This window comes from Herpailurus yagouaroundi, unplaced genomic scaffold (assembly GCF_014898765.1).
Source record: "Herpailurus yagouaroundi ecotype Mexico unplaced genomic scaffold, PumYag 139, whole genome shotgun sequence".
Taxonomy (NCBI): domain Eukaryota; kingdom Metazoa; phylum Chordata; class Mammalia; order Carnivora; family Felidae; genus Herpailurus; species Herpailurus yagouaroundi.
In genome coordinates this window covers 3,724,149-3,828,097 of record NW_024412394.1, presented here as the reverse complement: position 1 = coordinate 3,828,097, position 103,949 = coordinate 3,724,149, and the positions used below count along the sequence as shown (strand labels likewise).

Genomic DNA, 103,949 nt, shown 5'->3' with positions numbered 1-103,949 from the left:
CCTATTTAAGAAAAAAGACAAAAAGTAAACTAAAAATTGGGGCTTGTATTTTGTATATCTTTTTTATTTCATTTTTCTTAAAAAAAAAAATTTATTTATTTATTTGAGTCGGGGTGGAGAGAGAGGGAATCTCCAGCAAGGCTCCACAATGTCAGCGCAGAGCCCAACATGGGGCTCGATCTCACAAACCTTGAGATCATGATCTGAGCCAATATCGAGACTCAGGTGCTTCTCTGTCTGAGCCACCCTGGGGGCCCCCATTTCATTTTTCTAATTATTTTTATCTTGAAATACTCATAGACTCAAAGAGTCACAACAAGAACATAGAGTTCCATGAATCCTTTGCCTAGTTCCCCCAATGGTGACACCTTCTATAACTGTGGCACTATATCAAGCCAGGAAGCTGATGTTAGTACAGTACAGTTAACTGAATTACAGACTTTAGTCAGATGTCACTTATCTGTGAATATGTGTACGTGTCTGTGTGGGTAGTTCTGTGCAACTTGATCTCAGATCGTGTAGACCTCCCGACAACCAAGACAGAATTTAAAGCAACCCTCTCCTGCTACCCCTCTAAAGTCACACGCTGCCACCTCTAACGCTGTCCCTGGCAACGGTCTCCATATGTCCCCACGGCTATAGTTTTATCATTTTAAGAATTTGTAAGTGGAATCATACAGCAGGTAGCCTTTGGAGATTGACTTTTTCACTGAGCGTCAATGCCTTTGGGATCCATCCACATTGTTGCAAGTATCAATGGCTCACTCCATCATATGGCTGAACAGTAGTCTGTGGTCTAGAAGTACATGGTTTAACTTTTCACTGGCTGAAAAACAGTTGAGTTGTTTCCATGTTTGGGTTATTATGAATAAGGCTGCTATGAGCATCGTGTACAGATTTTTGTGCGAACGTGAGTTTTCGTTTCTTTGAGATAAACGCACAAGACCGTGATCGCTGAGACTTATGGTAAGTACACATTTACTGTGACACTTGATTACGACTCTCACGGTTGGTGAGATCAGGGCCTGCGTTGGGCTCTGTGCTGAGTGCGGAGCCTGCTTGGGATGCTCTCTCTCTCTGTCCCAACCCCACGACTCACTTTCTCTCACCTTCTCTCAAAATAAATAAATGTTAAAAAAAACTGGGGCACCTGGGTGGCTCGGTCGTTTAAGTGTCTGACTTCAGCTCAGGTCAGGATCTCGTGGTTAGTGAGTTCTTCTGTCCCCGCCCCCCCCCCTCAAAAATAAATTTTAAAAAAAATTTAAAAAAATAAGTAAATGATTTAAAAAACCCTTTCACACTGTTCTCAAGCTGCAGTGTATGAGGGACCCAGCTCCTCACATCCTTGTCAGCATTTGTAGTTAACTCTATTTTTTATTTTAGCCACTGTTGTGAGTTGAACGTGCCCCCCCCCCCCACAAAAGATATGTTCAAGTCCTAACCCCCAGGAGGGGGTGAATGTGAATGTGAGCTTATCTGGAAATAAGGTCTTTGCAGATATAATCAAATTAAGGAGCAGTCATACAGGATTAGGGTGTGCCCTAAATCCAGTCACTGGTGTCCTTCCAAGAAGGCCATGCCAAGGCACAGACAACACAGGGAAGAAAGCCATGTGACAAAAGAGGCAGAGTGATACAGCTACAACCAGGGAACACAAGGATTGTTAGCAGCCCCAAAAGCCTGGAAAAGCAAGGAAGAATTCTTCCCTAGAGCCTTCAGAGGGAGCCCAGCCAACACTTTGATCTCAGACTTCTAGCCTCCAGAACTGTGAGGGAATACATTTCTGTTGTTTTCAGCCACCCGGTTTGTGGTGATTCGTTATGCAGCCCTAGGACACCCCTGCACCCATGCCAGCAGGTGCTGGTGAGGCCTCAGTGAGGATCTCATTTGCATTTCCTTTTTTTTTTTTTTTTAATTTTTAAAGTTTATTTATTTATTACTTGTGAGAGAGAGAGAGAGAGAGCACGAGTCCGGTAGGGGCAGAGAGCGGAAGAGAGAGAATCCCAAGCAGGCTCTGTGCTATCCGAGCAGAGCCCGACCCGGGGCTCGAAATTATAAACCGTGAGATCATGACCTGAGCTGAAACTAAGAGTCGGCCTGAGCCACCCAGATGCCCCCTCATTTGCATTTCTTGGTGGAAAATGATAGCGAACGTGATTTTATGTGCTTCCTTGCCATCCTCTTTGGTAAAGGGTCTGTTCGTGTCCAATGCCCATTTCCAGCTTGGATTGGTTTGGGTTTTTTCACTGTTGGATTTTGAGAGTTTTTAAAAGTATCGGTCCTTTGATAGATGTGTGTTTGGCATTTGTTTTTATGGTATTTCACCAAACTTGGTTCGTGGTGGACTGGAAATTTTACAAAAACAAACTGGTCCTTCACCTCGGATGGTTTGAGAAGCACAGCCTTGGTATGTTTCCCTTCTCTTTCCTTAAGGCAACGGCACACATACAGTGTTGCCTCCTGACGTTTTCCCCCAGATACTTTGCTGTAAATAATTTCTCAGCTTGCTCTGTATCTTTATGATTACCATTTTCAGTGTTTGCAAAATATGCTGGAGAAGGACCGTGCTGCAGCTTACCCAGTCAGGTGTCAAGGTGAGGCCACTGGGAGACTCAGGGACAGCTGCAAGCGACTGGCTTTTTCTTATTTATTTATCTTTATAAATAACTGTTTTTTTTAATTTGTTAAATGTTTACTTATTTTTGAGAGAGAGACAGAGTGACAGAGCGTGAGTTGGGGAGGGGCAGAGAGACACAGAGACAGAATCCAAAGCAGGCTCCAGGCTCCGAGCAGGCAGCACAGAGCCCAACGTGGGGCTCGAACAGACGAGCCACGCGATCATGACCTGAGCTGAAGCCGGACGCTGAACGGACTTGAGCCACCCAGGCGCCTCTTTTTCTTAGATTTTGGATGTTATTTTTTAGTTCCCTTTCTCACCAGCGTAGCTTGGCTTGCTCTTTTATTAGGATTCCGGGTGCTGGTTGCCACATTCCTTATCTGCAGGAAAACAAAAGTTCCCTGGTGCTGAATGGAAATTCCCCTGGGAGCGTGGCTTTCATAGTCTCAGCCGCCAGACGGTACAGCAAGAGCAGAACTTGACCTTCGTTTCATCCCAGTGGCTCCAAAGCAGGGGTAGCAGTCGGTGAGAAAGACACAGATCCTTTGAAAGGACAGACATGTGGGGCGCCTGGGTGGCGCAGTCGGTTAAGCGTCCGACTTCAGCCAGGTCACGATCTCGCGGTCTGTGAGTTCGAGCCCCGCGTCGGGCTCTGGGCTGATGGCTCAGAGCCTGGAGCCTGTTTCCGATTCTGTGTCTCCCTCTCTCTCTGCCCCTCCCCTGTTCATGCTCTGTCTCTCTCTGTCCCAAAAATAAATAAACGTTGAAAAAAAAAAAAAAAGAAAGGACAGACATGTGCCTCAAAGAGCATTCAGGAACCGTGTACTAAGGGTCAAAGCCAGCCTGCTCAAAATGCTGAAAATGGATGGTCCTGAATAAGGGGATCACAGAGAAGATGCCAGGCCTCCTTCCCTCACACCCAATCTGATTTATGCCCCTCCCTCTGCACCCCAGGCCGCCCGCTCACCTGGAAACCGCTGTCCTGGTTTTTCAGACCCGTGTTTTGGGCAACTGCCAACACGCTATCTCCTTCCCTTCTCCTCCTTCTGGTGCTAATTCAAAGAGTCGCCCCTCTTCTGGTCTCCCTCATCTTGCTCCTCACTCTCTTCAGCCTGAAGCAAGGGATGTGACATCTGCAGCTTGTCACGAACCCCCCGGGGCAGATTCACCCGAGCCCCTCCAAGGCCCCTCTACCTAGTGCTGTTGGGAAGTGAACTGAGTCAGGAATGGCTCCATCCAGAGTCAAGTCTCTGCTGCCATTATGGTGCTTTGGGGGGGGGGGGGGCGTGGCGGGCAGCTCTGGAAGCCAATTTCATCCCCCCCCCATACTTTCCCAGCTTGTGGAATAACTTCCTGCCTTTGCCTCCCCTTGCCCCCAAATCCTGGGCCCTCACACCTCCTTCCCGTCATTCTGCCACAAACTAAAAATGATACCTCTGTGTGGAAACCCTTAGCGTTCTTTCTTTCTGAAGTGCGTGGGCCCGGGGAAGGGAGCCCCCACGGGCGGGCCACCTGGCTCCTGGGAGCTGCTGGCTCTGAATTCCTGAGGGCACGGGCCTCATCACCTAGAACCCACAGTATCTGCACCTCCGGGACTCTCTGGGAAGCCCACCTTCTTCATACGATGAGTTACCTTTGTGATTCTGGGTCCTGCCTTCGGAAGGACAGGGCCCAGCAGGCACCTGGGTGGCTCACTTGGTTGAACGTCCGACTTTTGGTTTCAGCTCAGGTCATGATCTCGTGGTTTTTGGAATGGAGCCCCACATCAGGTTCCACAATGACAGCACGGAGCCTGCTTGGGATTCTCTTTCCCTCTCTCTCTCTGCTCCTCCCCGGCTTGCATGTGCTTTCTCTCTCTCAAAATAAATAAATAAACATAAAAAAATGATAATAAATAAAAACGGACACTTGAATGACCAAATTCACTTAAAAATAATGGCAGGGGGCACCCGGGTGGCTCAGTCAGTTGGGCATCCAACATCGGCTCAGGTCATGATCTCACAGCTTGTGGGTTCGAGCCCCGTGTCGGGCTCTGTGCTGACAGCTCAGAGCCTGAAGCCTGCTTCGGATTCTGTGTCTCCCTCTCTCTCTGCCCTTCCCCCACTTGCACACGCATGCGCTCTCTCTCTCTCTCTCTCTCTCTCTCTCAAAAATAAACATTAAAAAAATAAGAATGGCAGTCTCAAAACTTGCCTCTACAGATAGGACTGGTATGTTAAATATAGTGCCCGCCCCCCGTGTGAGGGCAGAAGCAGGTCGGAGCCACCCAGGCTCTAATCTCGTCATTCACTAGCTGGGCAAGTCATTTACCCCTCAAACCTCACTTCGTACGTACGTAAAATGAGATAACACGAACCTCAGAGAATTTCTGGGGAGATTCAACAAAATGAAGGCCAGGGCTCCTGGGTGGCTCAGTCTGTTAAGCATCTGACTTCAGCTCAGGTCATGATCTCATGGTTTGTGAGCTCCAGCCCCGTTTTGGGTGACCCCGATTCTCTCTCTCTCTCTCTGCCTCTCACTCACTTGTACCCTCTGTCTCTCTCTCAAAAACAAATAATAAAACAAACAAACAAACAAATAAATAAATAAAATGAAGGCCAAACACTTGGCACTTGGTAAACAGGAACTGTTTTGAATAGGTGGAAAGAGGCAGGAGTTTCCCAGGAGCTGAATGGGATCTGCTACTCTTCTGGTCTGAAGTTGCATGGCTCAGGGAATGGGGGCTGGGGGGCTCTGAGGAGAGGGCATCACCCCCAGGAGGGGACCACAGCGTATTACCCCACAGAGGAAAGCTTAGCTGCCTAGCTGACACCGAATGTTAACCCGGCCCCAGCTTTTTGCAAGACCCACAGAGGCTTCCTCTCTGTGCCCCCCCCCCCCCCAAAAAAAAACAAGCTCAGCCAATTCCCAAAGCTTGTGGCTGGGAGCCCTCGGCCTCAGCAGGGCTGGCGTCTGGCCCAGACCTCTCCTGGTCTGCTGGCTTCTTGGTGCAGAAAATTCCTGATGGAGCACAGCTGTCCCAGGCCTCCCCGGGACTCTAATGGGACATAAGTGGCCCTCTTTGATGCTGCTGACCTTTCTGTCCCACGTGTCTTCAGTCAACTAGGACCTGTCAGCTTAGGGTGACTTGGGCCCAGTTCTATGCTGAATTCCTTCTCGTGAATATGCATGCACCCTTAGCTTAAAACTTCCACTGTTCTGGAGCCATAGTGCTTTGGGACACGTCCCCGGTGTCCTCCCAACTTTTGCAAGTAAAACCCTTCCTTTTCCCACTCTTTGGCTTGGTTGTGTCTCTGCGCTTCACACCTACCAAGAAGGGGACCCAACTTGGGGGACCATATTTTGGATACTCGGTTAGGACATAACCCTTTGGGGTCCTCCAGCTCTCAACAGGTGACAGACACGGTAGGCAGCTCACTGAGGTCATGCAGTCTGTGTTGCTGGGGAACCTGCGGGGAACGGCATAGGAGAATTCCTCTTGGCACCTAATTTGCTAGGTACCTGCAACTCGACTCACTGAATGGAGTCAGTGTCCACTCTGGACATCTTTTATTATTATTATTATTATTGTTGTTATTATTATTGTTTATTTCTGAGAGACAGAGAGACAGAGCATGAGCAGGGGAGGGGCAGAGAGAGAGGGAGGCACAGAATTCGAAACAGCCTCCAGGCTGTGAGCTGCCAGCACAGAGCCCAACGCGGGGCTCCAACTCACGAACTGTGAGATCATGACCTGAGCTGAAGTCGGCCACTTAACCGACCAAATCACCCAGGTGCCCCGAGTGTACACTTTTAAATTATCAACCGGGAGAGCTTACCTACCAGCTTTCTGGAGAAGGGAATTTTCAGTGTGCTAAGAGCAGCAAGTCTGTGTCTCCACTAACCCTTATGATAGACCTCTTGGCAGTTGGAGACAAATTCTTTGCAGAGATCCAAGGATATGGGGAACCAGACATCAATCCTGTCAGACCACCTGCTAGGGTGCCTCCTGGGTTACTGGAAGCCTTTTGGGTGTACCCAATGACAAAGAAAACTTGTGTTCTTTTGTAATACTGCTTGGCCTCTGTACCAACTAGGAGACCAGGAGAAGAAGCCAGAAAATGGCTTGTTAAATTATAATACCATACTTCAGTTAGACCTATTTTGTAAGGAGGAAGAGAGATGGGATGAGATCCATTATGTACAAGGCGTTATGGCCCTCCACCAGAATAAGGGACTACAAGAAGAAAGGTGGGTTTAAGCCTATCCAACTATCTAACCCAAAGGGTAAGACCATGCTCTTTTGGTGGGACCCCTGAAGACCGCATAGACTTCCCTTTGCCCCAAAGATCCTTTGCCCTGAAGTCCCCAGCCCTCAGTCCCATCTGCAACTCGGTCCCCTCCAGATCCCGAGTCTCTGCCAGATCCACCCTATCTCCTCTCCAGACCCATCTAAACTGCCCCCACCTTACTCAGATTAGGGAGACTAACAGCAGACTCCCTGTGTGCAGCCCCCCAACTACTATGCATGGTAACCCTTTTTTTTTTTTTTTTTAAGTTTATTTATTTTTGAGAGACAGAGACAGCAGAGGAAGGGGAGTGGAGGGGCAAAGAGAGAGGGAGAGAGAATCTGAAGCAGGCTCCGTGCTGATTTGGAGCTCAAACTCAGGAACCATGCGTGAGATCATGACCTGAGCTGAAACCAAGAGTCAGATGCTTAACTGACTGAGCCAACCAGGTGTCCCATCTACTGGAGGTTTATAATATGACTTCCCTAGGACCCATATCCCTAAATTGGGCCCATTCCTAGCCACTGCCTTAAACAGGTCAGGAGTCTAATCCCTGACTAAGAGGGACTTGGATTTTAAGTCCAAGCAACCCTATAATAGATGGGAATGGTCTTGGGCATACTATCTGTAGGGGCCTTTTCTGGTTCACTGAGATCCCAGAACTAGAAAAGTCAATCAAAAATATATCCATTCTTGGGGCACCTGGGTGGATCAGTCAGTTAAGTGTCTGACTCTCGGTATCAGCTCAGGCCTTGATGTCAGGGTCGTGAGCTCAAGCCCCACATTGGGCTCTATGCTCAGTATGGAGCCTACTCAAAAAAAGAAATATATATGTATATAATATTATATATATATGAATACATATATATATATATATATATATTCAACAATCTTGGAAAGCAACAGTAGTGGCAATAGAATATGAGGAAACTGCCCTCAATGCTCTGGCTGAGTTCGTATCAAAAAATAGGAGGGTCCTGGGGCGCCTGGGTGGCGCAGTCGGTTAAGCGTCCGACTTCAACCAGGTCACGATCTCACGGTCCGTGAGTTCGAGCCCCGCGTCCGGCTCTGGGCTGATGGCTCAGAGCCTGGAGCCTGTTTCCGATTCTGTGTCTCCCTCTCTCTCTGCCCCTCCCCCGTTCATGCTCTGTCTCTCTCTGTCCCAAAAATAAAATAAAAAAAAAGTTGAAAAAAAAAAATAGGAGGGTCCTAAGTGTCCTAACGGCCAAGGCAGGGGGTCCCTGTGGTCTCCAGGAGATGAATGTGGTTTCTACATTAATACCTCTAACCAAGTTGAAGAAAGCCTAGAGGTCATAAAAAGAACTATAGAAATATTAGGAAAAAACTGGCCCTGGGACTCAATCTTTAACAGTCTACTTGGGGGATGGTTTTCATGGTTATGACCTTTGATGGGGCCCCTGTTAACATTTGCTCTACTTATATTGTTTGGCCCATGCATCTTCAGACTCCTGGTAAACTTTGTCACAAATGCAGCTTGTTCTGTGACAGCAGTCCCCACCTTTAGGAAACACCTTTAAGGAGAACAAAACTTGTCTAGCTTTAAAGAGAGTTCCACTCTTCCAGCTGGGGAGACCACACACCCATTCTTGGCAGGAAGCAGCTACAGAAAAATGACCTTCGACCTACACCCCTCAAGAATGAGGAGTGATATATCGCAAGGGGGGATTTTGTAGGCAGATAGGATTAGGGGTCCCCAGAAAAAGAAAGACAAGACATCGCAAGAGAAGTCATTTTAGGCCCCCAGACATTTCAAAAAATTGTTTTTAATGTTTATTTATGAGAGAGAGAGAGAGAGAAAGCAAGTGTAAGCAGGGGAGGGGCAGAGAGAGAGGGAGACACAGAATCTGAAGCAAGCTCCAGGCTCTGAGCTGTCAGCACAGAGCCTGATACGGGGCTCAAATTCATGAGCCATGAGATCATGACCGGAGCCGAAGTCGGGCTTTCAACCGGCTGAGCCACCCAGGTGCCCCGACAGTGTTTCTATAAACTTAAGAAAAGTGGTGGTAGAGAACACTGGCTGGGTTCTTCTACTCCTGCTCAGCTGTGGGCCTCAACTTCCTCCTGTATCCATGAAAAATGAGGGGGGTAGTCAAAGAATCTTTTGGATTTGGTCTAGCTCTGCCCTTGGTGATTTTGAAGATGGTTCTGCCTTTTTTTTTTTTTTTTTAAGCTTATTTATTTTGAGAGAGAGAGAGAGAACAAGCGAGCACATGAGTTGGGGAGGGGCAGAGAGAGAGGGAGACAGGAATCCTAGGCAGGTTCCACGCTGTCAGTGCACAGAGCTTGATGTGGAGCTCAAGCTCACAAACAGTGAGGTCATGACCTGAGCCAAAATCAAGAGTCGGATGCTCAACTGAATGAGCCACCCAGGCGCCCTTGAAGATGGCTCTTGAGGCTGGAGGAGTCTTGCCCACAGTGGAGGGGAGAACATGCAGTATGTACCTGCTCTGTGCAGGGACAGAGCTGGGCACTTCACTCACATGGTCTCAGGTACCTTTATATTGACCCTCTGAAGATAAGATTAGCCACACTGAGCGATGAGGAAACCAAAACCAGGGAGGTTATTGGAACTTTCTAGTCACTGCAGTAGCAAACCAAAACCGGGAGTCCTACTGAGGTCTCTGACCCCTGAGTTCCCAGCCCTTCCACTCCAAGGGACAGCTTTCTGAGGGGCGAGGAAGCCCAGGGTATGTGCCTGGGTGGTTGGAAAGGAAGGGCTATTAATCTATTGGTTTTTAGATTAATGCTATGTTTTATTTATTTTTTTTTTATTTTTTTTTTCAATGTTTATTTATTTTTGGGACAGAGAGAGACAGAGCGTGAACGGGGGAGGGGCAGAGAGAGAGGGAGACACAGAATCGGAAACAGGCTCCAGGCTCTGAGCCATCAGCCCAGAGCCCGACGCGGGGCTCGAACTCACGGACTGTGAGATCGTGACCTGGCTGAAGTCGGACGCTTAACCGACTGCGCCACCCAGGCGCCCCAATGCTGTGTTTTCTTGTATATACTAGGTTTTCGTTAATTTAGTTTTCAGTACTTTCTTTTGGGGGGCGGTGGGAAATTAGTTGTTTTTTTTTTATTTTTTTTTTAACGTTTATTTATTTTTGAGACAGAGAGAGACAGAGCATGAACGGGGGAGGGTCAGAGAGAGAGGGAGACACAGAATCTGAAGCAGGCTCCAGGCTCCGAGCTGTCAGCACAGAGCCCGACGCAGGGCTCGAACTCACGGACCGCGAGATCAGACCTGAGCCGAAGTCAGCTGCTTAACCGACTGAGCCACCCAGGCGCCCCAGTTTTTTTTTTTTTTTTAAACAAGAAAATGGAATATGGTACGTAGTTAAGAAAATATGAGTTCCTGACAGTCTCAGCTCTAGCTGGTGAGGAGAGTCCTCAGTTATGAAAGAGCAAAGATGGGGCTTTTGTAGCAAGTATTAAATAGGGTGTGTAAATCAATACTTTGTTAATACGATAAAATGTTGACATTTGTTAAATTTTAGTGGTGGGCACAGATGCTGTTGGAATGGAGAATGTACCCAGATGGTAGGGAAGCAAACAACGGACCTGGCCAGAGCTGCGACATTAAGCACACAAGACATTGAAAAAAAAAAATGGCATGGTAGTTACACCAATAAATGCAAAACAAAAAACAAAAAACAAAAAAACCAGGAGAGGAACATGTGTATTTAACTGATGAAAACCAAGTCTAGAAGAAAATGTCACCCAAAGAACAGAAAAAAAAAAAAAAAAAAAAAAAAGCGCCCCAATAGCATTCTGAGCTATAGAAACATGGACAACATGCTTTCAAGAAAGTAAGCAAAGATAAACTGACAGGCTGAGATAAGGGAACACTTTGACAAAACTAGTGCATCAGAAACTGGATATGGCTGGAGAAAAAATAAATTGATCTGGAGGGAAAGCTTGAGAGAATTATGGGAAATGAGAAAAAAAGACAAGTGTGAAACAGAGAGAACACTACAGTTATAAAAGATCAAGACAATGACGGGCACCTGGGTGGCTCAGTCAGTTGTGTCTGACTCTTGATTTTGGCTCAGGTCATGATCTCATGGTTGTGGGATCAAGCCCTGTGTCAGGCTCTGTGAGACCATGCAGAGCCTGCTTAGGAGTCTCTGTCTCCTTCTCTGCCCCGTCTCTCCACTTGCTCTCACTCTCTCTCTCTCTCTCAAAAAAAAAAAAAAAAAAAAAAAAAAAAAATCAAGACAATGAAACAAAGGAATAAACAGAGTCTGAAACAAAAACCCAACAAATGGAAAAGAAAAAGTATTCATAAAGAACATACACGTTGTTAAGAGACTGGATCCGAAGAGTTCTCACCACAAATTGGTTTTTTTTTTTCTTTTTATGGTATATACAGGAGATGATGGATATGAAATTAACCTACTGTGGCAAGGGTTTCACAATATCTGTAGATCAAACCATCATGCTGGACACCTTAAATTTCTACAGTGATGTATATCAATTAGCTCTCAAGAAGACTGGAAGGAAAAAAAAATACACAGCATCTTCCCCCCAAAGAAGCATGGAACTGCTGCTCAAAAGAGCACACTTTGTTCCAGGGAACACTAACAGATAACAAGAAAGAATTTTTCAATCACACAGATTAAAAGGGGGCTCTTAGGCTGGTCTGTCTGGTCCCTACCAGCAGACAATGCTGCCACGTGACAACAGTGAAATGGCTCCAAAGTTCTGAATAAAGGACAGTGTGATGCAAGAATGTTTTACTCAGCCAAGTTGCATTCAAGTAGAAAAACCGCGGAAACATTCTCAAACACAGAAAGTGCAGCATTCATGAGCCATCCTTGAGGAACTTTATTGATGAAATCTAGCCAATTAAGGGTTTGAAAACAATTCAGGAATGAAAAGGTGACAGTAAAAGTACAGGTTGTGAGTCACAAATCAGCTTAAATATAAGATGAGGTCTAAATAACTTTGAGAATTAAGGTTCCAGAGCAGAAGGCAATGCATAGATTTTGATAATGTCAGTATAGGTAAGATTAACACAAACTGAGAAGCTAAGAGATAAGGCAACAGAAAAAGCAAGCGGTTTGCTCATCTTTCAGAGCCTTGAACCATGCCAGCTAAAAAGAAAGCCTTATTAAGAATAATTCTAGTTTAGGGGCACCTGGGTGGCTCAGTTGGTTAAGCGACCAACTCTTGGTTTCAGCTCAGGTCATGATCTCACAGTTTCATGAATTCGAGCCCCACGTTGGGCTCTGTGCTGGCAGCATGGAGCCTGCTTGGGATTCTCTCTCTCTGCTCCTTCCCCACTTGCACTCTCTCAAATAAATAAAACTTTAAAAAAATGGCACAATGTCACTTAAAAAAAAAAAAAAGAAGAATTCTAGTTTATTTGTTTAGTGAGCTCTACACCCAATCTGGGGCTCAAACTCATAACCCTGAGATCAAGAGTTGCATGCTCAAGCAACTGAGCCATCCAGATGCCCCAGAATAATTCCAGTTCCTTTTATTTATTTATTTTTTTATGTTTGCTTATTTATTTTGAAAAAGAGAAAGAGCAGGGGAGGGGCAGAGAGACAGGGAGAGACAGAATCCCAAGCAGGCTCTGTGCTAACAGCATGGGGCTCAAATTCACGAACCCATGAGATCATGACCTAAGCCGATATTGAGAGCTGGACGCTTAACTGATTGAGTCACCCAGGCACCCCATAATTACAGTTTCTTAATGTTTCTTATGATCTTAACCTCAGAGTTCTTTTAGGGACTGAGTTCACACACACATACATACATACATACATATATACATATATACACATAAAACATATATATATAGATATAGATATGGGGTTTATTGTTGTTTGTTTTTGTTGTTTTACAGGGAAGAAATGCCTATTTCAGTTTTTCTTCTGTTAGATTCACATAAAATTGCTCTCTTTTGTTTTTTAAATAGCATGACTAATTCAATTTTAATAAAAGCATTTCTATCTCACCTAGCTATGCTAGAATACTGCTCACCTCATGTCATTAATTATCTCTGGGTGGAGATTTTCAAAAGATCACCCACATTCTCTTCAATTCTTTATAAGAAGAATGCATCATTTTTACAAAAATAATAAAGTCTTTATTCTGGAATAAATAAGACTGGTGAAATATCTGTCTTCAACATGGTGTCTGGAGGCTTGTCAGTTTGATTTATTAGGAAAGCCTACAGGACATGTGTCATGTTGGAAGAATGTGCACAAGAAACTGGAATCCAGACTGAGCAAAAGAAAGGACATATCGAAATTCACAAATATTATCATGGGATAGGAATTATAACTTCGAATTCACAGCAACCCGGATGCAACTTGATCTACAGATTCCACACAACCCCAATTAAAATTTCAGCAAGTTGTTTCATGGATATCGGCAAATGATTCTAAAGGTGTTTTTTTTTCTTTTTAAATACTTTATTTTTAATTTTTTTTCAACGTTTATTTATTTTTGGGACAGAGAGAGACAGAGCATGAACGGGGGAGGGGCAGAGAGAGAGGGAGACACAGAATCGGAAACAGGCTCCAGGCTCTGAGCCATCAGCCCAGAGCCTGACGCGGGGCTCGAACTCCCGGACCGTGAGATCGTGACCTGGCTGAAGTCGGACGCTTAACCGACTGCGCCACCCAGGCTCCCCTTTAAATACTTTTTAAAGTAACCTCAACACCCAACATGGGGCTTGAACCCACAACCCTGAGACCAAGAGTTGTGTGTTCCACCAACTGAGCCAGCCAGGCGCCCGAGATTCTAAAGTTTATATGGAGAGGCAAAGAACCCAGAATGGCCAACACAGTAATCTAGGAGAAGAACAAAGTCAGAGAACTGCCATCACCCAACTTCAAGACTTACTATAAAGTTGCAGGGATCAAAACAGTGTGGTATTGACAAAAGAATAAGACAAAAGTGGGGTGTCTGGTGGCTCAGTTAAGTGTCCGACTCTTGGTTTTGACTCAGGTCATGATCTCACTGTTTGTGAATTCAAGACCCGCATGGGCTCTGTGCTGACAATGTGGAGCCTCCATGGGATTCTCTCTCTCCCTCTCTCTCTGCTCTTCCCACAATGTCTCTCTGTCTCAAAATAAATAGATAAGCTTTAAAAAAATGAAAAAAAAAAAAAAAAAGAATAAGACAAAAGATCGATAGAATACAACAGAGAGCCCAGAAAGAGACCCACATAAATACAAGCAACTGGTCATTGACAAAGGAGCAAAGATAATACAGTAAAGTGAAGGTAATTTTTTCAACAAATGGTGCTATTAACATAACTGGATGTCCACATGCAGAAAGAAAGAAAGAAAGAAAGAAAGAAAGAAAGAAAGAAAGAAAAGAAAGAGACGGAAAGAAAGAAATCTAGACTCAGACCTACAGTCTTCATAAAATGCAAAACTATACAACTCCTAGAAGATAACATATGAGAAAATCTAGATGACCTAGGTTATGGTGAGGACCCTGGGTACAACACCCCAGAGGCATGATCCATGAAAGACACAATTGAGAAGCTAGATTTTATTAAAACATAAAACTTCTGTAGTACAAAAGACAATGTCAAGAGAATGAGAAGACAAACCACTGAATGGGAGAAAGTATTTCTAAAAGATACGACTGATAAAGGACTGGTATCCAAAATATACCAAGAACTCTTAAAACTTAAGAATGAGAAAACGAACAACCTGATTACAAAATAGCCAAAGGCCCGAACAGACACCCCAGAGAAGAGGTTACACACGTGAGAAGTAAGCATATGTCACAGAGAATTGCAAATTAAAACAACAATGAGATTTCACAACCCAACTATTAGAATGGCCAAAATCCAGGACATGGGCAACACCAAAAGCTGGTGAGGGTGTGTTGTAACAGGAACTGTCATTCATTACTGGTGGGAAGGCAAAATGGTACAGTCATTTTGGAAACATTTGGCAGTTTCTTACAAAACTAAACATTATTCTTGCCATATGATCCATCAGTCATGCTTCTTTGGGTATTTATCCAACAGAATTGAAAACTATGTTTATACAGGGGCACCTGGGTGGCTCAGTCAGTTAAATGACTGACTTCAGTTCAGGTCATGATCTCACAGTTTGTGGGTTTGAGCCCCGCATCAGGCTCTGTGCTGACAGCTCAGAGCCTGGAGCCTGCTTCAGATTCTGTGTCTCCCTCTCTCTCTCTGCTTCTCCCCCATTCGTGCTGTGTGTGTGTGTGTGTCTCTCTCTCTCTAAAAATAAATATTAAAAAAAAAAAAAAAAGAAGCGGTGTCTAGGTGACTCAGTTGGTTAAGTGTCCGACTTTGGTTCAGGTCATGATCTTGTGGTTCATGAGTTTGAGCTCTGTGTCAGGCGTGCTGACAGCTCAGAGCCTGGAGCCTGCTTTGGATTCTGTTGTCTCCCTCTCTCTCTGCCCCTCCCCTGCTCGCACTCTGTCTCTTTGTCAAATATAAACATTTTTTAAAAAATCAAAAAAGAAAAAAAACTATGTCCGTGCAAAATGATGCACACAAGATGTTTATAGTAGCTTTATTCATAATTGCCAAAACTTGGAGGCAACCAAGATGTCTTTCAGTAGGTGAGTGGATAAATAGACAATGGTATACCCAGACCACAGATAATTGTTCAGCACTAAAAAGAAATGAACTAGGGGTGCCTGGTTTGTTCAGTCAGTTAAGTGTCTGACTTCAGCTCAGGTAGTGATCTCGCAGTTGGTGGGTTCAAGCCCCGCATTGGGCTCTCTGCTGTCAGCACAGAGCCCAGTTCAGATCCTCTCTCCCCCTCTCTCTCTGCCCATCTCCACTTGTGCTGTCTGTCTCAAAATAAATAAACTTGGGGTGCCTGGGTGGCTCAGTCGGTTAAGCGTCCGACTTCGGCTCAGGTCATGATTTTGCGGTGAGTTTGAGCCCTGCGTCGGGCTCTGTGCTGACAGCTCAGAGCCTGGAGCCTGTTTCAGATTCTGCGTCTCCCTCTCTCTGACCCTCCCCCGTTCATGCTCTGTCTCTGTCTCAAAAATAAATAAACGTTAAAAAAATTTTTTTGAAAAAAAAGATAAAAATAAACTTAAAAAAAAAAAAGAGCTATCAAGCCATGAAAAGACATGTAAGAAACTTAAATGCATATTTCTAAGCGAAAGAAATCAATTTGAAAACGTTGGGGCGCCTGGGTGGCTCGGTGGTTTGAGTCTGACTTCGGCTCAGGTCATGATCTCACAGTTTGTGAGTGTGAGCCCCACATTGGGCTCTGTGCGGACAGCTCAGAGCCTGGAGCCTGCTTCGGATTCTGTTTCCCTCTCTCTCTGCCCCTCCCCCAGCTCGCGTGCTCTCTCTCTCTCAAAAATAAATAAACATTAAAAAAGAAAAGAAAAGAAAAAGGCTGTCTGACATTCTGGAAAAGGCAAAACTATGGAGACAACTATCTGACATTCTGGAAAGGCAAAACTATGGAGACAGCAAAAAGACCAGTGGTTGCCAGGGATTAGTTAGCAGGGAGGGAGGGATGAATAGGCAGAGCCTAGCGGATTTTTAGGGTGGTGAACTATTCTGTATGATACTATAGTGGTGGAGACATGTTAGTATACATTTGTCCAAACCCACAGAGTGTGTAACACCAAGAGAACCCTAGTGTGACTATGGACTTTGGGGATAATGAGGGTGTCAATGTAGGTTTGATTCCATCAGTAGTGGGGGAGGTTGTGTTGGTGGGGTGGGGGGCGGTCAGAGGGTGTATGGGAACTCTTTCTGCTCAATTTTGTTGTGAACCTAAAAGTGCTCTAAAAAAATAGTTTTGTTTTGTTTTTTTTCAACGTTTATTTATTTTTGGGACAGAGAGAGACAGAGCATGAACGGGCGAGGGGCAGAGAGAGAGGGAGACACAGAATCGGAAACAGGCCCCAGGCTCTGAGCCATCAGCCCAGAGCCCGACGCGGGGCTCGAACTCACGGACCGCGAGATCGTGACCTGGCTGAAGTCGGACGCTTAACCGACTGCGCCACCCAGGCGCCCCTAAAAAAATAGTTTTTTAATAAAAATAAAAAAAATAAAAGAAAGAAAGAAGAAGAAAAACCAGCCTGGATGTTTCCAGGAATTACAGATGGTTCCGTAGGGGCGAGGCACAGTAACTGAGGAGGGGAAGCAAAGGTCAGGAGTGGAATGTGCTGGAGGGGTTGGCCGGGACGTACCCTGTGGGTAATGGAGCATCACTGGGGAGTGCTGAGCAAGGGCGTACGGGGGCAGGTGCCGCAGCAAGGGCACTGTGGCAGCCCTGTGGGTGGTGAACTGAGACGGCAGAGTGTACCCAAGAAACAGGCAACCACTGGCAGAGTCTAGGCGTGGAGCGGCAAGGCTCTAAACCAGGACAGGACATGCAACAGGGAGGCAGAACTCACCAGAGCTTGGTCCTGATCAGAAGCAGAGGCCGAGAGAAAAGACAGGAGCTCTCTGAGGCTGCCACAGTCGTTCTGGACACAGTGAACTAGAGGCACTTTGGGAGACAAACTGGGGGAATGAGCTTGTGACACTTGGGTTTACAAAACTAGGGCTCGGGCGAGAAGCGTGGGCGGGAAACGTAGGGTGGAGGTGACTCGGCCCTGGGTGGAAGGGAAGGCACAGAGCCAAGGCCTTGCAGGGAGAGGGCGGAGGGTCGGTAGGAGAGACCAAAGTTTCAGAGTCAGGTGGAAAAAAGGAAATTCTACAAAGGAGACAGAAGTGGAAAAGAGGAGGTTCAGGAAGGGAGTAGTGAATCTCACAGAAGCCAAGGGAAGCAGACGTTCTCCACGAGTGTCAAGTGCTACAGGGAAAGAAGGACACTGAAACCTGGTGACTTTGTCACCTTTTTACATGAGATCAAGCCCTGGCCCCTTTCTTGTTGAACTCCAGCTTCCAAGTAGGCAAATGAATACTACCGTAGAATGGGTTGAGATTCGAATTTTTGAAGAATATGCATTAGCCGGAGCAAAGAAGGATGAATGTTCTTGTTTTAAAACAAGTATTTTTGTTCTTAAAAAAATCTTTTTTTATTTATTGAGAGAGAGAGGGAGAGGGAGAGAGCACGTGCGAGTGGGGGAGAGAGAGAATCCCAAGCAGGCTCCATGCTCAGGCACCCCAAAACAAGCGTTTCTAAAATGAACTCTAAGCTTCTTGACTTAGAATCCAAACAGTCATTAAACAGGACTTTACCATCGGTAAGAGAACAATGGAATAAACGGGGGCGTCCACACCTTGGAGCATCAACCATTAAATAGGAAGGCTTGGAGCTATACCAGGGGACTTCAAGAGAACTCTGTGAGGTACTAAGGAAAGTGACAGACACGTGCCTGGAATACAGTCACATTTTAGATAAAGCAAGGACAAGAATCTTGATTCAGGATTATGATTAGAGAGCATGGAGGAAGCCATGGAAACACGCGCACGGTTGTGTATATATTACATAGACCTGATCAGGGAAGGGGGCGAGTCACATGGGGGAGAGGAAAAAGTCTCTAGCAAGCAACCAAGGAAAGACCGGACACTAAGCAGTATATGGGAAACAGTTCTATTTATGCATTTATATAAAACTGTGTAGATAAAAGACATTACCAAAAAGAAATTACCACACCAAAATGACTTAACTCAAACCTGCACCGAGTGAACAGAAGGCTGAGAGTGGCCCTCATCAGTGGCAGCTGGCTCACGTGGGCCAGCAAGAGGCCTGGCTGTCCCCCTGTGAGGACTGAGGACATCCACAGGTGAGGCGACACTGTGATGACATCCGGCCCATGTGCAGCCGGCCGGGGAGACAGAAAAGGGCATGCGGGGTCTCATCTGAATTCTGGGCCAAGTGCAGGGATGTGGAGAAAAGAGGAGTCTCATAAAGCTGGGAGAGAATTTTAGGGAGGACCAAGGCCGGGGCGGCGGCGTGGGGGGAACAAGTGACCAGGCCCCTGGGGCCTGCCTCATGAGTAGGATGTGGCTAGAGGTCTCCTCAGTTATGGGACGAGAGAGAACTGGAAATTTAAGAATGACACCGAGTACAGGACAGTTTTTATCAACCGACATACACACTTTTAATTGCAAAAGTAAAAACTTTCATTACATAAAACTTTAATTTACATACATTCTTTACACGGTGGAAGTCGTACGAGTTTGCAGCACATTAAGTTACTGTCAACATTCTGCACTGGACGCATTTTAGAACAGCTCACACTATTCGGAGCACGTGTGCTTGGGACAGGTGTCCATCTGCCTCTGCCTGCCGGGACCTTCCCCGGTTCCCTGAAGATGCGCGGCGGCTGTCCTGCCTACCTCCGCCCCCCGTCTGGTCCCCCGGCCTCAGTGTCTGTTGCTGCCTCTTCCACGGGAGGGAGCGGGGAGAGAGACCACAGCTAGCTTCTGAGGGTGAAACTGTAGCAAGAAGTTTGGAGGGGAAGTTGCCGGTCATGAGACTAGGGGTTCCTGGGAATGCCATGTGTCTGTCTGATGCTGTCACTGATTCTTGTGCATAAGTGGGAATTTGTTCCTAAGAGGGCCAAAAGTGCCCCAAGGGGCTGGAATTTGAAGGCTGGGACGCTGCTGGTCTTTGAGTAAAGGTGGCTTCCCAGGATGACTTCACCTACCCCACAGAGGTGTTGTGAGGAAATGAGGGAATCAAGCTTGGCACAGAGCTGAGGTCTGGACTCCCCAGATTCTGTCTGAAACTCTAGACTGGGTTCCCTTCTCTACACAGGTGTTTGCAGCTGGGGCTCACGGTTGGATTCATGCCGCCGACAGACGTGCTAAGTGCAAGAGAAACGGTCGGGTCAGCCCCAGGCCTCCACTAGGAGTTACATAACATTTCTTCTCTCCACTATTCTGAAAAGCTCTGGACATTTCCCAGTCTCCGGAGAGAGGAAGATGACAGATGTATTTAGCTCTAATGCTTAAATTATGCAGGGCAGGGAAACCAGACACTAAGGGACCTGGACATCAGACAAGCTGGCTGGAGGACCTCTCACCAAGGCCAGCACTGCGTCCAAGGGTGGGCCCGACTTGGGTGTGGCGCACAACAGGGAGAGCACCTGTCCATCTTCTTGGAGATGCTTTTGTGGAAGAAGCCGCTGGACATTGGGAGGCTGGGGGTGAGGAAGCCAGGGAGACGCACGCTGATGGCGACACAGCACACTCCCAGAGCCTCCTGTTTTTCCTTTGCTATGGGGCTATCTCTATAAGCACCGGCACTTTCCTAGCCTCCTGGCCCTGACACCATCAGCTCTGCGCATAATATGAACAGCTCCAAACATGGAGAGAATCTCAGTCTAGAATGCCATCTAAAGCACATCTGTGGCATGGCCTTCCTTTGACCAATTTTAGTGCGTGATGGGTCACCGCTGAAAGTTAATAAGCAAAGAGTTGTGAACTCAGGAGAGTTTCTCCCCCATCACTAGGAGAGCTCAAAGGCCTAAAAGACCCCTCCGATTAACAACGGATTCTCAAAAGGTAGCCAAGGTTGCCTCTCTCCATGCAACCAGACAGGCAGCTTTCTCTTTCCCCTATAACTTGGGCTTCTCCTGTGGGCAGGGATTAGATGAGAAGGGAACATGTGCTCTGGGGTTTTGAATGTTCATCGTGGAAGCCACTGGTTAAGAAGCAACTCATTCCTGACTATACTAGAATGACTGAGGCCGTCACCTGCAGCTAAGGAACTTTTGATTTTTATAAAAATAATTGTTCCTCCACAGAGGTCTATGCTGGAATTTGGAAGAAGGGAACAGAAACGAGAACTGAAAAACAAGTGAGGTAAACTCTAAGGGGACCCACAACTGGAATTGGGCAGAGTCCCTCTTCTGGTCACACATCTGGAAACATGTGGGGATGGGAAAATGGCTGGACACAGTTGTGTTCCAGCCACACTCACTCTTAAAGAGTTTTCAAACAGGGAGGGAAAAAGTGAAAGGATTTTTATGAAAGTCATCTGGTTAAATTCTCTCCTCTTCCATTTCTGTCCAAGACAGTTTTGAAAACAAACCCTGAAGAGTTCCCGGCTTGCTGACCCCCTCCCTCAGTCCTCCTCCCCAATGGGGGCACAGCCGAGACAATTAAACCCCCATCTTCATTCTTGGGCACCACACTGTGCTGAAGCAGGAAAATAATACACTGCAAAACCAACTACCTATTGGCCAGCAGTTAACTGGTCTAAGCCCTAGTTGTCTGCAGGACTGAGTAACGACTAAAGGAGGTCACGTATATGGAGACACTCTTCGGATGGACTGGACAAATGTTACTCTTCTTTCTCTCAGAAAACGAGCCCAAATCTGCTCACGTCCTAGACTGTTTTGTTTTTCACCAAATAAGTAGATTCTGTTTTGTTTCGTTTTTTTAAAGATTTCATTTTTAAATAACCTCTACACCCAACGTGGGACTCAAACTTACAAACCCTGAGACCAAGAGTCTCACTCTCCACCGACCGAGCCAGCCAGGCACTCCCTAGATTTCTGTTTTCATAAACCGTATTATTTTACTTCCGCTCTTCCCTAAAGCAAATTGGAGATAAGGGAAGAAGGTAAGTTCTGCCTCTTTCTATAAGCCTGAACCAGTACAGAGTCTTGTCAATACTGGACTCCTCTGGACCTCAGGACATCTGGAGGTAAGTGCTTCAGACTGCTGCCAGAGCAACCTTCCTCCCCAGAGAGCTGATCTGGGGATCCAAATCTCTACTCTGGGAACCTACAAGAAAGCGAACCTAACCCATGTGCGGAGGTCACCACCGTGTCACCGCTCAGTAACCACTGAACAAACTTGCGAGTCCCTGCGGTTTTGTACTTACTGTGGTGGTGGAGGTGGGGGGTTGGTTAGGTGGCCCCACCATGCCTCCCCACCCTTCTTCCTCATCTTGATGACCCTCTTTCGCGCACCGGGTCATGTGGAAGGACTTGTGCTGCTTCCGTGGAGGAGCTGGGGGTGGGGGTGGGTGAGCAGCACCCTCACACAAAGCCTTGGGGAGAGACGGACTGGCTGGCCACTGCGGGTCATTCCTGTAGGAAGCCGTTCCTGTACCCTGCTTATCAGAATTGCCTTGAGGATAAGGCCAATTACTTCTGTGTATCCAGTAATTAAGAGCAGAAAACCCTCTGTGGAAAATTTCCTAACAGAAATCTACCCTCAGTTCTGAACTGGGTAGACTTTAAGTAAAGTGAGTTGGAAATGCATGAAAAGTCTCAGCTTATCTGCGGCTACACCATTTTTTGTGGAGCTCGACAGCTCAGGGGCTTGGGGGACTCCCCAGGGGACACTTCAGAAGAGCGACACATGCAAGAGCGACAAGAAGAAAACTTTTCCTAGTCTTTAAAGTTTTGAGTTGAAGTGGGTATTTTATGAACATTCGTGGTGTGAAGGGCAGGTGGGAACTGGGGAAAGAACACGGGGTGATTCAAAATGACAAAACAGAAATCTCAACCATCAAGATAGTTTCTTTTTCTACTAAGGAACCCTCTCTTTCGTTAACCCGAAGGGCCTAATTTAAGAAAACTCTGAAGAACTTGTTTACATATAAGCCTTCTCTGCGCGCGGCAGGGGTAAGGACACTGCAAAGGCTCTAAAAGCTTGCGCAAAGCTGGCCTTGAAATGATCCCTCTGATTTCAAACCTCTTAAATCATAACGGCTTAGCAGCATGAGTTTAATATGGACAAAAAATTTTGTTTTTCCCGCATTAACCCACACAAGGCGCGGACTTGTTTAAGAAAAAATTCCCTCAGGTACCATTCATCCTAGTTTCATTTAAGTCCGTGGAGGCAGAGTATTTCCACCCTGAGCTCCGTGAACCATGCTTCTCCTTTACAAGTTCACAAACCAGCCCCTCAGGGACTTGATGATCCCCACTGCTGCTCATGAGAGGGGCTGAGAGAGGGCCCAGGGACGTCCTTGGAGGTGCAGGGGTACGTCCAAGGATGAAGGGGACCCCGCAAGGAGTCACACATTCTGTCCTCACCACCGCCTGCCATTAACCCTGTCACGGCCACCTGGATTCATCTGATTTCTGTAATTCGGAACCAGAGGCTACAGTGTGGTTTTTTCCTTCAGCTGGGTGATGGCATAGGGCCAGAGGCCAGGTATCTAGCAGCATCAATAAAAGAATAAAGGGGGGGGGGTAAAAAAAGGAAGAAAACTATGTCCTCATTTACACCATTTGGTTAATACACACTAAAAGCACTTGGAGAAAACAATGAGCATAGTGAACCACCCAACTGAAAGAACACAGCTTTATACTGTTACAAATAATAAAAATAGGGGCGCCTGGGTGGTGCAGTCAGTTAAGCGTCCGACTTCAGCCAGGTCACGATCTCGCGGTCCGTGAGTTCGAGCCCCGCGTCGGGCTCTGGGCTGATGGCTCAGAGCCTGGGGCCTGTTTCCGATTCTGTGTCTCCCTCTCTCTCTGCCCCTCCCCCGTTCATGCTCTGTCTCTCTCTGTCCCAAAAATAAATAAACGTTGAAAAAAAAAAAATTTAAAAAAAAAAAAAAAAAAAAAGAAATAAAAATACCTCACCTTGTTTCCCAAGTACAAAGAGAGAAATCATTCTGAGACAGAGGATCCCACAGTCGCACACCCAGCTGGCAAACACGTGGGGTCTGGAGCTCCTTCCCCAACCACATTACAACATAAGCTTGACACATCTGTAAAACATCTTCCCTGCGGAAAGTTGGACCCTAAAGATCAAACCCGGGGAGGTGCCCTCTCCCTAGGCCAGCGCTCTAACTCATCCCCTCTGAAGACACTTGGTAAAAGCGACCCAGCTGACAGAAGCGGTGCTGCCTCAGCAATAAAGGGCTCTGCCAAGGGAGGACCAGGAGTCCAGCTTCTGAGAAACCATCCAGATAGGCGAGTGGGAAGGGAAGGGAAGGGTGCTGGGGGTGGGGGTGTGGGGGAGGGGGGGCCAGCATGAGAACCTGATGAGATGGAGGAAAGTATTACCTCGGCAATTACCATTTCAATTATAATCAGACTCCAACCTGACGTCACTGAGACTCCAAGAGCCACAGACACTGGGAAGGCAGTGCATCTCTTGAGTGCAATGACATTACTTAATCTTGGTTCTAGATTCCATTCTGCTTGGGAAACTGCAACAGCTTCTTTAATTGACCATGGCTTTCCATAAAAGTATCGGGTGGTGTGGCCAGGAAGACAGGACAAGCAGGCCCACCTCGTAAGGGATGGCCCTGAAGTCAGGACCTGTTGGCTACCCTCTCTGTGGCCAGGGAGCCAGCAGAGGGGATCACACCACACAAGTAAGGGAAGGCATTAGCCCTGTTTCCTGCCTGAGGGGCAGCCTCAAGGCTGCGGTTCCAGAAGGTGTGGAAGAGCCCAGTCTCTCACAGACAGGTACCGGCAAAATCCCGGGGCCAAGCAGGGAGGCTGGAAGAGTCGGGAGGGTCAGGCTCTGGCCATTGCCTCCAGCATACAGCTGGCTCATACACGCATGCATAGGGCAGATAACTAAGTAACCTTAGAAAGTGGTTTCCTTGTTTCTGTTTTTATTTCTCCCCTTTCGATCTGGTCTTCGGACCTCAAAGTTGTTCCTCTGTACAGTTCTTGTTTCCTATAGTTCTGAGAGGGTGGTTCCATCACAGATGACCAAAGGCTGGACCCCTCTGGCTGTAACGTAGACCTTCCAGTGGGTGGCACCGGCATAGCCTTGAAGGGAAACAGCAACAGGAAAGCAGGTGAATGGCAGGGACTGGGCACACCTGTGGGCACGAACAAGGCAGGTCTGCCTGGCATAAATATGCCGTTATTGGTCCTCTCTGTAACCGGATGTCCAATGGGAGCCACTACGAACCCAAGTGCTTCATCACCACCACTCACCTGGCTAACTATGACTCACAACTCAGTAGATTTACAAAAGCAAGATGCTCTAGATGAGGCTGGTGCTGGGCATCAATTCTCAGACCCATCTCATCTTTCTTGGCAAGAAGATACGATGAGTTCTGAGGGAAGGAGGACCCCCCCCATCCAAGTCTCCTAATGTTATCGGTCACATGGCCTCATTATAGAACATCCAGAATCGCTCAGACCAGCACTTCCTAAACTGTGTTCTGCAAATAGTAACATGCTGTTAGGATAGTCCAATGGGTTCCATGGTCAAGGAAGTTTGAGAAAGTTTGAGAAACACTAGGTTCCTCTAAGGCTTCTGGAGACTTCTGTACACTAATGTGCACTATGTAATCACAAGACAGGCAGTTCCCCAAATCAACTGATCCAACAGCCCTATTTGCCAAGGGCTTTTCTTTTTTTTTTTTAATTTTTTTTTTTTTAATGTTTATTTATTTTTGAGACAGAGAGAGACAGAGCATGAACAGGGGAGGAGCAGAGAGAGAGGGAGACACAGAATCTGAAACAGGCTCCAGGCTCTGAGCTGTCAGCACAGAGCCCGACGCGGGGCTTGAACTCACGGACCGTGAGATCATGACCGGAGCCGAAGTCGGACACTTAACCGACCAAGCCACCCAGGCGCCCCTGCCAAGGGCTTTTCTAAGGGGCTCCTGTTCCCATCCCTAGGGTCATCAGTGATCTGAAGAACTGTTTAGGAAACACTGACCCTACATTATTTGAGTGGAGTAGGAAGGTAGACTTAAAAGCTTTAAAAACTTGGAACACTTCAATAAACTCCTGATGGAAAATTATCTAGAGTGCGACATACCTTACCCATCATTAAATTGAGAGCACTGAACAGAATTTAACCTCTACTTAGTGACTCAAGAAAGGCCACTATGGGGGTGCATGAGTGGCTCGGTCGGTTAAGCGTCCGACTTCGGCTCAGATCATGGTCTTGCGGTCCGTGAGTTTGTGCCCCGCATCTGTGCTTGCTTTGGATTCTGTGTCTCCCTCTCTCTCTGCCCCTCCCTCGCTCACACGGTCTCTTTTTCTCAAAAATAAACATTAAAAAATTTTAAAAAAAGAAAGAAAGAAAGAAAGAAAGAAAGAAAGAAAGAAAGAAAGAAAGGCCACTATGGGCAGTGACTCATCAACCACGGCAGGTGGATGATGAAGCATTCTTGAAAATGCTTCTCGGGGCGCCTGGGTGGCGCAGTCGGTTAAGCGTCCGGCTTCAGCCAGGTCACGATCTTGCGGTCCGTGAGTTCGAGCCCCGCGTCGGGCTCTGGGCTGATGGCTCAGAGCCTGGAGCCTGTTTCTGATTCTGTGTCTCCCTCTCTCTCTGCCCCTCCCCCGTTCATGCTCTGTCTCTCTCTGTCCCAAAAATAAATAAACGTTGAAAGAAAAAAAAAAGAAATTAAAAAAAAAAAAAAAAAGAAAAGAAAATGCTTCTCATCACAGGTTTTCTGGTGATGTGTATTCCTGTCCCCTTCCTGTCTGCCTTCAGAGGACAATGCTTACTTCGGCAAAAACCATAGAACCTACTTGTCACAGTGCCATTCTTTAGGGCCCCCCAAAATGCTAGAGCTGCCAGCTGTCCTACAAGCACTGAATTATTCTCCTTTGCTGTCAGGGTCCACTTCCTGTGCTCATCTTTAACTGTGGCAGCCGCAGCCACCGCTTCTATTTCTGCCACTGCTTCAGAAGCTCACTGTCCTCCCCAGCCGGCCCTACCCTGTTCTTCTCCCAGACCTGCCCTCTCCCTCTTGTTGTAGTCAGTTCCCCATCCCTTCTCCACGTTGCTGTCCTGCGGCTGGCCTTTCATGCCCACAGGGCTCCTTTCCTTCTCGTCAGCAAGCCGGCCAGTCACAGCCTGGCAGGTTATCATGCTCCGGATTTTCGGCTTTTCATTGCTATTCCCACCAGCCTTTGATGCTCAAAGCTTCTTTGATCACTGCCAGCCATCCATTTATTCCCCCCAATTCTTTAATTGGCATTCTAGAGGTTTGTGGGATCCAGGAACCTAAAATTTGGATTACTAAGGTGTTTCTGTAGTTGTCTGAACTGTCTGGCATTTGTAGAACATAAGACAGAGACTTTTTCAAGCATAACTACGCACTCTCAAGCCCAAATGCCATCCATACAGGCTTGTGCAATAGACATGCCTCATGGAAGGGTCACTCCGCTACGGGAAAATAGCTTCAAAAACAATTTCTACACAAAAATCCTCTTCTTTGCAGTAATTCCCAGGGGCCAGGCCAGCTGTGCTCCATTATCAGTTAACGCTTAATTTGTGCATGATTTTCATTTCTACATTGAAATAAGTTATGTAACATGGATTAAAGCATGTCATGGTTTGCAGTCTGTATCCTACTTCCAAATGGGTGAAAGGTTTCCAGGGACTGGGGTCTTCTAAAGAGGTAAAATTAAAAGAAATCAATTGGAAAACCAGTCTGGGCTCTGTCAGGGACCCTAGGCTTCCCCCTAGGCTTTGTGAGGCAGGAAAAACACAGAGGGCAATAGTGATACTATCTGCTTCCGCCAAGAAAACTCTACTGTCAAACTGATTGCTACGGACAGCAGTTGATTCAAACTTGTTTCTTTGGAAAGGATTTTTAGAATATAATGCACAGAATAAGCCACAGTTGGGAAATCATGGAGCCAACGGTGAGTCATGACTGTGAGGCTATGACTTGGCAGTGGGACCCACACGGAAGGGAATATTTCCCCATGGGATCATTGCCCTTACATACTGCTCGCACTGCGTTATTAGCAAAAGAGATACAGAGAGGGTTTCCTCAAATCTAGAATTGTACCTCCCCTGGCCTGCTGCTGGTGAAGGAGACACTTAAAGCTTGATGCTTTGCCTAGGTGATGGGAGGAACTTGGGATGGTCACCTCTCCTCTCTGGGTCTCAATCTCTCCTCATCTGTAAAATAAAGGATTGCTCTAAAGATTTGCTTCTTTTTTTTTTAATGTTTATTTTTGAGAGAGCATGAGTGGAAGAGGGGCAGAGAGAGAGGGAGACAGAGGGTCTGAAGGGGGCTCTGCACTCTCGGCAGGGCTCGAACTCACGAACCGTGAGATCATGACCTGAGCTGCAGTTGGACGCTCAACCGACCGAGTCACCCAGGTGCCCTTAAACATTTTCTATAATGCCTTCTAACTTGAAGTTTCTAAGACCAGTGGAACACATCGCATATTCTAAATATATATAAAACGAGGCCCTTCTCTGCTACATTTCCTTATTAGTTGTTCTACCGAGCATAAATACTGACTCTGTCCATAAAGGAATGCTCTTTTTGACTCTATTTAATTGAAGCTTTCTGAAGGCAATATTTAATTCTTAGAATATTTTCTGAGTTAAAAACTACAAAGATCCTGAAACTGACCTTGCCCCCTGGGGGCCCCACCTACCAATATCCCCCGGCTCTAGCGGCATCGCCACGGACTGGCAGTGTCTTCGGCACTGGGAGGGAGGGATGAGCTGCAACATGGCCTCGCCGCTGCCAATGATAAATAGGTCATGCATTCTATGCATCTGGAGAGGGAAAAAAAAAAAAAAAAAACAAGGAAGAAGAGGAAGGAAAAGGAAACAAAATAAAACCCAGTGGCACGGGAGATGAACGTACACAAATCTGTCTATATATGGCTCTGAGTTTCATACCAGCCTAAGCAACAAAGAAAACAGAACCGATAACACAATTCGCGATTATGTCCGACAGACAAAAACAAATGAGTTTCTCCTAAGCATGGCATCTCCTGATCTTGAGACCAGGGTGAAATCTCTTCTGTGGGTTCTCCTAAAGAGACATCCTCAACAAATAGCCCGAATGTAGATCTAGCACGAGCTTCGTAATTCATGACTACTTCTAGCCACAGCTCCAAAGTAGGCTAAAGGCAAATCATCTCAGTGCAATTTAACAGAAGTCTAGCAGAGGCCAACACATAGTGGTCTAAGTATACAATCTTCTGAGGGTCTGATGTGAGCCAGATTTTTATTTTTTTTATTCTTCTAATATTTATTTATTTTTGAGAGAGACACAGAGTGTGAGTGGGGGAGGGGCAGAGACAGAAGGGGGACACAGAATCCGAAGCAGGCTCCAGGCCCCAAGCTGTCAGCACAGAGCCCGACGCGGGGCTCGAACTCACGAACCGTGAGACCATGACCTGAGGTGAAGTTGGACGCTTAACCAACTGAGCCACCCAGGTACTCCAGCCGGACTTTTTTAGAGAAACAGACGGTCTGCATATCCTTTGGGCAACGTAGTATCATTTCTAGGATATTATTTCTTACTGCCAGAGTTTTGATGAGAATTGAACAGCAGGAAGTTCAAGTTCACTCTTTCAGGCAAGACCTAGGCGAGCAGATCTATCCTGCTACTGACTAAAAAGTAGTGACAGTAAGATTGGCCTCAGAGTTTGAATACCAAGGAGACAACTGGGCTATGCACGCCCACAGGTAACTACTGCACCGTGAGGGATACCACTGCCTCCAATAGGCATTAAGGGCAACCTGCTGTGTGCCAGGAACAGCTGCGAAGGTGGCGCTGGGGTAGGCAGGGAGTAGGGACAAAGGGAGAAGCTGACCTTGCTCAGGCTCCTCTTCCTACCTAGATGGTGAGAGAAAACCTTCAGGACCTCCCCTCCCTGTCCCCTCCAGGAACAGCCTTTCTGTGTCCGCATAGCGCAAGGGTCCGAAGTCTGACTCCCTGGGCCGTGTCCTGATTTTCTCTTCACCACTTGGGCTTCCAGAGGTTTGGTTTTAGCTCCATCTTCTTGTGTCTCCAACCCTGGGCTCTCTGTTGCTCTCAGAGCAGGCCGTGGCCACGACTCCGTTTCCATGGCAACACTAGAGCCATTCAACTGCCACTGTCATGACAGAAGGAAGACTAACTAAGGAGGACTACTGGCTTGCAAATGACTGGCAGAAGCCCTGACATCTGCGGTCTTGAAGAAATTCCAGAAGACCAAAACCAAGTGGATGTATCTCTTTTTCATACAGGCCCGAGAGGGGGCAGAACCAGGTTCCTCCCCACCCAGGATGGGAAGAAATGGACACCAGGATGGAGCAGGCCAGCCCTGGGCAACACCGTGGACTGGGTGAGGTGGGCCTTGGAGCCCTTCACCTCTTTCCCCAGTGCCTCGCCTCTTGCAATCAGACCCCACTTCTCATCTTCTATTCCAAGGTTGCCTCTGGGATCCCAGGTGCACAGACATGTGACTTTACCAGGGTCTAGGGGCCCAGGGATGTGGACAACAGGGCGGAGTAACAAGGCTGAAGAAAAAGGAAAGCCTGGGCCAGGGCGGGGAGCAGATGCTCTAAGAAACCAGACTCTCAGGATTTTTGCCTATTTGGACCACTCCCCTTCCCAAAACATGCTTGCGAACCACAAGATGACTCTGATAGGCGTCTGAGTAACTTAGTATTTACCCTGTTGGCGGGGTTCCTCGGAGTCCCTGTTAAGCAGACTGGTGAAATTAACTTCAGATTCAAGTGGGAAAACCAAGATAAAGATAAAAGCTTTCGCCCCAAATTGTATCATAATTATGAAGATGAAATCATACTGGGGCCCGGAGTTCTAGCTGGGGACAGCAGAATAAACGTCTTTAAAATCTGAGGCAAGATCCCAGCACCTCCACCCTACTGCTGGCAGACAGAAGTTCTCACTCCTAGACAAAATGATTGTTTTTATAGGCTTTGAAATTCCTTTAACACGATTCAGCAAATCTGGAGCCAAACAATAGTATTGGGAGGTTGAAAACACAACCCGGAGTTGGTAGGGGTCACAGTTTGGGAAATTTCATCCTTTTAATTCTTCCAAACCAATCCAAACTCAAAAACGGTCCTCAGGAATGAGACTCAACAAAAGGGCAATTCAGAGAAAAGTAAACAGACACAACTCAGAACGGCTTTTACCCAGTCCACTCGCCCCAGGGGGGTAAAAGTGGGCTCTGGGTACTTGGCCATGGACTGAGCAAGAAGTGTTGCCACCCAAACTAGTCTGCCTGCCTTGGGCACGTGCCCATCAACCCTTTTGTCCCCAAACCTCTCAAGCTTTCTGCTTAGCTAGTTCTCTACCCGAAGTTTCTTATTTGTTTATTTCTGGGGAAAGCCAACCTGGGAATTGGGTGGGTAGAGCCCTCCTATTAACTTCCTGTGTCCTTGGGCAAATCATTTACTCTCTCTGGGGCTCAGTGTCCCTAGCTACAAAATGAGTAAGTTGGGGCGTTCATTTACGGTTTGCCTGCTTTACACTTTGAGGTAGGGAACTCAGACTAACTGCATGCTTGGGTCCTTTCAAATTTTAGGATTCTACCTCCTAATGTAGAAAAGTAGCTTGCCCCCAAGTGTCTAGAGCAGGAAACAGATCTGCAAGGTAACTAGACTTTAAGCATGCCTTCATAACAGGGCAGGCCACACCAGGTCCCCTGGCAAGCAACAGGCAGAGAACTTCAGGTCATGTGGATGTCCCTTCAAGTCACCCTGAGTTGACACGTAGGGAAGGAAGGGATTATGACATCAGCCCCGGGGCTAAGTGAGGAAAAGCCTCGACCCACCCAAGTCCTCTCAAAATGTCCTACCTTACTACCCACAATAGGTTCCGGTTGAAGAAGGAAGCACTTTTTTATGGAGGCATCTTTTGGAAACGGCAGGTAGGTGAAAACAGGAAAAAGCTCACGTAAAATGTGTGATCTGTTTAGAGGTCTTCTCCTGTGAAAGTTTGGAAGAGACAGAAGTAATTCAGCTGGGCAAGCCGGCCTCGATCTCCATGACTACCAGAGCTAAGCACGGTGGGAAAACTGTGGGCGGTGGGTAACGAGGGAAAAATATCAGGACAATATCTTAAGTATCAGGTTCATGAGGAACAGTCATGCCAAATCAATTAACTGTGACATGCACAAGCACACACACAACTCCACAGCCACGATTTGTACGTGTGGGTGGGATGTTTATAAAATCCAGCTAAAACAACATATAGAGGAAGGAAATAAACGGTCCATTCATTCTATCTTGGAAAAGAGACTGAAGTAACAGGCCAGGCGGGAGAACAGAAGGGAGGAGGAACGGGCAAAAATCATGAACCTAAGGCGCTGTGGCATGCGGTGGGAAGCCTGACTAGTTAAAGTGAGTATTCAATCATGCAAATCAATGCATAAGTAAGAAATCAAATAAAGGTTTAAGAAAGACAAAAGCATTGAGAAATTATCTAACAAAAAGGTCCAAAAAAAGCCATTTTAATTCTCTTTTGGAATGGTTCTAGATGGAAACTGGCTTTCTTTTCTTCTAGACAGAAACCTTCACCCCAAAAAACAGACCATGTCTTCTATAGGACACAGGAAGAGATGGGAAGACAGACCTGCATTTCAATCCTGCCTGGGTGACCTTAAGCAAGGTACTTAACCTCTCTGATCCCCACTTTTCTGATCTGAAAATGACAATGATAATTCCTACTTCCTAGAGCTATTATGAGCATCACCAATGAGCAACAGGCACTAACCACCATGCCACACTGCCTGGCACAAACAAGGTGCCAGGAAATGAAGCTTCCCTTCCATTCTTCAGGCTTTCTCGTTAGCCCTCCGATGCTCAGGAGGCATTCTGCGTAAAAACGTGCGCAGAGATAATCTGTGATGCTATTAGGCAATGTCAGTGTCCACTCATGGCGACAGCCCTTCCAAGGCACCTCTTCGACTTCATCCTCTTTATCTCCCATCACTGGTTTTTCAACAGTGAGCTCCTGAGTATTGTCTGACTCAAAGAGGGTACTGGAGAGTGTTCACACAGTGCGGGGCATGGGAGGGTCTCAGGGGTACTGTTTGGACCTTCGGTCTGCCCCCTTGCCACCACACACAGACTAAGTGCCCTTTCCCGCACTCACCATGGATAAGGAAATGGGAGCCACCGCTCAGGAAGGCAGCGCCACCACTTGGTGAAAAGCCCTTCGGGGAAGCCCTCCGCCACCTCAGGGTACTGGCACAAAAAATGCTGAAGCTCCTCTGGCAGCAAGAGCTGGCCCGTCTTGCAAGGCGGACAAGAGCGAGACAAAATAACACAGAATTACTTATCAGGAATGTCACAGAGCTTGCTGCCTTCTGGGCATCGAACAGATCATCTGTCAGGGGGAGAAGCGCGTTCCTTGCTCACCTTGATCACCAGAGGATGGAGTCTCTCAAATTTCTTTGGGGTGTCTTCCAGGAGCATCACCTTGAGGGGTAATTTCTGAGCACAGCCACTGCAGTTGGCAGGGATGGGGTCCGACTCATTCTGCTCACAACTGTTTGCCCACCAAGAGTCAAAGTCTGCGACAGGAAGGGAAGTGGAGAAGGCAGATACAGGAAGAACACAGCGGGTAAATCTAGTAGCCTCAGCAGTGAAAGCAAAAAGGAGAGATATAATAGTAATTTTTAAAAGCTAACAATGATAAGCACTGGTGACCTCTGAAAAGATACATATGAAGTAGGTAGCCTTTGAGGAAGGGGCAGAGGGCACAGGGGATGGGGTAGGAAGGAGAGGTTATGTTCTTCTTTATAATCTTCTATACTTTACAGAAAATATTTTTTTAACACGTATATGTATCTCCTAAGTCAAAGCAGCAACGTCGACCAGTTGGTATATTCAGTGACGTGGGGCTGGAGAGGTAAATCTTCCACTGTTTTCTAACCCGTGACCCAAGCGTCTGAAAGTCTACAGCACTTGGGGGAGGGGCCGGCAAAGGTCCCATCATCAGTGATGAGCCCCACTGCGTGTCTTCTCCAAGTGGAGGCCAGGATGACTCTGGGAAAGGGAGAACAAGAAAAGGGTGCAGAGAGAAGGGATGGAGAGGAGACGGGACATTTCAGGGGCCCATCTCTGGAGCGAAGTGAGTTGCATGTGCCCATCAGACAGTGCTCTGTCCCGGCTCAGAAGTGGGTAAGGGCTACTAACCATGGTTTCTACCCCTCCAAGGGCTGCAGGTTGGTCAGCAAGGGAAGAAGGGCCCACCAGCCCCTGATGTGAGTGCTAGTTGCCTGCCCACCCCCTATCCCTGGCTGGTCCTCCTCTGAAGGGTTGACTCCCTCTCTACACATCCCTTCTCAGTTTCCCTCTCCTCCTCCTCCCTCCCTCTGACACTGTTCTGTTGATAGTGTTATTGCATTATTTCTTGTTTGTGTTCTGTTCCACTCTGGGTTTCATCTGTGTTCTTGGAGATTGTTCTTATGATAAACTCTAATTTGGATCCAAAATGCTTTCACCAGATGGTTTCTGATTAAAACCCAATGGAAACCGAATCGGGAGAAAGCCTAGAACAAAAGATAAACAGACCACCAAATGGGGCTGAAATGAAATCGATTCTCTGAACCAATAAACACACTTGGAAAATGACTCTTAACCAGAAAACATTTGCTGTGGCCGGCAGCAAGGGCTTTTTCCATGTTTTCTTAAGGCAGTAGTAGCAGGGCGGAGGAAATCTCCACCAGGGAAGGACTGTGTTTGTTCTCAGCACGTCTCCTGAGGACCCTCCAAACACCCTCCATCTCCTGCAGACAGATCCTGTGTTCCTTGAGGAGGCTGTCACCTCCCCTCCTCACCTGCCTTAATTGTGGACAGACTGTCACAGCCAGGAGACAATGCTGCACCCTTAAGCCTGCCAGGGGCCTCCAAGGACACCCGGGAACCCTTCAATGGCACCTGTTTTGGTGGCACACTGAGGCTGCAAAGTTATCCTTATTTTTCCTTCTGGAATATTTTCAAATGTTCCTGATTAGAGGTCAAATATGAATTCCTGCCTAAATACAAGAACTTTGGGTAATGGACATACAGTGAGGCATAAATAATCTAAACATGTTATAATTATACAGCATTTCAGTTTACAAAATCCTCACGAGGGAGAGGGAAGGAAGGGGAAAGTGGAAAGTGCCAGGCCCGGTGCTGGTCACCATCGCGTGCTGTATCATCTACCTGTTGCCGTAGAATTACTGGGGAGGCAGCGCTCTTCTCCCTTTACAGATGAGCAAACAGAGAGTGACAGGAGACAGGCGCTAACCATGAGTTGCCATCTGGGGAAGAGCACAGAGGGGGTGGCGGAGGAAACGAGAAAAGTAGCTGCGGAGGAAGGCCGTGATGCGGGCTTCCAGGGCATGAAGCACATCTGACTCTGAGCAAAACAAGGAACCATCAAAGGCCTCAGGCAGGGGTTTCCTGATGCTTCAGGAAGGTTATTCTGGATTGTGACTAGAGTGGGAAGAGAGAGGCTGGGAAGAGGACGACTGGGTTTTACTTTGTTTTTGTCTTTTTGGCGGTGGGGGGGTGGCGGAACTTGTCCTGTGATGAGAGGTGAAATATAATGAGGTAAACTGAGGCAGCAAAGACAAAATCTACAGAGCTAAGCAGCACTGCAAAGGGGCACCTGGGTGGCTCAGTCAGTTAAGCGTCTAACTTTAGCTCAGGTCATGATCTTGCGGTTTGTGAGTTCAAGCCCTGCGTCGGGCTCTGTGCTGACAGCTCAGAGCCTGGAGCCTGCTTTGGATTCTGTCTCCCTCTCTCTCTGTCCCTCACCTGCTCGCACGGTCTCTGTCTCTCTCAATAAACGTTTTTATTAAAAATAAAATAAAATAAGATAAAATAAATAAAATAAAAAATAAAAATAAAAATAAAATAAAATATAAGCAGTGCTACAAGAATGCCTCTGCAGCCAAGACTGCCTGAATGCACCTCGTCTAAGAGAGCCCGGACACAGGAGACGCCAGACACCTGCAGATTCATTATGACATTTTTCTGCGGTCATGCGTCATATTCAGACGGAATCAGTTAGGTATGGCAATCTCCCCAGGAGATAAGAGTCATGTGTCAGGAGAAAGGGGGCATCTTCTCTCAATTTATAAAGGTGTCTCAAGAGCTAGCAGTGAGCAGTTCTGAACCTAAGAGCACAGACACATTATTTTAACTGTAACTTAGTTAATTTCAGTTTTATTCTGAACTTTAGATATTCTTGGGATGTCCAGGTAGAGATGCTTTCAGAAGCAGGTGGAAGAAGAAAACCCTGGGAAGGAAAATCAGGAAAGAAAAAGAAAGAATAGGGTACTAAAAAGTGGACTCAATAAGGTGGCAGAATATAAGACATTCACATCCAGACACAGGAACATCAATTACTTCTTACTCTCCTGGCCACAGTCATTTAAAAATTGGAACGGAAAATGGCCTCTTTCACAACCAGCAATAAATTTAACAAGAAGGGCATAACATAAGACCTGAATAAATAAACATATCATACCGCGATCTTGGGCAGGAAGGCTAAATACTACAAAGACGCCAAGTCTACCCAAAAGTATATTCAGTAGAACTTGGATAGGTTCCCACCAGAGTTTGCTTCTGATGAAGGTAGGAGTAGGGTGAGGCTGTGACAATCTCATTCTGAAGTTCATCTACAAGAGTAAATGTATAAGAACAGGCAATAATCCATCCCCTGCCCCAAGTAACTCTGGAAATAATTTAAGGGCCAGAAGGCATTCTAGGTAATACAAATGAATTACAAAGTATGGTCACTGCTTAAAATCTATAGAGGACACCCCCCACAGGCACAGATACCATTAAAGAATACATTAAGAGGGTGCCTGGATGGCTCAGTCTGTGTTAAGCATCTGACTTCAGGTGGATCTCGCAGTCCGTGGGTTCAGGCCCCGCATCGGGCTCCATGCTGACAGTTCGGAGCCTGGAGCCTGCTTTGGATTCTGTGTCCACCTCTCTCTCTGCCCCTCCCCAGCTTACCCTCTGTCTCTGTCTCTCAAAAATGAATAAAATTAAAAAAAAAATTAAAAAAAAAGAATACATTAAGAGCCTCATATGATACACCTCAGGCAGATGGTGGACCTGAGGACCCTCACCCCTCACTGCTCATGAGTCACTGGATGGCTCGAGCCTCTCTCCATGCTGGGCATAAAGAGGGCAAGACTGGAGGGAAAGAGCATTATTTTATTTCTCCATGTAGATAAAACATTAAAATAAAAAAAAAAAGGTGCCTGGGTGGCTCAGTCGGTTGAGCAACCGACTTTGGCTCAGGTCATTATCTCACAGTTTGTGAGTTCGAGCCCCGCATCGGGCTCTGTGCTGACAGCTCGGAGCCTGGAGCCTGCTTCAGATTCTGTGTGTCCTCCTCTCTCTGCCCCTCCCCCACTCGTGCTCTGTCTCTGTCTCAGAAATAAATAAACATTAAAAAAATAAAAAAATAAAAAAACCAGCTTTATTGAGGTTTAATTCCCAGACCATAAAATTCATTCATTTAAAGTGTACAATTCATTGGCTTTTAGTATATTCACACAGTTGAATAACGATCACCATTATCTAATTATAAAACATTTTTATTACCCTAAAAAGAAACCCCATGCCTATTAGTAGACACTTCCCATTCTAACCCCTCTGCCGCCAGCACTAGGCAACTACTCATCTTTTAGTGTCCGTGCATTTGCAGATCCTGATATCTCAAATAAATGGAATTGTACAATATAGGGTCTTTTTTGTCTGGCTTCTTTAATTTAGCATGTTTTCTGGGTTCATCCATGTTACAGTGCATACCAAATGTTCTTTCCTTTCTATTGTCAGGTAATATTCCATTACGTGGATATACTACATTTTGCTTATTCATTCATATGTTGCTGGACATTTCTACTTTGGGGCTACTACGGACAATGCTTCTATGAATATTTGCATACAAGTTTTTGTGTGGACATGTGTTTCCAATTCTTCTGTGTACACACCTAGGAGTGGAATTACTAGGTCACTTAATAACTCTGTGTTGAATTTTCCAAGGAACTGCCAAACTTTTCCAAAGCAGCTGCACTAGTTTACATTCCCATTATCTGCATATCTTTTTTTTGGAGAAATGTCTACTCAAATCTTTTGCCCATTTTCAACTGGCTTATTCGTCTAATATCGTACGGTAAGAGTTGTAGACAATAAAGTCTTGAATAAGAAGAAAATGAGGAACTTGCGCTACTAAGTATAAAAACGTATAGCAGCATTCTATAAAGCTACTGTAATTCAGAAAGTACCGTCAATCCTCATTATTTACAGACTCTGATCTGTGAACCTGCTTACTCTCTGAAATTTATTTGTAACCCCAATCAATTCTTGTGGTGATGCAGAGGGGCGAACTCTAGCTGAGGTGGAAGGAGACAACACTCTACCTTTTTGCTTCACCTTCGAACTGTAAACGAGTGTCCTTTTGGCTACTTGGTGCCACGGTTTTCGCATTCTTATTGTGGTTTTGCAGTTCAGAATGGCTCCCAAGGATGCTGTTTGTGGGGACGGGGTATATGGGAACTCTCTGCACTTTCTACTTAGCTTTGCTATGAACCCAAAACTCAACAAATAGTTCACTAATTAAAAAATGGCCTCGGAGCACAGTGCTAAAGTACTCTCTAGCACTCCTAAGTGCAAGCAGGCTGTGATGTGCCTTCCAGGGAAAATACATGTGTTGGGTAAGCTTTGTTTAGGTAGGAGTTATAGTGCTTGTTGACGTGAATTCAGTGTTAATGAATCAACAATATATATTAAATAAGGTATCTTTAAACAAAATATACAAAAAACAAAGTCAGGTATTCATCACTTGATGAAAATGTGCCCAGAGACTCTCAGGAACCTACCTCTGATTTTCCCTAGGGGCAGTGGGTCAGTAATTAGTAATTACTAATTAGTAACTAGTGCAAACACTAATTCAGTGTCTGCAGGGACTTCATAAAACATAACTACAGAAAATAATGAGAAAGGACTATATCTTCTTATAAAGCAACAAAAAGTTTGCATAGACTTTATGAAACATAACTATTGCAAATAATAAGAACTATGTTCTTATAAAGTAACAGACAAAAAGTTTAATAACACAGAATAAAGAATGCAGTAACAAATCCAGCACAGACAGACAGACACACACACACACACACACACGTGAGAATATTTGATTTGTGATAAAGGTCAATTTCAATTCAGTGAAGAAAGGATGAATACAATAAATGATGTTGGGACAATTCACAGTAAATTCACAGAAAAATAAATATGAATGGTCTATAAAACATATGAAAAGATATCCAACTGCAATAATAGTAAAAAAAAAAATACATCTTAAAATAAGATACCATTCTTCAGTTTTCTAACTGGCAAAACAGTGACAATATCCAGTCCTGGTGAGCAACATATACTGTTAATGAAAGTTGGTATAAGTTTATGAAGACAATCTGGGTAGTATTTATTATAATTGAAAATGCCCTTTAACCCAGCTATTCTACTTCTAAGAATCTCTTACAGGAATAATAGTATATGTATATATGGGGGCACCTGGGTGGCTCAATCAGTTAAGCATCCAACTTCGGCTCAGGTCATGATCTCAGTTTGTGAGTTTGAGCCCTGCATCAGGTTCTCTGCTGTCAGCACAGAGCCTGCTTCAGATCCTCTGTCCTCCTCACTCTCTGCCCCTCCCCCATTTGCATGCACACTCTCAAAAATAAATTATTTAAAAAAACTTTTAAAGGTACGTATATATGAATGTCCCAGGTGCATTTTATAACAGCAAAAAAAACCCAAAAAAACCCCAAAAAACAAAAAACTAGAAATTTAAATTATGGAATAGTCACAGAATGGAATAGTGTAAGATCCTGAAAAATGTGTATACTGGGTTGAATAGTGTCCCTCTCAAATTCGAGTCTTTCTGGAACCTCAGAACGTGACCACAATTGAAAACAGAATCTTTGCAGATGTAACTAATTAAGATGAAGTCCTACTGAAGTAGAGTGGGCCTTAAACCTAACCTAAATGGTATCCTTACGAGAAGATAAGAGGATACAAAAGACATGGAGGAAAGATGGCCATGTAAAGATGGCTGCAGAGACTGGGGTTCTGCTATCATGGCCAGGGGATACCAAGGATTTCTGGCAATCACCAGAAGCAGGCAAAGAAGAATCTTCCCTAGAGGTAGTACAGTCTTACTGAGATCTTGATTTAGGGGAGAGAGGCAGAGGGAGAAAGAGAGAATCCTAAGTAGGCTCCAAGCCCAGCACAGAGCCCAACACGGGGCTTGATCCCATAACCCTGGGATCATGACCTGAGCAGAAAACAAGAGCCAGATGCTCAACCAATTCAGCTATCCAGGCACCCCAGATTTACTGTTGTTTTAAGCCACCCAACTTCTGGTAGTAGCTGGAAGTATTTACGCAAGCTACATAAGACCTTTCTCTATGTGTGCGTGTGTACCCAAAAGTATATCTATCTGTACAGCCATGAAAAAACTCAGAAGGATGTATATCAAATTATTACCAGGGGTTGGTTTGGTGGAGGAGTTAAAGGGATCAAGAGAAATTTTACTTTATTAAAAGTGTATTTTTAAGCATAAAAATCGTATACCTTTTTATTGTCTTTGTATGGGTTTTATGTATTTTTCAAATAGAAATGTCTTTGGAGGCCACAAAAACTTATGAAATGGAGGGTTCAGTCATCTTAAGAAGGCAGGCCTCTGGAGAGGTACTCTACAGGAGCAGAGACACTGGCCAGGCTGGCGTCCAGCAAAGGAAGAGGGGGAAGTAATGAGGAAAAGGGATCACTGGAATGGGGTAACTTATGCCATCCATCTGAATTAGGGGAGCCAATCTTCAAAAGGAAGAGCTACTTTTGATTTCTCTACAGCCCTGAGATCACCAAGGTGGATACAGAAAGTGTTTATATTTTGGTGGGAAGGGACTGGGGAATCGCCAGGCAGTGAACTGTCTGGGTGTGTATGGGGTGTATGGGTGGGGTGCTTCCTCCCCTTCCCATAAAATGCCCCAAAAAGGAGAAGTACCCAGACTTCCAACGTGGCCTCTATCTTTCCAGATAGGATGGCTTCACCTGATAATGTTCGCTATACAATCGGCTGGAACCATGATAGCACAAAGTGAGCAAAATCCCATCCTGGAAAATAGCCAGCAGCACAGAGCAGGCCATTCCAGGCCACTCCAGGACAGAGCTCTTCTCCGGCCACCTTACCTGCTGCATGTGCCTTCTTTCCAGCCTTCCCTCTCTTTCTATCCACTCTTCCTGCAGCAGCAGACAGAAAGGCCCATGGAAGTTGGATGGCAACTTCCTAACTTTCTTTTAATGTCCAACATTTCTTTGCTCCAAAAAAACCTCCTTATAATAGCTATTTTAAATTTTAAAAAAGTGTGACAGAGAAGTGAAACCCCACATATTACACACATACACTGGAATATTACTCAGCTATAAAAAAGAATGAGATCTTGCCATTTGTAACAACATGGGTGGACCGAGACGGTACTGTGGCTAAGTGAAATTAAGTCAGACAGACAAAGATGAATACTATATGATTTCATTTACATGTGGAATCAGAAAAAAAAGGGGGGGGCGCCTGGGTGGCTCAGTCGGTTGAGCGTCCGACTTCGGCTCAGGTCATGATCTCACAGTTCGTGAGTTCGAACCCCACGTCAGGCTCTGTGCTGACGGCTCAGAACCTGGACCCTGCTTCAGACTCTGTGTCTCGCTCTCTCTCTGCCCCTCCCCTGCTCATGCTCTGTCTCTCTCTGTCTCAAAAATAAATAAAAAAACATTAAAATATTTTTTTAAAAACAGGCAGCAAGAGACTCAAAAAAACAGAGAACTGATGGTTGCCAGAAGGAAGGGGGATGAGAGGAATGGGCAAAATGGGTGAAGGGGGCTGAGATACAGGGTTCCAGTTATGGAATGAGTAAGTCATGAGGATGAAAGGTAAAGCATAGGGGATACAGTCAGTTGTACTGTATTAGCCTTGTGTGGTGACAGATGGCAGCTACACTTGTGGTGAGCACAGCATAAAGTGCAGACTTGTCCAATAACTATGTTGTACACCTGAAACTAACGTAACCTTGTAGATCAATTATACTTCAACTTTAAATTTTTTTCATGTTTATTTTTTGAGAGAGAGACAGACAGCATGAGCAGGGGAGGGGCAGGGAAAGAGGGAAACAGAATCTGAAGCAGCCTCCAGGCTCTGAGCTGTCAGCACAGACCCCGACGTGGGGCTCGAACCCGAGCCGTGAAACCGTGACCCGAGCTCAAGTCAGATGCTTAACAGACTGAGCCACCCAGGTACCCCTATACTTCTATTTTAAAAAATGGACTCTAGAGGCACCTGGGTGGCTCTGTCAGGGTCCGACTCCTGATTTCAGCTCAAGTCATGATCTCGTGGTTCATGAGATAGAGCCTTGCACTGGGGTCCATGCTGACAGTGCAGAGCCTGCTTGGAATTCTCTCTCTCTGCCCCACCCCTGCTCACACATGTGTGTTCTCTCTCAAATAAACTTAAAAAAAAATATATATATATATATATATATGTATGTATGTATGTATACATGTACGTGTGTATGTATATGTGTGTGTGTGTGTGTGTGTATATATATATATACATTTAAGTGGACTCTAAACGTGAGACTTTAGGTTAGTCAACCCCCTTGCATATCAAGTTTCCTCATCTTTTTTTTTTTTTTTTCAACGTTTATTTATTTTTTTGGGGACAGAGAGAGACAGAGCTGAACGGGGGAGGGGCAGAGAGAGAGGGAGACACAGAATCGGAAACAGGCTCCAGGCTCCGAGCCATCAGCCCAGAGCCCGACACGGGGCTCGAACTCCCGGACCGCGAGATCGTGACCTGGCTGAAGTCGGACGCTTAACCGACTGCGCCACCCAGGCGCCCCGAAGTTTCCTCATCTTTGGAAGGGACAGAAAAATGGTAACTACCTCTGTAATTGTTGTAAGGACTGAGAAAATACACAACATAGTACATGGCACAGTGCCTCCTACACAGTAAGTGCTTGACATATTTGTTATCATCACCTCAAATTTTATTTGCAAATAAAATAGTAGGGCATTTTCTGAGGTCCAAGCAGTTCATCTTTGGGCACTAGCCTAGACTCTGCTTTGGTCCTCAGTTCTAAGTCATTGAATGATCTACTCCTAAAGCCACTTGATGTTGCTGGATCTACTCCAACCTTCCCTTGAAAGGTCATGGATATGTAAAGTTCCAATTACGCGGTACAGATACAGAGATACACTTTTCCATTGTATATGAGACTATCTCAGACCGCCTCAGCATCAATGGGTGTCATAATTAAAAATTATAAATGCCTAGGGGCGCCTGGCTGGCTTAGTCGATAAAGCATGAGACTCTTGATCACAAGGTTGTGATTTCAAGCCCTGTGTGGGATGTAGAGATTACTTAAAAATAAGATCTTTCAAAAAAAATTCTTCTTTAATGTTTACTTAGTTTTGAGAGCGAGAGACAGAAACAGAGTGTGAGCAGGGGAGGGGCAGAGAGAGAGGGAGACACAGAATCAGAAGCAGGCTCCAGGCTCTGAGCTGTCAGCACACAGCCTGAAGCAGGGCTTGAACCCACGAACCGTGAGATCATGACCAAGCCAAAGTCAGACGCTCGATCGACTGAGCCACCCAGGTGCCCCAAAAATAAAACCTTAAAAAAAAATTACTGATGTCCCAAGTAAACAAATTGGGCCTAACATGCAGGAGCCTGGCTTGGCTGAGGGCAAAGATAGCAGACAGTGAGTGTGGTGTGATGGAGGGAACACTAGAATTACGAAATAAAGGTTCGAGTGCCACTGAGGCATTTTTAGCTGGGTGAACAAGTTACTTCACCTTTCCTGTCCTCAATTCCCTCTTTACAAAACAAGGCTATGTATTAGATCAGGGCTAAAGTTCCTCTTTAGCTCTAAGACTCAGTGATTCCATGGAAGGATGAAAGCCAAGAGGATGGCTGGTAGGATCAAAGTGGACATAAAGATATGAGGTCGGGACTGGGGGGGACTAAGAATGTGACCGTGAAGGGAAAACTATGGGTTAATCAGATAAAGGATTAAGTCAAACAAGTCACACATTACCCATAAGGCTGTAGACTGGGAAGATGAGCTGGGCGGAATGCCTAGGAAAAGACTAGTTCAGGAAAATTCTAAAGGGCCAGGCCCAGAGGATGGTTTATCTTTGGACATGCAATGCCAGCCAGAAAAACCTTGTTCTGGGCACCAGGGAGTGGAAAGGAGGCATCTGGTGAGCTGAGAGAGAGCACAGAACTCCCAAATCAAACTAAAAGCTAGATTCTGTGGGTATAGTGTATAGCGACACCCTACTCACAGCAGAAGCTAAGAGCTCAGACTGCGAGGATAGGATGGGTCTGAATCATGGTTCCATGACTTAGTAGCCTTAGGACCTCGGGCAAGTGACATAATGTCACTGGCCCTTGGTGTCTCCATCCTTAAAACGGGCATACAACCAGAACTTCCCTCACAGGGATAATGTAAAGATTAAATGAAGCAATATATGGAAAGCCCTTACAGCGGGGCCTGGCATCTGGTAAGTACTAAATAAGTGTCAGCTTATTTATTTTCTGCTGCAGAGTGGGATGCTGACGTGAGTCACTATGGAGTCCCTCCATTCTTCTCATCAAGAAGAATTCTCATCAAGAGAATATATCATCTCATCAAGAGAATTCTCATCAAGAGAATTCAGGAGCAGGGTTTCCTACCCAAGGCTGAAACCTAGAAAAAGAACCCCACCTCTGCTGCCTCTTATTCCCTGGGTGGAGTCAAGAGGAGAAACTACCAGAGGTCAGGTATTCACCATTGCTCCCAGTGCCCTCGGTCATTCCCAAGGCGCCACTGCAAGGAGTGTCAGAAGATCCAGGGGCCTTTGACAGGCCAGCCCTTAGGAAACAATATGCTTGAGGGCTTTCCTTTAGGGAGCTGAATCTGCCAGGCCATGTTCCCTCTACATTTACTTCAAAGGTACTGCTAAGTAATTCTAACTAAAAGGCAGTGGTTCATTGGTACCATGATATCAGGAAGGATAATTTATTTTTTTTTTTCCTTTTCTAGCCCTCTTACAGGCCCAGCAGTTCCTATTTCTTGTACCTAATTCTCCTCCATAGGTTTCTATTTATCCCTTATATTATTATGTATTCTTCAGTTTCCTTCCAAATGCTATGCAAAATGCTATTAGTTGTACATGCCCACAGCTTCCCAGAATGATCACACACAAGAATATATGGTGCATCAATATCCACACTGGTAAGTAAAAGCAGCACTTTAATAGTCAACAACATTAAAGAGCTAAAAACCACACCCTTCCAATGCTCTCTCTTTACAACTGAGCTCCAAGAATTCAGTTTCCACCTGCAAGGCAAAATACTCATTTGGAGTGAACCCAATAGTTAGGCTTATTGACAAGACACGAAGGTTTCTTGAATTATTAAGACTCTGATTTAGAGAATGAGCAATAGTGGTCCATCAACTGTCACTTCCTAACTCAATAGCCTAAGGAAATTTCCCTTACAGGACAGGGAGAAACAGAGTAACTGCCATCAATTTGGTCCTAAAAACTGCTGACTTGATCTCTGTGTGCCAAAGGGCAGAAGATGCCTTTAGGGAGGTAGTGAGAGGAAGACAGGAAAGGAGGCTGATGCGTTGATGCGTGTGAGGAAGCAGCATCAGGCTGGCCTGACAAGTTTCTCTGGGTCTTTCCCCCATGTGTTCTGGACCTTTCTGACAGAGAAGTTGGAAACATCACTTTTTTTTTTTTTTTTTTTTTTAAGCTTTGTTGATGACATTTCAAAAATACAAGGAAGTTATATCTGGAATTAAAAACTCTATACATATGAGCTAACTAAAAAAAAAAAAAAAAAAAACAAAACCAAAAAAACCTCACAAGGCTTTTTGCTTTACAATGTTCCCTTCCTCTGATTTTAGCATAATTTTGAAAATCTTTCCATAATTTCCTCAAGTGTACAAAAATAGCTTTCAAAGGAGACTCAATACAAGGGATTTTTATGACTGATTAGATCTTGGCTTAAAGAGTGACATTATAGAGGTGCCGGGTGGTTCAGTTGGTTAAGCACCTGACTCTTGATTTGGGCTCAGGTCCTGATCTCATGGTTGAGGGATAAAGCCCCATGTCAGGCTTTGCACTGGGCTTGGAGCCTGCTTAAGATTTTCTCTCTCTATCCGTCCCCAGCTTGAGCTCCCTTCCCCGCTCTCTCTCATACTCTCAAAAAAAAAAAAAAAAAAAAAAAAGTTAAAAAAGAGAAAAGAGTAACATTATAAAGTGTAGCTTCCACTAGGAAATTTTTTCTGAACACAACACTGAGGAGAAAGCATGCTTCCTAAACAGTTTAGATTCCAGTTATGTTGGAATCTAAAGGTTTCAGAACAGTTACACAAAAACTCCCATAATACACTTGTGAAATTAATTTCCATATTCCTTTATCTGGGCAAATAAGATGAATACCACCAAAATAATAAAATCCAGGGCACCTGGGTGGCTCAGCTGGTTAAGCACCTGACTCTTGACTTTGGCTCAGGTCATAATCTCACAGTTCATGAGTTTGAGCCCCACATCAGGCTCCGCACTCACAGCGTAGAGCCTGCTTGGGATTCTTTCTCTCCCCCTCTCTCTACATCTCCTCAGCTCAAGGTCTCTCTCAAAATAAATAAACTTTAAAAAATAAAATAAAATAAAATGCCCTCTGTTCTTTCTCAAAAAGCAAATTTCAGGGGCACCTGGGTGGCTCAGTCAGTTAAACGTCCAACTTCAGCTCAGGTCATGATCTCGAGGTTCATGGATTCAAGTCCTGCATTGGGCTCTGTGCTGACAGCTCGGAGCCTGGAGCCTGCTTCAGATTCTGTGTCTCCCTCTCTCTCTGCCCCTCCCCCACTCGTACTCTGTCTCTCAAAAATAAACATTAAAAAAAAAAGGTAAATTTCAAGTCTTATCACACGTTACATTCTTCGCAAAAGGAAACTCCTCAATTGGTATGTCAGACCAGAAATTCCTGTGCTCCCACTGATACACTGTTACTAAATTTAAATGTTTCTTAAATTCAACTTACTGGCAAAACTGCCCACTTAGGAGCACTAAGCATACTGTGAGGCAGAGGAAACACTATACTGAAAGAGTAAGACAAAGTGGGACAAAAACCCAGCCCAACAGGCTAAGGACTATTCGAGGATCTGGTTAAAAGCAAGCTGGACTCAGATGTTTTCAATAAATCAATAGCTATTTATTAAAATATCTATTATGGATAGGGATCACAGGAGAGAAAAGGGTAGAATAAGATACATTGAAATGTTCCTTATAAACAAAAATACTCATCCCCACCATGTGTGCTTTGGAATCAGGGGGTTTGAATTTGGTTCCCCCAGGAGTGTTTGTCTGGCAAATTTCTTAATCTCTCTGAGCCTCAGTTCCTCAATCTGCAAGACAGGGACAACAAAACAAAAACAAAAAAACAAAACCCAAAAAAACCCCTATCAAATAGAGTTTTAGCAGGGACTGAATTAAATAAGACAAAATTGAGGGGTGTCTGGGTGGCTCAGGTCAGCTGAGTGTCCGACTTCAGTGCAGGTCATGATCTCACAGTTTGTGAGTTCGAGCCCCGCATTGGGCTCTGTGCTGACAGTTCAGCAGCTGGAGCCTGCTTTGGATTCTCTGTCTTTCTGTGTCTGTCTGTCTGTCTGTCTCTCTCTCTCTCCCCCTCCCCCGCTCAAGCTCATTCTCTTTCAAAAATAAAAACAAAAAAAATTTTTTTAAAGACAAAAGTGGGAAAGTGTCTCTCATTAGATGTCAGTACATGTTATTTCCTTTCCCACCATACACTGTCAAGAACACCGTGTAAGTAGTAAAATGCAGGATTCTACCTGGAAAGGGTCTGTCTTCATCACCCCCATGCAGAGGAACTCCCTTATTTTCTGGCATATACTTCTTGGTAATGGGCAAGGACATCAGCCGAATGTGATGGATGAGTGAGCGCCAGGTGTGAGCTCCAGAAAGCACCGGTTCAGGTGGTAATGGGCTGAAAGGTTGAATCACAAAGTAGGCAGTGAGCAAGATTAATCCCAGGGTTACAAGGACCTATAAGGAAAGACAGGAAAAGGATTAATAATTGTCCCAGCAAACAAAATACTTTAATGCCAAGAAAAAAAAGAAAAAAAAAACAAACCAAAAACCCCAGCCTCTTCCATTATTTTCACTGTGCCTTAGGAACTAATCCATTTTCATAAACAAGTCATTTATGTTCATTTTTTTAACCTTTTATGGTTTCATTTTTTAAATTTATTTTATTTATATTTTATTTTTTTTAAATATAATTTATTGCCAAATTGGCTACATTCACTCCTGAATGAAATACATTTAAAGTTTGAGAACTATGAGAACTGCAAGGCTCACCAACCTTCTTCTTCCTTTTGTTTTTTTCTTTTTTAAGTAGGCTCTATGCCCAGAGTGGGACCTGAACTCACGACCCGGAGATCAAGAGTTGCATGCTCCACCAACTGAGCCACTCAGCACCAGGCTTCTATGGGGCTATGTCCTCCATTAAAAAGTATACACAAATACAGTTTAATTATAAATATATAGCTTTCATCATGGATATTTAACAAAATGGGTCAAATTTCCTAGTAACTCATGGTAACAAGAGCAAAGGCCAACTTATTCATAGGAAAACTAAGGTTAGATGGTAGAAGCAGTCAACAGTAAAATTTGGGGAGAAAGTTGAAGAGTTTGTGCTCTGTTTAAGGAATCTCCAAGTCAAAACACGTTTTTACCTTATACACGGCTATAAGGAGAGGATACTGGGGTGGTCCCCTCTGAGGTTCATTCTTTTCCAGCAGCTGTCTGATAAATTTTTCAATTGCCTTCTCTGACATGCCACATTGATGGCCTGTTTGTCTCACCAAATCAACAGTCTCTGAAAGTTTGTCATAAATGCTGAGCTCATTGGCAGCAAGATCCATGTCTTCCAGTACAAAATCCCTGAGAGAAAGAAAGTAAATGTAAAAAGAAAGATGGTTTCTTTAAAATACCTTGTTCCTCAAAGTTACTTCCTTTATTTTTTTTTTTAATTTTTTAATGTTTTATTTATTTTTGAGAGAGAGAGAGAAAGAGCAAGCAAGCAAGCAGGTGAGGGGCAGAGAGAGAGGGAGACACAGAATCCGAAGCAGGCTCCAGACTCTGAGCCGTCAGCACAGAGCCCAACTCGGGGCTCGAACTCACAAACTGTGAGATCGTGACCTGAGCTGAAGTCAGACACTTAACCAAAGCTGAGCCACTCAGGCACCCCTCAAAGTTACTTCACTTAGAACAGAGCTTCATGGGGAAGGACCAGCTTCCTGTTTTCCCCAATCCACTGCAAGCCAATGCTTTTGTAGAATATAACGAACGTCTAGATTAGGTCAAGTTAGTACTACATAGTTTTTAAGTGTTCCTTAATTGTGGGCTAGTAACACAGTTTACTGGTTCACAGACACTTTGAGGAGCGCTAGTCTACAGCACAATAAATCCCTAATGGGACTCTGAAACACTAGTGCCAACCGAAAGGATTATTGAAACCAATCACAGGAGGTCTGCTACTGGTAATTTACTTAAAAAGAAATGCAATATGGAGTGTTGTTGATCCATTATTTCTTTGCATTTGTATTAGATACACCTTTTAGCAACACAGGAGGAACTAAGCACTGCAAGATTTACTATGGGGAACGTACTGACACGTTTTGCTACTGGCAGAGCAAGAATTTCAGGCAACACAAAAACCACGGCACTGGGACTGCTCAGACCTTGCAGGCTAGAGTCCTCATACTTTTCTGCAAATACAGTTTTAGACAATAAAGAGCATTTTACTTGTATTTCATGTACTTGAAAGACCTAAGATCTTTAACTAATTTCAAAATTCAATTTGTTCTCATAGTTACTTTAAAGCCAAACTGTTTCACAGCCGCCACAGAAGAAAAGGTAGAAACTAAAGTGGCAGAGTAGAATACTCTCTTGTAACATGCAATCAAATCGTTCTTTTTAAAAAATGCTTGTGTTGTAAGACAACATCTTCTGTCACTTACCAAAGGAAAAACAGTGCTTGGGATTTATGCTCTTTTATTGGTCTCTTTTTCCCTTACATGTAGAAGTCGTCTTAGTTCATATATGTCACGCCCAAAGTGCTTCTAACCCCAGAAAGCACTGACGTGGAACAACTCTATTTTTTCAGTAAGGAGATGCTGCCACCTGTAGAGCCAAGGACAATGGTCTTGCAGCTCCTGCAGCTGCGTGGAGAAAAGCAAGCACCTCAGCCCATCTCCCCTTCCAGCAGCACCTCCTGATACTGACGGTTTGGTCCTTGGTAGGACTATTAACCCTTTAGTTCACTAGCTCTTACGTGTGCCTCCACACTGGAGTCACCAGAATTTTTAATGAATGCTCATACCAGGGCCTCAACCCAAACCAATGAAATAAAACAGTATTGGATTTCCAATGGTGAATTAACAGGCAGGTAATCTAGACTGAGGAATTGGTTGGGGAGGGGCAGGAACCCCCACACGCTAAAAGGCTAAATCCCTTCCCCAAACTCTTTGCTCTTGCTCAGACTGTGTTTTTCCTAGGCCACATAGGCTTTCATTTCAAGGTTCAGATAAAAGGATGGTGTAAACTCTATTTAAAAATGTGTATTTTCAACAAATGGTGCTGGGACAACTAGATATCCACATGCAAAAGAATGAAGTAGGACCCTTCCTTCTACCATACACAAAAATTAACTCAACATGTATCAAACACGTAAGAGCTAAAACTATAAACTCTTGGAAGAAAACACAGGGGAAAAAGTCTTCATGACCCTCCATTAGGCAATGGCTTCTGAGATACGGCGCCAAAAGCAAGAGCAGAAAAAGAAAAAATAAATTGGACATTAAAAATTAACAATTTTTGTGCTACAAATGGTAACTTTTAGGAAAGTGAAATGACAACCCAAAGAATGGGGGAAAATATACGCAAACTCTATTTCTGATAAGAGTTCTAGTCTCACGTCGGGCTACGCACTGACAGTGCAGAGCCTGCTTGGGATTCTGTCTCTCCCTCTCTCTCTACCCCTCCCGTGCTCGCTCTCTCTTGCACTCTCAAAATAAATAAATAAACTTAAAAAAAAAGTCAGATAATAAGTTGGGAGATATTGAGCATCTGGAACTCCCATACACTGCTGGTGGGAATATAAAATGGTGCAGCTGCTTTGGAAAACAGCTGGACAGTTTCTCAAAAACTTTCTGTACAAAAATTTGTGCATGGATATCCAAGCATTATTCATAATAGCTCAAAAATAAAGCGATCCAAATGTCCATGAACTACTAAATGGATGGATAAAATGTAGTATATCCATACAATAGAATATGATTGAATAAAAAGGAATAAAGTATGGATACCAACAACATAGGTGAACCTTGAAAACCTTAAGCTAAGTGGGAGACAGTCAAAAAAGATGACATGTTGTAAGACTGTATTAATAGAATGCAAAAAGTTAATAATAGAGGCAATCTATAGACAGGAAGTAGATTAATTAGTGGTTATGCAGACACAGAGTGGAGAAGAATGGGAACTGACTGTCGGTAGATCCAAGGGTTTCTTTCTGGAGTGGCAGAAATGTTCAAAACTTAAATTGCGGTGATAGTTGCACAACTTTGTGAACGTACTAAAAAACCCCGAATTGTACATTTCAAACAGGTGGATTTTATGGCATATAAATTAAATTTCAGTAAAGATGTTTTTAAAACGTGTACTTATAGGACCTATAGCTCAGGGGTTAGAGCACTGGTCTTGTAAAATGTATATTTATAGAATTTGAACTTACCCCTGCTATGGCATTTATTAAACTATACTCTTATGATTTTGGCTAAGTCACTTGGTCTATTTCCTCACCTAAAAAAATAAAGGGACTGAACTAAGAGGTTTTCGAAGTCCCCTCTAGCTCTAAAATTTTAAGGGTATTGGAAGGCTTTGGGAAGTAGAAAAACTTCAATTCATTGGGAACTAAAGACTTCTGTCCAATTACATTCCTAAATGACCACTTCCAGTTGCGCCATCCTAAATGCAGGCACCGTGCTAAGCACACAAGAAACGTGATCTTAGTAAATCATCACAGCAATCCCAAAAGGTAGGTGTGATTTTTTTTATTAAGTTTTTAATTTTAATTCCAGTATAGTTAACATACAGTATTCTATTAATTTCAGGTATACAATATAGTGATTCAACAATTCTGTACATTACCCAGTGCTCATCATGGTAAGTGGACTCTTAATCCCCTTTACCTATTTCACCCATTCCCCCCACTTCCACCAACCTCCCCTTGGGCAACCACCAGTTTGTTCTCTATAGTTAAGAGTCTTTTTTTTTGGTTTGTCTCTTTGCTTTTTGTTTTGCCAAAAGGTAGATGTGATTAACCCCATTTCACAGATGTTGAAAGTAAGGCTCAGAAAGGTTCCATAACTTGCCAGGATGTGGAGTCAAGTGTGCCTGACTTCCAAGTTGATGCTTTTAACCTTTATGCACGCTGCCTCCCTTACCAAGTATTTTCCTATTCTGAGCTGGCAGTCTGGAAACCACAACACCATGCCCCTCGATTATCACAAATGACTGGCTGAGAACTGGACAAGTGATCAACTACAACGATTCCTGGAAAAAGAATAAAGCGATAACTTATTACAATATTTTTCACATCTTGATTTTGTGACTAGTGATTCCAGAGATAGCGTTTTTTCCTGTCGAAATTAACAAAGATATTCCAAGCAAGCAAGCAAGGATAATGTTTGTTCAAAAAAACTACAATAAATTACCCAACGACATCCAGTCAAAATCCACTAAAACTCATTAAAGGACTAGAAAAGAGAGCAGGGAGAATTCTGGAAAGGATTCCAGTAAAAAAATTCTGAAAAGTGTTGGAAGGTGGGGTACGTGTAGGTAATCCCTCAGGCAGAAGAGATCATATTGGTGGGCCTTTAGGAGAACCGTGAAGGGAACAGAAGTACAAGTGAGGTTCAAAAGAGAATCAACTATCACCATTTCTGATGACTACTTCACAACCTTTGTAAATCTCTGCCTACTTTCAGGACACATAAAAACCTCACTAAACCCCCAGTTTTTATCGCAAAAACAACAGTTTTTGGTTTTGGTTTTCTTTTTCTTTCTTTTCTTTTTTTTTTTTTTTTTGGTAATTCAAGTATACAATGGTATTATGATACTGACTATATTTTTGCAAGCTGTACATCCTTTCTCCTTGAGATTTTGACATATTTCCCAAGTTACTGGAAGGGTCTTTACCAATAACTTCATAAAGTTTCTAAGAGCACGTGGGGATCTTCATAATAAGCCCTCTTTCTGGCTTTCGTTAGACAAGTGGTCCTCAACTGGGGGCAATTCTGGACAGGGACATTTGGAAAGTCTGGAGACATTTTGATGGTCACATTTGAGGGGTACTGGCATCTAGTAGATATGATGTCAATTAAGCACACACAAAAAATCTTGTCCCTTTGGGTTGGGATTTCATACCAGCAAAGCAGCTCCCTTGCTGAGATTTGAAAGCCTTCAACACAAGGATTTGTATTAAAAACAAAAAACAAAACAAAACCAAACACCACACACACACAAAACAAAAAAAACCTCAAACACAAAGTCATGGCTTAGCATCAAGTATGAGGGCACTGACTGAAATCAGCTGAGCAAAGGCAATTCCTTTACCTCCAGAAAGAAAGAAGATCCAACTCTAGCAGGAATGAGCTTTGCCACAGAGGGAAGTTCCAAAGAGTGAGCTTGACTCTTAACCTGCAAGGGCACAGGCAGGGTCACTAGCAGAATTATAAAAATCAAGGTATCATGCACCACCCTAGACATCCTGAATTGCCAGAATCTCTGGGAGTGGGATCCTGGTGCAGAAGTATTCAAACTCTTCCCTGTTGAGAAGAGGCACACTCCCAAATGGGAGACACTGCTCTAGAACAGCAGTTCAACTAGGGGTGATTCTGCTCCCCAGGGGACATTTGGCAATGTCTGAGGCATTTTTGATTGTCAAAACTGGAGGGGCACTACTGGCATCCAGTGGGTGAAGACTAAACATCCCACAACAAAGAACTGTCCCGTTCAAAATGTTAAGAGTGCTGAGGTTAAGAAATTCTGCTTTCAAGGGAGGCCAGGGTGGAGGTTGGGGGGGGGGGGTGGAGATAAGCCAGGAGGCTGTTCACTTCTGAAGGAGCATCTCAGGAATAGAAGGAAGCCACTGACAGCTCTGATGAGATGTTCTCCACAATTCCTTCTGTGCCTCAGTCTAGGAAAAAAACAGGACAGAGGCATAACCGATAGAATGACTCTAAAAGAACTTACAATAAAAGTTTGTTTACTGCAGAAAACAGGTTAAGAGGTCCAACTAAATGCGAACCTCTCCTTTGTCCTGTTTAATACAGAACTTCCTTATGGTTATAAATATGTCCTCAACACTGATTTGACAGTGAACACCTGGAGGTGCTCAGCTTTCCAAACAGCTGTGCCAGCTAGGCAAGTCTAAGATGCAAAATAGATGCATCTAGCTACACAAAAAGGGGTGGGCGCCTCGGGGGCTCAGAAGGTCGACTCTTGAATTTGGCTCAGGTCATGATCCCAGGGTCATGGGACTGAGCCCCCAGGTGCGGTCCGTGCTGAGCATGGAGCCTGCTAAAGATTTTCTCTCTCTCTCCCTCTGCCCCTCTCCCCTGCTTGCATGTTCTCTCTCTAGAATAAATAAACTTTATTTCTACCTGCTCATATCCTCATCTTTTCCAGTTTCTACCATTAAAAAAAAAAAAAAATCCTTTCTCTCTAGAATTCCAGTGCTCGTGTTCTCCCTCCAGAGCCAAGTTCCTTAAAAAAAGAAAAGAAAAAAAAAAAAAAAAGGCATCACTTCACCTTCGTGTTTCTAAGGTCTCCATGTCTTTATTAACCACTCAAATCACATTTCTGCCCCCCTCACACCACTAATACAGCTCTCAGGTCACCAATGGCTCTCTACATGCCAAGTCAAAAGGACGTTTTCTCAATTACTACCCTAACTGACCTCTCCACAGAAGTTCCTGTTGCCAGCCATTTCCTCCCTCAAGTGCTCTCAAACCTTAGCATAATTCTCTTTTCTCAGAGACCATACCCCTGAATGCTGGTATTCATCACGGTTGTCCTTGATCTTCTCATTCCCTCCCTGGCTTTAACTACCAGCTATTAGTGATTTCGAAATCTCTTCTCCAGTCTAAAACCCTCCAGAACTCCAGACCCATCCATCTATCTGTATACCACACACTCTGGCAGAAATTTCCTTCTGTTCCCTATATGTAATGTGCCCATAAGTGCCTTATTATTCCTGCCCCCCCCACCCCCGCAACCCATTTCTCCTACTATATTGTTTTGTAATTAATGGAAACACCAGTTCTCCATATTTAAAACCCCTCCTTTTTCATCACCACTAATGGACCAATCACTAAATCCTCGATTCTACTCCCTGTATAGTTCCCACATTCACCATCTCCTTTTTAGCTCTACATTAATGGTAGTCAAGGCTCTCAACATCTGTCCCGTGGACCATCACAAAGATAAATTTAATCTCTATACTGCCAGTTCTCCTTCTCCTCTCTGATCCATCCTCAACTCGCCCCACAAATTATTTTTCTGAAACAAATCAGCTAATGTTACTTGTCTATTTAAAGCGACTTCCTTGGATCCCCATGTCCTGCTGTGGAACAATTTAGCAAGGTGGTTAAGAAGGCAAGTGGACTTGGAAAAAGCTAAATACAAACACCTGATCTTCCACTACTGTGTAGTCATGAGACAGTACTTAATCTAAGCCTCTGAGTTTTCATCATTTTATAAAATGGGGGTAATTGTTTCTTTCCAACACTGATGTGAAGGGATTACGAGATGATGAATGTAAAACATTTGTCCCAAATTTAAGACTTGGTACTTTTAATAAGACGAAGTTCAAATTACTTAGCTTCCCATTATGACCTGGTCACTGCCTACCTGTTCAGTCTCATTTCCTATTCCTTCCTCACGTTCTTCACTGACATCCCATTTTACATCTTTTTGCTTTTGTACAAATAATTGTCTCTGCCTACCATGGGGAAAAGCCCCCATGCTTTTCCAATCAGTGAACTCCTTATTCCAGCCTTGATGTTTGTCCTTTGAACCCTAAACACAACTCTGATCACTTTGTATTGTATTTATTTCCATGTCTCCTCACACTAAATTGTTCCTTGTGTTAAAAAGAAAACCACAGGCCCAAAATGGTGTCACTTAGGTTAGGGTCCCAAGTCAGCAAACCAAGACTTAACATCTAAGCTAACTGCAGTTTCAAATCCCTTGGAAATTACCCAGCCAACATGGAATTTCCTGGTCAGTGCTAGAACATTTACTGATAAACCCCATTCCCCCTTAGAATGACTTTGCCTAAAAAACTGGCAATGCCTAAAAAAAAATCAGTTCCTTTACTTCACTCTCTACCTTGAAAAACCTTTCCTTTCCTGTAGCCCTTTAGGAGCTCCTCTCTACTTGTCAGATGGGATGCTGCCTGATTCATGATTTAATTACAGCAATTAGATGTTCAAAATTTACTCGTTTGGGGCGCCTGGGTGGCGCAGTCGGTTAAGCGTCCGACTTCAGCCAGGTCACGATCTCGCGGTCCGTGAGTTCGAGCCCCGCGTGGGGCTCTGGGCTGATGGCTCGGAGCCTGGAGCCTGTTTCCGATTCTGTGTCTCCCTCTCTCTCTCTGCCCCTCCCCCGTTCATGCTCTGTCTCTCTCTGTCCCAAAAATAAATAAACGTTGAAAAAAAAATTTTAAATTTACTCGTTTGAATTTTTTGTTATTTAACCCTTGAAAGCAGAGATAAGTGGAGAAAATATCAGAAGAAACTAACAACAGACATGGAAATTCACCTCAGAGTCATGGAACCTGATAAGTACCTTCTGAACAGATTTATACAAAGGAACTGGTCATTCTGTTCTCAAACTAATTTAACTAATGGTTGGTTTACTTTACCATTTATTCTTCTTATTTTTAAAAATACATCAACCTAAGGAGGGTTTAGGTGAGTAGATTAGGAACCTCTCATTTAGACAATCTCTGTGGTGTTGCTAGGTAGCTTGTTAGAGGAACAGGGATTAAAACTGGATCTTGAAAATTGTTTTGGTTCAAAGCAGAAAGAGCCTAACATGGACACTCTCTGGTATGCAAGTTGGACTAAGTGAACTTTAGTCAAACTTCAACGTAGCAAAGTTGAATTTAGGTTAAAGGATGTTGTTCCTTAGAGAGAAATTGTGATAAACCCTGAACACACCATTTCATTAAGGGAGAAATGCCCATAGAGGATTCCACCATGGAAACAACCAAATGAGCAATCTGAAAAAGTCAGAATAGTTAAGCATCCGGGAGTAGTTTCTATTATCAAGCGATGACTAAATACTTTAAATATACTCGCAAATACCAAGGCTATACGAGCTCTTAAATAGGAAAACCTGTGACCAGCAAGGTTGGTGGTCTTAGGAACACTAGGCAGGAGATTTTTGTAGCAAATGGTGACTACAAACACCCCATTATCGGGTCAATAAATCAAGTCATATAACTCTGAAATCCTACATGCTATGTTTATCGCATACAAGTCCACACTTTATTAGAAAAAGATGTTTCGAAGGGGGGCGGGGAATCAACTCAACATACTAAAAAATTAGGAATTTTGTCAAAAGGGCAGTGAAATCTAGACTTCGCTAGCACCGATGGTGTTCTGGACACTGCTGTGACACCTGCGAAACAAGCTCCAACAGGGCCGACCTCGCTTTGCTCGGCCCCGCGGAGCCAAGGAAAAGACGTCTTATGGGAGTCGACCCTGGGGGAGCTGCCGGCGGTGCTGTCAACCTGCGAAACCCCAGAGGCTCAGAAAAGAGGTTTGCGCAAGGGCAAGAGAAAAAGGGCCGCGCGAGGGTGTCACGGACGGGAGCGGCGGTGAGGCTGTCACAGGGCGGCCTCCCCCCTCCCGGCCTCGGGCCCCAGTCACTCACAAGCGGGGCCCGCGCCCCCTCGGGCTCCTCCCGCCTCGGGGACTTCAGCCTCCGGGCGAGGAGGGTAAGCCACCAACCTCCTACTTCCGGGCGCGCAACCCGGAAGCAACTCCCATGCCACAGGCGAGGCCGCGCGTGCTAGGGTGGCTCCTTCCTCACGCCTCGCGCTTGCGTCAGAAACAGAACCCGCGACTTGGCCGCGCGCACGCGCGCGCGCGAAGTTCCGCGAGATCTGGAGAGTGCGGGTTCTTGCTCCCCCTGGCGTCAGGTTCCTCCTGCTCCTCCCTTTCAGTCCTTACCAGGGTCTGTCCTCTTCCGCGCTCGCGCGGATTTAGCAGCTGAACTGATTCATCCAACGGCCTTTGATTGCCCCCCCCTACTCCGTGCCAGGCAGCGTGTTAGGCATTAAGGAGTGGGAAGGACGGGTAATGGAGGGCAGGCCCTTACCTGTGGGAGCTTACTTTTAATGAGAGAAAGACAACAAACACTTGGTTTCCAACTTTCCGGGCTAGCGGAGCAAGGACAGCAGGTGCAGAGCATGCGTTCTCCTCTTCAACCTCTGTCCCAGGGTAACCCCTGGCTTTATAAGGCATTTGCATTACAGGTTCTGCGCCCCCTGGTGGGGAGTGACGCCATGACAGTTCCAGCAGGAACCTTGTAGGGTCAAAGTTCTCCTCCACAGGTAGGAGGCGTCTCCCCAAAGATGTGAGGCAGCTTCCATTAGAGACCGCCTCCTGCATGGCTCAAGACCCTACTTAGAAAAAACTGTATCCTCGGTGACTCCTCAACCCCCGTCTCCTCCATTATGACCGTGTACTGGTGGTTTAATAAACCACTTTTTGCTTGGTACCTCCCTTCTGTCGTTATTCGAGCGCGGATCCTCCTATAAATCTTTCCAGGGGAATCCAAGAACCGAGACTTCCACTGACACCATGCAAGCTTCCCCCAGTAACATCTTTTGGTGCCGCGACTCTGATCGCCCAAGGTAAGACAGTCCTCACCCCGCTGAGGCTAGAGGATCCCTATCTGATTTACTTTCTCGGAGGTCAGCTCTCACTCACTCTGCAATTTGGCCACTACTGTTACTGTCTATAGTTCTTCCTCTCCTAAACCACTTCTGCCATCACTCTCACAAAGTCTGTGCCCCTCAAACCCTGAGGACATGCTGTATATATGTGAAAGCCTCTCCATCTGCTGGGCCGGTCCATTTTCATACTCATTCAATCTCCTGGATGATTCATCTAACCAGTAGTTCTCCCTCTGTGTTGTTGCCTCAAATCACACCTTCTTACGTGTTTCCCTCCCCTTCCCTTTCCGGAAAGATGGTCTCAATCAGCCTCTGATACTTAAATCCAAGGTGGGTACATGATAATCACAGTCTCCAGCGGGAGTTTATTTCTAAGAGGGTAAGGGCAAATCTTTGTGTCTATTCCAACTCCTCGAGTTAATACTTTGGAGAGGAAATCTACTCCTGAAAACATTGTTGCACTATAAGCTAACTAATTTGGATGTAAATTAAAAACAAACAACAACAAAAAAAAAAAACACAAAAAAACCTGAGAGGAGCCTGGGATGAAATCTGGAAATGGAACCACATAGATGTTGAAGGCTGGGGCATACATCCTGGCACTCAGGGACTCATTAGGGACTATAAAATACACCAGATCCCTCCCTTATGGGCACATCAATTTGGGGGAGGCAAGTAAAGAAAGGACAGGCTGCAATAATACTAATTTGGGCTGTGCGCCTCACCTGAGGGGACATCCTTGAAGGGTCGTTCTTCAAAGGAGGTAGAAAGGCCACCTCTCCTCTTGATACACAACATTCCAAGGGGACACTCTTGGAATACTGTGTCTACTTCTTCCCCTTCTCTTTGCTATTCCCTTAAATATGGGAAACCTGATGGCAGTTCCAGGGGTTCACCACTGGGATGCATCCTCACTAACTGGGATAAGTTTGACCCCCAACCTTTAAAGAGGAAAAGGCTCATCTTTTTCTGCAATACAGCATGGCCCCAATATAAACTAAGAGATGGGGCAACAGGGCCCTACAATTGGACACTGGATTATAACACCATCTTAAACTAGACCTATTGTGTATAGACCAGACAAAGTGGTCTCAGTTCCCTTAGGTCCAAGCCTTTATGTTAAACAAACCTCAGGCTTTTCAAAACCTGCAAAATTCAGCTGTCCACTTTAGATTTCCTCACAGGCCTAAGTCCTAAGTCCCCTCCCCCACCACCAGAGGAGGCTTCCCCAAGCCCCACCAAATCCTACCATAGCCCAAAACGATGATCCATTGCCCCATATCCAAGACCACCAACACTGTCAAGTCCTAACAAGCCCCTTCCAATTCTGTGTTTCCTCCAGGAAATAGCTGAGCCAACCAGAACCACCATGTGGGTCCAAACTCCCTTCTTTATGAGTGATCTCCACCAAATCCAGAAGGACTTGGGAGATTTTTCCTAGGACCTTGACGGTTATGTGTCAGGACTTCAGGGTTTTATACTAACTTTTGATTTGTCCTGGAAGGACATAGTGCTCATTCTCAAGGAGACTCTCTCCAAGGCAGACTGAGATAGAATTGGGGAGCCCACCATCTAATCTGGGGATAAACTTCATAGTTCCAGTGCAAGGTATCTGGCAGATAACATGGCAGTTCCAGTAACAGATCCTCATTGGAACTATGACACTGCACAAGGGCAATGGTCCCAAGACCATCTTATAATCTAACAAATGGAATGTCAAGATGGCAGTCAAAGCCAATTAATTATATAACAAGCTGGCTTTCATAAACCAGGAAAAGGAAGAAAACCCCACAACCTTTATGGAAAGACTAAGAGAGACTTCAGCTAAACATACTCTTGATCCCAGATGAGAGGCTGGTCTTACAGTTCTTAATGGTCGACTCATCACTCAGGCCACCCCAGATATTAGGAGGAAGCTCCAAAAATTATCCCTAGGGCCAGACATCCCAAGCTCTGAACTCCTTAAGGTGGTCAATTTTGTGTTCTATGGCCAGCACCAGGAGAAGGAAAAAAAAAGGGAAAAGGAAAAACGTAAGGATCTGAGACAGGCTCAACTCCTGGTGGCCTTGCAATGCCAGCCATCACCCCAGGGTCACCCCCTCAAAAGGGAGACACCAAAAGGAGCCTGCTACCATTGCAAAAAGGAGGGACACTGGAGAGATGTCTGTTCCTTAAGCTCCCTAATATGGCCTGTCCTAATGTCCTCAAACAGGACACTGAGAGACTGCCCCACTAACGGGACAACCAGGGGTTCAGCATCCCTTCAAGCTGTCACCACCATGTGAGGCAACCTATGGCACCAATGGGCTCCTCCACCCACTGTTTCCCTCATTGTGACAGAGCCCAGGGTGACCCCTTGACATGGCAGGTAGGACAATTTTCTCTTGGACATGGGAGCCACTTACTGTCTTAGCCTCCTTTATGGTAAGCTTTCCTTCAACTCCTGTCTGGTTATGGGAGTGAAGAGCCTACCAACAAAGCTAACCTAACGTTCATACATTCTTGGGACTCAGTCAGTGCCTTTGAGAGGCTCTATGGGAAAAACAGGTCCTACTAAAGCCAGACCACTCAAACCCAACATCCCTGGTCCAACCAGGAGATAAGGTCCTAATTAAAACCTGGATAGATTGAGCTCCTGGATCCCAACAAACGCCTTTATGGAAGGGACCCTATACTGTTCTTTTATCCACCCCTACAACCATCAAGGTCCCAGGAATCTCCAGCTAGATCCATCTCTCCCGAGCCAAGCCTGCTGTGACCTCTAACAAAGAGGACAACCCCTGATACCTCTGAGTATACCGGTGAGCCACTGGAAGACCTCAAACTGCTCTTCAAAAAGGGGCCATCTCAGATAAATCCTAAAATCCTCTATTCTGTTATGTCCAATACCTTAGTGTAGTCCTGCAGGGGGACTTCCAAGACTACACCCTTAAAGAAATCCATAGGTATGGTACCTCTTTGATCACAAGCCACTTCTGCCTCATGCTGCCCCGTAGCCCCCCTCACTTAATACTGCTCAACGCTATCTCAACAACACCAATTCTAATTCCCCTTGCTGGATATGTGTGGGACCCCACTTAGCCATTGTAACTCCCGCACCTGCTTCATTGTGGGCCACCACCAATAACCCCATTAGTTTCACCTATACCCGTCTCTGGATACCAACATGGACCTCCCAGCCCCACGTAAGTGCAAGAAACTTCCAAAGAAAAGTCATGGAACACAGCACAAAAATCCTAAATGCTCAGGGGCCCCTCCCAACACCTGCTATTTTGGGACTGTTATATACTCAACTTAAACTCTCTAATATGACCTTCCCAATCTGTGTTAGTACTAACCCAACATCTGGGACCCCAGTGGGTTTTATTCCCTTGTCTCCCTGCCTTTATAATTTCAGCCTAACTTCAGCAGGTGAGTCATTCTTTTGGGAAAGTGTTTCTGATTGCTACTTTAACACTGTTAAAGAGGAGCTTTTGATAAGGATCCCAGAACATATGTTCCAGGAGTTTTTCCAACAGGGGACAAGGCTGTTAATAAGGTGTATTGAAGAAGGAGGAGGTTATCTGGGCTGATGGGTGGCCCTGACAATATTGAGACATGGAGGACCAAGGACGGGGGGTGATGGTGACCTTTGGGGGAAGGTTAAGAGTGGGTCTTTTAAGGGGCACCTAGGTGGCCCAGTTGATTAAGCGTCTCACTTCTGCTCAAGTCATGATCTCATGGTTCCTGGGCTCAAGACCCACATCAGGCTCTGTGCTGACAGCTCAGAGCCTGGAGCCTGACTCGATTCTGTGTCTCCCTCTCTCTCTGCCCCTCCCCTGCTCACACTCTCTCTCTCAAAAACAAACTTAAAAAAAAATTAAAAGAGTGGGTCTTTTAACAGTGTTAAAGTAGCAACGCAACTCTACAACATCTAGTCATGACCTCTTTGCCCACCTTCATATTGGCTTTGGTCCTCTTTAGGGCCACTGCTGGCCCTAGGGGAGCCCCTTTTGAAAGTGCCTTTCTTTTCTTTTCTTTTCTTTTTTAAAAAAAATTTTTTTTAATGTTTATTTATTTTTGAGACAGAGAGAGACAGAGCATGAACGGGGGAGGGTCAGAGAGAGGGAGACACAGAATCTGAAACAGGCTCCAGGCTCTGAGCTGTCAGCACAGAGCCCGATGTGGGGCTCGAACTCACGGACCGTGAGATTGTGACCTGAGCCAAAGTCGGACGCTTAACCGACTGAGCCACCCAGGCGCCCCAAAGTGCCTTTATTTTCTATTCTAACCAAGGTTCACCTGTGTCCTCAGAAGGGACTCTATTTTTGGAACTCAAGCATATGTGACCCTTCCAGATGGATGGAAGGGCACTTGTTCTTTGGCCTGGTTAGTTCCAGATGTATCCCTCATAGGAGTTACTCAAAGAGTTTCCCTCTCTATGGTAACTGAAACACCCATATCCAAGCAGGAGGTCCTTACACTCCTCTTGCTAGGGGCCCTCCTAGGGAGCAGCCTTAGGACTGGCCACAGGGATCACGAGGACTGTCCTTCTCCACTCTCTCAAGAATTAGGCAAATCCATTCAAGAAACTATGTAAGTCTTGGCAACCTTAGGCCACCAACTCAACTCACTGGCAGGTAGGACAATTAATTTTCTTTTAGACACGGGAGCCACCTACTCTGTCTTAACCTCCTTTACAAGTAAGCTTTCCTTCAACTCCAGTCTGGTTATCCTGGTGGTCACTCTCAGGGGTAGTCCTCCAAAATCAAAGGGCATTAGGTAGCTCACTTTAGCCCAAAGGGGCACATTAGTCCAGGAAGAATGTTGCTTTTATGTCCATCAGTCAGGTTATTCAAGAAAGTATCAAAAGACTTCAAATGCAAGCCCATCGTCTCCTATCAGCAAGCACATCCACCATCTCCCTATCCTGGGGTCTTATGTCATGGATACTTCCCTTCATGGGGCCTTTCCTTTGCGTGATCCTTTTGCTTTTTGAACCATGTCTTCTTAATCTTATAACTAAGTTCATCTCCTCTTGTGGTAGACAAGACCAGCTTCACCTCTTACTGCAACAAGGATATCAGCCCCTTTCGAGAAAACATCAAGACTACTATAGCCCCTGGACTGGAGTGGTCAAACCTTCTGAGACCAGGACACAAGCCCTATTCCACCCTATAACCTCATACTACCTCCTCATGGCCCAGACAGATATCAAAGAGTGAAACTCTAATGAAAAACACTGCCCCTGTTCAGTAGGAAGCAGCTACAGAAACTTGACTTTGGCCCTCAACCTGAAAGATTTCAGAGCCCCAAGTCCTTGAAGGGGAAATAACAGTAGGCACTTGGTTAGCTATGAGCTGGAGGCAGGGAAGGCCATAAACAGGTTACGTTTAGAGACTTGAGGGCAAAAGGTTCCCAACTTTCCAGGGCTCTAAGACCCAGAGCAGCAGGTACAAGGCTTGCGCTTCTCTCTAACTCTTGTGCCCCAGAGTAACCCTAGACTTCATTACAATGCATTTGTATTAGTTTGCCATCCCCGTTGGGAAACGGACATGACAGTTTCCCGAGACAGTTTCGACAGGAACCTAGCAGGGTCAAAGTTCCCCCTACCGGTAGGAGTGAAAAAACAACTGTAGCCTCGGGGCAGTCGCCAACTCCAGGCCTGCCCACTCCATCCTGAAAGTGTACCGCCCTTTAAAAAACTGCTTTGTGCTTGCTACCTTCCTTCTCACGGTCTTTATGTCAGTGCGGATCCTCGTGTAAATCTTTTGTGGGGAATGCAAGAACCGAGACTTCCACTGACACAAGGCAAGCTTCCACGGGTAACAATAAAAGGTGTTTCGAAGGGGGGCCAGGAATCCACTCCATATACCAAAAAGTGAAGAATGTTGTCAAAAGAGCAGTGAAATCTAGACTTCGCTAGCACCGATGGTGTTCTGGGCACTGCCGTGACACCTGCGAAACAAGTTCCAACAGGGTCGACCTCGCTTTGCTCGGCCCCGCGGAGCCAAGGAAAAGACGTCTTATGGGAGTCGACCCTGGGGGAGCTGCCGGCGGTGCTGTCAATCTGCAAAACCCCAGAGGCTCAGAAAAGAGGTTTGCGCAAGGGCAAGAGGAAAAGGGCCGCGCGAGGGTGTCACGGACGGGAGCGGCGGTGAGGCTGTCACAGGGCGGCCTCCCCCCTCCCGGCCTCGGGCCCCAGTCACTCACATGCGGGGCCCGCGCCCCCTCGGGCTCCTCCCGCCTCGGGGACTTCAGCCTCCGGGCGAGGAGGGTAAGCCGCCAACTTCCTGCTTCCGGGCGCGCAACCCGGAAGCAACTCCCACGCCACAGGCAAGGCTACGCGTGCTAGGGTAGCTCCTTCCTCACGCCTCGCGCTTGCGTCAGAAACAGAACCCGCGACTTGGCCGCGCGCACGCGCGCGCGCGAAGTTCCGCGAGATCTGGAGAGTGCGGGTTCCTGCTCCCCCTGGCGTCAGGTTCTTTCTGCTCGGCCCACTTGAGTCTTTACCGGGGTCTGTCCTCTTCCGCGCTCGCGCGGATTCAGCAGCTGAGCTGATTCATCCAACAGCCTTTGATTGGGCCCCCCCTACTCCGTGCCAGGCAGCGTGTTAGGCATTAAGGAGTGGGAAGGATAGGTAACGGAGGGCAGGCCCTTACCTCTAAGAGCTCTTAGTCTAAAAGAAAGACAAGCAAACAAATCATACAAATAAACACACAGCCCACTCATAAATATTTATTGGAGCTTACTCTGTGCGAGACATTACCAACCCTTTATGGTTGTGAAACCAATTCAACAACCCTATCATATAAATAGTCCCTATAGGGGCCAAAAGGCAGGCCACCCAAAGACGGACACTTTGGCATGATGATTATTTTGAATTAAAAGCAACCAAGGGGCACCTGGCTGGTTCAGTTGATAAAGCTCACAACTCTTGATCTCAGGGTGGTGAGTACAAGCCCCACATTGGGCGTGAAGTCTACTTTAAAAAAATAAAAGCAATGGGGCGCCTGGGTGGCGCAGTCGGTTAAGCGTCCGACTTCAGCCAGGTCACGATCTCGCGGTCCGTGAGTTCGAGCCCCGCGTCGGGCTCTGGGCTGATGGCTCAGAGCCTGGAGCCTGTTTCCATGTCTGTGTCTCCCTCTCTCTCTGCCCCTCGCCCGTTCATGCTCTGTCTCTCTCTGTCCCAAAAATAAATAAACGTTGAAAAAAAAATTTTTTTTAAATAAAAGCAATAAAAACCCAGCAGATTTAGGAAAAGCTCTCTACCCACCCCCTCAACTGCCTGCCTATACCAGAAAGAGCTATTAATAGAGATCCCTCTTTACCTAAGAAATTTATAGGGCAATCTTTGTTTTCCAAACATCTCTCGCCTTACTACTAATAGAACAAGGCCTTCCTTTCCTTTGTATTCCCAAGTTCTGCCCCTCTCCTTAGCTCAGGATGTCTCATGTTGGCTATCTTTGGAATTTCGTGTGTGTGTGTGTGTGTGTGTGCGTGTGCATTCTCCACATGTATGAAACTAAATTTGATTTTCTCTTGTTATTCTGTCTCATGTCAGTTTGGTTCTTTGTCCAGCTGGAAGGACCTTGAAATGCAGAAGAAATTCTTTCTCCCTGAAAATTTATCCTCATGCCAACCAAACTGAGGTTTACGGAAAGGTTAACTTGCTCAAGATTACACAAAGAGTGGTGGGGTCACAATTAGAACCCAGGCTACTTATTTTGCCCAGTCCTTAGTGCCAAGATCCTAACTTTTCTGCTAGAGACCTGCCATCAAAATGTTACTGGGTTCATACTAATAAAGCTAACTACAAAGGTAGTGTGATACTGATGCAGGGATAGGCAAACCAATTGTGCAGAATAAAGAGACCAAAATGAGAACCACACATATATATACACTTGCTTTATGACAAAGAGGTACAACTGAGGACTGAGGAAAGGACAATGCTATCAATAAATAGTTCTGGCTCGGTTATATATACATATAGGAAAAAATGAAACTTAACTCCAACCTCACACCATACACCCAAATAAATTCTATGTGTATTATAGCTCTATATGAAAAAAAATTGAAACAAAACTTTAGAGTAGCTCTGTCCAATACCATTGCCATGCAAGTGACTAGTGAGTACTTAAATGTGGCTAGTCAGAATTTAGATGTTCTGTAAAAGATAAATTGATACAGTTTACCACACTAAAATTAGCAACCAGAGCACCTGAGTGGCTCACTTGGCTAAGCATCCGACTTTGGCTCATGTCATGATCTCTTGGCTTGTGAGTTCAAACCCCATGTCAGGCTCTCTGCTGTCAGCACGGAGCCCACTTCAGTTCCTATCTCCCTCTCTTTCTGCCCCTACCCAGCTCATGCTTTCTCTCTGTCTCAAAAATAAATAAAAACATCAAAAAAATTAAATTAGAAACCACCTCTCATCATCAAAAGACACAAGGTACTGGGGCCTGGGTGGCTCAGTCTGGTGAGTGTCCAACTTCAGCTCAAGTCATGATCTCGCGGCCCGTGAGTTTGAGCCCTGCATCGGGCTCTGTGCTGACAGCTCAGAGCCTGGAGCCTGCTTCAGATTCTGTCTCCGTCTCTTTCTGCCCCTCCCCCACTCATGCTCTGTCTCTCTCTGTCAAAAATAAATAAATATTAAAAAAAAAAAAAAAAGACACAAGGCAGGGCTTGATCTCACGACTGTGAGATCTTGACTTGAGCCAAAATCAACAGTCAGACTCTCAACTAACTGAGCCACCCAAGTGCCCTAGAAGAAACAATCTTTAAAAAAATTTTTTTTAATGTTTTTTAAATTTATTTTTGAGACAGAGAGAGACAGAGCATGAACGGGGGAGGGTCAGAGAGAGGGAGACACAGAATCTGAAACAGGCTCCAGGCTCTGAGCTGTCAGCACAGAGCCCGACGCGGGGCTCGAACTCACGGGCCGTGAGATCGTGACCTGAGCTGAAGTTGGCCGCTCAACCGACTGAGCCACCCAGGCGCCCCTAAACAATCTTTAAAGATCAGTTTGGCATAGCCAGAAAGAACTTGAATGCTAACACTTTGACCTGTGGGCAGTGGCGAGCCACTGAAGGTTTTTGAGTGGGGTTGTGATGGGATCAGAGTTCTGTTATGGCCATATAAATCCCGTGGGATGGACGAAGGCTAGATTGGAGGAGGAAAAATTAACTTTGGAAAGTTCAAGGGAAAAACAACTCTGATGGTCTAGGTAAAAGGAATGGAAGAACGAGAATCTGCTCAAGGAAGATTTCCCAGGTACAACAAATCAGATTGTAGAAAGGTTCAGGGGAGGAAGGCAGGAGAAAGGCTTGGGCTCCAGCCCACACTAAATCCTGTGGGCCCTGCAGCTTGTCGCCTCCTCCTGTTGGTCACTCAGAGCCCTCCACTCTAAACCTGGCTGGTGGGAGAAGAGATCATGAATGTGACAGTGCTTGGCAATCTGGAATGTGTGTGGGGATGTAGCTGAAGGAGGGTGAGGAATCAAAAGATGTGTGGTGACTAGGACAACAGTGACTGGGGCACAGGAGGAGGAACAGTTTGGGGGAGAGGATAGGGACGGAAATGATGGATAAACATACTCATTTCTTTAGTCTGGGCTTCTGTTGGCATTTAGAAAAACCCTCGAGAAGGTTTCCAGGTAGTAACACTCTGTGCCACAGAATTGCTTGTGGTGACTTAGCTCCGCCAGCCACTGGAGGTTCTCTCTGTTCAGGTTCCGGCCTGGACCAGGCCCTGTGGGAATGCTGAACTGAACCGAACTTGGACGTGGTCCCTAACGTGGGCTCTTATCAATCTACTTGGAGAGAAGAGAATGTGTACAAGCGGCTAGACAACAATGAAAGGTGGCAGAGGACTAAAGACCAAGAAGGGAGAAAGGGAGAGAACCTACTCGCAGACAGGAAGGGTAGAGAGGATTTCTGAAGAAGTTGGGACCCAGGCATAGGCGAGGTTTGGGAAGCATTGCAAGGAAAGGGAATGGCCTGAGCAAAGGCCCAGAAAGTGGAAATGTTGGTGGCACATTTAAGGCATGGATGAAATGGTAGGAAATCAGGCTGGGGAAGTCAGGGTGAAGGCCCTTCAAGCCCAGGCCAAGTGGTTTGGGACTTTATTTTATTTAGTTAGTTTTTATAAATTATTTTTTTAATGTTTATTTATTTATTTATTTATTTATTTATTTATTTATTATTTATATTGAGAGAGAATACAGGGAAGGGGCAGAGAGAGAGAGAGAGAGAGAGAGAGAGAGAATCCCAAGCAGGCTCTGTGCTGACAGCATAGACGGAGGGGCTTGATCCCATGAACCCTGAGATCATGACCTGAGCTTGAAATCAAGCTTAACCAACTCAGTCCCCAGGCGCCCTGGGGACTTTAACAGGCCAAGGGAAACCATTTCACATTTCTTGGCAAAGTGACATACGAGATATCTTGGGAGGAAAGCTTTGGCTGGTGTGTGTGCAGGATGCATTAGTGGGGAAAAGCCAAAAGGCAGGGAACCCCACAAGGGGGCTTCTAAAATAAGCCTGGTGTTAAAATAAGCCTGGTAATTTGGGAAAAAAGAATTGATAAGTCTTGATGATGTATCACTTACAGGGAGCAGAGAGAAAGAGGATGATCTTCAAGTTTCTAGCCCTCAAAATGATGTTTCTGTAAGAGTTTATAATTTTGGTTTTAATAAAGCACATTTATTAAGAAGACAAATTAAGCTTAACAGAATAGATGAAGTAAATACAAGACACTCAGAGTAATTTAAGGTGGACTATTAGTTATACTCAGAAATCTCTGTTAATTCCTCCCTGAAGTCACCCAATGTTCTCTTGGGGACAAAAGGCCAACAAATACAGAGTCTCTTGGGGAAGGATTTTGGAATGAGACAACAAGACACTGACTTATTCTTGTGTAAAACTCCAATGCATCCTCACTGTGCCCTAAGGCACCCAAAATAGATAGTAAGGAACTACATAAGATCCAGAGAAAGGTAACTCAAATAGCAATAGACAGAATGGACCAATGATAAAGACTTTTCTTTCTGTTCAGCTCAAGGGTCATAAAGAGGACATGAACACGAGACTGCAGAAAGTGTAAAATTTATTATACCTTACCTTAGCCCAGCATTCATCAGTGTAAAATGTAGTTCTCTGCCCATTATTAATTCAACAAAACCTGAACACCCTATTCTCAGTACTCTGCGAGAAAGGCACAGAAATGAAGGAGAGGCCCAGCCTGCTCACTGTCTGGTTGATCTCTACAACACCGTATACCCTTATTCCTACCTGACAATTAAGGGAACTAGGATTGAACTAACTGTACGTAGATACTCACAGCTGTGATACTGAACACGTCACCTAATCTTTGTAAGGCTCAGTTTCCTTAAAGTAAAAAGGGTATAGTAACATCAACTTCATGGAGTTTTGAAGATTAAGTGGATCACTGAAATAGTAATCAGTAAAAATGCATCATACACAAAAAATAGTTTGCAAACTGGAAGCACTCAAACCGAACATGGAATGAGGTTCGGAGGTATATCGTTATGAAGCAGCTTATCCGGTGAGGAGATAGTGTGGCTTTTTACTCTTCAGATATTTTACAGTATTAGAATTTCCTAGGGATATGGATGGGTTAAAAGTAGTTACTTCATGGGGCGCCTGGGTGGCTCAGTTGGTTAAGTGACTCTTGATTTCAGCTTGTGAGATCGAGCCCCACATCCGGCTCAGCACTGATAGTGCAGAGCCTGATTGGGATTCTCTCTTCCCCTTCTCCCCTTGTGCACTCTCCCTTTCTCTCTCAAAATAAAAGAAAAAATAGTGGGGCACCTGGGTGACTCCGTCGGTTAAGCGTCCAACTCTTGATTTCATGATCTCACAGTTCATGGGTTTGAGCCCCACATCAGGCTCTGTGCTGACAGTGTAAAATATTTTTTAAATATTTTACAAAGTTTTAAAAAGAGTAGTTACTTCATATCAATTTTGAGAACAGTTTAAGTTTTGTTTTTGATTTTCAGAGGCATTAACAAGAAGTGGCCCAAGTTAAGTTTCGCTTATTTTACAGAACAAGCTAAATTAAGGTTTGCCTATATGACTAAACTGGTTTGCCTGCTCAGGAAATTTTCAAGTCTGGTCTCCATTTGTGTTTGATTTTAACAATGTGAAAGTACACCATAGTTCTTAGCTCGATGCCTGACACAAAGTAAGAACTCATTTAGCCATCGTTATTTTTTTTTTAATTTTTTAAAACTTTATTAACATTTATTTACTTTTGAGAGACAGAGCACAAGCGGGGGAGGAGCGAGAGAGAGGGAGACACAGAATCCGAAGCAGGCTCCAGGCTCTGAGCTGTCAGTCAGCACAGAGCTCGACTTGGGGCTGGAACTTGTGAACCACGACATCATGACCTGAGTTGAAGCCTGACGTTTAACTGAGTCACCCAGGCGCCCTGTAGCCATCATTATTAACCAGTGTGCAAAGCATCTACAACATTTACTTACCCCATTTCTTTCTCCTCCTCCCTCCAAACCTTGCAGGGCCTCTACTTTGCTTCTCTTTGACCCTGAACAAGCCTCCCTAACAACCTTCTATCCCGTATATCCCAGCCAGTCACTCTAAGCCTTGCGTTAGCCCTCATCTCTTTGATCTTCATTCTCATGTCTCTCTCCCTTTACTTCTTTCTCATTTTCTTCCTGACCCTTTTCCTCTCTCTGTCCCAGACTCTTTGCTTTACTTTTTGGAGTCTTAGGGCTCAGGTTTGCTGTATGGCTAGAGACAAATGAACAAGTCATTTAACTGCTGGGTCTCGGTTTTCACATCTGAAAAATGGGAACAATAATATCTACTTTAGAGGATTGCTCTGTGGAGTAGATAATAAAATGTAAGTGCTATGTAAATTGTACAGGGCCTTACAAAGGTCAGATACCGGCACCTCTCATTTCTATTCCCTTCCATTCTACTTCTCTCTTTCAAGTCCCAGCCCCTTTGTGGAACTAGAACTTCTTCCAATGGAAAATTAGGACATAACTCCAATCGGAGTGCAGATTGTCTGGTTCTTCCCGCCTTCCCCGCCTAAACGAACCAATCAGAGCTACAGGAGAGTGTCGCACTCTTCACTTGGAGACCACCCCCTACAATGGAGGTTGCGCTTTTCTCCGTCTCTGCAGCCGTTCTGTTTTTCGCTTCACATACCAGCTTCTCCGCCTTGGAAGTGGGGTCCTTCTTCCTTGTCTCAACTCCCCAAATCTTGCCATAGCAAGGGTTGAACGGCGAGGACCGGAAGTGTGCGCAGCAGCGGCGGGTCCCCAGGCATCGACACCGGAAGTAGCAATTGCTGCTGGATTGCGCGCGCTGCGCTATGGCGGCGATCCCCCCAGACTCCTGGCAGCCGCCCAATGTGTACTTGGAGACCAGGTGAGAGGGGTCGGGCCTCGGGGCTGGGCTGGCGGTGGCGACGCGGAGCCCCGGCTTTGCCGCGGGGCTGGGTTCCAGGTACGCTCCCCCGGGAGGCTGGCCTCCACGTGGAGAAGCGTAGAGCGGCGGCCGTGAGGGCAGCTTGAGCGCTGAGTGGGGACCGCCACCTTCCGCGTCCGAGCTCCACACTGGCTCTCCCTGAGACCTCAGCGACAGCGGCCTGGTTGCCCTCCTCCCACCCGGTGGTTCATTCATTCATTCATTCATTCATTCAACTAGCGTGTGTTGAGGTTGCAAGCCAGCGACGTTGCATCTGGAATCAGGTTAGAGGTGCCTATGGGGCGCCTGGATGGCTCAGTCGGTTGAGTGTCGGACTTCGGCTCAGGTCATGATCTCACAGTTCTTGCGTTCGAGCCCCGCATCAGGCTCTGTGCTGACAGCGCAGAGCCTGTAACCTACTTGAGAATCTGTGTCTCCCCCTCTCTCTCTCTGCCCCTCCCCACTTGTGCGTGTGTGCACTCTCTCTCAAAAATAAATAAACATTAAAAAAAAAAAAAAAGAGGTGCCTAAGACACACACCGCTTTTGAATTTCAGAGTTGCGGTCATCTAGGTGGGGCTTGTTTATACAGCTGTTACAGTAACTACTAATGTTGTAAGCAGTTTAGTTGCATTAAACTATTAGAAAGGCACAGGAAGAGACACATTTCCCCCAGTATCAAAGAGTGCTATAACTGAGCACTAACTAGCGAGTGCCATGCCCCTGACATATAGCATCTCATATAGTTTAATCCACTTAATACCCACATGGGTATTATTCCACCTTCTCTCCAGTTTTAGCAGGAGAAATGCCAGAATTTACAGATGAAATGATTTGACCAGACTCATACAGCAAGTAAGTAGGGAAACCTCATTTGGAGCCTGGTCTGGCTGCCTCACATGCTAGGTTCTTAAGCTCCATTCATTCCACTGCCTCTTTGGAAAAAGTCCAAAGTGATCTTAAGAAAGTAGTACAAATAACCTAAGTAACTTCTTACTTCTACAACAGTGTAAAATTAAAGCATGGTAGCCTGACATTCAAGATTATTATTTTTTTCATCTGGCCTTTGCCTTCCCTCTCTGGCTGCACCTTCTGCCATTCCCACATCAGTAGCCAAGGACCAGTTACTGTTTTTCTATTTTCTGCTCTTGCTCGCGCTGTTTTCCCCTGGAGCACGGTTCTCAGATGCTGCTTTTGCTCCCTGGTCATCTTCCCCACAATCCTACTTCAGGCCCCAACTTGAAAGCAATTTCTGAATTCACCTGTTCACGTTTTTTTAAGTTGCAAAATAAATCAACATTTAAATCCAAGCAGTGCAAAAGTATATAGAGTAAGTGAAAGCCACCTCTTCCTGTAAAAACAGTAAATAGTTTGTTGGATGACCTTCCACATCTTTCTCTGCGAACATCTAAACATCTCTTTTGTGTTGTTTCTTTTATCTTTTTGTTGTTGTTTTCTTATTTTGAAAGAAGGAGACAGCAAGTGAGGGAGGGACAGAGAGAGGGAGAGACAGAATCCCAAGCAGGCTCTGTGCTGTCAGCGCAGAGCCTGATGTGGGGCTTGAACTCACAGACTGTGAGATCATGACCTGAGCCAAGATCAGGAGTCAGAGGCTTAACCGACTAAGCCAGATGGCCGTCTCTTTTATGTTGTTTCTTAAAAACAAAATCATGTGATCATACTGTATATATGTTGTATATATGTTTTTTTCTGTAATTTGCTTCTGTTTCACTTGCTAATACAGCTGCCCATAGTATGGATATTTTGTATTTTAGTCACTTCTTTGAAGGACACTTAAGTTGCCTCTTGTTTTTTGTTATGACAAATACTGGCGTGAATATCCCTCCACATACCATGTCCTTTAGCAGCACATTTGTGAGTTTTGTTATAGAATACTTACAAGTTGAAATTGCTGTCAAAAGGTATGTTGATTTCATAACTGTATAGGTATTTCCTGATTGCCATTCCAAAAAGTTATTCCCTGTATTTAAAAAATATGCACCAGATTGGGGCGCCTGTGTGGCGCAGTCGGTTAAGCGTCCGGCTTCAGCCAGGTCACGATCTCGCACTCCGTGAGTTCGAGCCCCGCGTCAGGCTCTGGGCTGATGGCTCGGAGCCTGGAGCCTGTTTCCGATTCTATGTCTCCCTCTCTCTGCCCCTCCCCTGTTCATGCTCTGTCTCTCTCTGTCCCAAAAATGAGTGAACGTTGAAAAAAAAAATTAAAAAAAAAAAATATGCACCAGAATATAAGCTCCATGAGGGAAAAAACCGCCTAGAACCATGCCTTGCACAGAGTAGGTGTCGATCCCTGCTGAATTGTTAGTAGGGGATGAATTGCTGGTAGAAAGGCTTTTTTTAGAGAGCTATGTTCTAGCATATACCACATATATATATTTATAGAGTGTTTATGCTGTGCTTGGCACTGGCTATCCAGACTATACATAGTTGCCTCAATTTTCACGTTCTTGGAGCTTAAGATCTAGGTGAGTGATGGAGTAGAGGAGAGGGGAAGACACCTAAGTCTTTTACTTTTTTCCTGAGCAGTACTTGGGGGGTGGGGGGAGGTAGAGGGGAAGGGCTCATCCCATTTGATAGGTATAGAGATGTGAAGTAATCAGGTTTTGCATTTGTTGCACCCTCTCTTAAATACACACAAACTGTACCTTTTTTTCCCATTAAAATTTTTACGAATAGGTAATATATTTACATGGTTCAAAAATACAAAAGTTTAAAAAAAAATACTCCTTAAAAACCATCCTGTTTCCCATTTGTCAAGTTTCTACCCCTACCCAGAAACTTATGCATGTTTAAATAAATACAAATTCCTGATATAATAATACTTTCTTTTTAAAAAATGACAAATTAAGTATTAAGTGAAATTTTTTTCCAAATTGAGGGTTGGTTATACTGGTTTCCCATGATCAGTGATTTTTTTTTTTTTTTAAATATATACGGCTAGTTTGAATTTTTATTTTATTTTATTTTTTTAATTTTTTTTTTCAACGTTTATTTATTTTTGGGACAGAGAGAGACAGAGCATGAATGGGGGAGGGGCAGAGAGAGAGGGAGACACAGAATCAGAAACAGGCTCCAGGCTCTGAGCCATCAGCCCAGAGCCTGACGCGGGGCTCGAACTCCCGGACCGCAAGATCGTGACCTGGCTGAAGTCGGACGCTTAACCGACTGCGCCACCCAGGCGCCCCCGGCTAGTTTGAATTTTTAGTTGTCCACAGTTATTTTGTTAACAAGAAGTACCAGAAGTTCCTATGTGTTTTACTCAAAGGAGATACCTGTGTTTATAGTATTTACATTGTGGTGTTTTCCTTTGCTGAGCATGAGATCTGATGTTTATTACAATTTCATGACTTACATAAGTTTGAAAATAAAGAGTCCTGGATCAGTCCCATAATATTCCTGTTTGCTGTGACCTTGTTCTTGACTAGAAGTCTACTGTCCTCCCCCCCCCCCCCCCCCCCGCAGCATGGGAATCATTGTGCTGGAGTTGTACTGGAAGCATGCTCCAAAGACCTGTAAGAATTTTGCAGAGTTGGCACGTCGAGGTTACTACAATGGCACCAAATTCCACAGAATCATCAAAGACTTCATGATCCAGGGAGGTGACCCAACGGGGACAGGTATAGTTAAGCCGACGTTAGTTGTTTGTTTTTTTAATTTTAGAGCAAGCAGGGGAGAGGGGCAGGGGGAGAGAGAGAATCTTTTTTTTTTTTTAAATGTTTATTTATTTTCGAGAGAGAGAAAGAGACAGAGTGTGAGCAGGGGAGGCTCAGAGACAGAGAGATACATAATCCAAAGCAGACTCCAGGCCCCTAACTGTCAGCACAGAGCCTGACACGGGGCTTGAACTCACAAACTGCGATCATGACCTGAGCTAAAGGTGGATGCTCAACTGAGCCACCCAGGTGACCGAGAGAGATTCTTAAGTAGGCTCCATGCTCAGTGTGGAGCCCAATGTGGGACTCGATCCCACGACCCTGGGGATCCTGTGACCCTCAGGGATCATGACCTTTGCTGAAATCAAGAGTCGGACACTCAACTGACTGAGCCACCCAGGTGCCCCAAGCCAACATTAGTTGAATTCAGTGAAATAGGGCAGGCTGAGAGAGGAGCAAGTGTGGAGGGAAAAATCAAGAATTTGGTTTTGGTTTTAGACATTACATTTGAAATAGTTGTCAGGTCTTCATTTAGAGATGTTGAATAAGTGAAGGGATAGGAGTATGGAGTTCATGGAGAGATCTGGGATGGAGGTATGAATTTGGGAGTTACTGTCATTTAGATGGGATTTATTAGTGAAATTGGTGCGTGCTAACGTGAGTTTCAAGGCCCCTTGCTTCTCAGTCTGCATTTTCTCTCTGCTAATTTCTGCTCCCGCTTTTTTTGCCTGTAAATAAGTTTGATAATCTTTGTGCCAGTCTTTTCTTAATCTTGTTCTTCTTTGTCATTTTCAGTTGTTCTCTATTTATCCTTTATAACCAGAGGTATTCAATGTTTTTAATGTATACGGACACATTTAAAAATACAGAAGATATAGGAAACTAGAAAAAAGAACACGAAGATCATTTATACATATACTTCTTAAAGATTTCTTTTTTCTTTTTTTAAGTTTATTTATTTATTTTGAGAGAGCACAGGAGAGGCAGAGAGAGATGGAGAGAGAATCCCAAGCAGGCTCCCCACTGTTAATGCAGAGCCTGATGTGGGGCTTGAACTCACGAACCATGAGATCAAGACTTGAACTGAAACCAAGAGTCAGATGCTTAACTGACAGAACCAGCCAGGTGCCCCCTTCCTAAAGATTTGTAGCCACTATTAATTATTCTCACAATATCCACTTCTCAGAAACAATTGATGTTAACTGTTGGTGGACATTATTCTAGAAATCTTTCTTTTCAGATACCTAGTTAAAAGGATGGATGAATGGATAGATCACTAGCTAAATAGAGATGATTTCAAGACAATAGACTATGTCATGCATGTTATTGTTTTTAAAACAAAAAAACACTTAATTTTGTGTATACTTAACAAAAATTGATTTCCTGTTATGAAAGGTGAGGCAGTCAGTACTTAAATTTTTACCCATTCCTGTTGTGTAGAAAAAAACTCAGTTTTGCCTGCATTCTGTGATGGGAAAAACCTAGTTCTTTCCTCCTTTGTTTTTCTCCTGCATGTCTCCCTTACTCCTAACACAGATCACTTCACTTCTGACACAAATGTATTTAGGTTTATCACCGCCCCCCCCCCAAGCAATTCTATGACACCAAGTGAGTGTCGTAGATTAACTCAGTTCCAGCATTATCTACCCAGAGATAGCATCAGATCCCACAAGTTAAGGCCCAGTCCCCACAAGATTGCCCCTCTTCCCCTGGCCCCCCTTTAGTCACAAGCCTAGGTTCCAATAACCCCCTCCTTGGGGTCCCTTAATTTGCCAGAGCAGCTCACAGAACTCATGGAGACGTTTACCGGTTTATTAAAGGACATGATGAAGGATACAGATGAACAGCCAGATGAAGAGATGGACAGGGTGAGGTCTGGGAGGGTCCCCAGGGCAGGAGCTTCTGTTCCTGTGGAATTAGGGTAAGTCACGATCCAGGGATGTGTTTGCCCACCTGGAATCTCTCTGAACCCTATAGTATTGGGATTTTATGGAGGCTTCTTCATGTAGACATGACCAATCATTATCTCCACTTCAGCCCCTCTCCCTTCTCTGAAGAAGCAGGGGTAGGGGGGCGGGAGGCTGAAAATTCCATGCTTCTAGTCATGGCTTGGTCCTTCTGGGGACCAGTCGCCATCCAGGAGTCCACCTGCCTCATTAGAACAAAAGATGCTCCTAATGCTCTTATCACTTAGGAATTTCAAAGGGTTTTAAAAGCCCAATTTCAAGGACAGGTCAAAGACCAAATGTTAGAACAAGAGCTGCCCCTAGTATTCTTATCATGTAGGAAATTACAGGAGTTTTAGGAGCTCTGTGCCTGGAACTGGGGACAGAGATATATACACATCTATATCTCTTCTGTTACCTCACACCTACACTCCTCCCTCCCTTGGTCTCAATTTTTGTCATTAGTTTTATTTTTCATCAGGGCACATTTTCCATTCTGTGCCTCATTCCCTCAGCTACAGTATGGGTTCTACATTTCAGAGGGTTCAGTGTTTACCACTAGACTTTTCTGTTCACAAGGGCTGGAGGGCAGAATTTCCTGCTGAGTGGTTTGTATTGCAGGCGCTGGAGGGTGTTACATTTTTTAAAACTCCCATCATGTTAGAATTTGAAAAAGACTGGGTATTCTGTTCTTGGGCCACACTCATTCCCTCAGATTTTTTTAGACAGGTCTGTTCTGTTGACTTCTGGTTGTAAACATGGCTTTGGAGAATATGGAGGCCAGATTTACTCCTTCAGCTCTGAAGAAGTGTTTTGATTTGTATTTGTGAATATTTTCTCTGTCACTTGCTCTGATTTCCTAGTTTGGGAAACTAGTTATTCTTTGTTTTATGACCTTTGCTTTTCACATATGTTACATTACTTTTTTTTTTTTTTCAACGTTTATTTATTTTTTTTGGGACAGAGAGAGACAGAGCATGAACGGGGGAGGGGCAGAGAGAGAGGGAGACACAGAATCAGAAACAGGCTCCAGGCTCCGAGCCATCAGCCCAGAGCCCGACGCGGGGCTCGAACTCATGGACCGCGAGATCGTGACCTGGCTGAAGTCGGACGCTTAACCGACTGTGCCACCCAGGCGCCCCTACATTACTTTTATTTTTAAATTTTTATATGTTTATTTAGTTATTAAGAATCTTTTTTTTTTTTTTTTAATGTTTATTCATTTTTGAGAGGGGGAGATAGGGAGGGGGACAGAAGATCCAAAGTAGCCTCTGCGCTGACAGCAGTGAGCCCAGTGTGGGGCTCAAACTCACAAACTGTGAGATCAGGACCTGAGCTGAAGTCAGATGCTCAACCGAATAGGCCACCCAGGGTCCCCTATTTATTTTGAGAGAGAGAGAGCGTGAGCACATGGGAGCATGCATGCAGGGGAGGGGCAGAGAGAGTGAGAGAGAGAATCTCAAGCAGGCTCCACACTTAGCGCGGAGCCAGAAGTGAGTCTCAATCCCATGACTGTGAGATTATGACCTGAGCCGAAATCAAGAGTCAGATCCTTAACCGATTGAGCCACCCAGGCGCCCCTATTAGATTTCTTCTGAGTGTGTGAGATGATGTCTTTCTGTTTTGTCCTGCATCCACTGAGATAATCTTAGACCTTTACTCTGTGCCTTATTCAACTTGTGGTCATGTCTGTTCTGTCCTTTACTGCTCTGATTGATTTATTAGCACTGTATTGGTGTTATTGGGCTCTCAATCTGTTTCCATAGCTCTGCAGTCATTTCACTTATTTTGTTGATTTATTATCTTGTCTTTGAGCTTTTGTTTTATTGGATTCTTATTTCTTTTGAAGCATCTGTAGCTTGAGACAGTTGCAGAGAAGCCCTTCTTGGACTATGTTTTCTCCCAGACTGAGTTCCTGAGGTGTTTTTTCTCTCTTTTTTTTTAAATTTTTTTTTAAGTGTTTATTTAATTTTTGAGAGAGAGAGCGTGTGAATGGGGGAGAGGCAGAGAGAGGGAGACACAGAATCTGAAGCAGACTCCAGGCTTCGAGCTGTCAGTATAGAGCCCGACACAGGGCTCGAACTCACAAACTGTGAGATCATGACCTGAGCCAAAGTTTGACGCCCAACCGACTGAGCCACCCAGGCGCCCCACGAGGTGTTTTTTCTCTTACAACCCTTCCTTTCTTTCTCTCCTTCCATTTGTTGTAATACGTTTGCATAGTTTCTGTGCCACTTCTTTTCATCTTATCTATGCTTAATGTATGTCGGCACTGATGCTGTTTGTACCTTTTATTTGTTCAGATACAGTACAAGTGGATCCTCTTTGTCATTGTCCTTCCCATTCCAGATGGTAGGTTGCTTTCTCTCCATCCTATTCTGGCCTGATGAGGTAGTGGGAGAGCTAATGCTGAGTGAGCACCTTATGTGAGGGCCAGCCTCTGTTCTGTTTCCCCAGCCTCTAGTAAAGCCCTCTCCCTGGAGACCTCTCCCCCAACCCTGGACTCTGGGTAGTCCCCTGAGAACAGCTGTAGTGGAGGAGAAGGATCCTCCTACCCTTTTTCATTCATAGCTGGGTCTCCATAACAGGAGAGATTGATAGAAAAGCATACAGATTTGTTTGTTCTAAGTTTTGATGACACCGGAGCCTTGATAAAGAATTGAAGACCCATGGGCTCAGTTGGTTGAGTGTTTGGCTAGATTATTTCGGCTCAGGTCATGACCTCAGGGTCATGGGATTGAGCCCTACATTGGGTTCCATGCTGAACACGGAGCCTGCTTAAGATTCTCTCTCTCCCGGGGAGCCTGAGTGGCTCAGTCAGTTAAGCTTCCGACTTCGGCTCAGGTCGTGATCTCACAGTTCATGGGTTCGAGCCCCGCGTCGGGCTCTGTGCTGACAGCTCAGCTCCTGGAGCCTGCTTCAGATCCTGTGTCTCCCTCTCTCTCTGCCTTTCCCCTGTTCATGCTCTCTGTCTGTCTCTCAAAAATAAATAAATGTAAAAAAAAAAAAGATTCTCTCCCTCCTTCTCCACCTCCCTCCCTCCCTTTGCCCCTCTTCCCTGCTTGTGCTTGCTCTCACTTTCTCTAAAAAAAAAAAAAAAAAAAAAAAAAATGACCTGAAGAAATGGTTATACTTGAGTGTTTTTGTGCTAGGTTTGACAGTGTTGTGCTAGGGTGGTTTCATTGTTTGAGTGTTCTGTGCTAGAGTGGAAACTTGTGAGAAAACATGCTAGGACGAAAGGGGTCTGAACTGAATGTAGTAAACATCAAGGCTTGTTCGTTCAGCTTCCTCTTGGGGTCCTTCTGTCTTAGAAATGGGATGTTCTTTTCCCCAGGTATAGTGAGGGCACCTTTCACATGAGGGTCTTAGGACCTACTCCAAGGGAATGTCACAGTGTCCTTCTTGTACCTGACGTTTCTCAGATTCCTTCAATTTGAAATATTCAGTGTGCCCAAGTGCCGTATTTTGGGGTAGCTTGTCCTGAACCCCAGCATGGCCCAGTGCCCCCCCGCTCCCCCAAGGTGGCCGTGGCTGGTGGCCTGCCATGCCGCTGCTGAGCCCCTGTGGTATGCACAGGCTTCTGTCTTCAGGGACTTCTCTTCAGTTTTTTCAGGGTTGCTCACCCACTTCTTCTGTTGGCTTCTCAAAATTGGAGGCTATTTGTAAGAATTCTCTGGGTTCCACACTCTCTTTCCTGCTTACTACTTTTAGGGAGTGCAGGCAGAAGAATCTCTCTTTCCTTGGCTTACTCTTCTCAGCATTTTTGTACTAAGTTTCTTTCCTTTTCCTTTGGTTGATGCTGGTGAATGTGGGGCTTGGAAAAAAGTGGAATTTTTTTGTCTGTTTCATCAGGTATGGAGGGAGTCTAAGCCTGCCTCACCCCTCTTTCTTTATCTGAAAGTGTCCTGTCGGCACTTTGATGTACTTTCCTGTCTTCTTCCTCTCTCTCGTTACGAGATAAAATTTTAATTCATAACGCCAGTGAACTGAGAGAGTCCATGATAAATGTACAAGAATTGGAAGTGACTCAGATGTGAGTTGTTCATGTCAGAGCTTCCCTATATTTCTGTAATTGCTTTGCAATCCTTCATAATGTCACATTTCCATGATGCAATTTTAATGAAATGGAATCACTCAAAAGATTTCCAAGTAATTGCATCCAGCCTCAAGTGTAATGAATGATAGAGCCGGTAGGTCTGTGGTAGAAGGCAAACAAGGTTAGGCCCTCCTGGGTCACTAATATGAACTGCTAGCTGATTAGGCGACATGTTTTTTGCTAAATATCTCAGGTGAACAGCATGACGCATCCTGGGCTCTTCAGCAAGTCGATGTACTATTTCTGTCCCTCCCTGTCCCTTGGTCTGGCTACTCTGGAACTAACTATTCTTTCCACAGTCTTTCTTAAGCACCTTTGCCAGGTGTTTTCTCAATTCAGATACCTTTGAATTCCTGCTGCGTTTATTCATTTATTAAGTTTTATTCATTTATTTTGAGAGAGAGAGCATAAGTTGGGGAGGGGCAGGGAGAGAGGGAGAGAGAGAATCCCAAGCAAGCTCTGCGTCGTCAGTGCAGAGTCCGATGCGGGGCTCGAACCCACGATTGGTGAGATCATGGCCTGAGCTGAACTCAAGAGTCGGACGTTTAACCCAGCGAGCCACCCCGGCACCCCACTTGCATCATTTTAAACTATTTTTCCTCTTTAAAATTTCTCTTGTTGTAATAACTATGCCGGCTTTTTCCTTAGCTGTCTTTTTTATCTGCTTCTACTAACTTCTTCCCTTCCTCTCCTCCCTGTAAGACGTGGCATGCTGTCAGGCTCTTCCTCTCGCTCTTCACGCTCTGCAGTTAGCCTCGCCGTGCTCACCAGCTGGCGTGATCGCGGTGATTAATTGCATGCTGATTACGCTGCACATCGCCCTCCTCTGACTCCTCGTCTCCTCTTGGTAGCCCCAGGAACACCTGAAATTTAACTGTGGAACGGCCAGCTCATCGTTAATTGTATTCATTGGGTGAATATCTGCTCAGAGTCTGCTGGGTATCCTGTGCTGTTCCAAGTCCTGTGAAGAGACTTAGGCAGTAGAAGCCGAGGCATTTTCTTTTACTTAACAGCTCTCCCTCCTCTGCCAGGAAGACAAGATGGTTCTTACAACAAACAACAATAGAGGCGTGCCCGGGCGGCTCCGTCGGTTAAGTGTCTGACTTTTGATTTTGGCTCAGGTCGTGATTCCAGGGTCGTGGGATAAAGCCTTGTGTTGGGCTCTGCGTTGAGCATGGAACCTGCTTAGGATTCTCTCTCTCCCTCTGCCCTTCCATCTGCTCTCATTCTCTCTCTCAATCTTAAAAAAGAAAAGAAAAGAAAAGAAAAGAAACAACTATAAGGTAATATAATATGCAAATTTATGGTGGTACACTCTGGGTTATATATATGACATAGGTTGGAATAATTCATAATAAGAGAAAAAGTACAGTGGAGTGGAATTAGCATGGATGGAGGCATATTGTGAGGTGGGCCTTGAAGGAAATGTAGACTTTTAACTCTTAGGAGGACAGGGAAAGGCATTCTAGATTTAGGAAGAAGAATGAGTAGAGTAGAGGCACAAGTGAGTGTGAAGGAGAGCGCAGCACCCAGATGTTGTGTCTCACATGCTGGACCGGCCACCTCTCCATGTCCAGGACAGATACATACAATGTGATCTCTGAGGTCCTTGAACTACATGTTTAGGGGACACTTAAGGAGCTGTTAGGGACAGAGTGCACAGAGTAGTTAGAGATAGCATGGTGGATAAGATCAGACCGGTTCATGGAGACTCCCAGACAGGAGTTCAGATTTGATCTAATATTATTCTGGAACTATTTTGGGACTCTTGAGTCTGGGATAAGAAAAATAAGTGAGGAAATTTAATTCAGCCATGGTAGATGGCAAGGTCATGGAGTGTGGGGTGAACAGGGTCGTAGAGCCTGGTGGGCTTGGGGTTGAATCTTGGCTTCACTTGAACTTACTAAATGTAGACAAGTTGTGTAAGCTCGTTGAGTCGTCTTATCTATACATGCAGAGTGTGGTTGTGTTCACCTCATGGAGTTGTTGTGAGTCGTAAATGAGCCGATGTTTGTAAAATGGTGAGTACAGTCTTGACCCAAAATAGGAGCTTTAAAAAATGTTATTCTTTATTTTGATTGTTAACTTACTTAACAAACATCTTTTGGACCTCCTGCCATATTCCAGGCATGTTCTACGAGCTGGGGATACAATAGTAAATTAAGGAAGCCCTGGTGAAGTTCTCATTCTAGTGGGAGAGACAGTGAACAACTAAGTACATAATACGCTATCACTATCATGACAAATGATGTGCAGAAAATGCTGTAGTAAGGGGGTAGAGCAGGAATTCTCAGCCTTGGCACTGTTGACATTTGGGGCTGGATAATTCTTTGCTTAGAGGACTGTCTGTGCATTGTAGGCTCTTCAGCTGCATCTCTGACCTCTCCCTGCTAGAAGCTAGTAGACCCTTCAGTGTGACAACCAAAAATGTCTCTACACATTGTCTGATGTCCCTAACGGGCAAATTCACCCTCAGTTGACAACCACAGGAGTCACGGAGGTGTTATTTTGGATAGCGGGATTAGGGAAGACCTCATTGGTAAGGTGCATTTGAGCAGAGCTCTGAATGAAGTGAAGTAGTGAGCCTGAGACTGTCAGGGGCAGGGACACCACAGAGAGAATAGCGATCAGAGGCCTTAGACCAGAGGATGCTTGGCAAGAAATAGCACAGACCAAGTGGCTAGGGCAGGTGAGTGGGGGGAAGAGTGACAGAAGATGACTTTGGAAGGTAGCAGGACACCAGGTCATGGAGTCTCATAGTGGTGAAGACTTTGGATTTTGTCCTCAGCGTGATGAAATGTCACCAGAGGATTTGGAGCAGAGGACTGCCATGATGAAGCTTGTTTTAAAAGGGTCCCCCTGACTTCCATGTGGAGAACCAGCTGGCTTGGAAAAGAGGAGACAAGGCTAGAAGCAAGGAGACCAATTGGAAGCTTGTGACGTTTATCAAAGCTAGAGTTTTTTGTATTTGGCCTAGGGTGATAGTGGTTCTGTCGGTTCTGATCCTCTGGGAAGCAGATGCTAAGACAGAGTTAGACATTCAAGAGCTTGATTGGAGTAACGCCTGTGAAAGTTAAAGGGGCAAGAGAGCAGTGGTTGGAAGGGGAGGTCTTCACACATCAGTGCAGGTCTAACATATAAAAGGACAAGGGGCAGAGGAGAAGGAGCCAGTAGAGGAAGGGGAGGAGCCACCACCAGTAAGGTGGGATTTTTAGAAGGGTGACATCAACTGTCAGATGCTGCTCACGGAGCAGGCAAGGTGAGGCCTGAGGATTGGCCTTTGGATTTAATGACGTGATGGTCACTGATGACCTTGGCAAGAGCCATTGTAATGGAGCGGTCAGGGCAAAAGTCTGATTGGAGCGCATTTAGAGGCAGGAGAGGAAGCCAAGACACGAAGTGTTGCCAGCTTTTTTGGGGAGTTTTTCTGTGAAGGGGCGCAGAGGAATAGGGATACTTGGAGTGTTGTGTTTAATTTTTAAGACCTTTTTTTTTTTTCATTTTTTCTTTATTTTCATTCTTTTTTTTTTTTTTTTTTTTTTTTTTTGCTGATAGGCCTGGTCTACTAGAAAGAAAAAAATGGTACAGCAGAGGGAGGAATTGTAGTTGCAAAGTTCCATAACGGTGAATGGGCTCGATTAGGTACATGGTGGTGGGATAGTCACAAGAACGGTTTATTAATGAGGGAAGAAGGAAGGGAAACGGGTGGAGATGTGGGAAGGGGAGTGGATTTGGTGGTGAGAGCACGTGAAAGTTCTCTGCCTTTTTTGTCATTGAAATAAGCAGAGTTACACTCAGAGCAAGGAGCAGTGAGGGAGTGGTGGAGGTTTGCCGATTGAGGAACTGCAAAAACCCATGCAGGCTGACTCCTAAGGTGAAGTATTAATCACTACCTACAGTTGCCTCTCACAGGAAAATGCCCAGGTTATCTCCGTTAAAGATAGCTCAGGGGCGCCTGGGTGGCTCAGTCAGTTAAGCATCCAGCTTTGGCTCAGGTCACAATCTCACAGTCTGTGAGTTCGAGTCCCGCATCAGGCTCTGTGCTGACAGCTCAGAGCCTGCAGCCTGCTTCTGATTCTATGTCTCCCTCTCTCTCTGCCCCTCCCCTGCTCGTGCTCTCTCTCTGTGTGTCTCAAAATAAATAAAAACATTAAAAAAAAAAAAGATAGCTCATCATCGCTGATAATACAGTGTTTGCTCCATGCTTTACACTGCGTGGTTTCTGTGCACGATCTTACTTAGTTCCTGTAACAGTCTTACGAGACAGAAGTACGACAGAAGTACTTCTACTATTCCATTTTTCAGACAAGGAAACTGAGGCTTTGAGAGGGTAAATATCTTCCTTAAGGCTACATGGCCAGTTGGTGGTGGAGTTGGAATGGAAATCTGGATCTCTCTGGCCCCAGAGGCAAGTGAGAAAGACAGGACTCCTAAGACCCTCAAAGCTTCTTGGAGAGATGTAGCATTCTTTCCCACGTTAGATCTGGTATCTGGCATTTGCCCTGGTAATCCAACAGCAGCAGCTCCACCTGTTAGTTCCCTCTTCCAAAGACTCTGTTACTAACAGCGATTATATCAATTTGGAATGCTTTTGGCTGCACATAACAGAAAACTCAACTGCACCGGCTTAAACAAAGAGAGCTTTTGTTTTTCTCGCATAAGAAAATGTCTGAAGGTAAGCAGTTGCAGGCCTTGGTTCAGCTGCCCAACAGAGTTGTCAGGGACCCAAGCTTACTATATCTTTCCATTCCATCATTGTTAGTGTGTTGGCCTTGGATCTCAGACTTGTCTTATGGCTGCAATATGGCTGCTGCTGCTCCTGACATCACCTCTGCTTTCAAAAAAGGGAGATGGGGAAAGAGCTATGGGTGAAAGACAAAGGAGCATGTTTTTCCCTTTTTATCAGGAAAGTTCTAGCTTTCCCAGAAACTCTACTCAGCAGGCTTCTGTTTGTATCAGTAAGTCCGAACCAGATCATCTGACTACCACTAGCTGCAAAAGGCACTGGTCAGTACCTGCCTCTCTTGTTCCTGAGGTTGAAGTAGGCCATGGAGAAGGGGTTAGAGAAAGAGTTAGAAATGCTCAGAGAACAGCTAACCTGCTGTTAGATGCTCTCTTGCCAGAAAAGAGGTTTTGATGGGTTTGGTCAGTCGCCTCCTGGTGTCAGGTGCCCCGGGCAGAGCTTTCACGTAGGCCTCTTCATGGGTCCCTGGCTCACCTGTACTGCTTTGGGACTGGTCCCAAAAGGGGCTGTGGCATGGGAGCGATGGGGTAAGTAGCACCAAGTATGGTCATCTTTGAAACCACCGTGTCTTAGATGCCGCTCCAGTTCATCGTGGGAGTTTTCTGCCAGGCAGTGAGCAAGAAGAGACATCGGAGGGGTCTTGGGGAGAAGGAAATATTTTTTTAAAGCAGAAGATCATAAAGAAGAAGATTGAGGGATTTCAACTGCAAAAAATTCTGTGCAGCAGAAGACCCCATTAAAAGAGTGATAAAATTTCATCCACCGGAAGAAAGTATTTGCAAAAGCATTAATTGACCAAGGATTAGTATCCAAAATATTAATCCTAGTAATATACAAATTATATATATATATATGAATTATATACATATTTTTATATATATGAATGTCAAACCACTTAGTAGATAAGTGGCTGTTCACAGAGGAGGAAAGCTAAATAGCCAGTAAACGTGGCGTTATGCACACCTTCAAGGAAATGCAGATTAAAGCCCAAGAGATCAGACACCTCTCAGACTGAGGAATGTTAGGAAGTCTGGCTAAAGCGCCTAGAGCAGTAAGAGTGAGCACTGTGGGTGGGAGGGCACATTGGGGCCACTTCTGGCAAGCTGTTGGAAGAAATCTGGTAATGGGGAAATACTCAAACCGTGACCCTGCCTGCCCATGAGGTGTTGTCCCTAAGAGCTCCCGCACTTGTCTGAGAGAGGCGTAAGAATGATTACTGCAGCATGGTTTACAACAGCAGAAACAGGAGAAGGATCCCAGACACCCATCGACATGAGGAAAGGTAAGGTTGTTGTTACAATCGCACGGTTGGAACGAATACTACAGAGAGCCGCATGGAACAAAATGGATAAATATGGCGAACAAAGAAAAGCTAATTGCAGAAGAATACATAGAGTATAATACCATTTATGTAAACCGAAAAATATGCACAGCAGCAATGCATTTTTTTAGGGTGCATACTTAGGTAGTAAAAAGGAAAAAGCACGGAAGGGACAGACTCCTGACCAGCATAATGGCTACCTGAGAGGAAAACGTGATTCTTTGAAGTAGTTGTTAGCTGGCGGGGAGGTGGGTGCGGAGGGCGGGGAGTGTGTGCATGGTGTCTTTGACTGGATTGACCACACTCTTCCTGAGCGAGGGTGCAGTTGTTTGTCTCATTATTCCTTGTCTCTTTTGTACATCTGAGATATTAAATACCTTGAATAAATGTTGAAGAGAAGGGACAGAAGAGTAAAAGAACGTCCAGAATACAGAGTTTACAAAACAGATCAGTGCCTGTCGCCATTGTATCTGTACTAGACTCGGCACAGAGCAAAGTTTTGACTGCAAAGCTTCCAAATTGTCAGCTTTATAAGTGATTGTTGGCATCTGGGTACCCTGCTCTGCACTGGAAAACTCTTTAATCATGGCTGTCCCCCTACCGTCTCTCCCCAATTCACATGCCCAAAGGAATGTTTTGATTGGAATTCTTTGTCTTTCTGACATTTTGTTGCAAACCCTACTGGGTTGAATTAGATTATGAAAAGATAACATATTGTGTGTAAATGGTGCTGTAGAGCCCCACACTAGTTGCAACTGGTCAGACTATGCCTGGTGAGTACAGAGGGGCCCCCGTGCTCTTTCCTCTCCTCTCCTTCTAATGACTTAACCCCCGGGCTTCATCTGTGACTCTTGACTGGCCCGTCCCTTAACCCTCTTGTTCTTGGTGCCATTTATGTGATGGCTTTCGGTTCCTAGAGGGCAGGGGCCCTGAGGTTTCATCCTGGAAGCCCCCGGCTTGCAGGGATCCCACTTCCAAGGCCCAGCCTGCGACGAACAGCCCGCTACTGAACTTCGCCCTCCGTTTGCTCACTCAAGCCCTGGATTTAGGGCTTGACCACAGTTTGCGCCCATGGCCCTCTCTTTCATAGTCAGCCCTAGCACTAACCACCCCCTCTGCCCCCAGCCTCAGGTAGGAACCTTGACTCTGTAGTCTGAGATAATATATTGGTTACATGATTGCTCTTGAGAAGTAAACTGACAGGTTGGAATTTTTGGAACAAATTTTTATAAAGTTTGGTATTTGGGTACTTTTCCAGAAGCATAGGTAGCCTGGGCCGGGTGGGAGGTTTCCCTGAGTCTGTTAGGATTCACCCCCATTCTTCTTTGCGTGAGAAGTGTTTTCTTCCAGCACCGGGGGCTATGACAGGCTCTCTGTGGTGGAACATTCTAAATACTGCAAGGGATTTTCACCATGGAAACACCTTAGCTGGCCCCTGGGGCCTGGGAGGAACATGGTGCGTTAACATCCTACTTTCTTCTTTTTTTTTTTTTTTTAACGTTTATTTATTTTTGAGACAAAGAGAGACAGAGCATGAACGGGGGAGGGGCAGAGAGAGAAGGAGACACAGAACTGGAAGCAGGCTCCAGGCTCTGAGCCATCAGCCCAGAGCCCGACGCGGGGCTCAAACTCACGGAGTTTGAGATCGTGACCTGAGCTGAAGTCGGACGCTTAACCGACTGAGTCACCCAGGCGCCCCAACATCCTACTTTCATAGCAGGCTGTAAGAGGAGGTGAGCTCCCTGTGTCTGGGCTGTTTTCTGGCTGCCAGGCAAGCAGAGTAAGCTGATGAACCCACTGTTCACTTTGTTCCAGGCTGTTCTGTCTTCGTTGGTCAACTTGGAGAAACCAGAGTAATTCAGCAAGTCATATTTTTTTGCTAAATAGTTGATTAGGCGAGTTGCCTCCTATTTGGACATTTTTTTTTCCTTTGGGAACACCATATTTATTGTATCATTTTGCTCTAAGAACAGAACCTGGGTGCCAGCGCCACACTCTCGTGGACATAATATAAATGGCGGAAGGTGGCGATGTTGCTAGCAAAGCGTTCCTAATCTCACGTCTCTTCATAATCTCCTTAGTGATGCACGACCTCTCCTCTCCACGGACTCTGCCTGCTGTGATATTCCTTTCTGCCACGTTGCCACTTTCCACTCTGTTTTCCTTAAGCTGGATATCTTTGACTTAAATGAATGTTACTTTCCTTCATCTAGGTTCAGGACGGCGCGTAGCTCTTTAAGTCTTGTGCCATCTCCGGTCCATTAAACATGGCTGCCTACAATTCTGAGTTGGTAGGCCACAGAGGCCCGTCGAAGCTCAGCAGGGAGGAATGTTGGTTGATCAGCAATGTCTGTGATGGGCACCGGGGTTCAGGCTTGGGGCGCTCCTGTCTAAAATACTCATAAAAAAGTTAAAAATTAAGAAATCTCTTAATCCATCAAATTATAAATGGTAGTTAAACTGTAGGTAGTTAGATTATAGGGGACTTTAATGTCCTATTGATAATGTTCTATGCTTTCTGCATATTTGACAGTGAACACGTATTACTTTAATAACCAGGAAAAAACACTCTTGGTGTTATTTTGAAAAGAAACCTCTTACCTGAATGAAACCAGCGATCCGAATGTGCTATGTCTGTGCTTGATCCTGCTGCTGGGCTACGTAGTTGCAATATACGTAGCAGGGGCCAGGTGTGCTCACTGCTCTTTCCTTTTGTATACTCTGAAGAATCTTTTGACCCTGAACCATAATTCTTGCCGTGAGGTAGAGCGTGGGACTAGCTGACTGGCTTCTTGTCTTCTAATCTGGCAGGTCGAGGTGGTGCATCTATCTATGGCAAGCAGTTTGAAGATGAACTTCATCCAGACTTGAAATTCACAGGTAAGTAAAGAGTCTGGCCGGACTGGGTAGGAGGAGGGAGAGGACTTTAAAAGCTTGCCCTTGGCTATGATCCAGGGCGCATGCCTGACACCGTGGCGTGGTGCCATGCCGCTGCCCAGCTACGGCGCCACAAAGAGCCGTGGTGGATTAGAGAAGATGACGCCTCTCTCAGGGTCCTGAGCAATTCAGAGTGCTGGCCTGAGTGTTCTAGCCTCTAATTGTTGAATGTTGCTGTCATAAACTGGGAGTTATATTTATATACTATGTGTCTGTAGTTCTGCACTATAACTAAAGTCTGCTTTCCTCAGAGAAGGAGGAGACCTTGCTGGCATTTGGAGGGGAATCAGGAACATGGCCCAGCAGTTGGTGGGGGTCATCATGGATAGAGAAGCTGGGGAGTAGGTGAACACCGGGAAGATGAGGTTGTTGGGGTAGTGCAGTGATGGCCTTTGGTGCAAAGGCGGAGAGCCTGCCCTGAGGGCAAGATTGTTTGGGTCACGTGGTTGAGGACAGAGGCCAGAACAAAGTCTGGGATGGTGTAACACGCTCCAGGCTGGAGCTTTGGGGGTTATTCATACTCTTTCTTCCTTTTTCCCACCAGGGGCCGGAATTCTCGCAATGGCCAATGCAGGGCCAGACACCAACGGCAGCCAATTTTTTGTGACCCTAGCCCCTACCCAGTGGCTTGATGGCAAACACACCATTTTCGGCCGTGTGTGCCAGGGTATAGGAATGGTGAATCGAGTAGGAATGGTGGAAACTAACTCCCAGGACCGCCCTGTGGATGATGTGAAGATCATTAAGGCATACCCTTCTGGGTAGGCTTGCTGCTTTCTTGGGCACACTCAGGTCCTCTGAGATGGCCTCGGTGAACCAGCTTCCAGATGACCTAGAATGACACACACTTAAACTTCATTTTGGCCTTGCAAATCACAGAGCTAAGGAGACCTAGGGTCTTGGGTGAGTTAGAGATGGAAGTATATTTTTATTTTCTTTTATTTAAATAATTTTTCTAAATTTTATTTTAGAGAGAGAGAGAGAGAGAGAGAGCACGCTCACAAGTGCGGGAGAGGGGCAGAGGGAAAGACAGAGAATCCCAGGCAAGGTCCACACTCAGCGCAGAGCCCAACGTAGGGCTCGATACAATGAACCTGGGATTGTGACCTGAGCCAAAATCGAGATTTGGACGCTCAACCACTGAGCCACCCAGGCGCCCCGGAAGTATATTTTAATAGGATGCTTCTTTTCTCTTCCCCCGGTGCCTCTGTTGACAGAGCATTCACGGAAATGCTCATAAGTAGTCATTCACGGGGAACTGCCTATTGCAAATGAGCCCCTCCTTGGTTGTGTCTGTTCTGATACACTTGGAACAAAATGCAGCCGGCTCTGTCATTTCGTGGTGCCTAACCAAACTTCTTCCTGCAGAGATTTATATTCTGGCCTACACCGCAGTCTTCGGTGGCTGACAGCCACAGAATTCAAAACCAAGTAGTGTCTATCAGCCTTCTTAACTCCATGCACACCCTATTTCAGTCTCCTACATTTGTTCTTCCAGGGAATGTATGCATCTCTATATATATTTTCCCTCTCAAAACCAGAACATCAACACTGCTGTTTCTGACACTTAGACATCCCACGCAAAGCCACGTTGGATTTTTGCCAAATGAAAAATGCATCCAACAATCAAGTTTCTAAGAAGGTGTCAAGTGGGGAATGATAATGTGTAATAATCGAGAAAGGAATTTATTAAAAGCAAACCGAAACACTGACCATTTTCTCCCCAGGAAGGAGTAGAACTCTGTAGTGAGCATAAGGGTAGACTATGAATTCTCCTTAAAAAGCAGTATTGTCATGAAGGAGAGGCACCACTTAAGTTTTTTTTAACCTAGGACTAGAGAAACTGGATAAGGGATTTTATATGTTTTTTTCAGTCTTTCTGGTTTTTTTTAATGGGGGGTGGTAATAGAAAGGAAGTTGCCATCTATGTAATACATAGAAACTTCCAAAATAAAGTGCCACTGATGGTTGAAATTGCTTCTGGGCTCTGATTTTAAAGACTGTATGAAGTTTTAACAGCCATTTTAACCTGTGAACCATCTCAAGTAGGATTGTAGGGCTCATCTTCAAGATTTCACATTTTAGGTTTGTGGGCCTCCAGTGGACTTCTGTTCAAGAGCAGGGCGGACTTTAAAACGGCAGTATCTAAGAAAGAATTTAAGTGATATCCACTGGCATTTCTGAGTGAGGGGGAATTGTGTAGATTAGCCAGGTGGATGTGCTGAGAGACCTAAAGCATCCCTTGAACTTGTGGGAAACCCACCTTTATGTTGTTACGGACCCAGAGGTGGTATGTAGTATGGCTTCCTTAAATTGGCAGCTCCTTGATTGAAGAGGGGATTGTAGCTTTAATCTTCTTCCTTGTCATTCCATAAATTTTGGAAATGATGGGTTACTTTAGGGAATGACCAAAAAGTTGTATTCCTCAAGCCTTCCCCACCTTCAGCCTCTTTCTCCATGCTTCTCTTTCTTTCCTCTCGACAACAAAAAAGCAAAACCCAACAACAAACTATGTAAATGACTTTATTAACTTTTCAGAGATGATGTTGGGCAAAGTACTGTTCTAGACTCTGGGGAAGTAGAAACTTCTTTTGGCCTGAACTGGGCAGACATCATTGGACACACCTCTAAGAGCAAAGAATAAGACATCCATCCACTTACCTCCCCGAATTATAATCCTAAGAATGCCCGTTTTCACCCAAGTCGTGGGAGTGGTGGAAATGTACCATCACTGCTCAGAGAAGGAAAGAAGGGCCTGAGTACAGTGCGCTTGGCATGCTTTACCATACACAGGAATAACCGGGAGCCTGCTAGAAAGCAAGTCGGGATTCAGCATCTGTCCAGAGAGTCTGTATTTCTATCCAGCTCCCAGGAGATGGTGACTGCTGGTCCAGACATCACACTTGGAGTAGTGACATCCCAGAGGTCACCTTTGTCCAACCTGACAGTGGGGGCGGGGGAGATTTTCCTAAGCCATGGGACAGTCCGCACCATAACCTGACCTGCCTCCCCGACCAGTGGTGGCCTTGGAAGAGTGAAGAGATTCAAAGCACAGGATGAGCTTTAACTGCTTCTGGCTTTGGCTGCTGAGATTAAGCTTTTAGAAACAGTGCCCTTCTGCCTTTTATTCCCACTTTACTACACCGGACATCAGACCATGGTGTGTGGCACTGAGTCCCCGTGTGGGCACCAGCATGGGTAAGATATGGTATAGGTTGTAGACATCACAGAAAATGCAGGGGAGAGGTCATCAGCAAATACGACATTGAAGAAAAAGGGCTCTGAAACCAGACTGCTGTTCAGATCCCAGCTTTGCCATTTTGCAGTGGTGCGAAGGACAAGTTCCCTAAGTTCTCTGTGCCTTAGTTTCCTCCACCATAAAATGAGGATAATAGCCCTGGCCTCATAGGGTTGTGAAGATTTAAATGAGCTAGAACAGGTCATCTGAAAAAGCACCAGCATTTAGAAAACAGCTACAGTTATTACCAGTGGCCCTCAAAGCCACCACACCCCTCTCCTACCTCTTCATCCTTGTGTTATCTTGTACAGCTTCTCCCTCCCACTGGGCTAGCCTCAGAGAAAAGGTTTTGTCTTATTCCCCGCTGGGAGCCCCCTCAGCACCTTATGCAATTCTTTGAAGTTATTGCTAAATGAATCAAATTTAGAATTGTTCTCTGTCAGGAAAAGATTAAGATCCATTCGCTGAAATAGCTTCACCGCATCTCCAAACCCAGATTTTAGCTGGTATGGCAGCAAAACCTTTCCACTAAGCCCTCTGGAAGTCCTCAGCTTGATTTATTTTTGGATTGTGTCTCCAGAATATGTCAAAATAGCTTTCCCCGCATAAGGGAAATGATTCCTACCCCCAGATCCTCGAGCCAATCCGAGACGTCACTGTGGCCCCTTCTGGCACCACATTCTTGCAACGTGTGGCGGAGGAAACATTGAAAAGCACGTTTGTTTGAGTGGTGGAGTTTACTGCCTACAAAGTGCTTTGTGGCCTCAGAGCCTTGTTGCCTATAGGAGTAGGTTACTTACTCTAGGTAAATACCAGGATAGGGATTTTCCAGCAACATTCTTTTGCAGATAAGAGAGAAGCAAAGTGCAGGGGAAGAGAACATGTTAGGGTCTCACTTGAAGGTTGGCTTGGTCTGATTTTAGAAATTGGGTCCTCCTTTGTTCTTCCAAATGGGTAATTCATGATCCCTAACTGCATCTGAAACCACAGGTGTAGCCAGTTGGGGGCAAAGTTTGTGGACAGAGATATATGAAGCTTTTGTGTAACCTTTGGTGAAGCCCTTTACCTCCGGAAGTTGGTTTCCTTCTTCATCAAGCGAAGATTAGAAGTAGCCCCCTGTTAGCCCCAAATTTCTGAATCTAGGTCATTCTGAGAAGATACCTTCGGTTGCCAAGTTTCCATTTAGCATGCTGTTTTGGAAGTTCGCCACTAGAGGCCGCTGTGAATACAGTTTAGCCTTGCTTCGGAAGGAAAGGCCTACCCATGCCTTTCGCGATTTTACTAAGCCAGGCCTGCCACCCCTTGGATGTGGTAAACCAGCAACTATTCAGACTGCAAGAGGCCAGAATTGAGATGTCAGCCTGGCACTAAGTCTATCTGTTGGTACGTGCCGACCAACCCTCTTTCCTGTCTACTGGACTAGATGGAAGAGAAACCCACTGTGCACGGTAAGATTGGCTGAGTCCTTGTGACCACAGGGCCCGGTTCTATAGCATGCCTCGTTAAAAAGAGCTAGTTCCCTCTAATATTCAGCTTTACTGTTGAATTCACTCATTTAACAAGTAATCCTTGTACCATTTTTTTTTAAATTTTCTTTTTTTAGTGAATATTCATTTTTGAGAGAGACAGCGCAAGCAGGGGAGGGCCAGAGAGAGGGAGACACAGAATTCAAAGCAGGCTCCAGGCTTCGAGCTGTCAGCACAGAGCCCGACACTAGTCTCAAACTCATGAACCGTGAGATCATGGCCTGAGCCAAAGTTGGACATTTAACCAACCGAGCCACCCAGGCGCCCCCTGGTACCCCTTTTATGCCCAGTAACAGCAAATATTTTCAAAGAATCAGAAAGTCAACCAGAAGGAAGCTTGACATGAAGTTACCATTGCCCTTGTTCCATGCTCTGTCGAAGCTTCTTATTTGTATTTTTCTCTGAATTCCCCAAATCAGCCGCTAAGGTTGCAAACTGGAGACCAAAGGTAAGTAGCACAAAGCCTTGTCCAGAGTCAATGAATGGATAGGATATCCGGTCCAGGGTTGCATGGCTAGTAAAAGGCCAGGGCTCGGACTTGAACTTGGGAACTTCTGATCCCAAGTTCAGCCCATTTATCTCCACTTTTGGCATACAGGGGAGGAAGATGACCAACAGATAAAGAGAGTGATCTAGTGGCAGGGTAGGGGTTGGATCCTGAATCTCTCGCTGGCCTGACCAATCTGCTGCTGCGTCCTAGGGTGTCCCCAAGCGGGGCTGGCTGGGAGGCTCCGGGCTTAGCTGTCTCCAAGCGCCTTCCCAGCAGCCTGAACCAGGCCTGTGGAGGCACAGCAGGAGGGAAGGGGGGGGAGGGAACACAAATGACCCTAATCAGTGTGTTTATTGGATCATAACTGTATTAGCCTCACAACTCAGCGAATCTCACAGAAATCGCTTTCCTCTCCATGAGGATTTAGCCACAGTTCCATTAAAAGCTGCTGGCCCACGTGTACCTGTGAGGAAGCTCTTGTACAGCAGAAGCAGCGGGGGAGGAAGGAGAGGCAATATTTCTACTTCCTCATTACGCTGACAGGGAAAATGGCCATTTCACATTCACTGTATAAGAAAAGCCCCCAAAGGAAAGGGAATCCAAGGTTCACATTGTCTTTTTGGCAACGTTCAGCTCTAAGAAGATGTTCTCTTTGTGCCTCCCTTTTTGAAAGCATTTGTGATGCTGTTTAAGATAGAACAAGAGTCGGGAAGGAACTTGTGTTTGGGGAACATACCAGGTGCCAGACGCTTTACACGTATTATTCCCTTGAAACTCTCTGAAGGCCTGTGAACGAGGCCCCGTGATGTCCCATTCACAGGTGCATCCATTTCATGGGTGAAGGCTCCACTCAGTTGGCTGGGCCTTGGCGGGGCTGAGCTTCAAGCTGGGGGTCTGTGCTCTCCCTCTGCCATACCCCAGACTCCCATAGTGACGGCATTTACCTTTGCTCCCTCCTCGCACTCACAAAAATATAGAGACTGGTTTTCACGCGGGCCACTGTGTGACCGTGGCAGCCTCCTTCCCCAAGCCTCCATCTGTGGAACGAGGGGCCCAGATTAAACCCGCTCTGGTCTAAACTCCGATGATTTGGTGAAGGTATTTTTCTCACCCAGTAGCGCCCAGCACGTCCTTATCCAATTAGAATCTCAAACCAAACGTGGGGGGATGGTGGTATGGGTATTATTCCCATTTTTAAAGCTAGGGCTACTTGAGAAGCAGAAATGCAGTGAGGGGTTCAAGGTCACAGCATGAATGGAGAACCCGGCACTCTGCCTCCAGCCCCCAGGCACGCACGCAGGCTGTCAGCAGCAGCTCTGGGAGCCTGACATCTGAGCCTCACCCTGGCTCCTGATAGAATTATCAGCGAACTGGGGAACACATACTTCCCGTAATCAGGGCAACTTTTCTTAGCCAGGGGTGGAGGAGGCAAGATGTGAAGTGTGTCTGATGAGCTGCTCTTCCAGTGCAGGGCCTAGAGTGAATAAAACCCAGGGAAATCATGGCAGACAGCTGGAGATTCAAGCAGGCGAGCTCCAGGGGCAGGGCCACTGGGACTTTAGCTCCTGCACAAAGCCAGTCTCATGGCATTTTGTGCACGTTTCAGTCTTCAGCAGCCAGGCAGGCAAACGCGGGCAGCTTGGCATGAAAATTAATTTAGACCTTAAAAGAAGTGTTTCATCTTCAGTGGCTTTTCAGGCTGCCCCAATACAGGTGCAGCAAAGGGAGATGTGAGGGAGCAGTGGTGACAGAGGACCTGAGGGCTTGGGTGAAACCACAGCCTTGTACCCAATGGCCTCAGGTAGTGGGGGCAGAGAGTCCTGAGGCCGAGGCAGACCCTCACAGCAGCTCGGATGGGGGAGAAAGGAGAGGGGTTTCTGGGAATAGAATCAGCTGAGGCCAGCCAGGTAAAAATCCAGCTATTCTGACCCTCACCCAGGCCTGAGCCTGCCAATCGGGAATGTGACAAGCGTGTTGGTGGGAGGCTGGGCCTTCAGGGGGGTACATAGTGTGCTTTTCAGCTTGTGAAGAAATGTGAGGATTCACTCTCCATTTCCCAAGATGCTCAAACAAGAGGAAATCGGCTTACATCAAGTGGAGACAGTTCAAGAGGCCCAGGAGCAGACTGGCTGGCTGGTCATAATGTATTCAAATGCAATTAAGTCCAGTGAAAAGAAGGAGGAGGCTGAGGCCCGGGAAAGGCCACACTGTGGAGGACCAAGGTCAAGGCCTTCAGGGCACGTCCCCTGCTAGTGGGGAGAGGAGAAAAAAAATCTACCTAAGAGAACAGTTTTGGAGGTTCAGTGGAAGGACAGGTTGGAAGGACCTTGGCTTTTATTGTGGAAGGCCCAGAGATGGCACATTTCTGTTTCTCAACCAACGGAAAGTCAAAGGGACCCATGTCTTACCTGAAGGAGCCGAGGTGAGAGCAGATCCCTGAGACTCCTTCTAACCAGAGCTCCTGTTAATTTGTTTTTATCTCTAGTTTCTGTTTATTGGCAGAACAGCCTTGGGCAAATCTCTTCCCCTCTCAAGGACTCAGTTCCAGATCTGTAAAGTCTGGGTAAGTTGAATTATCTTTAAAGTAAGCAGCAGTGAGCTTTCTAATATCGCAACTAACAATACCAAGTTTAGGGGCGCCTGGGGGGCTCAGTCGGTTAAGGGTCTCACTTCGGCTCAGATCATGATCTCATGGTTTGTGGGTTTGGGCCCCGCATCGGGCTCTGCACTGGTGGTGTGGAGCCTGCTTGGGATTCTGTCTCCCTCTCCCTCTGCCCCTCCCCCACTTGTGCTTGCTCGCGCGCGCGCTCTCTCTCTCTCTCTCTCTCTCTCTCTCAAAATAAATAAACTTAAAAACAAAAATAATGCCAAGCTAAATACTGTATTAAATATGGGGGCATTGGTGACAGACAGTGATATCTACCCTGGACAAAGTGAGAAGTGGAAGGGTCAAGGCCCCGAGCATAGATCACATGGTGCAGACCAGTGAGGGGCTGGAGACCTGGGCTATGCTGGCGGACATTGAGCTTCCTGGTTGAGGCCCTGAGTGAGGACTAGAAGAAGGCAGCTTGGTGTTGGGCAAAGGGGCTTTGGAACCATACAGTCCTGGGTTTTCATCCTATGGTCGTTTACCTGTGTGAGCTCAGACAAGTTAGGGTACTGAACTACTTCAGACCTCGGTTTCCTTATCTGTAAAATGGAGCAGATGATGCCCATTATTCTACAGATTTCTAGAACGTTCATTCAAAGTGATTGCTCCAACCCCACTGGACAAGCTTTTGAGGAGACAGGGTCTCCCTTATCTCTATATCCCTGGTAACCAACTAGCCTAGCTCATTTGGGCAGCTAGTTTGGCACGGGGGCTTATTTGCCAAATGGGACAGTAGCATCATGGAATTAGTGTGGGGGTTAAATATGTGACAGATGCTAAATTCTCACCACGACACCTATTACATGGCAGGTTCTCTGTAAAAAAAACAAACATATAAATTCCTTCCCTTCTCTGTGCTACTACTGGCCAAGGGGCCCAGAGATTCTCGATCTGACAGTTGTCAAACAGTGTAACAACTGAATTCATCATAGATGCTCGATAAATGTTTGCTGGACAGAAGGCAAGATGTGCGTGGTGGGGAAGACCCAGGCCCTGTTTGGGACTTCTTGGTGGAAGTCCGGGGTCCTCATGAATGAGTCGATGTTTCAGAGGGAAGGGGCAGACTTTTCCTTTAGTCATTTGACTGACTGAGCCCCTGCAATGTGCCAGGCATGGTCTTAGCGGTGGGAAGTCCTTGCCTGCATAAAACTTACATCCTGGTGGGAAGCAGACAAGGATAATGCTATAAGGGAAAATAAAGAGGACCGGGGGACGAGAGTGACGAGGCACTGTGTTAGGTAGTGTGGCCAGGAAAGCTTCCATGCAGAGGGGGCATTTGGGCAGATACCCGACAGACTGGGCTGAGGGAACAGCAGGTAGAAAGGTCCTGAGACAGGAGTCGCAGGGCCAATGAGGAGGTCGGTGTGGCTGGCATGGGGTCAGTGAGGGGAAGAGAAAGATAGGATGAAGTCAGAGAGGTCACGGGGGTGGGGCCCACAGCCTTGTAAGTCCTTTCACCACAGAGTGAGATGGGAGCCAGTGGGGGGAGCTCCAGCAGAGCGCTGCAACTTGACTTTGGTTTCCGGTGCCTCTGTGAAGATTCTGGTCGCCAAGCTGTAAGGGCTGGGAGGCTCCCCTCACTTGGAAAATCATGAGTGGCTGGAAGGAAGGAGAGAGCAGGAGAAGTGAGAGAGGAAGCTAGTGCCCACTGGGCCGCCACAGAGCCCAGGGCAGGGAAGCGTGGGAGGAGTGGATCCTAGGGCAAGAGAGGCTGCTGGGCTGGCAGCGGGAGGGCCTGGGGCTTCTCTTTGCCCATGGACCCAGTTAGCTGGCGCTATGATCTGGGGAGAAGTGGGAGGGAGGGGCGGTGTGGGGTTCTGGTTGGGATAGTAGGGCACCCGGCTGGAAGACTGTCACCCTCCAGGAGGAAAGGGGACGAGAGGTGTGGAGAGCTCTGTGTCCGGCTTTAGCGTCCTCCTCTACTCCGGCAGAGCATGGCTTCTCCCCACACCTCCCGGGCAGGTCCTCACTGCTCTTGGGTACCTGACCTTGCTGTTACTGGTGGAGTTTCTTATCAAGGGAAGAGTTCAGGTGACCTTGAATGCAGCGTTCGCCCCCCCTACGCTTCTTAGTAAAAGAAGGGGTTTAACTAGATGGTCTCCAACCAAGCCCCTTCTAGCATTTCTATTAATGGATGGAATCAGACACTACATCTCTCCCACCTCCTTACTGCCATGTGGTTTCAGGTTTCTGCCATGCCCTCTATCTTTCCTTTTCTCTCCAGGGCTGCCATGTGTGGTGGTGGAGGGTGTTCACTGCACAAGGACACCCAGCCAAGGGAGTAAGTAGAGGCTTAGACCCGCCCATGCCCTGCTTAACAAGCCATGTGCCCTGTCTGGCTCAGGGTGTCATTTACCCAGAGTAAAGAGCACGTTTTTCTAGTCCGTCCCTGTCCCATGCAGAGTCCTTCTTCTGCTCTTCTGGGTCCCTGTTCTCCGACCATCACCAGTCTCCACCAGGGCAAATCTGAGGGCGGCATTTACACGAAGCGTACTGAGAGGGTGGACAGCAGCTGCCTCCCCTGTGAGGAACTCTGCCTCCTAAACCCCGTGGTGCTTTTCCTCTCCTTATCAATGCTGCGAGTTGCCTCTCGAAATTGCTCTGCCGTCATTAACACCGCGGATTAGGTCAGACGAGCGTGTGTGTGCAGTCTTAGATGGCAAAGGCGAAGCGCTGATGCTGATTATTCTAGATCTTCTGGGCATGGCCCATTCCGTGCTCACAGTTCTTAATCAGAGGGACGCGCGTTGGTTACGTGGCCGGGTGGGCCAGGGCCGTGGCTGGTTCTGATGTGGCTGCCAGGCCCAGACAACACGTCTGCAGCACCTGCCGGCCTGCTGGCATCACAAGTGACCTCAGTAGAAGAAATGGCCCATCGGATGGCATGCCTGCTGGCTGCTTTTGAACCATCAGCAATTCATTTGAGCAAGGACTATGAGCATTTTGCCCTGGACCTGAACACCAAGTTTTCTGTTCTGGGGCTCACTCTGTTGGCCATGTGGCTGAGGGGTATCTTCCAGACCACCACTCCTGAAGTGCTCCCTTCTGAAAAGCTTCTGGAGGAGGAGGAGGAGGAGACCAAGACCTGTGGCCTTGCATCATGGCCCCCCACCTCCTGGCCTCCTGTTCTACCTCCACCACCTTCACCCTAGGCTCCAGCCACACCGCGGTCTCCCTCCGGCCCTTGATCACGCTGGTTCCCTGCCAGGAGTGCCCGCTTAGCCTTGTCCTGCAGGCAGAAGCTCGTCATCTGTGGCAGCTGCTGTCCCGGCGATGCCCTGACCTTTACCACTTCAGTATGTTCCAGCCCCACATCCGGATGCCAGCACCTGCATTTCTTTGCCTGGAGCTTTCTCTGGCCTCTGGAACCTGCATGTGCCACTCTGTGCTGGGCAGGCCAGCAGTGCCAGGGAATTCCCCCTCTCCCCCCAAACAGGAACCCCCAGCCACTGACAAAAGTTGGTGTACACACCCCCCCGCTCTCTCACCCCTGCGGCGGGCTAATTCCAAGGCGTATTCTGCCAGAGCTCTTCAGTGCGAATGAGCCCTAGCTGCCCAGTGATAACCGGCTTGAGAAACCACCCAGGATTGCCCACTTACCTGTCTTACTTCCGCGCTCCCCACAGCGTTTTCCTTCGTCTCCCAAATAAACTACTCACATTCAAATCTTTCTCTCCGGGTCTGCTTCTAGAGGAACCAAACAGACATCATCTTCAATGCCCTTCTCAAGATCACCTCCTTTTTGCAGTTTCCCCTGACCCTCCCTTGTTTCCACTTTTGAGGCAAAACTGTTGGCCATTCTTTGCTTTTAAAATGTTTATTTTGGGGGGGGGGTGCCTGGGTGGCTCAGTCAGTTGAGCGTCAGCCTTCAGCTCAGGTCATGATCTCATAGTCCGTGAGTTCAAGCCCCACGTCAGGCTCTGTGCTGACAGCTCAGAGCCTGGAGCCTGCTTCGGATTCTGTGTCTCCTCTTTCTCTGCCCCTCCCCTGCTCATGCTCTGTCTCTCTCTCTCTCTCTCTCTCAAAAATAAATAAACATTTTTTAAATGTTTATTTATTTTTGAGAGAGAGAGAGAGAGAGAGACAGAGGGAGGGGGGGGGGGGGGGGGTGGAGACACAGAATCTGTAGCAGGCTCCCATCTGTCAGCACAGGAACTGTGAGATCATGACCTGAGCCGAAGTCAGACGCTCAACCACTCAACGGCTTGAGCCATCCAGGCACTCCTGGCTACTCTTTTCTCTTCCAAGGGCCTTTATACCTACCTCAGCAGCATTCCTCAAGTCTCACTGTGGTTTGTCTGTACCATCTGTCTGCATGTCCTGGGGCCTCTATTAACCTGAGGATTCTGTGGGGACAAAGTCTTTTCTTTTCTTTTTTTTTTTTTTTTTTTAGTTTATTTTTGAGAGAGAGTGTAGGAAGGGGCAGAGAGAGAGAATCCCAAGCCAGCTCTGCGCTGTCAGCACAGAGCCCCATGCAGGGCTTGATCCCACAAACCGTGAGATCATGACCTGAGCCAAGACCTGAGAGTCGAATGTTCAATAAACTGAACCGCGCAGGCGCCCCAGGGGGCGAATTCTGTAAACCTAGGACAGCACCTGGCACAGAACAGGTACCCAATACAACTTTTTTGCTAAAGACCCAGCAGTGGAAATGCAATGACTAAGAGGGAATGGAAAGAAACAGACAGGTCCAGAATGTTTCTAGAAAGAGGTCCTGGGACTGTTATCGCAGATGCTGTCACATTACAAGGTAACATGGTAGAACCTTTAGTCTTACTACTTACCTGCTGAACAACCTGCAGTGGCTCCCTTTGTTGCCCTCCCGAACAGGGCCTAATTTCATAGATGGTTTTTGAGACCATCATCTGGCCCTACATCTGGCCTCCCTAAGAGGCAGTCAAACTTTGGTCCCAACAATCGGAGTTCAAATTTTCACTCTGCCAGTTCCCCCCTGGGTGTTCATGGGCAAGTTACTTAGCCTCTCTGGCCACTAGCTTCTTTATTTATTACATGTGGACAGCAATGCCACAACACCTATAATTATTTTGAGAATTTAAAATCATGTATGGTCCTTGTGAGATATACTAAAACCACAATTGTACACTTTAAAATGGTGAGTTTTATGGTATGGGTATAATATTTCAAAAAAAAAAAAAAAAAAAAAAGAATCATAGTGTCTTGCCCAGGGTAGGCTCTTTGAAAATAGAATGGTGGTTATCAAGAAGTTTCCCAAATGGCCCCAGCAGTGCGCCAGTCACACAGTAGGTACTCAGCAAATACTGGTG

The 103,949-nt window shown here is 45.7% G+C and overlaps 2 protein-coding genes and 1 long non-coding RNA gene across 10 annotated transcripts; 1 reads left to right on the top strand and 2 right to left on the bottom strand.

Annotated features, from left to right (window-relative positions):
- Positions 1-2,809: 2,809 nt before the first annotated feature.
- Positions 2,810-4,375, bottom strand: LOC121029090 (uncharacterized). 2 transcript variants are annotated; one of them, XR_005789575.1, is made up of 3 exons: positions 4,251-4,375; positions 3,585-3,729; positions 2,810-3,160 (listed from the first exon to the last, which is right to left on the bottom strand). It is a non-coding gene; the product is annotated as an uncharacterized LOC121029090 (long non-coding RNA). The 2 variants fall into 2 exon arrangements; XR_005789576.1 differs by lacking the exon at positions 2,810-3,160 and adding an exon at positions 3,399-3,488.
- A 19,577-nt stretch (positions 4,376-23,952) lies between these two features.
- On the bottom strand, positions 23,953-64,955 carry CUNH6orf89 (chromosome unknown C6orf89 homolog). Of its 7 annotated transcripts, none has more exons than XM_040473358.1 (9): positions 64,809-64,955; positions 53,261-53,344; positions 48,319-48,526; positions 47,413-47,626; positions 32,867-33,021; positions 32,601-32,740; positions 31,303-31,432; positions 28,135-28,258; positions 23,961-24,537 (listed from the first exon to the last, which is right to left on the bottom strand). In XM_040473358.1, coding segments are annotated over exons 1-9 (1,152 nt in total). In that variant the 5' UTR covers positions 64,811-64,955; the 3' UTR covers positions 23,961-24,442. The 7 variants fall into 7 exon arrangements, with proteins under 7 accessions (XP_040329291.1, XP_040329292.1, XP_040329295.1 ...); XM_040473361.1 differs by lacking the exon at positions 64,809-64,955 and adding an exon at positions 57,590-57,701; XM_040473359.1 differs by lacking the exon at positions 53,261-53,344.
- A 6,733-nt stretch (positions 64,956-71,688) lies between these two features.
- PPIL1 (peptidylprolyl isomerase like 1) lies at positions 71,689-91,777 on the top strand. Its single transcript, XM_040473355.1, has 4 exons — positions 71,689-72,007; positions 75,526-75,680; positions 90,635-90,703; positions 91,305-91,777. Exons 1-4 carry the CDS (start codon positions 71,952-71,954, stop codon positions 91,523-91,525), a joined length of 501 nt encoding a protein of 166 aa, XP_040329289.1. The 5' UTR covers positions 71,689-71,951; the 3' UTR covers positions 91,526-91,777.
- Positions 91,778-103,949: the final 12,172 nt, after the last annotated feature.

What these genes read in the sequence shown, in the direction of transcription:
- CUNH6orf89 (XM_040473358.1), bottom strand. An exon ending in TGAAGACAGACCCTTTCCAG is followed by an intron (nt 33,022 to 47,412) that starts GTAGAATCCTGC and finishes TTCCTGTCGCAG; the next exon opens with ACTTTGACTCTTGGTGGGCA. An exon ending in TCCATCCTCTGGTGATCAAG is followed by an intron (nt 32,741 to 32,866) that starts GTGAGCAAGGAA and finishes CCGCCTTGCAAG; the next exon opens with ACGGGCCAGCTCTTGCTGCC.
- PPIL1 (XM_040473355.1), top strand. Translation starts at nt 71,952, where the DNA reads ATGGCGGCGATCCCCCCAGACTCCTGGCAGCCGCCCAATGTGTACTTG. An exon ending in AGGTGACCCAACGGGGACAG is followed by an intron (nt 75,681 to 90,634) that starts GTATAGTTAAGC and finishes CTAATCTGGCAG; the next exon opens with GTCGAGGTGGTGCATCTATC. An exon ending in TCCAGACTTGAAATTCACAG is followed by an intron (nt 90,704 to 91,304) that starts GTAAGTAAAGAG and finishes TTTTCCCACCAG; the next exon opens with GGGCCGGAATTCTCGCAATG.